General features: G+C 40.5%; 1 protein-coding gene and 1 pseudogene across 1 annotated transcript; both read left to right on the top strand.

Annotated features, from left to right (window-relative positions):
• LOC101601535 overlaps positions 1-4100 on the top strand; it is a 12554-nt pseudogene extending 8454 nt beyond the window's left edge.
• A 30046-nt stretch (positions 4101-34146) lies between these two features.
• On the top strand, positions 34147-139591 carry LOC123458672 (3-beta-hydroxysteroid-Delta(8),Delta(7)-isomerase-like). The gene is made up of 2 exons (XM_045143522.1): positions 34147-34179; positions 138887-139591. Exons 1-2 carry the CDS (start codon positions 34147-34149, stop codon positions 139316-139318), a joined length of 465 nt encoding a protein of 154 aa, XP_044999457.1. The 3' UTR covers positions 139319-139591.
• The last annotated feature ends 4588 nt before the right edge of the window (positions 139592-144179 follow it).

The raw sequence follows: 144179 nt of genomic DNA, 5'->3' as shown, positions 1-144179 counted from the left end.
CTGAGGATCACCTTTCAACTACCCCTTCACCTAGTAGCTCACTTCATGCAGGTGGTGTTGAGGATTTCCGGAGGGTGAGGCATTCCCTACCAAAATCAATTCTGCTGATATTCTAGGATAATTTTTTTTTTTCTAGGTAGGATCTTGCTGTGGCCCAGGCTGATGTGGAATTCACTCTGTAGTCTCAGGGTGGCCTCAAACTCACAGGTGTGCGCCACCACACCCAGCTCCTAGGATAAAACTTTTGATATACAAAACCTAATTGGTATTCTTTGCTCCTATCCTGCTGCCTTCTCTGCTTGCTTCTGGGTCTGGGATTCTACCTCTTTATTTCTAGCTTATGATGTTCCATTCCCCATTCTAAGTGGTCATCACATATTTTACTAGTAACTTGTAAAACTTGCTTCTATTTTTAGCACAAATTCATACCTGTGGTTAGTTTCTCCTCCTATAAGTGGATAATGAAGATGTGGCACATTTACACAATGGAGTTCTACTCAGTGGTAAAGAAAAATGAAGTTATGAAATTTGCAGAAAAATGGATGGATCTGGAAAGGATTATACTAAGTGAGGTAACCCAGGCCCAGAAAGCCAAGCGCCACATGTTCTCCCCCATATGTGGATCCTAGCTACAGATGATTGGGCTTCTGTGTGAGAAGGAAAAAACTCAGTAGCAGAGGCCAGTAAGTTAAAAAGGAGATATAAAGGGAAGAGAAAGGAAGGGAGGAGGGTACTTAATAGGTTGGTATTGTATATATGTAAGTAGAAGAATAGATTAATGGGGGTGAAAAGGCCCAAAGTGAGGTCAGGGGAAGAGATTGAGTAAAGGAAAGGTGGAGGGAGGGCTAATCAAAAGCTAACAGGATGTAAATAAATCATATGGAATCCTCTGGTTTCAGACAATGGAACACTCAGGAGCCATAGATTGTTGTTAGAAAATTTTCAGTGCCAGGGATGGGATACTTCCAGTGAGTTTTTGGCCAGGGAGGTCCCTGATGCCCCCAAAACATTATAGGCAATTGCCAAGGCCCTTGGTTTCCCACCAGGAATAGATGGTAAGACCCTATTGCTGAAGACTCCACATACTTGGGCTGCAAGGCCACTGAGAAATCCTCATGGAACTGAGCTGATAACCTCCTCCATGTAGACTAGTTGACAGAAAGCTGGAAGAAGCCATTCTACATGTAGTTCAATGGGAGAAAGAGATACCAACAGTGAAGATACTCAACAATGGATACTGCAAGCCTTATAATTGGCCAGCCAGGCCAAATGAGCCTACGGGTGCAATAGTGGCATGTCTGTCATGGTGGAAACCAACTGCCCTCCGATTGTACTGGAGGCCTGCTCCATGGGGGGAATACATCCCTGATACTGAAAACTTAAAATAGGGGTAATCATGAGCCATAGGGGTGTAGCATCTGCTGATGTCTAGGAAAATGTATTTACTATGCTTATCAAACTGCCCAGTAAGCACTTCTCTTAATATTTATACCCTTATATCAACGCTACTCTCACTTTGGGTAGAGAATCTTCTTTTTTCAGATGGAAGTGACTTTGGGATGACTCAGAAGGTATTATAGTGCTGGAAAGAAGTGACTGGAGTACTGAGTGGCATCTCAATCACACCTTCCAAGGCTCAGGGTCTAATGCGAAAGAGGTGGTGGAAAGAATGTAAGAGCCAAAGGAAGGGTAGGACTCAGTACAATGGCCTGGATATCCATGACCTCATAGTGCCTGACACTACCTACACAAGACCATCATAAGAGGAGGAAAAGACCATGACATCAAAATAAAAGACAGACTGATTGAGATGGGGAGGGGTTATGGTGGAGAATGGAATTTCAAAGGGGAAAGTGGGAGGAGGGAGGGAGGGTATTACCATGAGATACTTTTTATAATCATGGAAAATGTTAATAAAAATTGAGAAAAAAAAAAAAACAACAACTTCATGCCTGGCCTCTTCTTGAGCCAGCCCCTATCTCAGACCAATCAGCCCTCACTCTGCTCACCTGAGCCTGAAGGTAAGGCCAACACATGGGGTTATAAGTCGACACCAGGTGGGCAGGGCCCTCCCTCCTGGCTGCTTATCTCTCCTGAACTTCCAGGTTCCTGTACTGGAAAGCTTTCCCCATTCCCCATGGGATGTCGACTTCCTCCTCTCTCTTACATAACAGGACCTCTCTGCACTTTCTTCTCTTTCCTCTGTTCTTTGGTTCTTGGACCCTTTCTTTCCCTTGTATATTCCTGAATAAAAAAGTGGTGCTGAGTCCTTGATAAATTATTTTAAAAAATCAGATCTAAAATGAACCCAACATGGCTCAGGGAAATTTGTGGAAGAGGGGGTGGAAAGAATGTCAGAGCCACACTTTGGGTCATGACACACAGAGACATTACCTCCTACTCATAGCTGATGGTTAACCTCATAATGCATGATCCATATTCTACAAAGAGAGGGTCCCTGCGGAGGGGGGGCGGTCAAGGAGGAGGCAAACAATGGTACCAACTTGACTGTATTCACTGCGTACACAAATAAAAAAAAAAATCCTTTTCTTTCCAGGCATGGTGGCACTTATCTTTATCTCAGCACTCAGGAGTCAGAGGTAAGAGGATCACCATGAGTTCAAAGTCACCCCGAGACTGCATAGTGAATTCCAGGTCAGCCTGGACTACAGTGGAACCCTACCTCAAAAAACAAAAACAAGCAAACAAACAAAAAAAATCCTTTTCTTACAGTTCTCCAAGCACAGTACTTCCATCCTTCCATGTGATTCACTGATTTTTTTCCTGTACAGCAAGTTCCAAGCCGGAAGACAACAGTGCCGGAAGCAGAGGCAAAGAAGAAGGCCCCGAAGAAGAGAAAAGAGAAAGAGCCTAACGAACCCCAGTAACCAATTTCTGCATATGCTTTATTCTTCTGTGATACACAGGCTGCCACCAAGGGACAGAATCCTAATGCCACCTTTGGAGAGATTTCATAGATTGTGGCTTCCATCTGGGACAGTTTAGGAGAAGCACAAATGCAGGTGCATAAGCAGAAAACTGAAGCTGCCAAGAAAGAGATCTGGAGGGTCTGGCTGCTTATAAAGACTACCAGGAACCCAGCCTACTGTTGAAACAGTAGAATAGGGCCTGGTGCTACCATCGCAGGCTCCTTCTCCACCATCTGTAGCTACTGTTGACCCAGCATCTCCAGCACCAGGCTCAACAGACTCTCCTGCTTTGTCCCCTTGCATTAATGTTAACTCTACTCTTTCATCCTATGCAAACCAGGCATCTTCCGGTGCTGGGGGTCAACCCACCCAATATCACCGAGTTGATCATTACCAAACAGATGATGCCCTCTTCTATTACTATGTCTCCAGGAGGGATGGCCACTGATATCTCAGCCACAGTGGTGACCTCCTGTGGGCTCCAAGTAGGCAAAAACCAATATAGCCACTATCCAACCCAGCCAGCAAACCCAGATTGTCACTTGATCAGTGTTGCAGGCAGCTACAGCTGCTGCTGCTGCTTTTATGCAACTGCCTCCACCCTGACGACAGCCCCCTCCATTACGACAGATGCCCCAGCCTCCAACTCAACAGCAGGTTACCGTTCTGCAACAGCCTCCACCACTTCAGGCCATGCACCAACTTCCATCTCAGAAAGTTCGAATAAATTTGCAGCAGCAGCCACCCCCTCTGCAAAGCAAGCGTGGGCCTCCACCCACTCTGAAAATGCAGACACCCTAGGTCCCTCCAGTTGTAGAAGGCAGTCCTGAGCGGCCTGGGAGTAACAGCCCACGCAGTAGAGGCGACTTCTCCTGGGACAGTCTGTGAAATGATCACGGGTACTGTTCCTGAGGTCGAGTCTTCGTCTCAGACGGATGTTGAATCGGTGCCTGGGTCTTCTGTGACACTCTCACCCCAGCCTCGACGTGTGAGGTCTGGTTGTGAGAACCCTCTGGTTGTGAGTAAAGATGGGGACAATGAAGATTGCAGCAGTGAGTGCGTGGTGAAGCACGGCACGGATGTGCTTTTGTCTGAGTAGCCTCTAGAAATCCAGGCACCACGGTATTTGTGAAACAGGTTTTCCTGTTCTCCGAGACACTGACATTCTGAAAACGAGTCCCAGAGGCTGTTATACAAACACAAGCTGGGTTTCTGGTAGTGCCTGATCATACCCTGTGGTGGTCTGCTTCCCCTCCCTCTCCTCCACTGGAGGTCAGGATATGTGGAGCAGGGCCAGGGTTTGCTGTATTGGAGTTGCTTTTTACTCTCAACTTCAAGCAAAAGTCCCAGGATAATAGCAAAGGCAAGGGTGAACAAAGCATGGACAAGCACACCATAGGAATGGTAGGGGGTGGTGGTGGTGGTGGGGTGTTTGAAGAAATCTGTTGGTAAAATTGTTAGAGGATTTGCCTAAAATATTAAAATTATGTGAGAGTACTCAGCTTTGAATCTAGGGGGAGAAACATCTTGGGCTCACAAACAGAAGAAATGGAAGAATGTGCAGCCATTCCTTGGCACTCTCTTGAAGTCACTTTAGTGCACTCCCTCATAGGCTCTTGTTTATATTCTTTGGAGAGTGAGCAATAAATTATTAGTAATCAGTACTTATGCTCCATGCTCCTGCTAATTTTGTCTCATTTTTATTGTGAAAGGAATTTTCACAAATAAGAGATCTGTAGAAAAGCATAAAGAAAAGAATAACGTTAATGATGAGACAACGTATTTTCCCACGTTAATGCACATCTGCCTTTTATTTCTTATTTTTGATTAATTAATTAATTAATTTACTTTGGATTTTTCAAGGTAGGGTTTCACTCTAGCTCAGGCTGACCTGGAATTCACTATGTAGTCTCAGGGTGGCCTCAAACTCGTGATGATCCTCCTACCCCTGCCTTCTGAGTGCTGGGATTAAAGGCATGCGCCACCACGCCTGGTCTTATTTTTGTTTTATTTAGTTAGTTATTTACTTGTTTTTCATGGTAGGATCTCATTCTGGCTCAGGCTGACCTGGTCCCCACTCTGTACTCCCAGGCTGGTCTTGAACTACACCTATTTCTGTCTCCAGGGTGCTGGGATTAAAGGCATATGCCACCTCATGTGGTGACATCTGTGTTTGAAAATAAAACTTTTGCATTTCATTTTCCCCTTCCTTACATCTTTATCCCATCAATTTACACAGAGAGCAACAATTTCTGTTCCACAAGGCAAGGAGAGCCCAGGAATCACAGGCATGTGAAGATGATTCAAAGGCCCCTAAATCCTATGCAAACATAATTTGTCTTGCTGCTATTTTCTCTTTTGTAAAGCTTGCACATGGGTGAGACCTTCCTTTTCGTGGTTTCTCTGCCTCAGAATCTGTACCTGTCATGGCTGCTTACATTGTATTTCCACTAAGTCTCCCTTTTGTATGTGTTTACAGAAGATGGATTATCAAGAATTATGGTAGAAAGCTGAATTTCTTAACTAAAATAGAATGCTTAAATGTCAGACAAACTGCAGTTTCTTAAGTGCAGTGCCTTAAGAGATAGAGGGAACAGAGAGCCATGGGGTCGAAATCTAATTCTCACCCCATTTTAAATTAAACGAAATCGGTTTTTTTGTTTGGCACTGGGTATGGAACTCAAGGCCTTACACATGCTAAGCAAGTTCTCCCTCTGAACTACACATACAACCTTAGGTATTTTTAGACAAAGTCTGGTTTTGTAGCACAGAAAGGCTTTCAACTCTTCTGCCTTAGCACCTTGAGTTAGCACCATGCCCAGCTGACCTCCACTTTGTAAGCAGTACACACTTTATAGATGTCTGTGTTTGCCCACAACTACCTTGTGGGATAGTAGTGACCGTGCCTGGGCTTTTGAGGGGAAGACAGAAGATCCCTGTGGCTTCATGTCATCTGTTGACATTGGTGTCTATTGGACTGGCCATCACCTCATGGTCCATTGACAACATAGGTGCAACTGCCTAGAAAGTTTTCACCCTTATCTGCTCAGACCTTTCAGGTTCATCATCATCTGTGCTACTGGGTGCTTCTGCAGTATGTGTGCACAGGGGCATCTTTCCATTCTCTTACAGCTCTGGGGCACCCAGAAGCCTGTGCCATTGCATCCTGTGATATCCACATAGGCATACCACATAGCTATTTATCTTCCAGGTCTTGCTGCTTCCCTGTGCTGGTGTCTGACAGCAGAGCTAGGTCTGCTTTTCTTTTGCAGACCACAGGCCTATTTAGGGGGACATGTGAGTCCTTCCAGACCTCCACACATGGTTCCACTTTTGCTGTCATTGGACTCTTCGGTACCACTTCTCTGTTTCCACTACAGTAAAAGAGAGTATTTCCCACTGATTCATCTCCCCAGCTCCCCCCCAACATAAATATTTTTATTTTTAATTAATATAGAAAGTATTGGGTTTCACTGTGGCATTTGCAAACATAATTTGATGTTCCTGCCCTACCTCTCTTCTCTCTTCTTCCCCACTCCCTGCCCACTTGGTAATCTTTCACCCCCCAGCAGCCACTTTCCACATTCATGTTACAAGTGTTCGATCACCTTAACCCCCTTCCCTCAGCACCTGTTTCTCACCTTTCATTGGCCTCTTTCTAGTTCCATGTCCTATAACCATATATGAATATATAGATTTTTATGTAAGTATAGTCATTAAAAGCTGAGAGCTGCACAGGAGAGAAAACATGCAGTACTTGTGGTTCTGAGTATGGCTTACTTCACTTACTATGATACTTTCCAAATGCATCAAAGCTCCTGAAATCTTTGTAACTTCATTTTTTATGGCTGAATAATTGTGTGTATGGGCTATGTTTACATTATCTGTTCATTTGTTGGTGGGCACCTAGACTGGTTTCATTCCATCACTATTGTTCATAGGCTAACAATAAACATCAAATTCCCAAACCAGGAACAAACTTCCCTAAATTTAATTACCTCCTGACACATTCTCCCTCCTCTTTCAGGAGCAAAAAACAATGCAACCAGTTGTTTGACTAGTGTGGTGACTGAGAAGAGAAAGAGGATGCTGGAGAAGGAAGCATTGGGAGATGAGGTTGCAATATTTGGAAATATCTATGTTTTGTGCTCATTTTGTTAGTCTTGAAGGATGCCCCCCCACCCATTGAAATACTGTAGGGGACCTATTAAAAAGATCACAGTTTGGCACAAGCCCGAGGGTACATCTGTGGATCAGGTTCATTGCACTACAGTTGCAAAACTGTTCAAGGAAGATTACTCAAGGGCTAGCACAGTGCTCTGGACTTGTCAGGTGTATGGTCTGATGCTCTCTCCTTCCAGCCAAAGGATTTAAAGCCACAGTGCATACCCAACAATGACTTTTCAGATGCGTTTTCTTTTTGAAGTGTTTCCTCTTGGGAGCATCCTGGTTTTTTCTTGACTCTTTTCTTGAGTTGCTTCTCCTTCCAGGGAGTGTCAGGGATATGGAGACAAATCAGCCTTGAGACAGACCACTGTCTTCTTCCTTTTGGCTGACGTTGTGTATTCTCTTTAGAATATACCATGTTCAGAATTCTGAAGGACTAAAGAAAGGCTGAAGGGTTTGACTTGGAAAAAGCTTTCTATGAGTGTATGAATCATCTTTCCTTTTTGTTCTGAGGTGTAATCTGGATGCAGCGACAGGTATAGAGCCTATGTATACATATACCCGCTGACCAGATCGAAGCAGACGATACTCCCATGATTCTGCAGAGATAACCGGTGCCCCTCTTCACCACTGCCAGGTCCTCCAGGTCACCACCACCTGATGTTTATCATCTCTGTCGTGGGCTCTCTGACTTTTAGTAGGAACTTTCTGGTAGCTGGACCCACTATTGCCTTGGCCCTAGGAGGAAAGAATGCATATCTTGGCATTGTACAGAAAATTCCCACTCTCATGTTCTCTTAGACTTTTGTTTCTTGTATGGATTTTACTATGTAGACCAGGTTGACCTGGAACTCACCATCCTCTTGCCTCAGCCTCCTACATGCTAGTATTATTGGCATGTATACAACTGGTGAGAACATGACTTTTTGTTCCATGAGTTTACTACAGCTGCTGCTATTTTGTTGGGTGAGTTTTTTCCTAGTTTGGAACATTCTGAGACTCAAATGCTTAGGAAAGAAAAGGCCAAAGTAAGTAAGTTGTTTGTCCTGGTAAGGGTGTAGATCTTCAGCTGGTCTTGGCTGAGGCAAATAATTTATCCAAAGAGTCTGCCATAAGTTATCAACAAAAAGGATGATATTACTATTTTCTCTAGCTGACATTCTTTCCATCAATGCCAGTATCTCTGTTATTAGCCCAGAGCCAGTAACAATAATATGACAATAATGTGGATTTGCTTTGTAATATATGCTGTGGCTCAATAAAGACAATTGGAGAAGTGAAGATTCTGAGATTGAGAGTGTAGTGCTTGCATTTTGCTCAGGACATCTTTTTTATATTAAGAACATATTTTGTATGGATACATTATGTGTTGCTACTACCTTTTCCATCCTGCCTGGCCCCATTCATTCTGCTGGGCGCCCTCCTCAGTGGGGTTGCTGGTATTCCCTATGGGGTTGTGGTTTATGCACTGTGGGAGAGCAGCAGTCAGGTACTGGGATGGGGGAGGCACTGCCTCTGGTCACGAAGGACATTTCTTTAAAGTTTTATAAACTCAGTGGATGCTATGGCTTGAAGGTGACCCCAGAAGTTTATGTGTTGAAAAAGCTGATCCTTAATATAGCAGTGTGGAGAGGTGAGGCCTACAGCAGTAGCAGGTCGTTAGGGCTGTCTCTCTCTCTCTCTTTCTCTTGTTTTCTTTTCAAAATTTTTTTTATTAACAACTTCCATGATTATAAAATCATCCCATGGTAATACCCTCCCTCCCCTGACTTTCTCATTAGGGCTGTCTTGATTGAAGGACTATGCTAGGAATGTTTTTATTATAGACCTAGCACTCTCTGACATGCTTGCTCTGTCTCCCTTTTGATGTCCTCCACTATGTTAGAGGCTGGCAGGAGGCCCTCACCATGTTTTTTGGCAGGTGTAAACCTTATATTCTTGGGTTCTTCAGTCTCCAGAAACATGAACTAGATAAGCCTCTAATCTTTTAAAAAAATATTTTATTTTTATTTATTTATTTGACAGAGAAAGTGGGAGAGAGAGAGAGACAGGCAGAGAGAGAGAGAGAGAAAGAGAGAGAGAATGGGCGCGCCAGGGCTTCCAGCTACTGCAAACGAACTCCAGATGCGTGTGTCCTCTTGTGCATCTGGCTAACGTGGGTCTTGGGGAATCGAACCTGGGTCCTTTGGCTTTACAGGCAAGCACCTTAACTGCTAAGCCGAAGCCTCTAATCTTTTTAAAAATTATATTTTATTTATTTATTTTCAAGGAAAGAAAGAGAGAGAGAGAGAGAGAGAGAGAGAGAGAGAGAGCGAGAGAGAGAGCATGCTAAGGCCTCTAGCTGCTGTAAATGAACTGTAGATGCATACACCATTTTGTGAATTTGGCTTTATGTGGGTACCAGGAAGAAAACCAAACTAAAAACAAACAAACAGAATCCCCAAAACTTAATTTAATTTATTTCATAAAGGGAAACAAATAGGTAGATAGAGGAGAGAGAGAGAGAGAGAGAGAGAGAGAGAGAGAAGGAGGGAGAGAGAGAGAATATATGGGTATGTCAGGGTCTTCAGCCACTGAAAATGAACTCCAGATGCATGCTTCACCTTGTATATCTGGCTTTCATGGTTTGTGGGGAATTGAACCTGGGTCTTTGGGCTTTGCAGGCAAACTCCTTAACTGCTAAGCCATCTCTCTAGCCCTTTCCTCTATTCTTAACCCAGTCTTAGATGATCAGTTATAGTAACAGAAAGTGGACTAAGCTAGAGAGTGAAGGTTGGTACTCTCCTAATGTCTTCTTGTCCCTCATAAAAATGGGACTTGTGAGACATTGGGTTGAAGCAATCCAGCTTAGCACAGATGTTGAGGTAATATGAACTCAGTTTTGGTAGCAGCTGGTGTACACTGTTGAAAAAGCAAGCCTTAATCCAGTCAGTGGAGTATATAAGTCTCTGTAGGCAAAATGTTAGTGGGTATATGAGTAGAGAAAGGATGATGAGGAAACAGAAGAGCCAAGTTGTGGGACACTAACTGGGGCAGCTTTCCTATGATCAGAATTGCACTTACCTTTCTGGCCTTAGTCTTATTCTGTCTCTCTTGGCCTTAGGCCATGTTGGATATTTTCATGCAGCAGTTGAGACCTCTCAGGGATCTGTCTTACTGAAATCTCTTGATTTTTCATTGTCATACTACACTGCATTTATCTTATTTTAAGCCTCTGGAAATGTGTGTGAAATCAAGCAGCTCATATTCCCTGCCCACATTGCATCTTATTTTCTGTCACCATGGGTCCAAAGCTGGCAGTGAAATATATAGTGACAGGCTTTGAAACTGGAGTGATTTTAAATATTTAATTAATAGTTCATTCCTGATCATTTTAGATGTTTCCAGAATCAGAATGTAAACCCACTCACAAGATGTTGAGGGACAGAACTCCCTATGTCAGTTGAGAAGCTCATACCTGAGAACATTGACAATTGCCTCACAAAGGGTTTGTCAAGTATTCGATATTCATGTGATATCCTACCAGGGTAACTGATATTAGCTGTGCTTTCTAGTTTATTAGGTTACAAGGAAAAATTCCCAATTGCAGGAACTGTTGGCTTGAAAAAGATTAAAGTTTCTCTCCAAACCACCCCATCTATGACAGAAACCTTCATTTATCTAGCTGAAACTCATTCCGAGGTTAATTTGTTTATTGATACCTATATTTGGTGGTGGCAGTGTTTATAGATATATTTCCAGCCTCCTAAACAGGTGGGGTGTCACTTGACCCAATTCTCATAGGTACTTCTTAGAAGAATTGACTGGGTGGAACGGGGGAGGGGGTGTCTCAGAATGCTTGATCAAAAGCTATTGGAATACTGACAAAATTCCTGCTGCCTTCTCACTCTTTCTGCTTGAAGGAAGGTTCTAGAACTTGGAGTGTGGTCTGCAGTGGTTCTGGATGGGCAAGCCCTGGTCTCTGCTGATTCTTCAACCATGGTATATATATGTGTGTGTGTGTGTGTGTGTGTGTGTGTGTGTGTGTGTCTGTCTGTCTGTCTGTCTGTCTGTCTATCTGTCTGTAGTGGTGTTGGGGAGTAAAGCTGAAGGAGGGATGCATGGAAGGGTCCTTTCATCTGGGTAAGAATGCTAATTTAATTCCATTCCTGACATGATATTCCCATAGATATTCCATAGATAGGCATATTCTGCTCACTTCCAGTAACTAATTTGTGAAAACTGCATTTGTTGGTATAGGCATATTAGCAGGTGACATATTTTACAGTATTTTAGATGGTAAAAATATTTGCTTAAAGTCAACCTCAAACTCTGAACCAATCTAAGATGTGATTGGACATCTAAGAGACACCCCAAATTCACCATACTTCAAAAGACTAATCCGTGTGGATTGTCATTTGCTTTATTTATATAATAAGAATTGTGCAGTCAGCTACTTTCATGGGACAAAAGCAATGGTAAAGGTGGGTTCAACTTATGGAAGCACAATTATGTTAATATTTTATTAATTCAAAAGCGCGACTGGGGTCATTGTATAGTTCCCAGATTTCAGTGTGCAAGAAAAAACACCAGGCTTTAAAATTAAATAATTTATAAACAAAACTTCAATCCAAAAGAATCTCTAAAACATAACACAAACAAGAGAATGAGATCACAAATCTTCCATACTTCTCAAAGTTCAGTTCTACAACAAACTCTTGAACTGGCAGGACATTATGAAGCCTTAAATTTTCAAAATATGTTACAATCAGCTGTATATTCGTATATAGCATCACACAAGGAATGTCTGACCTAAAACAAAAGTAAACTTTCTTGAAACTTTTCAGGTGTTATGTTAACTAGGAAACTCCTGACCATGGTGAAAATTAGTTGAATTTAAAACAAAAACTTCAACATAGTTTAAAGTTGCAGGTTTTATTTATTGCAGCTGGTTATGTCTGTAGCAGTTTTTAAAGACTCCTTTTCCAACTGTAGCTGCATAGAAAACCTTAGCTATACAAAAGCAAATCTTATTTTAATTTTTTCCACCAGATTATCTGAGCAGTATTTGGTTTTATTACCAGTGTATTTAACATAAATGTTCAAAGCAAATACAATTTTGTGATTTTTCTAGTAGGAAATTGTTATGTTGCCTAGGCTGGCCTCTACTTGTCTGTCTTTCTGCCTCTGTCTCCCCAAACAATCAGTGTTAAATAGCTAAACTGTTTTAGAAATACACAGTTGCTGTTTAGATATTAAGTGTCCCACCAAGAAGCTCATGTTGGAGGGTTAGCCCCCAGCTGATGGCTCTATTGAAAGGGGCTTGGATCCTGAGGACTCTTGACCAATGTTATTGTCATCAATGTGAATAATCAATGGATTATTCTTGTAATGGATTCATAACATGACCTTATTGGAAGATGGATCTTAGCTGGGCAAAGTAGTACCCTAGAAAGTTTAATTGGACACAACCCCCTTCCTCTCTCTCCCCTTCCTGTCCATCACAAAGCTATCTGATTTTTTATAATACATATTGGTGACCATGAAGTTCAGCCTTGCCTCATACCCATTGCAGTGGAGCCAGCACACACTGAATCAATGAGCCAAAATAACCCTTTCCTTGTGTTAAGCTGTTTTCTGAAGTGATTTATTAAAGCAATGAAAAACTAACATATGCACTAAGCTTACAACATCTGAAACAAATCTTGAAGTTTTTTACATTGTTCCTGTAAGATGAAGTTATTTCCCATGTACCACTTTTCTGGAAGATTGAAACCTCCTTTTTTTCAGCTTTTAGAAGGATCAGGGGGGCTGGTAATTTCTTTCTTCACAGAGCAATGTCTTCTCATCTCTGGAAAGCGACCTGCTCCGGCTGCGAGAGAAGCTTCCTTCCACATAGCCATCTCCATGACAATGACTGTAAAAGGGATGTGGGTCCTAAGTAGCATTTGGTTTCCACCTATTCAACATTTTCTGTTGTGTCACTGCTGCCACACTCTCCTTTCTAGCTTTTAGGAAGCGTCAGCTGCATCTCTGCAACTTTAAAGTTCAACCAAAGCAAAGCTAGGAGGGTTTCTTATAACCCACACTCTTTTTCAAAGTTGCTCTCCATGGCCCAAAGCCTGTCCCAATTCAGTCTTGTTGACATTGTTTTCCAAATTCAATATGTAAACCTACAATCTACTGGATTGGACTCATGGTGCATTCTGAAGTCTTTTGTTGAAGATGTGGAGCTTCCCATCAACATGCTTTCATGGGGCTTTCCACTCCTTTCCATCTGGAAACCAGAGATTCCCTGACTTGCCCAAGTCCACGGAATGGCCTGCTATGTTCTGATGAATATCCAATATGTAAAATGAAGCCTGCTGTGTAGCTGGTACTTAGCAAATATTTTTTGAATAAGTGAGCTACTTATATATAAAAATGGTCTCTAAATGGAAAGCTAGGACTATAGCTTGCTGGGTTGAAGTATTGAGGATGATTGTATTGTATTGGAAGTGGAATCCTTTTTAAATGATGGAAGGAGGAATAGTCATTGGTGAGCAAGAAGAAAGGAAACTCAGAAGAATGAGACTCTAAGGAAGCAGGAAGGACTGTCAACCAAGTATAGGTTAATAGAATAAAAAAAGCTGCCTCAAAGACTGAGGGGTTTGGAGGGCTTGTTTTCTCTTGAAATAAGAAATGAGATGTTTGTTGATGATAAGAGGGAAGGAAGAGAAGAGGCATAGAATAGGTTTCAAATAGTTACTAAGAAAAGCGGGTGGTCGCTTGTTAGGAATGTACAAGACTCAGGAGGTATGTGGAGAGATTTTGTTTTTTGGGACTGAACAATAGGAACATATGGCTGACCTAAAGCTATGACTATTCTTCCTTCTCACTCTGGATTTATTGCTTTTATATAATTCCTTATATAAATAAATTGTTTGGAGCTCTAATAGTACAATTGGCAAGCATGTGATACTTACTAATGAATTGTTCACTGTGACCAACTAAAGGAGTGTACTTATTATGCAGTAACCTTATTCAGGGATGTTATTTGTAACGCAGGTGTCCAGGTGTGGCAAAGTAGAAGTTGAAGGTCAAAGGTCGCTTCTTAGGTCAGCAAGGTTACCGATCTGTGATGGTTTTCCGGAGTTGAAGATGCATGTGTTACTTGATGATACTTGGCATCCAAGATTAAAGAGTGAGAAACTATTAATTGAAATTAATAAAATAATTACCCCTGATCATTTCAAAATGAATCAAATATCAAAATAACCCTTGAGAATTTTTTGCATGTGAATGCATGTGGTGTGTATACATGTGGAGGCCAGAGGTTGATGCTAGGTGTCTTCCTCAGTTACTTTCCACCTTATGATTTACTGAAACACCGTCTCTTATTGAACCCAGTACTCACCTAACTAGTCTACTTAGACAGCTTGCCCCAGGAATCTGCTTATCTCTACCTCCCAAGCACTGGGATTACAGCCAGGTTGCCATGTACAGTATTTATGTAAGGTGCTGGGAACTAGATTTCAGGCCAGTTCATATTTTATTAGTATACCTGAAAAATCAGATGACATTTGACTTGATTCCATCAAGTCTGATCACAGGGTGGTGAATAAATTAATGATAATGATACCTCTGAGAGGGTTAATAAAAATTTAAGATGTTATGAATAAGCCATATGGAAACCTACTTTTCAGATAATGATGCCAGGGAATGGATACCTTCCAGTGAGTTGTTGGCCAGAAAGGTTCCTGATACCCCCAGAACATTACAGGCCATTGACAAGGCTCATAGTTTCCAACAAGAACTAGATGGTAAGACACTATTACTGAAGACTCCATGTGTTTGGGCTACAGGTAACTGAAAAATCAAGCTGGAGCTGAGCTGAAAACTTCCTCCCTGTGGATCAGCTAATAGAAAGTTGGAAAAAGCTATGCTGCATGTAGCCTTACGGGAGAGAGAAATCATCAACAGTGGTAAGCAGCAGTGGACATTGCAAGCCTTAAGATTGGTCACCTAGTCAAATGTGCCAACTGGGGCAATAGTGGCATGTCTGTTATGGGGAAACCAACTGTTTTATAATTTGGACTGGAAGCCTGTTATATGGGAAGAATGTATTGCTAGTACTAAAAACCTAGCCAAAAGCCTATGGTGGGGAGATCACGAGTCTTAGGGGAGTAACGACTGCTACTGTCTGGCTAAATGCACATATTATGCCCACCAACCTGTCCTGTAAGTACTTTTCTTGATGTCATGTACATATGTTAATGCTACTCTCCCTTTTGGTCAGAGAAGCTTCTCTTTTCAGATGGCAGTGACCACCGGGGTGACTCAAAAGTCACCATAGTGCTGAGAAGAAATGACAGTGGAATGTGCAGCACTGAGACATCTCTATCACACCTTCCAAGGCTCAGGGTCCATTGAGAAAGAGGTGGCAGAAAGATTGTAAGACCCAAAGGAATAGTAGGACTGTTTATAATGCAATCTTCCAGCCTGTCAATAAAAAGTTAAAAGATGAATGTTTTGAATTTTTTTTGGTTAAATTGATGTAATCTATCTATCATCTATCTGTATTCTATACATCTGTGTCTAGCAATCTCTTTGGAAAAGTAAAAAGGGACATGTTATAATACACCCAAGTAAAAATGATTTGAAGGATATATACTAAACATATGATGATGGGTGTAAGGTGATTTGGTTTTTGCTGTTACTAGTTTTGGCTTACCTGTTTATCTAGGTAGGAAATAAGAAATGTTATTCAAAACACATGCAGAATTACCACACATCTACTAGAATGGAAATTACCACACATCTACTAGAATGGAAAACATCCGAAGAACTGATAGCATCAAATGCTGGCAAGAATGTGAAGCAACAGGAACACTCTCAGTGTCAGTGGGAATGCAAAGTGACCTGGACCTGTTGGAAAGGCATTTAGCTGCTTCATAAAACAGACATTTATGCAGTCTTATTCATAATTACCAACACTTGGAAGCCACAGTATGCAAAGGAACAAACTGTGATACATTTTGACACTATCATTATTAGTCAGTACAAAAAAAGAAATAGCTTTCAAGGAACAAAATTATGAGAAGGAACTTTAAATGCATTATTACTAAGTGAATGAAGTCAATGTCAAAAACCTAATAAAATATGATTTCTACTTTTTTTCTATTCTGGAAAAGTCCAAACTATAGAGAAAATAAAAAGATTAATGATTGCCAGGGACCAGGGGCAAAGAATGATGAAAAAAAATGGAATACAGGTTTTCAGAACAATAAAACTATTGTGTAGGATACCATCATGGTAGATATAAATCATTCAACGTTTCTCAAAGCCCGAGGGACACACAGCACCAACAATAATTCCTACTACAAACTGTGGACTTTGAGAAATTAAAAACACGATACACTGGATGTTAAGTGCGATATGCATCTGTCTATCCATGGAGATAGACAAGTCCTGATGGTACCTTAGCATTGTCATTCCCCTCAAAGTGCCCTCTGTAGGGACAAAAATGAGTGAAAGAAATAATATCAGTCTGCTTGCTCAAGAGAATGCAACATTTTTGTTTTGTTCTGTGTCTTGGAGATGACACTTTCTGCCAGCCTGTGGCTGCCCGTGGGGATTGCTGTGTGCAGTGGGAGGCAGTGGGCCTCAGTGTCCTGTTCTCACAGAGGTACATGAGGTGCTTTACAAATAAATGGTTTTCGTGATTCTTAAAGCCTTGCTCAACACCAGTGTAGGTCCTGGAGAGATTCACAGGGGATTGGATATCACTGGGGGAAAAGAAAATCTCATTTGTTCCTACTTCACATGTAACTATGCCATGAATTGAAAAGGTAAGGTTAGCACTGAATTTAGCAAGAGTGAATAAAAAAAAAAATTCAAACACACTGGGTGTGGTGGCTCATACCTTTAATCCCAGCACTTGGGGTGCAGAGGCAGGAGGATTACTATGAGTTCATAGGCCACCCTGAGACTACAGAGTAAATTCCAGGTCAACTTGAGCTAGAGTGAGACCCTACCTCAAAAAACAAAAAACAAAACAAACAAACAAACAAAAAATTCAAACACCTTGACCAAAGATCTGTATTGAAAAAAGGTCCTAAAATTTACAAGTAGAATGAAGAAATATTTGCAGTGAATCTTAATTACATATAAGGCTTTATATTAATTTGAATATTAAGATGTAGAAAATAGACAAGGAATATTGAAAATAACTTTTATCCTCATTCTATGTTTCAAAAGAAAGCTTATATGCAAGCATAGTATACAAGAAAATCAAAAGGATGATTAAAAAATCTACTCATGGGCCAGCTTTGTGTGGGTAAAGTGCTGGCTGTACAAGCATGAGGACCTCGTGTTTGGACCCTCAGTACTTAAGTAAATACTGGATGTGGTGTCATGCTTCTGTAATGCCAGCTCTGGGAAGGTAGGAGACAGGAGGATAGCCAGGGTTTGCTGGCTAGCTACTCTAGCTATATCAGTCAGTTAATAATAAGGTGGAGAGCAATAGAGTGAGATACCTGATAATGACCGCTGGCCTCCACATGCATCCACACACATGTGGTCCCATATACATATGAACATGCACACACAACACATGTACACATACAAAAAAGTCAAATAGTCTGGCTGTCTCTGTGGTTCTCAATTAGAGTCACTAGTTCTCAATTTCAACTCCTTCTTAAGTCTTTTTGTTCTCAAGAAATTTCTTTCAGGGTGGAGAGATGGCTTAGCGATTAAGCGCTTGCCTGTGAAGCCTAAGGACCCCGGTTCGAGGCTCGGTTCCCCAGGTCCCACGTTAGCCAGATGCACAAGGGGGGCGCACATGTCTAGAGTTTGTTTGCAGAGGCTGGAAGCCCTGGCACGCCCATTCTCTCTCTCTCCCTCTATCTGTCTTTCTCTCTGTGTCTGTTGCTCTCAAATAAATAAATAAATAAATAAATTAAAAAAAAAAAAAGAAATTTCTTTCTTTCTAGGACAATGTTTATAGAACTTCAAGATGATGGGTGATTAGAAGAGCAAGTCTGAGGAAGTAGATTCAAAGAAAGTTGTGTATTTAGGATTTGGGTTGCTTTTGAAATGTTCTTGGTTTTGTACTGTCCCCTCTTGTCATGGTGATGGAGCTTGACTACCAGTCTCACAGAGGTGACTGTCACTCAAGGAAGACACAGTTAGGCTCAAACAGCTACTGTTAAAAGCACAGACCTCATGCTGGGGTACCAAGAGAGCCCAGGGAAGCTTCAAGGCTCAGATGGTCACTACAGAAGGAGGCAGTAGAACCCTTTGGTGTATTCTGCCTGACTTGTTACTACTGTAATTGTACCAAGAATTCTCATTACTTCCTCATAATTCATTTTTATTTTTTAAAGTTAGGAATTAAAATTAGATTTTTCTGTTTCAGTAATTTTCATGGTAGTCATATTATATGTGATGTTTGTGTTCTCTCTTGTCATCCCAGTTCAACCCTTGGCTTCCTAGATCCAATGTCTATGCTTTTACTGATCACTCTTTATTGCAGTCTACCTAACTGGTTAGATTGAATGCCTATGCACAGTGTATTAGTCAGGGCTCTCTCTCTCTTTCTCTCTCTCTGTCTCCATACAAAGGGATTTGTTGTAAAACAAACAAAAAAAAATGGTGCCTGTGATTATGGTGCTGACAAGTTTCAGCAGCAGTAGTCAGCAAGCTGGAGACCCAGAAGAGCCAATGGCATAGTTCCAGTCCAAATTCTGCAAGTGGCAGGCTGGAGATTCCAGAGGAACCATTGTTTTCAGTTTGAATTTGCAAGAAAGGGTTAATGTGGAAGGCCATACTGCGTTCAGGTCTTCAATTGACTGGATAGCTCCAATTATATTAAGAGAGACGTGCTGCACTTTAATCTCATCCAGAAACACTCTCACAGACTCACTGGTTCACCATATGTCTGGGCACTCAAAGCTCAAGTGAGTTAGTGCATCCAAATGACCATCACACATGACTATACGAATGATCTAGAAACTTGCATAGATAGACACACTGCCCCCATTACAAGAGCATATTCTAAGTGGTGGAACTGGCGTTTAATGCAGTCAGAATGGCTCTGCAACAGTTGCAGTGTCACATTGAAGTGCTGAGGCTGGACTTTGATGGGATAACCCTTGCCAGTACCATGTGGAGATGGAGGAGAGACCACTGGCTCATGGCATTATACCTTTTTTTTTTTTTTTTTTTTTTGAGGTAGGGTCTCACTCTACCTCAGGCTGATCTGGAATTCACTATGTAGTCTCAGGGTGGCCTCGAACTCACAGTGATCCTCCTACCTATACCTTTTAAATTAGAGGGGAGGAGCCTGCTGCTGGCTTGCACACATCTGGCTGTACCCAAGGAACATCTACCTCACAACAGGCTCATAGGCTCAGGAAAAGTTCAAAGCAGAGCTCAGAGGGAAGGGGATGAAGGTCACACATGCCTCTGCAAAATCCCATCCTAACTACCCTCTTCCAAGGGGAAAATTTTGTAATGGTACAAAGTGGGATAGAATATATAACTTGACAGTATATAAGATACCCAGCTATAAAATGTCCATCTGTTAAGGAAAACAGTCACATAGAGATGGAGAACCAGAAAATTTATTCATGTTGACATGGACTCAGGGAAATCACTTCCAAAGCCTGAGTACTGAGCTCTGATAGCTCAGAGGTTTTTTTTTTTTTTTTAATTTTTTTTTAAACATTTTTATTTATTTATTTATTTATTAGAGAGAGACAGACAGAAAGAGGCAGAGAGAAAGAGAGAGAGAATGGGCGCGTCAGGGCTTCCAGCCACTGCAAACGAACTCCAGATGCGTGCGCCCCCTTGTGCATCTGGCTAACGTGGGACCTGGGGAACCGAGCCTCAAACCGGGGTCCTTAGGCTTCACAGGCCAAGCGCTTAACCGCTAAGCCATCTCTCCAGCCCAGCTCAGAGGTTTTATAGACAGTGTGGCAAGCAGTCTGATATCACCTTGAATTTTTAACACGGTTGGTGGTTTATAAATTTACATGATTGGGGGGTATAAACAGAAAATTCCTTAGCAATCAGTTAGTAATAGAAAAGAAAGCTGTTTATTTAGCAGTGTTTTAACCTATGGTTTGGTCTTGTAAGATATCTGACTCTCCCAAGATGGGACTGTAGGACAAGGTTGCTTACATTCTTTTTAAAAATTTTTTTTGTTTATTTTATTTATTCATTTGAGAGTAACAGACAAAGAAAGAGATAGAGAGAGAGAGAGAGAGAGAATGGGCGCGCCAGGGCCTCCAGCCACTGCAAACGAACTCCAGATGTGTGCACCCCCTTGTGCATCTGGCTAACATGGGTCCTGGGGAATCAAGCTGTGAACTGGGGTTCTTATGTTTCACAGGCAAGCACTTAACTACTAAGCCATCTCTCCAGCCCTGCTTACATTCTTTTCACCTTAGAATCTGAGGTGTTTATAAAATGCTTCTGAGCACTGAAACAGGGACAGGGGCTTTATTTTAACTGAAATCTCTACTACACATATCATGATTCTGTTTGTTCCACAATAATGTAAAAATCTTGGATTTTTCTTCAAGATAGAAACTATTTTGATGTGCTGGTATTACCAGAGCAAAGCACAAACTGGATATTTTATATAGCAGAACTTTATTTTCTCAAGGCTGGAAGTTTGAGATCCAATAGGATGGGCCCCTCTAAGGACTGAAAGAGCATGTGTCCCCCCTGGCATCTGCTGGCAGGCTTTGGTGTCCCTTGGCTTTTGATGCAACCCTGTTGCTTAGCCAACTCAGTGTTCTGAAAAGTTTTGTGGAAGAGTTTCTCTGTAATGAAGTTAAGTTTGGAGCAGGGGATCTAAATGTCCAACATGGATAGTGTTGGGGCGAAGGGGGCATAAGGTAAAGAAGCAGGGTAATTTAAATTATGGGACAGGCTGACTGGAGGTGAAGCAGTCACCACATTGTATACATTTGTCAAGCTTTATGGCTCTTCATTGGATTTACGTTTAGAAAATGGTAGTGTTTGTGCAATCAGAGCGTGGAATTTTCAGACTGCTGACACTGGACAGTTGCATAGGCTCAAGTGAAGCATCAATAGTTTTGACAAAAGCAGTCTTGGGATTCCTAAAAGCAACTGAAGTAAAGTAATCATCTTAACTCACCTGCCAGAAGTATTAGCTTCAGCAAAGCTGGGGGAAACCAGCCAGGTCTTGTTCAGCTGTCCAAAAGCAGTGATGCTTAAAGTCTACCAGAGTCACTAAATGGGGGTGGGCAGTTCCCTCAGTTGGTCAAATGCCTGCCTTACAAGCATGAGGACTTGAGTTTGATTCTTACAAACCAAGTGGCATGTGATTTATCCCAGCATTGGACAAAGACCTGGGTCCCCGGGTTTCACTAGCAAGGCAGTGTAGCCTACTTGGTGAAATCCAGGCCAGTGAGAGAACCTTGTTTCAGAAAAGATGGATGGAGCGTGAGGAACGACGCCCAAAGGCGGCCTCTGACCTCCACATACATGTGCACATGAGCATGCTTCACGCACACACACAAGCACTAAAAGCAGTTATAGCTAGTGAGTTTCTGCAGGTTTCTTCGGATTTCATTACCTGTTTCTGCCTTCTCTTTATCTCATATTTTCCTTGTATGTATGTCTGTATCAAAAATTATTTTTTACTGAAAACAGGTGACATATTACTTATCCTACACACATATGAACTAACTTTACAGTAACTAGTCATATCTATAATGATCCCACTTCCAAATAAGGTCACATTCTGAGGAACCGGGAGTCAAGACTTCAACTAATGAAACCGTGAATGACACCATTCAACCCTAACAGAAACCAACAATGGGCAGAGCCTGTTTTTTTTTTTTTTTTTTTTTTTTTTTTTTTTTTTCAAGGTAGGATCTTGCTCTGGCCCAGGCTGACCTAGAATTCACTATGTAGTCTCAGGTTGCCCTTGAACTCACAGCAATCTTCCCACCTTGGCCTCCCAAGTGTTGGGATTAAAGGCATGCACTCCCATGACCAGCACAGACAGAGCCATTTTTATTTTTATTATTATTATTTGTTTTGTAGAAAATTGTCTTTGTATCACCGACTTGCCTTCTCTTTTCCCTTCCTGTTATCTTCATGCTCCACTAAGGGAGTTTGCCAGGGTTCTCTGCAGAATTGTGATGTGGCTGATGCTGTGGCGTACTTATTTCTTCTTTATTTCCTTGCCTTTGATTCACATAAAGCTCTTCCCTTTTGTCTCTGTGATTACTTCCTCTTCTTTCTCCCTCCTTCTCTTTTTCTTTTTCTTTTCTATAAGCCCTATAATATAATTTTCACCCAAAGTTGTAGACATAACAGGAAATAGACAAATAGCCTATGAATTATCTCCTTTTGTCTGGTCTTGCTACCACCACAGAAAAACTCACGCCAATGAATGGTCCTTTTACTAGCACAGCTGTCCCAGTTTGGATTGCGAATGCCCCTCAAGGTTTATGTGTAAACTTGGTCCCGGGTGATGACAGTATTGGGAAGTGGATTTAAGAGGTAGGCCTTCACAATCTCCATGGGGATAACTGGTGTCCCCAATGAGGAGGGTCCCTTTGGGGGACAGGAATGAGGGTAAGGAAGATACCAACATGTACTGTTTCCATACTGAGTAGGTACTTAACTAATAAAGAAAAAAATTGGTGGGGCTTGGTAGGAAAAAATCAGGCTATTAAGGACATGTCTTATTGTGGCTTGAATGTGAAGTGTCCTCCATAGGTTCATGTGACAAACAGCTGGTCCCCAGCTGGTGTCATTGTTTGGGAAGGTCATGAAACCTTTTGATCATGGAGTCTGGCAGAGATAGGGCTGTAGGGGTGGGGCTTTGAGAATGTAGGCTGGTTTTAGTTCCTACCAAGTTTTCTGCTTTGGTAACCTGCACATACTCCCATTGCCACGAATCCTGCCATCCTCCCTTGTTAGATATTTTTTGTCACAAAGGTGAAAAAAGGAACTAATATATTTGTGAAGAGGATATGCCAACCCTAGAACTTCCTCTTTCTCTCCTTGGTTCCCAGACAGCCTAAGATGATACCCTAAAATGAGAGCAGCTTTGCTCTCCCATGTGCCAAGAGATTCTGCCTCACCAAAGGAGAAAAGGGTAGGGACAATCCAGCATGGTTGGAAACCTCTTCAACCATGAACCAAAACAAACCTTGTGTTGTAAGTTGAGCTTCTCCAGCATTTTGTCACACACTGACTTGGAATTCAAGTAAATGCCTTTGGCCTGTCCCTTCTGAGACATGGCTTCAGCTCTGTGTAGGAGATGTCCCTTACCAAGGGCTGCATAAGCTCAGCAGGTTTTGATAGTAATGTTTCAGGGAGCTACCGTTCAGTATCAGGAATGATCTGAATACCCTCAACATGGACACTACATGTTCAGTCCTACTACCATCTGGGTCCCTTTACTGCTTCAATATTCTATAGAGCACTTATTATATTTTACTCATTAATGTGCTTACTGTGGTATTCCATTGCAACAAATTAAGTCCCAGAAAATCATGGGCATTTTTGTCTCAAATCAGAATAGTCACTGATACAGAGTAGATTATCAATCATTATTGTTGAACAAATGAATACTATTTAATTTTTGTTACCATATACAAATTAAAATTTTTAAAAATCAGTGTTTTGGGTTGACATATACAAATGGTTAATTGGCTTACTTGCTACCTGCCTTTCTTCCCAGTATAGAAAGTCAACGAACACACGTGGAAGCCACTTGTGGCTTTTTTAAATTGGGGATTTATTGTTTTCTTAGTTTTAGGACTTCATAGGCTACTGAAAAAATACTCTTTACATTCTCTAGGGTAACATAATCACATGAAGCTTGTTTTCTTCATTAGCCTACCAGGCCTTGCCTGCATAACCCTATTGCCATTTTCTGAAGGAAATACTGGCCATATCTATATCCTCTTAGCCTGTCTCTAAATCCTTTCAGGATGGTCTCTAGTTACTAGAATAATTTTAAATAGGAGAATGCTAATCAAACCCTCACACAATATGACATAATAACAGAGATGCATGAGAACTCACTATGATACTTACTATAGAGATAGTGTTAAGAATACCATCCACCACATAGCCAAACAGTAACCATTCATAAGAAATAATGGGAGAAATTGCCATGATGCCAGCAAAAAGTATTCTATGCACTCCACTCATTATTTTATAATTTTCCTCTGATTTTTATATATTTTTATTTGAGAGGGTCAAAGTAGCAGACACAGAGAGAAATTGAGTACAGGTTACCAAAGCCTCTTGCCACAGCACACAAACTCCAGACAAATGAGCCTCTTTGTGTATAAGGCTTTACGTGGGTACATGGGAATCGAGCCTGGGCCATTAGGCTCTGCAAGCAAGCACCTTTAACTGCTCAGCCATCTTTCCACTTCAAGGTTTTCATATATTAACTTGGTTTTTATCTTACTCTTCAAATTTCCTTCTACTTTGATACATTTATTTACTTTATGTCATTTAGTTGAATGCATTTTTGTAATTTCTGAGGAAATAATTTTAGATAAGATTTGCTCAAGAACAGAGCCATTTTAATTTTTTCTTTTCTTCTTGTTCACAGCCAGGATTTCCTTCCCTTTTAATATGCAAACTGAAAAATTCACCTCAGTTTGCCAATTCTCAGAAGAAAAAACAAAACAAAACAACTACCCTATAACTAGTGTCTTTTAACAACCATACAGAATAATCATGTATCAAAATGCAATGTGCACCCTGGTTCTCTTCTATAATTAATTTTACTAAGTGAAGCATCTGTTAGTAAATTATTCAGGAGGTTACATTACCAAGATTCAAGGGAAATCAAGCTTTACCTGAGAGATGAAGCTATGTTAGTCAACTTGCTTCCATTGTGGCAACTATCAAACAAAAGGAAGGTAGATCTACTTACAGTTTCAAAAGTCTCTGCATTGGTTCATGGTCTCTTGATTGGACTGTGTTTGGGCTGCATAGCATATAATGAAACATGTGGCAGAGGAGGTTTGTCTCATGACAGCCACAGAGCAAAAAGAAAGGAGGACTGGGGTCTCAGTATCACTTTGAAGGGCATGAGTCAAAAACCTTAATGTCTTTCCACTGTCCCTCAAGGTTATATCACTTCTCAAAAGTGCCACAGGATGACACCTGTCATTTAATAAATGTCCTTTGGGAGACATTTAGATCCAGAATAATAGCTGTTTTACTTCAGCTAGCAAATGAAAAAAAAAAAAAAAACTAAGTAGAATGAAAAAGTAAGCATCTGTTAATATTGGAGTTGATAAAGTTAGGCAATAATAATCATTACTTTTCATAGTAACAATAATTAACTTGTAATTTTAGAAGTGTTAGGTTTTGTCTTTCCTCTTAAGCTGGATTTTTTTGAAAGTTCAAAATTGTTGGACAAGTCTTCCTTTTCAGTACATATCTTCTGTCACTTAGGATGAAGAAGTTGGGACTAGGAAGATGGCTCAACAGTTAAGGGTGCTTGCTTGTGAAGCCTGACAGCCTAGGTTTGATTCTCTGGTACCCATGTTAAAGCCAGATGCACAAAGTAGTGCATACGTCTGGAATTCATCTGCAATGGTAAGAGGTTGTGCTGTGCCTAACTTACACAGTTTCTCATTCTCACTCTTTCTGCTTGAAAATATATACATAAAAATATTTTTTTAAAAAGAATTAAGGAGTTGGTCGATACCAGATGGACATGTAATTTTAGGTTGCAGTTGTAAATCTGTACAGAAAATTATCCTCAAACAATGTCATACCCTGGGTTACAATTTGGATTTATACCTTTTTCTGCCAATTTGAAGAATTTTATTCTGTGATCTGAGTCAACTAGTCAAGTCTTACAAGTCTGTCAGCCTTTTCTTGTCTTGTGTTTATGATGAAGATCCACAGAAAGTTGGTCCATCTGCTTTGATAAAGGGTCTCTGAGTACCAATAAACAGGTAGTGGGATTTCAACTTCTCCTCTAGAACCAAGGCTATCATGTATTTATACTCTGTGAGCAGGGTTTGCCCTTCTGTTAGCAAACACTTAAAGGGAGTAGAACAGGATGAACTAAAGCCCACAGAACTATGTCTTTTAACGTTTTGTTAATAATTACGGTTTGGAGGCTAGGGGAGATGAGGGTGACTTGACTGATTAGAATAGACATTGAACATATGCGAGTTGGTCAGGGTCCAAGCAGGGAAAGCAAAATTTTAACAAAGAAATTAAATATGGAAATGGATGGACCTGGAAAGGATCATACTTAGTGAGATGACCCAGACCCAGAAAGCCAAGTGTTGCATGTTCTCTCTCATATGTGGACCCTAGCAACAAATATTTAGACTTGTATGTGAGTTGAAATAAAACTTGGTAGCAAAAGCCAGTAAGCTAGAAAGGGGCTGTAAGGAAGGGAGGAGAAGGGAGGACTTAAGAGGATGGTATTGTGTATATATAAGTAGAAAAACAGACTACTTGGGGTGGAAAGGCCTAAGTGAGGTCAGGGGAAGAGACTGACTAAAGGAAGGGTGGGGAGAAGGTTAATCAAAATCTAAGAGGGTATGAATAAGCTGTATGGAAGCCTACTTTTTTGGACAATGGTGCATTGTCATAAATTGTCACTAGAAAAATTTCACTGCCAGGGATGGAATACCTTCCAGTGAATTGTTGGCAAGGGAGGTCTCTAATGCCTCCAAAACATTACAGGCCATTAACAAGGCTCTTGGTTTCCCACTATGAATAGATATTAAGATCCTATTGCTGAAGACTCTGCATGTTTGGGCTGAAAGGTTACTGAGAAATCTTGCTGGAAGTGAGCTGAAAACCTTCTCCATGTAGACCAGCTGACAGAAAGATGGAAAAGCTATGCTATATGCAGCTCTATGGGAGAGAGAGAGAAGTCATCAGTGGAGATAAACAACAGTGGACACTGCAAATCTTAAGTTGGCCCAGCCAGGCCAAATGAGCCAACAGGTGCAATAGTAGCATGTCTGTTATAGGGGAAACCAACCACTCTCTAACTGGACTGAAGGCCCATTCCACAGGAGGGAACATATATCTGATACCAAAAAGCTATAATGGGGAAAGTCATGAGCCCTAGGGGTGTAATGCCTGTTGGTGTCTGACTAATTATGCATTTATTATGCTCACCAAACTGCCTGGTAAGCACTTCTCTTTATGTTTATGTCCATATATTGATGCTACTCTCATTTTTGGTTAGAGAAGCTTCTCTTTTTAGATGGTGGTGACCTCTGGGATGATGCAAAAGGCATCATAGTGCTGAGAAAAAGTGACAGAGGGGCTGGAGAGATGGCTTAGCGGTTAAGCGCTTGCCTGTGAAGCCTAAGGACCCCGGTTCGAGGCTTGGTTCCCCAGGTCCCACGTTAGCCAGATGCACAAGGGGGCGCACACGTCTGGAGTTCGTTTGCAGAGGCTGGAAGCCCTGGCGGGCCCATTCTCTCTCTCTTCCTCTATCTGTCTTTCTCTCTGTGTCTGTCGCTCTCAAAGAAATAAAAAAAAAAAAAAAAGTGACAGAGGAGTGCTCAGCACTGTAACATCTCTGTCACACCTTCTAAGGCTCAGGGTCCATTGTGGAAGAGGTGGCAGAAAGAATGTAAGAGCCAAAAGAAGGGTAGGACTCCTTACAATGCACTCTTCCAGACACAAAATGGCCTTGATGTTAAAGACCTCACAGTGCCTGACACTACCTATACAAAGCCATCATAATAGGAGGAAAAGATGATGACATCAAAATAAAAGGGAAACTAATTGATAGGGGGAGGGATATGATGGAGAATGGAGTTGTGAAGGTGAAAGTGCTGGGGTGGGGAATTATCATGGTTTATTGTCTATAGTTATGGAAGTTGTCAATAAAAAAATAAAGACATTTTAAGAAAGAAATTAAATATGGAGAATTGTTTCTGCAAGCATTGGAGGCTGTATGTTTGGTGTGGATCTTAAATGTCTCCTAAAAGTTCATGTGTTGAAGGCTTGGTTTCCAGCTGATGGGACTAGTGAGATATGGTGGACACTTTAGGAGATGGGGACTTATTCAAGGAAGTAGGTCATTTGGGGCTTGCCCTTGAAAGACATATTGAAAATCTGGCCCCTTCTCTCTCATCCTCTTTCTTTTTTTTTTTTTTTTTAATTTTTTATTTATTTATTTGAGAGCGACAGACACAGAGAGAAAGACAGATAGAGGGAGAGAGAGAGAATGGGCGCGCCAGGGCTTCCAGCCTCTGCAAACAAACTCCAGATGCATGCGCCCCCTTGTGCATCTGGCTAACGTGGGACCTGGGGAACTGAGCCTCGAACCGGGGTCCTTAGGCTTCACAGGCAAGTGCTTAACAGCTAAGCCATCTCTCCAGCCCGTCATCCTCTTTCTTTTAAAACAACATTTTGTTTTGTTTTGTTTTTGATTTTTTGTGGTAGGGTCTCACTCTAGCTCAGGCTGACTTGGAATGCACTATGTAGTCTCAGGGTAGCCTTAAAGTCATGGTGATCCTCCTACCTCTGCATTTCGAGTGCTGGGATTAAAGGTATGTGCTACCATGCCTGGCTTTAAAAAAATATTTTTAAATTATTTAATTTAATCGATTTATTTCAGAGGAATGGAGAGGGGAGAGAGAGAGAGAGAAAGAGGCAGATAGAGAGAGAAGAGAATGGGTAAGTCAGGGTTTCCAGCCACTGTAAACAAACTCCAGACACATGTGTCATCTTGTGTGTCTGCTTTACATGGGATTTGGGGAATCAAACCAGGGTCCTTTGGCTTTGTAGGCAACAGCCTTAAGTGCTAAGCTCTCTCTCTAGCTCTCTCACTCTTTTCAAGTCCTAGGCATGGTGATATGGAAACTTTGCTACACCCCACTTTCCCTGCCATGTTGTTTTGCCTTACTACAGAACACAGTCAAGGAGCCTAGTGACCATGGCTTGAAACTTCTACAACTGAGTTCCAAAATAAACCTTTCATTATTTTAACTTGTTTTGTGTATTTTGTCACAGCAATGGAAATCTAATGAACACAGAGGAACTCAGGTAACTTAGTAATTACAGGAAATGGGTCCCATCTCTTATACTGGAATCAAGAGAAAAAGACCATGGTTTTCAAAAGCTAAGAAACTTGACGACAGTGTCTCCAGAGTTGTTTGACTAGTCCTGATGTCTCTGAGAAATTTTGTTATGAGGCTGCTTCTAATGGGTGAACAAACTGTACTACTGGGTAAATAGTAAATTCTCTTTCTTCTTGATTCTTGTTTTCCTATGGTTTCTCCTAATCAGCACAACTCAACAGGAAAGTACATGGCCAAAGAGAAAAGCATTTTCAAAATGCCAGTCCCAGCATCACAGAGCTGGAAAGGAAGGTTTGAAGCTGAGAGTGATAGTTTAATAACTTCAGCAGAGATGCTGTGATGGGATAAAATACAGTAGTGAAAACATCTAAAGACAGAGTTGTGCAAAAATTTGGGAACTGGAAAGGATATAGATTTAAAGAAATATTGGGAAATCTGTATTAATTAACAATGCTCTTGGAGTGTGTTTTTTTTTTGTTTTGTTTTGTTTTTGTCTTTGTTGCAATAAAGTGCTGTTTCTCAATGTCAGGATGGAGTAAACAGAACAGAAAGTCAGAAGCCAGTTCAGTTGGCCTTTCTTACCATGGATAAGCTAAGCTATGTGTGCTGGTTACCTTTGAGTCACTGTGACAAAAGACTTGGCAGAAACAATGTAAAGGAGGAAGGATTTACTCTAACTATGGCTTCCCAGGTATCAGCCCTTCGTGGTGAGGAGGTCACTGTGAACAGTGCACATTGTGATGGCCAGTAGCCAGTGAGAACGAGTGTCTGCACCCCAGCTTTCTTCCTCTTTTGCCCTCTTTATCCCATTCAGGACCCTAGCATATAGAATGGTTCTGCCCACATTCAGGGAGGGTCTCCCCTCATCTAGTTAATCTCTGGAAATACCTTCACAGACACACCCACACCCACAGGCGTGCTTTACTGTTCTTCTAGACATTTCTCAACTTAAGTCTACAAGAAAGACTTAACCTCAGCACTCAGGAGGCTGAGATAAGAGGATCTCTGAGTTTGGAACCCGCCTAAGGCTACAGAGTGAGTTCTAGGTCAACCTGGATGAGAATGCGACAGTACTTCAACAAAAGAAAGAAAGGAAAGAAGAAAGAAAGAAAGACTTAACCATCATGATAAAATTTACTTTAAAGAGGACAGTAAAATAAAAACCATAGGAGCTACATTTAATGGACTTCCTAAGGGTCAGGTACTGTCATCTCCCTTTCTCCCCAAAATTAGAAATAACAAAAGAGGGGTTAGAGAGCTTGCTCAGTGGTTAAGGCACTTGTTAACAGAGCCTAATGACCTGGGCTTAATTCCCCAGTGCCCATGTAAAGCCATATGCACAAGGTGGTGCATGCATCTGGAGTTGAACTTCAGTGGCTAGGGGCCCTGGCATACCCATTCTCTCTCTCTCTCTCTCTCTCAATCTCTCTCTCTCCTTTTTCCCTCTCTGTCTTTCTCCTGTTGCAGAAATTCCCTGGAAAGATCACTTCAACATCAGCATGAGTGACAATAGAGGCGTTTATTTATCCAGGGGCCAAAGAGCCAGGATAGCTCCCAGAGAAAGCTAAGCTGAGATATTACTTTTATTTTACAGTGTTCATAGCCAAGGGGAGGGGTAAGTGAGCAAGCAGCTTAGATTTACAGAGACAAGATGGGGCAGCTAGCTGAGTTAGCATATGTAGTGTATATAGTTCAAAACATTTTTTCAAAACAAGCATATCAATCATTCCTACAGTCAGACCAGCCTAACCATAAGCTCCATTTTTCTCTTTTTTAGCCATAATTGTCCTTCCTTCTTATTGCCCCTCTAGGCTCTTCCTGGGCAGTTCTCTCTTTGGGATTTTCCATCTTCTAACAAAGATATGTTCTGTTCCTCAGCAGTTAACTCTTATAGTAACTCAGTTCAACTTTCAACTTCTTTTCTAACACATTCCTTACAAATAAATAAATAAAAATATTTTAAAAGAGTAACCAAGTCATGGGCTGGAAATGGATCTTAGTGGTAGAGCATTTTTTTTCTTTTTTTTTTTTATATTTTTTGTTCATTTTTTTATTTTTTATTTTTATTTTTTATTTTATTTTTTTATTTTATTTGAGAGAAACAGACACAGAAAGAAAGACAGATAGAGGGAGAGAGAGAGAATGGGAACGCCAGGGCTTCCAGCCACTGCAAACGAACTCCAGACGCGTGCGCCCCCTTGTGCATTTGGCTAACGTGGGACCTGGGGAACCGAGCCTCGAACCGGGGTCCATAGACTTCATAGGCGAGTGCTTAACCGCTAAGCCATTTCTATAGCCCTGGTAGAGCATTTTCTTAGCATGCATGAAGCCCTAAGTTTCATGCTTAGTATTGAACAAAACAAAAACAAGAGCAGGAAGGGGCAATTAGTTCTCTTGTCAAGTCTAAAATAGTGAGATAGCCACTCAGGCTAGAAAATATTCATGAGAAATATTTTTTCATTGAACAAATAATTGAACAATAACTATTTTAATATCTGACATCAAGCAAGTATTTTTTATAATACATAAATTGAACCAAATGATTTTTATACTCTATTAGCTTTTAAATTCATGTGTCTATTAAAATGACTATCTTTCCCTGCAAAGAACTGTTATCTTAGATTTTTTTTAGTCCAAGCCAAGCAAACTGAATACTCTGTTTGGTTTAAAGAAAAGATTTTGATCAGTGCTCTGGGAAATGTAGTAACTATGTGGACCTGGAAAATATCAAATTTTGACATCATTCCTCCATCCTTAGATACAAGGTTCCATGAGCTACAATAGTTCCAAAAATTATGAAAGTGGTGAATCACTGGAAAAGCACATGGCCCCTGAGTCAGTTTTCTCACCAGTAACAAGGGAGCCAATTTACAGGAGGAAAGATTTCTTTTTGCTCATGACTTCAGAGGTTTTAGTCCATGGTCAGTTGGTTCCATCATATATGGACCATGTGTATTGAAGCAGAATGTTATGACAGGAAACATGTGATCAAGCATCGTGGGTCACATGGTAGTTGACAGGAATTGTAGAGGCAGACTGAGAGGATCTAGGGACAAGGTGACATGAAAAGCATGTCCCCAGTGATCTATGTTTTCCTCAGTAATCTAGACCCCAGATACTGAGTTTTCACCACCTCCCAATATGGCTTTGACTTGATCAATGAATTAATCCACTGATGAACTGAGAGCTCTCAGGATCCAATGACTTCCTAAAAGCTCTGTCAGCTTTTGTGAGAGCCCTTTAGCACGTGAAAACCCTTTCAATGAGGTTAGCTGAATTTAATTCCATCATTGATTCCATTTCAATCCCAAAGCCATTTGCAAAATTAGCTATTGATCATACCAGTAATGACTGTGTATGGTTAATACATATGTTAATTAATTAGGTTCAGTCATTCTGCAATGTATATGTACCTCATAATACATTGCACATGAGATACACATAAATAAAGGACTTAGAAGAAGAAGAAACTAAGAGAGTTGGGGGAGGGAGAAAAAGGACAGGAGAGGAAGGGACAAAAGGGCGAGAGGTAACAAGGGAGGAGGTTTTCTTTTACTAGATCCAAGAAGGCAGGCATTTCAGTGAAGATGAGTCCAAAGAAGGAGCAGTAGTGAACAATCTTCTCCATGGAAGTCATGAATGGAGAATGATTTGAACCAGAAGCCATGGACTAACAGTGAGATTTGTTCCTAATATTCTTGTATAGTTGTGCATGCTCACAATTTACCAGAAATCTAATGGGGGGAAGAATTAACTTCTATGTGTGGGTACACACAGAGGAAGAAAAGAATCATAGCTTTTAAAGTTGAACATAAAAACTGTAAAGATGGGCTGGAGAGATGGCTTAGCGGTTCAGCACTTGCCTGTGAAGCCTAAGGACCCTGGTTTGAGGTTCAGTTCACCAGGACCCATGTAAGCCAGATGCACAAGGTGGCACATGCATCTTAAGTTTGCAGTGTCTGGAGGCCCTGGTGTGCTCATTCTCTCTCTCTCTTTGCCTCTTTCTCTGTCAGTCTGCCTGTTGCTGTCAAATAAATAAATAAATAAAATATTTTAAAAAACTGTAAAGAAAAGAGTATGGGGAGGTAGAGCCTTAGTGATGTAAAACCTGCTTTGCTTTGCTCAGGGGCCCAGAGGATTCTCTGTAGGTCCTGGGTAGCTGCTTGAAGGTCTCTGTAGAGGAGAGGCACTGCAGGGCTTTAGTGGTTAGATACTTACTTGGGAGAAGTATATTGAAAAATGGACTGGAGGATGGTATAGCTAATGCAGCAGTCCAGATAAAAAATAAGGGCTCAAAATGGGCTAGAATGGTAGGTTTTTAAAAAGGAGAAGATGGCAAAGCGGAAAGCGTGGCGGGTGGGGAGGAAGGGAATTACCATGGGATTTTTTTAATAATCATGGAAAATGCTAATAAAAACATTAAAAAAAAGGAGAAGATGGTAGAAATAGCCACTATGCAAAATTGTAGACTATTATACCACAATAATTTTAATTTCATTCTTGAAGAATTACAATGACTATAGTTAAGAACAATATGGTTATGACATGATAAAAAAGAGAACTGTTAAAATGACCATACCTTCTTGGGTAGATGGAGTGCCATTTCCTGAAATGAGACAAGATGACAAGCGTAGCTTATGTTCATCAGAGTGAAGAGGTAGGATGACAATAGAGGGAGTGGGGAAGGGTGATTAATTCAGTTTGGATCTATTAAATTGTATGTGTTGTGTTTGAATAATAATATCCAACTTAAGTATTAGTCCAAAATTTAGAGGTGAGGTCAGGACTATAAATATACATTAGAAGTCAGTTGCAACATAAATAGTAGCTAAAATTATGAGTGTGGATAAGATCAACTATTATGGTTACTTATAGCAAGAAGACCTATGGACTGAGGAATAAAACCTAGGATAAGCAGGCAGAGCAAAATAGTAGCTGAGCAAGACCCTCCAGTGATTGTCTTCCCAGAGAAATGTCCATTTGGACAGCTACTCGTCATGAACCTCTCTTCACAAGAGTTACGGAAAGTAGTAAGTGTCACAGTATCTGACGTCTGTGTAATAAAATTCCTCATCCAGGGAGGGAGTTGCCCATAACATCTTTCCTCTCACTCCAAACAGTGCAATGCAGGATGCCTTTCATCTGGGAGAGGGAAAGGGAGTGAAATGGAGGCTGTGCTTAGACTCTGAACCAAACCTGCCAAGGTAAAAACCTACTATGGGGTATAGCCCATGTTCTCTTCTCCAGGTCAAGACCCAAGGCTGAGCTATTAAAACTGGGTTAGTCATGTAGCCAAGACCTGTCGCCACCACCCCATGTCCAACCTCAGGTGGCACAGCATGAAGAAAGTCTCCATTGGCTAAAGAATATGATGGATGAGTAAGTACAGGACTCTGCCTTGGAACTCAGTTCTGGGTTCCTAGCCAAAACCAGGAATACCCCAGGTCAGTGCGCACAGATGGATCCTTTATACTTGCCCTGGTGTCAGGAGGAGACTCGTCGCCATCTGTGGGATGGGCTTGTGTTCTGGTCAGTATTACCTCCAGCTGATTGCTGCAGTCTAAAGACAGCCAGTATGTCAGATAAGCTGGCAGCCCATAGGGCTATGGACCTAGCCCTGTCCATGCATTGTCCTCATCTCAGTGGGCTGTGGACTCCAGGAGTGACCCAAAAATATGATGATGATTATAGAACAGGACTGCCCATCTCATTACTCCTCCAGGCTAAGGCAGTACAGTATGGGAATGGATTGTCTGCCCGAGGGAGAAGAAAGTGTTAGGAGCAAATCAATGCCAAGTACTATAGGGCTGGACCATTGTGGGTGAGGCGTACTGGAACATAGAATCCCATGGCACCTACCATGGATTAGTGAGAGTGGATGAGAATCTGGGGCAGCCCCATCCCCAGGTGGAGGGGTGTAGAGATAGATTGCTTTATTTAGGTATCTACAAGTTCATCTAGAACCAATTGCTAAATAGGAATTTGCAACAAACTCAGACTGGGTTGCTCGAAAACCAACATTTCAACTGCAGACTTTTCAGTAATCCTGAGATTATGATGCAATATAGTGCAATGCAGTGCTATATAGTGGTAGTAATTGCAGGTGCAGGAAAACAAGAAATAGCCATGATAATTCTTGAAAAGATAGGGACATGGAAAGCCAGATTATGAAGGCTAGAATAAGGAGCCAATCTTTCAATGCACAGTGTCATTGTACACCAAAAAGCATTAAGTGCTTTCTGGGAATCATGACCTCCTCTAATAAACAAATACAGCATTTAAAAATGGCTACCAATCAATCAATATGTACAAACTCTCGGATAGAGAATTTAAAGGAACTATTTTTTAAAATTTTTATTTATCTGAGAGAGAGGGAAAATGAGTATAAGCACACCAAGACCTCCGGCTATAGAAAACCAACTCCAGATGTATATTTGGTTTTATGAGGCTACTGGGAGATTGAACTCAGGTGGGCAGGCTCTGCAAGCAAGCACCTTTAGTGGCTGTCATCTCTCCAGCACATGTACATATTCATCTTTGAAAGGACATCACTTTACAAAGAAGCACACCCACTAGATAGGAAACTATAAGCCTTCTGATGTATACTTTCAGGTTTGTTTGATCATGATACTTCTGATAAGGATCATCAGCATACCAGTTTTGCCTTTTCTGGAAAGATATCACTTTGTCTAAGAATTTACTCTGGGTCTTATTGCAGAACACAAGTTCTCTGAAGCGTTTTTTGTTTGTTTGTTTTTCCCCTTGCAGGGGACTTTTCCCATTTTTTTTTTTCTTACAGCCAGCCTGTCTCCTTAGCCAGAGGCCAGAATGGAGCTGAAGAAACTGATAGACAGCATCTTTTACAGTCTCCCTCTTGCCTTTTTGTGAGCTTTCATATGTTACAGTTCTGACATGCAGCTTCAGGACACTGGGAACCAAAGGAACCACTCTGGCAGTTTCCATCAGGAAACTATATCCACAACATCCCAAATGAGCTGTAGGAGGGCCGGGTGTGGTGGTGCACGCCTTTAATCCCAGCACTCAGGAGGCAGAGGTAGGAGGATCGCCAAGAGTTCGAGGCCACCCTGAGACTACATAGTGAATTACAGGTCAGTCAACCTGGGCCAGAGTGAGACCCTACCTCGAAAAACTAGAAAAAAAAAAAAAAAAAAAAAAGAGCTGTAGGGATGGAGGCGGAGGTCACTGGCAGAGCACTTATGCAGCAGGGCAGAATTGCCATGGCCCTGGGTTCTTCCCCAGCACTGAAGCCGCCCTCAGAGCCCCGCAAAAATGGAGGCCGCCATCTTGCCACCTAAAGCAACTATTTCATGAAAACTCAATGATCTGAAAACACAAAGAAATAATTCCTTTCTTTATCAGAGAAACTTAGCAGTGAAAGTGAAAGAAGCCAGAATTTCTGAATCCAAAAGATACAGAAAGAAAGAAAGAAATAAAAAGATGAAAAATGTGAGAGAAGACATCACTAGCAGAAGAGACCAAACAGAGGAAAGAATCAGGGAGCTGAAATCGGGCTGCTTGACAATTGGGAGAGGGGCGTGATGAGTGACGAGTGAGGAATAAAACAAGCTTGTGGGAGTTGGGGGATGCTGTTATAAGAACAAATACTCAGGCTGGTATTCAAGAGGGACGTGAGACTGCCAGCAGAGGAGAAGGATTACTCAAGGAAGTAATCAGGAAAACTCCGGTGACACCCAGGTAAGGGGGCCGAGGGGCTGCTCCAGGGTGACCCAGTGAAGTCAGGATTAGAAAAAATAGACTACTAGATAAGAGGAAGAGCTTTGGAAGTTCACAAAGGTCGTGACAGGACAACTGAAAAGCACAGGGAAAAAGAAGGGTGACCCAGAGAAAAAAGGTAAGCCAAGTCAAGCCAAGCCAAGTGCATCCCCAGGCTCATGGCTTCCTGATGGGAGAGGAGTAGAAACATCACCTTCAAGGTGAGCCCAGGGTCCTGGTGGAAGGAGACTGCGGCCCTCCCCTCAGGACAAGTGCACAGCTTCACCAGCGTCAAAGTCAGCTGTGGGTTTGGGTGAGACACGATTCCCCATCAGCAGTGGAAAGGAATCCCATTCTATCAACTTATCTGAGCTGGAAGTCAGTGGTTGGTGCCATCTTGAAAGGGAATCTGCTGTATCCTGTGGGGCTGAGAACAAGGAGCATTGACAAATCGGGGAGCCTGAATTTAACCTGCCACAACCCCAGGAGGTGAGACATCCTGGGATGCAATTGCTTACAAGTTGAAGTGCAGGCATCAGGAGGCTCCGGTCAGGCAGTGCAGTGCATAGGGAAAGGTAGCCTTGGTGGCCAGGAGCAGATCTCATCCACTGAGAATAATTCTGTAATTTAATCTCCCTGAGCCCCGGGGCCAGCAAGTGGATCCCTCGTGTTCAGTGCTGTTAACTGTAGAAAAGAAGCTCCAGCAGGCTGCCTGGCCTCCACATCTGCACCCCGTAGCAAGGGGACTACCACACAAGGAGTTTTGAAAGACCTCAGTAATGTGGTAGCATCCACCACTCCTAAGACACTTGGGAGACACCTCCAGGGGGCTCTGATCTTTGAAGTCTCAGGAGGGTGGGAGAATCTGGCCAGTCCACAGACTGCAAAGATAAATGTGGCCCACACAAGCTCCTGGTAGACAGAGGGATGACCCTGAAGAGACAGCGTCTCTTGTGGACATCAGACACTTCTCCAACCCAGGATCAACGCCAGCATAGGGCATAGGAAAAATGAATTCACGAGTTCAACTACCCCGTCCTCAGTCTGTATGTACATGTAACCACAGTCTCCTATTATTGATGCCTTAAGAGAAGATGCTCCCAAACTTCATCTTTTTAGTTTTCTTGTTTTGCTTCCATTTTTAAAAATTTTAATTTTGCTCATTTTTCGAAGTAGTGTCTCACTCTAGCCCAGGATGACCTGGAATTCACTATGCAGTCTCAGGCTGGCCTTAAACTCACAGCCTCCCAAGTTCTGGGACTAAAGATATAGCCACCACACCCAGCCCCTTTTCCTTTTTGTTCCATTATTATTAGTATTTTTACTTTATTTTGTAAAAATAACTTTTAGGGTTTTAATTTTTTTGTTCTTTTTCATATATTCATCTAATTTTATGTATGCAATTTTTCTCATTAGGCAATCTTTTTTTCTCCATTTTCCTTTTCTCCCCCCCCCTTCTCTTTCTGTTGCACATTAGTAGTGCTTTGACTCTGTCTTACTGTTTTTTTAAAGTACTATTATGTCAGTAGCAGAGTGACCCAGCAGTAGAATACTGAACCATGCATATTCATATCTCCAGATGCTTTTCATCTTCTTATATGTATCTAACTTTGTTTTTGAACCTTTCCCATTATTGGGAAACATTTTCTATTTCTTTTTCTTTTTCTTTTCTGTTCTTTCTTCTTACCAATCTCTCTCTCTCTCTCTTTTTTTTTTTTCAAGGTAGGGTCTCACTCTAGCCCAGGCTGACCTGGAATTCACTATGGTGTCTCAGGGTGGCCTCGAACTCATGGCAATCCTCCTACCTCTGCCTCCCAAGTGCTGGGATTAAAGGCGTGCACCACCACGCCCGGCCCAATCTCTCTTTTTTAAAAAAGAATTTATTTATTTATCTAACAGAGAGAATGAGGGAGAGAGAGAGAAAAAGAGAATGTGCATGCCAGGGTCTCTAGCCACTGCAAATGAACTCCAAATGCAAGCTTCACCATGTGCATCTGGCTAATGTAGGTCCTGGGGAATCAAACCAGGTCCTTTGGATTTGCAGGCAAATGCCTTAACTGCTAAACCAACCTGCCTGCCCTAATCTCTCTTTTTAAAAATATTTATTTATTTATTTGAGAAAGAGAGGAGCAAAAGAGGCAGACAGAGAATAGGGACACCAGGGTCTCTAGCCACTGCAAATGAACTCCAGATGCATGTACCACTTTGTGCATCTGGCTAACATGGGTACTGGAGAACCAAACCTGGGTCTTTAGGCTTCACAGCAAGCACCTTAACCACTAAGAAGCCATCTTTCCAGTCTATCTTTTTTCTAATTGCTTGCTCTGTTCTCTTCCCCTTCATAATATTCTCATTTTCTACTATACTTTTTCTTTTCTTTTATTTAACCTTGCTTCTCCTCCATTTCCCCCATCCTTAATTCTTTCCCTTATCTCACTTGTTTACTACTTCCACATTTTCTCTAAAATAAGTCTTTATTTCATGGCATATTCTACAGGAGTTTTCAATTTTTAGTTTTGTGGTTATTATTCATGGCTTTTAAGATTATCCACTATCTTTATGGTTTGATCATATTGCTATTATAGCAGTTTCTTAGGTTATTGGTCATTTTTACTAATAAACTCTTGAAATTTTCATTTGGTATTTTACCTATTTCAGTATCATTGACATCAGTCCTTGAGAAGTTATCAATATTATTCCTCCAAAAGATGATAACTTCTCAATCTTGGCTTCTCTCCTTCCACACTTAGCTCTATTTCTGGGGGATGATCTTTTCTGGTCATATCTATTTTGAATCCTCCTGAGGATTACATCTGTACATTTAAATTTGTTTAGTATGCTACTTTGTCACATATCAGTTTTATCTAATATTTTGAGATGGGAGTCACTTTTTAAATATGCTTTGATATTTCCAAATGTTAGGTGCTATGAAAGGGTAGCAAATATGTTCTGAAAGGATTTGCTCCTTGTAAATAAGAACTACACAATAAACATTGTGGCTATAAAAAATACATATAAAATACAAGGAAAAAATCAATAGAAGAGATAATAAAAAATTCATTAATCCCATCTGGTAATTAAAATTAAACTGTAGTTATTTCTTTCTTATTGTCATAAGGAAATGAAAAATTGATGAAGTTGATAATGATTGATAATTCTAAGAATTATCCATGATTGGCTCTAAAGGATCTGGGATTAATTAACTACAGGACTGATGTGTGCCATGTGACATGAAGGATACATGTTGAGCCTTTGTAAAGTAATAGATAATTCCTGTATCAATTACTTTTTTGTTTCTTTTTTTTGAGATAGGACTTCATGTAATACATGCTAGCCTTGAACTCCTGAGCCCCATAGATCCCAGTTGCAAGGACTATAGGTGTGAGCCACCACACCCATCTCTTCTTCAATTATTTTTGGCCCCATGTCCACATTAAATATAATTACTGAGCAATACATTAATGTTCATTTCTTTTAAAAAGAATTCTAAATTAAATGTTAAATTTTATGATGCATGTAGTCTGTGCACTATGTGTGAGTACTTATCTAATGTTTCTAATAAATGACTCATTTATTTTATAAAAAGACTTCCAATAAAAATTGAATTGGAGGGCTGTAGAGAGAGCTTAGTGGTTAAGGCATTTGCCTGTGAAACTTAAGAACTCACATTCAATTTCCCAGTACCCACATAATCCAGATGCACAAGGTGGAGTATGTTTCATGAGTTGTTTTTTTTTTTTTTTTTTTTTTGCAGTGGCTAGAGGCCCTCGTGTGCCCATTCTTTGTACTATCTACCTATCTATCTATCCATCCACCCACCCTATCTATCTATCATCTTTCTATCTAATCTGCCTATCTGCCTGCCTACCTGCGTATCTATTTATCTATCATCTATCACTCTGTCTTGAATAAAAAAATAAATATTTTAAAAAATTGAATTGGAAATATAAATTATGTACAGTTACACAATAGGAAGTGGGTTTCTTTTGTGGTCCTAGAAAGGGCCACCTCTAAGAGGGGAGAAGAATTCTTCTGGATCTTTCTAGTCATTTGGCCGGCAGTTGAGGCAGGATTTCAGTTGCTTTTAACAAGTTCATTTAACTTGGTTTATGTGGGGCACATTTGAACAATTGTGCTGACAGTTTGAAATGGACTCTTTTAACACTGAACTGAATTATCTCAATAGCTTATTTTTTCTTGTTGTGACCTTGTTTGTGCAGCTAGCCAAAATGCAGGGATAAGATGGATCCAACATTTACATTGAAATTAGTCCAATTAGAACATTGGCAGCAGGTCTGTAATCTCTCCAGCCAGGCGCTCAGTGTTTCAGAAACATCTGCATGCAAGTGAGGCATGCACAAGGAATGTCTTTGGCAATGGGTAGAGGCCACCCGAGCATGCCATGCTGCCCTGTGCCCTTCATTCGCTCTGGGTTCATAAAGTGAAATACTTTCATCACTGGAGGATTTACTGCTCCCTAGAGAACTGATGACATCTCAGTTTTTCAAAGATACTATGTTCCTTCCCTTCAAATTATGCCAGCAAAATGCTTTAGCAAAATTGATCTGGAAGACTTTGGATTATTAATTGTAAAAATAGGGGGAAATTACTAGATCCTAACTTTTTTTTTTTGGTTTTTTGAGGTAGGGTCTCATTCCAGCCCAGGTTGACCTGGAATTCACTATGTAGCTCCAGCTGAGCAGCTGCCTTACTACTCCAGGCATCCTGCAAAGTCTCCCATACCCCAACCATCAGGGCTGTGGATGTCTGGAGAGCTCATTCACCCCCAGCCACCCAGCACCAAGAGAGATAAAGGTGGGCACTCAGCACTGGTGAGGTTGGAAGCCATCCCAAAAGGTAACAGGGCCTACGTATACAAAACTGGATACACAGGCTGGCACTGGAAGTGCTAATCTCTCTTTCCATGTCAGGATAGGTTATGTATTACATTTGAATGATATATTTTTGGTTGGTTTTACCCTTCTTGAATAAACTGTATTTTGGTGTTGACTATTGTTGCCTTTGACATTTTCTGATTTTTAGGGCCTTTGTCTTTTTCTTCTGTTATTATTGGGCCAGGGACTGACTGGCCCCAGGCAGACTTGGAATCCATTTCAATTTAGAAATCTTAATCTCCTAGTTGACAGGATTAAGGGTGTAGAGCAACACATACCCTTAGGGACTTTGGCTTTACTAGATTATCTGTTTAGTTTAATCCCCATGCTTGTATAAATACTCTGTTCTGGTTTTTTTTTTTTAAATAACATTTATTTATTTATTTTATTTTTATTAACATTTTCCATGATTACAAAAAAAAAATCCCATGGTAATACCCTCCTCCCTCCCACACTTTCCCCTTTGAAATTCCATTCTCCATCATATTACCTCCCCATCTCAATCATTGTACTTACATATATACAATACCAACCTATTAAGTACCCTCTTTCCTTCCTTTCTCTTTCCTTTATATCTCCTTTTTAACTTACTGGCCTCTGCTACTAAGTATTTTCATTCTCATGCAGAAGCCCAATCATCTGTAGCAAGGATCCACATATGAGGGAGAACATGTGGCGCTTGGCTTTCTGGGCCTGGGTTACCTCACTTAGTATAATCCTTTCCAGATCCATCCATTTTTCTGCACATTTTGTGACTTCATTTTTCTTTACCGCTGAGTAGAACTCCATTGTATAAATGTGCCACATCTTCATTATCCACTCATCTGTTGAGGGACATCTAGGCTGGATCCATTTCCCAGCTATTATAAATTGAGCAGCAATAAACATGGTTGAACACGTACTTCTAAGGAAATGAGATGATTCCTTCAGATATATGCCTAGGAGTGCTATAGCTGGGTCATGTGGTAGATCAATCTTTAGCTGTTTTAGGAACCTCCACACTGATTTCCACAATGGCTGGACCAGATTGCATTCCTGCCAGCAGTGTAAAGGGTTCCTCTTTTTCCACATCCCCGCCAACATTTATGATCATTTGTTTTCATGATGGTGGCCAATCTGACAGGAGTGAGATGGAATCTCAATGTAGTTTTAATCTGCATTTCCCTGATGACTAGTGACGTAGAACACCTTTTTAGATGCTTATATGCTATTGGTATTTCTTCCTTTGAGAATGCTCTATTTAGCTCCAAAGCCCATTTTTTGATTGGCTTATTTGATCCTTATTATTTAACTTTTTGAGTTCTTTGTATATCCTAGATATTAATCCTCTATCAGATATATAGCTGGCGAAGATTTTTTTCCCATTCTGTAGGTTGCCTCTTTGCTTTTTTCATTGTGTCCTTTGCAGAGTCTGTTCTGGTTTTGATTGAATGTCTGTATTGCTTAGTTTAATTTTAGAATTTTCCAGTAATTTACTTCACCCAGTCTACTACAATATTTGAATAGCAGGCAAACTCAACACCTAGGGTCAGTTCTGCTATTTCTCTTGGAGTATAAAAGCTATACCTGGCACCTTAAACTCCTACTCTGAGGATATATAAAATTGGATGTACATGGATAAGAATGCTACAGATAATTAGAAAACACAAAAATCAAATTAAATCAAGATGAAAAAACACTACATTATGATACAAGAAACACAAAAATATCAAGATAACACAGTCCTGCCAAAAATTATAAATCCATCAGAAATGACCTCAAGTGAGACTGCTTTAGATGAAATGCCTGACAAATATTTCAAAAACATGATTATATCTATGTTCAAAGAAATCAAAGAAGTAATCAAATAAATCAAAGAAGAAAACCAACTCCTGAAGGAGAGCACAGGAAACCAACCTAGTGAAACAAGGTCAATACAAAACATGTATAAGGAAATAGAAATTAAAAAAAATCAAAAATACTAGAGATATAAAACAGAGTACATCAAATAGGAAACTGTAGAAAGTCTCACCAGTAGAATGGATCAAGAGAAGACAGAATATCTAAACTAGAAGAGCAGGTGGCAGATCTAATACAGTCCAACAAAGGGAAAGACCAACTAATAGGAAGACATGAATGTGAATTTCAAGACATTTGGAACACTATGAAGAGATCAAACATATGAATTCAAGGCATAATAAAAGGAGAAGAAATTCATTTCAAAGGTATAACAGGCATTTTCAACAAAATCATTGGAGAAAACTTCCTCCAATTAGGGAAAGTGATGCCAGTACACATACAGGAAGCCCATAGAACGTGAAACAGACAAAATTAGGAAAGAACCCCTTACCTTCATATTATAATTAAACTACCAAAACACACAAAACAAAGAAAATATTTTGAAATCATTTAGAGAGAAAAAAATCAAGTCACATACAAAGGCAAGCCCATCAGGATAACAACAGATTACTCAACACAAACTTTAAAAACTAGAAGGGTTCTGAAAGATAACAACTGTCAACCAAGATTACTTTATCCTGCAAAGCTATCCATTCAAATAGATGGAGAAATAAGGACATTCCACAACAAAGGCAGGCTGAAGGAATATATGAAGACCAAATCAGCTCTACAGAAAATACTTGAAAGTATCCTCCATGCTGAACAGAAAGAAAAGCATGAACATGGGTCTGGGGAGATGGCTTTGCAGTTAAGGCACTTGCTTACAAAGCCAAGGGCCCCAGGTTCAATTCCCAGTACTCACGTAAGCCAGATGCACAAGTAGGCACATGCATCTGGAGCTCATTTGCAATTGCTTGAGGCCCTGGTGTGCCTATTCTCTCTCTGTCTACTCTCTATCTCTTTCTGCTTGCAAATAAACAAATAAATAATTTTTAAAAATTGAAAAAAAAGAAAGCACACACATAATGAACCTGGAAAAAACAAACCATATTCAAATACTAGTTAATTCAAGAGAGGAAAGGTAAAACCAGAAGAACTACAAAACAAGAAGAATAAATACCCACCTTTCAATAATAACTCTTACTATCAACGGCCTCAATGCCCCAACCAAAAGATATAGGTTTTCAGACTGGGTTAGAAAGTAGGATCCTTTGATTCATTGCCTTCAAGAAACTCACCTTTCCACAAAAGATGTATGCTATCTTAGGGGTGAAAGGTTGGAAAATGGTGTTTTAAGCAAATGAGCCTTGAAAACAAGCTGGTCTCACTATCCAAATATCTGACAGGGTAGACTTCAGACCAACATTAGTTAGGAAAGATAAGGAAGGTCCCATTATATTGATTAAAGGAACACTCCAACAGGAGGACATTATAATCCTAAACTTATATGTACCTAACATGGGGGCTCCCAATTTCATCACACAAACACTATTAGAAGTAAGGTCACAGATAACACCAAACACAGTTGTAGTGGGTGGCTTCAAGACTCTACTGTCATCAACTGGCAAATCATCCCAACAAAAAATAAGCAGAGATGTATCTGTATTGAATGAGGTGATAGAACAAATGGACCTAACAGATAGCTACAGAACCTTTCATCCAAATGTGGCAGAATACACATTCTTTTCAGAAACACATGGAACATTCTCTAATATAGACCATATATTAGGACACAAAGCAAATCTTAACAAATACAGGAAAATTGAAATAATTCCTTGTACTCTGTCTATCACAATGGGATCAAACTGTAAATCAATAGCAAGAAAATCTATAGAGCATACACAAAATAATGGAAACTAAACAATACACTACTAAATGATGAATGGGTCAATGAAGAAGTCAAGAAGGAAATAAAAAATTCATAGTAGCAAATGATAATGAGAACACAAAAAGATTCAAATAATCAATAAAAAAAGAGTTGGTTCTTTGAAAGGATAAAGAAGATTGGTAAACCCTTAGCAGATCTGACCAAAAGAAAGAGAGAAGGGACACAAATTAATAAAATCAGAGATGAAAAAAGGCAAGATCACAAAAGATACCAAAGAAATTCCAAAATAATAGGGACATACTATATGAACATATACTCCACAAGGCTTGGAAATCTGAAAGACATAGATAATTTCCCTGATTTACATGATCTACCAAATTTAAATCTCATCAAGATGAAATTAACCACTTAAATAGACCTATAGCAAGTATGGCAATCCAAGTAGTTATAAAAAAATTTTCCAACTAAAAAATGTCTAGGCCCATATGGATTCACTAGTGAATTTTACCAGACTTTCATGGAAGAACTAACACCAATGCTTCTCAAACTTTTCCATAAAATAGAAGGTGTTCAACAGTGGATATTGCAAGCCTTAAATTTGGCCATCCAGGCCAAATGAACCAATGGGTACAATAGTGGCATGTCTGTTATGAGAAGAAACCAGTCACTCTGTAATTGGACTGGAGGCCCACTCCATGGGAAGCAATATATCCCTGATACTGAAAACCTACAGCAGGGGTAGTCATGAGCCCTAGGGGTGTAACATCTTCTGGTGGTTAGCTATGCACACCAAACTGTCCTATAAGCACTTCTTTTAATGTTCATACCCATATATTAATGCTACTCATACTTTTGGTTAGAGAAGCTTCTCTTTTCAGATGGTGGTGACCTTGGAATGACTCAGAAGGCACATGGTGCTGAGAAGAAGTGACAGAGGAGTGCTCAGCACTGAAACATCTCTATCACATCTTCCAAGGCTCAGGATCCATTGTGGAAGATGTGGCAGAAAGAATGTAAGACCTAAAGGAAGGGTAGGACTACTTACAACATGCTCCTCCAGACATAAAATGGCCTGGATATCCATGACCTAGCACTGCCTGACACTACCTACAAAAGACCATCAAAATAGGAGGGAGAGATTATGACATTAAAAGAGAGATTTATTGAGAGGGGGAAAGGGTATGATGAAGAGTGCAGCTGCAAAAGGGCAAAGTAGGGGGGAGGGGGAGAGTTACCGTGGGTTATTGTCTATAATTATGGAAGTTGTCAATAAAAAATAAATTCAAACACCCTGTCAACAATAAATCCCACTATTTGAGAATCTGCTAGAGGTAAGATGAAACATTGATTGTTTGTGTTCTTTTCTTGTTTTGTTTGCAAGTTTTATTTCTTTGTGGGGGATGAGAGTAGCAAGGATTGAGATAAGGTGTCATGTAGCTCAGGCTGGTCTCAAATTTGCTGTGTAGGTGACAGGACTTTGAACTCTGACCCAGGAGATCAGTGCCAATGTCCTGGGATTACAGTTTTGTACCACCATGCCTCCTCCATTTGTTATTAAATAAATGTACCCTTCAATTCAACTTGTAAGCATTTTACTGAGAACTTGTGAATTTATATTCATTAGGGAAATTGCTCCATAGTTTTATTTTTCTGTTGCATTCTTATCTGGATTTGGTATCAGGGCTTTGTGGCGTGAGTTTGGTTGTGTTCCTGCCCTTTATAGGCTATGGAATTGTTTGAGGAGTATTGGTGTTAGTTCTTCCTTAAACATTTGGTCGAATTCAGCAGTGAATTCATCTGGTCCTGGTCTTTTTTTGTATGGTGAAACTATTGCTTCAATTTTGTTGGTGGTTAAGGGTCTGTTTACATTGCTAATATCTTATTGATTTAAGTTTTGTTTGTTTGTTCAAGGTAGGGTCTTACTCTAGTTCACACTGACCTGGAATTCACTATGTAATCTCAAGGTGGCCTTGAACTCATGGCGATCCTCCTTCCTGAGTGCTGGGATTAAAGGTATGTGCCACCATGCTCATCTTGATTTAATTTTGTAGATTTTTTTTTTTTTGTTTATTTGTTTTTTCGAGGTAGGGTCTCACTCTAGCTGACCTGGAATTCACTATGGAGTCTCAGGGTGGCCTTGAACTCACGGCAATCCTCCTACCTCTGCCTCCCAAGTGCTGGGAATTAAAAGTGTGCGCCACCACGCCTGGCAATTTTGTTAGGTTTTAAGTGTGTAGAAATTTATGAATTTGTTTTAGCTTTTCCAGTTTTTGTAATGTAAGTTTTCAAGCAGTACTGAAAGATTCTCTGTAGTTCATTATGACCTGTAGTAACCTTTTTTCTTTCATCCCTAGTTCATTAATTAGGGTGTTCCCCTTTTTTGATTGTGTCAAAATAGCTATACTACCATACCATCTTGTTCTTAGTTTCTGTTTGCTCAATAGATTATTTTCCATCCTTTGATTCAGTCTGTGAGTAGTGTGTTTCTTGCAAATCAGAGAGGGGGATAGGGAGGAAACAAAAGGTACAAAAAAGAAAGGAAGATGCTGAGGAAAAGAAAAGGAATATTGGCCCCAAATGGAAAAAAAATTAGATGAATGTAAGAAGAGGAATAACAAATCAAAGCACAGTTTAAGAACACAACACAGCAAAAGTCCTTCTAAACAAATAGAACAACAGGAAAAAAAAAAATCAAGCAGAAAAAGGGGTGTGTGTGTTGGTAGGGGGTTTGAGGAGATATTGGAGTTGCTCCTTCCGGGTTGCTTGAAAATTGGAGACTAGTCACATGCTGGAAACCTACAGGGTCACTTAACCTTGTGGCTCCTCTCTTGCCTTTGCTTATACTGTGGCTGGGTTTGTACTGCCCAGGGGCTGATGTCCAGCACAGCTGCTTTTTCCCTTCTTTGCACATCAGGGACCTCTGCTGGCCACACTTAGCTTTGCATTCTGTAACCTGGGCAGCAGATTCCATCACCATCCTGAGATTCCCCCGGCTGAACCCCTTCCCGCCTCCTCCAGGGTTGCGTCTCCCAAGGACTAGTGGTGTGGGAAGAAACTACAACACTGAAATTAGTGCACGCAGAGGGCACGGCTTCCTGGGCATTAGTCACACTGCTGGAGGCGTGCGGCCTTGGGTACCGTGTGCACCCTGGAACTCAACAGCAATGAATGAGGGCTAGGTGGCTCCAGAAGAATTTGCTTCACCTTCAAAGTGACCAAACTCCAGGGTGGTTGTCAGTGGATGGGGCCTGGCCTGTCTCGTGCTCCTTGTTCACCTCCCTGCCTGCGCCAGATGCCAGGCTCCAGCCCTTTCCTTCCCACTGCTGCCTCCCTGGGTCTTCCTCCACCCAGAGGCTGGGGCAGACCAAATTAAGGCTCCCTGGCCTGTGACTGTTCCCTGAATTCAGGTGTCCAGGGTAATGGTAATTCGTTTTGAACAACAGATCTCTCTCAAAATGAGCCTCAGACCACTGCCCTCGGGGACAGCTAGCACAACACTTTGGGATTTCTCTCCATGGCATCCTGGTATCCTTTTACTTCCTGTGTGGGGTTCTGAAGCTTTTCTTCTATTTCTGTTTTTAGAATAGTCCATTTCCTCCCTCCTCCACTAGCTCTCACAAAAGTGTCATTTTACCCAGAAATCTCTCAAACTGTTCTTTAATATGAATTTTCCCTAAGGCTGGCAAAGGAGAGTGTGTTTCAGATTTAACACGGACCAATGTGGTAGCCACTAGCTACATGCAATGGTTAATCCTTAAATTGTGACCCACTTGAGATATTCCTTAGGTGTTTAATAACAGATTTCAAGTCAGTAAAAATGGTTTCATTAATTTCTTATTGATTATATGTTGAATTGATAATGGTTTGGATGTACTGGGTTAAAAGTTTTACAAACATAAAATATATGTAAGAGTTATATATACAGATTCAACTCATTCTTTTAATTTGAAACAAATATGACTAGATTACATTTCTTTCTTGTTTGTTTTTAATATTTTGTTTATTTATTTGAGAGAGGGAGAGAGAAAGAGAGACAGATGGAGAGAGAGGAAGATTGGGCACACCAGGGCTTTCCAGATGCATGTGCCACCTTGTGCATCTGGCTTTATGTGAGTACCGGGGAATCAAACCTGAGACCTTTGGCTTCACAGGCAAGTATCTGACCTGCTAAGCCATCTACCCAGCCCTTATATTTCTTTTTTCATGTTTATGTGTGTGTGTGGTGTGCAAGCATGTGTGCATGCATGTTCATATGTATATTGGTACATATATGTATTTTGTAAGGAGGATGCATGCAGAGGCCAGAACTTGATATTGGATGTCTTCCTGAATTATGCTCCCCTCATTAATTGAGACAGGGTCTTTCACTGAACCCAGAGTTCACCTATTTGACCAGTCTAGTCACCAGTTTACTCCTGAAAATCTGCTTGTCTTTGCCTCCTGAGCACTGGGATTACAGGCACATGTATCACATCCAGCATTTACATGTGTGCTGGGGATGCAAACTCAGGCCACCCTGCTTGCACAGCAAGCACATTACTGACTGAGCCACTGCCGCAGCCATTAACCTTATGTTTCTACATTTCTATACCCAATAGCTATAGAATGTTCTAAACAGAAAGACACAGAACAATCAGAATATTTATCTATATTACAAGAAAAAAATTTCTAAAGAAAACAAAACAATGTTAGTAGAAAGGAGAAATACTGGAGAAATAAAATGATTACAATCAATGTAGAAAACTTATGTAGGTGAAGAAAATGTGTGCACGGAAGAAAGAAGAGTCGGGTTTTCAAGTTCAGTGTCAGGGATACTGGCATGAAGCATCCAATCTTTCTTCTTGTGCAACAGTCATTGACACACTATTCTCCACCTGCCTCACTTCAGAATAGTATGAAGATATTAGAAAGGAAAAATCCTTCTTTTAAAGTCGTGTGTTATAATAAGTGACAGGAACTGTATAATAGTTAATCACCTCAATGGTATCATCTCTGAGTAACACATTACTACACTCCCAATTTCAAAGCCTTTTCAACTTAATTTCTGAGATTTCCTTTTCTGGGAGAGTAATCCTCAGACTAGTATTCTGAAAGTGTACAAGCAATTACATAGATGATTATGCAGTTGAATAGGAGGAATATGAACACACACGCTTGCATTCTGTGTGCTTTTATGTTAGGCACACCCCTCTGCAGAAGGTAACTGGTGCAGATATCTCAGAACACTGACGTGTTTAGTTTGATCAAATCATCCAACATCTGGTGTTCTTGCAATACAAGAAATGCTAGGAAGGGTTACAATTTGCAGCAGTAAAAGAAATGCTGATTTATTATCTTAAGGGATTTTTTTTTCTTTGAATGAGAAAGACAGCATATCTGTATATCATGAAAAGAAAGTTTATAAGAATCAAACTTCTTAAAAATGCAATGAATACATTGTGCCTCTTTTGCAAACATGTTTTGTGAACCAAATTAAAAATGTGTAGTTAGCCAGGTATGGTGGCACATGTCTTTAATCCCAGCACTCGGGAGGCAGAGGTAGGAGGATCACTGTGAGCATGAAGCCAAACTGCAACTACATAGTGAATTCCAGAGGTCAGCCTGGGCTAGAACGAGACCCTACCTTGGAAAACCAAAAAAAAAAAAAAAAAAAAAAGGAGTTAAAAGACCCAACCTTGCTGTGGAGGAAAATAATAGTCTTTAGATGAAATTATTTTTAGATAATTCCTTACTTAAATATTAAATTTTAAGTCAAAATGGCAAAATTATTAAACTCTTTACTTCAAATTTCCTATGTTAAATCTCCTCATTAGTTTACTTTATCAAGCATAATGTAGTACCATGACATTTTCTTCTATTAGATATTTTTTTTTGTGTGTGTGTGTGTGTGGTTTTTCAAGGTAGAGTCTTGTTCTAGCCCAGGCTGATCTGGATTTCACTAGGTAGTCTCAGGGTGGCCTCAAACTCACAGAGATCCTCCTGCCTCTGCCTCCAGAGTGCTGGGATTAAAGCTGTGCACCACTATGGCTACTTATTAGATTTTGAAAATCATTCATGCAATGCATATTTACCAAGAGCATGCCAAGAACTACTTGAAGTAGTAATTATTCAAAACAGCTACAGACACGTTTCATGATGTGAGCTGATAAATGGAATCCAGTGAGGGGAGGTGGAAGTTGGAGCTGACCCAGAAAAGAGGCGGTCACTTACACGCGGAGCTGGAGGATGGGGCTGCGTGGAGAAGATGCACTGGAATGAGGTCTGGAAAGATGGGAGGGCATAAGTAAGGTCTTAAAGAAGTCGTATTTTTTTTTTCCAGGACGGAAAAGTAAGCCAGGCAAGGAGACGTGAACAAACTTGGTAGTGGTGGTGGTAGTGTGTACAGGCACATGTGTGTGCACGTGTGTGTGTAAGAGATTAGACTAGCATAGGAAAGATCGAGTAGAATAGAGTTCATGGGATGACACGAGTGGTGGATATGTCACTTGGTTTACACAATAATGACTTTAGAAGCTATGACAATTTAATAAAAAACAGATTTTCATTTTCATTAAAAAATCACTTTCACAAATGAAAACTAAAGCTGTAGGAATGCAGATGACATTCCTCAATTATGTGAATATTCAGATCAAATGAAGTTTCTAATTAGATGCTCCAAGTGATCCTGTATTTGTGAATAAATAATTTCTTTTTGCAATGTATACTGTACACTAGGAGACAAGAAAAATCACTGTGCAGCAGCAGGAAATTAACCTTATAGTGTGGAATTTCAATTCCTATAACTGAGTAACAATGAGATGGTTAAATAGAGGAAAGCTCCATTCAGTGGCTTTAATTGGGGTCACATGCTGGCACATGCCTGCAATCCCAGAATTTGGGATAATGGTTACTAGTGTGTGTGTGTGTGTGTGTGTATGTGTGTGTGTGTGTCATTTTCTTCCTGGTAAATAAATCCCTATCCAAAGTCATGCAAGCGATCCTAGTTAAACTCAGTGGGTCACAAAAAAGGGGGGATAAGGGACTAACTGAAAAGAAGGGATTCACAGGACTAGGAGGGAGGTTAGAGAGAACAATGGGAATGAATATGATCAAAATAAATCATATATATATAATTGTCAGAAATAATAAAAAATTTAAAAATAATCCTAAGTGGAAATTTCTTCAAATCAGCATTTTTATTCCTAAACTATCTTTTTTGTCTTGCCAAATATAACTTGCTTTGAGTCCAGATTGGTAGCCCAGGTCTGTAATTCCAGATGGGGAGGCTGAGGCAGGAGGATCACAAATTCAAGGCCTGTCTGGGCCACAGTTGCTTTAAGGCCAGCAACTTAGTGAGAGCCTGTCTCAAAAGAAAATGTGAGCAGCAGCTGTGGATATAGCCCTGTGGTACAGCACTTACATGTGTGAGGCTTAGCCTCTCCCTAGTACTTAAAACAATGAATGTGTCCAGTGAAACTCAAGTCCTTCCCCTTTGTCCATTTCAACCTGACCCTCCACATTCCTTCTTATCTCAGCTTAAGGCAGTTCCGTTTCTCCAGTTTCTCAGCCCCAAATCTTTGCATCACCCTTGTATCCTGCCTTTCTCTCTCCTCTTACATCCAAGTCACATGCGACTTAGTCACTCTTCTCCCTTGCCATGACTTTGCCTCTTATGTGGATGACTGAGAAGTTAAACAAGCTGTTCCCCAGCCTTTAGCCTTCCCTCCCTTCTGTCACTTGCCAGCATAGTTGCCTGACTGATACTGTGTGTGACTCAAAGGGCTTATCTTTTTAAAAATATATATGTTTATCTATTTGCAAGCAGAGAGAGAGATAGAAAGAGAAGAGAGACAGACAGACAGAATGGGCATGCCAGGGCCTTCAACTGCTACAAATGAACTACATATGCATGTGCCTTTTGTATGTCTGGCTTTATGTGGGTACACTGGGAGCTCAAACCCATGTTGTTAGGCTTTGCAGGCAGGTGCCTTAACTGCTGAGCCATCTCCCCAGCCCAGGGCTTATCTTTTAAGATACATAATGAAGAATCTATAAGTAAATTAATGTGAAATTTGGTATGGACTTGAAAAGTCTGGAGCAAAAAAAAATTGGGGTAAATGGAAATGAAATAAGACTGACAAAATATGAAAATTGCTAAAGCCAGATGTATATACAGATACTTATTGCTCCACTTTTCATATTTTATGTCAAAATGTCCATAATGAAAAAAAATTTGTTAAAATGTAAGTTAGCCTGTTTTCCAGTTAACACATTTACTGAGTACCTGCTTACTGTAAGGACACAAAACAATCCTTATGCCCTGTCTTTGTGGAGTATCTGCAGGTCATCACTAAAATTTCACCTTCTCAGAAAGATCTTCCTTGGCCACTCTATTTTTCTTATTGAGATAAAATTTAAATACTCTATGATTAACATCTTAAAGTATATGTATAAGCCATTCAGGACTATGCAAATGCCACTTTTGCAAGTTCTGAAACATTTTTATCACCCCAAAGGAAAACCTGCCATCCCTTTCTGCTGTCACTCCCTCAGTGGCACCTGTTCTCTTTATAAAAAAAAATTATTTATTTAAGAGAAAGACACACACACACACATACACACCTCTTTCTCTTAACTATATATAGAGATATAGATATAGATATAGATATATAGATATAGATATAGATATAGATATATATGGTGAGTATGAGTATGCAAGAGCCTCCAGCCACAGCAAACAAACCCCAGACGCGTGTGTCACCTTGTGCATCTGACTTACATGGGTCCTAGGGAATCAAACCTGGGTCCTTAGGCTTTGCAGGCAAGCATATTAACCACGAGCAATCTCTCCAGCGCCCTGAGTTGGGCAGGTCGCCAAGCTTTAGCTAGGCTCAGGAAGTTCCATTAGGCCTCGTGTCCGGGCCTCTCAAGGCCCAACACCCCTGCACCTATTCTTAATTGCACTCTGCCTGCTCTCAATCCTCTTTCCCTGCTGAGCCTTTTCTCCCCCTCTAGAACTCATTTTCATGTTGTCACTTTTCAAAGATCCCAAAACCTAGGTGGATGAGACTATGGCATAAGTGGATTGTCTTGGGGTTCTGAAGGCTGCGAGCCCGAGATCAAGGTAGCAGGAGTGTTGGTTCCTTCTGAGGGCATGGAGGGCCTCCATATTTCTATGGTCTAGAATATTGTTGGTGGTGTTCCTTTTCTGGTGTTATTGTGCTGAGGATTGACTCTCCAGGGTCTTGCACTTACCAGGCAAGTGCAGCTCTGTCACAGACTCATAACCTCAGCTCAGTTGGAAAGTTTTGGTGTTTCTTAGTGTGTATGGGTGCTTAACACTGATCTTGGCTTTCATATTCACATGACCATCCTCTTGTGTAGGTATGTGCCCGTACTTGCTCTGTTTACAAGTGCTCTGTGTCACATATTGTGGTGGATTGAATGGGAAATGTCCTCCATACATAGCCTTGTATTTTTGTGGTAAAGCCTTTTACTCAAACCCTAACTGGTGGAGCCTTTGGGAGGTAGAGCCAGGCTGGAAGAGGTGTATTGCTGTACACAGGCTTTGGGGTGTGTAGCCCAGGTCCCCTAGCCAGAGCCAGCATACTCTTGCGTATTTACCTCTTAGTTGCTGTGAGAAAGCATACCATTCTCCCATGCTTTCTTGCCATGATTAAACATCCCCTCAAGACTGTAAGCCAAAATAAGCAGTTTTCTTCCATCGGTTGCTTCCGTTCGAGTGTGTTGTCCCAACAATGAGAAAATAACTGCAACCGTTACTTTACTCACTGCCTGGGACAAAATACCTCACAAAAAGTATCTATAGGAAGGAGAGGGTTGATTCTGTCTTACAGTTTTGAGGGGATTTGTTCCATTATGGTGAAGAAAGCATGATAACAGGGTTAGGAGCCCACTGGTCACATTGCATCTAAAGCCAGAAAACAGAAGGCAGACAGGGAACAGTGCTGAGCTGTAAAGCCTCAACGCCTGCCCGGTCACCTACATCCTCCAGCAGGGCTCCACCTCCTACAGGTGCCACCACCTTCCCAAACAGCACCACTACCTGTGGACCAAGTGTTCAAGCACATGAGCCTCTATGGGACATTTTACATTCAAACGACAACCTTCTATCCCTAGTCCCTGTAGGCTCATGGCCATGATGCGAATGCAGTTAGTCCCACTGCAAAAGTTCTCATAGTCTTTAACAGTCCCAAGACTGTTCAAAAGTTCAAAGCATCTTCTGAAACTCAAGGCAATCTCTCTCTCTCCATTTTTTTTTTTTTGTTTAAACCACTTTACAATTTTTTTTTTATTTATTTGGAAGCAGAGAGAAATGAGAGAGAGAGAAAGAGATAGATAAATATATGTAGAGAATCCTAAAGACAATGGATGCTCCAGGGCCTTTAGCTATTGCAAATGAATTCCAGTCACATGTGTCATCATGTGCATCTGGCTTACGTGGGTACTGGAGAAGCAAACCTGGATCCTTATGCCTCACAGGCAAGCACATTAACTAGTAAGCCATTTCTTAAGTCCTCAAGGCAATCTCTTAATAATAATAATTAGTTTTAAAAATATTTTATTGTTTTATTTAAGAGAGTGAGAATAACTGGGAGTGGTAGCACACACCTTTAATCCCAGCATTTGAGAGGCAGAAGTAGGAGGATTGCCGTGAGTTCAAGGCCAGCCTGAGACTACATAGTGAATTCCAAGTCAGTTTGGGCTAGAGCAAGACCCTACCTCGAAAAACAAAACAAAAAAAAAAACAAAAAAAAAAAAACCAAAAAAAAAAAAGGAGAGAGAGAGAGATAGAAAGGCTGATTGTTAGATAGGTAGATCGAGAATGGACATGCCAGATCCTCTTGCCATTGCAAATGCACTCCAAACACATGTATCACCTGGTGCTTCTGGCTCACCTGGGTACTGAAAAATTAAACTCGGGTCCTTAGGCTTCACAGGCAAGTACCTTAACTGCTGAGCCATCTCTATAGCCCTCAAGGCAATTTCTTAATTGGCATATTCTGTAAAAATTATAACAAAATAAAAACAAATTATATACTTGCCACATATAGTAGCACAGAGTAAGTATTTCCATTCTAAAAGGGAGGAATGGGGGTATAGTAAGGAAAACCTGAACCAAAAAAAGTTTAAACCCAGCAGAGCAAACATCAAACGCTACACTTCCTTACCTGGTATCTGGGACTCATGACGAGAACCTTGGGGCTACAAGGGGCACGGGCAGCCCTGTCCTGCCAGCTCTGCTGCCCGCAGCACACGCGCCCTCTCTCCTGTGCTAGCTGCTCTCTGAGCCTAGAGCATTCTCCAATGGGCATCTCATGGTTCTGGCAACTCTACCACCCTGGGGTCTCCATCACAATTTAGGGCTCACCTTTACAACTTCATGCAATGGCTTCTCATGGCCTCCTCACAAGGAATCCAACCCTGCCACACATTGCTTGACCTTGGTAGATCTCTGAAATCATAAAACAAGAAATATGACCACCTTACTATCATATCATGTATGCCTACAAACCAATACCCTAGATAATGCTGTTAATCTCTGCTGCTAGTTCAGGGCGGAGTTTGACTTCCTTAGTCTGAGGCTGTAATGGTGCGTGTGTGTGACTTGGTTGCTGAATCTGTTGAAACACTTTCCTAGACAGTTGTTTTTGATCTGGAAACCCTTCTGTGGCTTTCTCCTTCCAAATGAGTTTGCATTCTTACAAATGAGATCCTTTAATGGGTGGCATCTTGTCCTCAGGGCACTTATTCTATTGTTCCAGTGAAGAGAACGAGGTTTCTATTTAATCTCTTTAATCTCATTAATCTCTTTAACAGTTGATTTGCGATGGTAGCCCTCTTGTTCAGAGCTGTAAAGTACAGTTTATAGAGTAAAGGATCCTGAGCAAATCTGAAGTTCCCGTGGAACTTTAACATATCCTTTTGTAATGTTTTTTTTTTTTTTTTTTTTTTTTTTTTTTTTCCTGTAGCTCTGAATAAGTGCAGTGGGAAGTAACCATGCCACAGTTTGTATGCTATACTTTCTTGAAATTAATATGTTACTTATAAACTTAAATTCAACATCACTCAAGTTCTCAGGACATGGGCAGAATGGAGTCAGATTCTTTTTCAGAATATCACATGGATTGCTGTAAACTAAGTTCTTAAAAATTCCTTGTTCCTCTCTCAAGCCTCATGAGCTGGGCCTATCAGGTCTGTTTTTCTCAGCATTATAGTCTTCGAAACACTCTCTAGAATGACTCCTTAAGCTCTATTTATAGCATTGTAAGACTTTTCTAGCCTAGTCGCAAACTTCCACAATCCTCCCACAAACTATTTCCAAAAGCATAAGATCTCCATGATCTGGTTGACCACCACAGCAGCCTCACTTCCTGGTATCAGTAACTTGACTCATATCTGGGACACCATGCCTCACCAGAAGCAACTCAAGCAAGGATAGCGTTTATTCTGCAGGATCAGAGCCTGCTGGTCACATCCAAGAAGCAGAGGAAGGACAGGAAGTAGAGCTGCTATAAAATGTTAAGTGACCCATTTCCTACAACAAGTCTACCTCCTAAGGACTCCACAATATTCCCAAACAGTTCCACCAGCTGGGGATCAAGTGTTCAAATACCGGAGCCTATGGGGACATTTTGCATTCAAACCACAGCAGGCACTCTTGAATTCTAGCAGGCCTGTTGGATTAGAAGTTCACCACACTCCATGATGATCTCATCTTACCCTAATGAAATTATACCTGCAATGAAGTGTTTTTCAAATATGGTCACTTTCTCAGATACCGGGGCTAGGTCTTCAACCAGTAAATGTTTTTTTTTTTTTTTTTTTTTTTTTTTTTGGTAGAGGACACAGTTCAAATGAGAAACACTGTTCTACATACTTCATATTTTATTTATCACACTTGTTGTTTATTTCTTGTCAGTTGAATATCAGTTGCCAGAAGGGCAAGGATGGTCAGTTCTCATAGTCTAGTTTAACAACTGGAACATAAACTCCTTGAAGGCAGGAAATGCGTCTGTTTGGATTCTCCTAAGTCATAACCATTACCAGCAAGACACTAGGCACTCATACATATTTGTTGGGTGAGCCACTGAAAGATTCACATGGGCCGCAGTTAGGCTTCTTTAACAGTCTATGAAAAATAACATTATCATTGCCAGTCTGGACACACAGTGAGACATTTGCATTTCTGAAAATCAATACATAAGGAATGTATTTTTACTGGAAGTATTCTTGTATATTTTCTCTCGAGTGATAATCATAATCTTAAGTGGCTAACACACCAGAAAAAAATAGAATTAAAACTTTAATTCTGTGCCTAACTAACTTTCCAGAGATATAATTTTCAACATTTCCATGGATGACTCATCCTCTTATTTTTTTTCCCCATACTTATATAAGTTACACAGTAACAAATTCTCTTTTTGGTATACAAAAAACACTTAAACAGAATAAATGCAAGTGAAGTATCATAGTTCATCTAAGATACTATGCTCTAGGAAACAAAGTCTTGTCTAAACTTACAATAAAATTTCCAGAAAAAAGAAACAGTTGAAAAGGAGAGAGAGAAAAAAATTAAGGCTACTAGATAAAAGGTTTCATAGAGATTTATTGAAGTTCAAAAAGTTTTTAAAATTCAAACAAAATGCTCTCAGTGAAGAACAGGCAGCAGAGGGCGCTATTCCATCTCTCCCTTAGGTCCTGGCATGCCACCTTGGAAATGACAGCAAGACCTGACTAGTATGCTCCTTTCATAATTGGAATGACTGGCCCTAGAATTTAACTTTTTTTTTTTTTTGATGGCATGTATTTCTTTTAGTACTTTATTTTCATAACATTAATTAGATGTGGCCATGTTGTTCAATGACTGAAGTACAGGAAAATGCTGGAGATGGCAAGCATGCCATTTCAGGATCACAAGGAATCAAGCACTGAGGAGCTGCATGACACAGTTCCAGCCCAGCTGTCTCTTCCTTGAAGTCCAATGTGGCCCCTCTATAGAAACATCTTTGGTTCTCTACACTATAGATATCTGTGGTTTTCTGTATAATGTTTGTCTTTCTCTGTCTTTCACTTGGTGTACCAATCTCTCTTACTTTTCCAGGAAAAATTGGTGTTAGTGAAGTGTTGGTCAATGTATCTGAAAGAGGCTCTGGCATAGAATTGGAAAAACAAGAAAATGGGTCAGAGATAATTGTTTTTCTTAAGGATCTAAAGAAAGTCAGGCATGGGGTACAGTACACTTAGGAGGAAATAATGAACCTCCTGGAACAATGTAAAAATTGTTCTATGAATAATTTTTCTGAATGGTGGCAATTGCAACAAACTATGACTCTTTACCAAGAATCCTTACAGAAAAACAACCGAAGTCAGAAAGAGTTCAACTGGGGAGACTAAAGTCTAAGTATTGGAGAGACATGAAAAGGAAAATTCAAAATGGATTGGGGGCTAAATGGATTTATTGGATCAGTGATTAATGGTGGGAACCCCCATTTTGTGGTTGTTTTGTCTCTCACCTTTAATATAGTAATTGAATGTAGGAGTTCAGAAAATCGCAAGTGCTTAACCTTACATACATGGGGAAGTGTAAAAGTAGTTAATTATTATAGGGGCCTGACGACTTTACTTGAGGTGAATAATTATGGGATTGTTTGATGTAAAGAAATAGCAAAAAGTTTCTATGACTTCTGTGGAACTGTACCTTTCTTGAAGTTTGTTCTTGTATGACATGATCAGAAAATAAAAGACTGAGGCTAAGAGCTGTGGCAGGAGAGAGAGAAGCAGAGAGGAGGGCAGAGCAGAGAGAGAGAGATGGAAAAACTCAGCTACCTTCAGCATTAGCCTGTCAGCTTGCACCAGAACTTGACTTCAAGTCATTATTGCGCCGCTCCCTTTCACACCTCTCTTCGGGGACCCTCCTTCAAGCCAGGGCTGGACCCCAGCAGGAAAAGAACTTAAGTGGGAGGTAAATATGGAAGTAGGTTCTAGCTCATTGTCAGAATGAAACGACCGTGTCTAGCTGACTGGCACTTGTTTAAGATCACTAAGAAATATTCACAACTTGTCCAGCACCACAGTTATACATTTTAGTGAATACCAGTGAACAAAATAGACAAGGACTCCTATATTTTGTAGACGTTTATTGTAGCAGGGGAAGAAAAACAATAAAAGCAACAGATTTGAAAATTATGTAGTATAAGGTGGTTAAGTGACATTACAAAAAAAATGCAGATATAGCAGAGTAAAGGGCTCCGGAGTGCTGCATGGTAAAGAAGGCTTGACTTTATAGGTCATTGAGAAGGTGACATCTCAACAAAAACTCAGAAAGAACACAAGGGAATTGGCTGGTGAAGGTGTATTTATATAGAGGGGATTGCCTGTATAAAGACCCTGAAGCGGAGAAATGCCAGGCTAATGAGAATTCCTCACAAGGCTGGTGGGTTTGCAGTGAGCGAGGAAGGGGAGTGGGAGGGGAGACAAGGCCACAAAAGTGAGGTGAAGAGTAGACACGGGAGCCTTGTAGACCACTGCAGGAAACGATCGTTGTTACTGTGTGTCTGTGTACACTATGCACATGTGCATGTAGATGTACACACCTCATGTGAGCACATGTGGAGTCCAGAGTGAAGCGTAGCATGCAAAATGCTGGGCATGAGAGCATGCTCCTGTGAACCCAGCACTGGAGAAGTAGAGACTGATGGATCCCTGGTCCTCACTGGCCCCTCAGTGTAGCCTAATTAGTGAGCTCCAGGCCAGTGACAGACCCTGACTCCAACACGGAGGATGGCATTCCAAAGGATGGCACCCAAGGTTCTCTCTCCTCTGGCTTCTCTGTAGATGGACACTTGTACACTCATGTGCACCTTCACACACATAAACATATGCACATGGCAAAAGGATATAGGTTTATGGTAAAACACGATGTTTTGAAATACATATATAACATACATTGAAATTGCTAAATTTAACATTATGTATTACTTCATACACTTAATCAATTTTACCTGGTGAGAACACTTAGAATCTACTCAGTAATTTTTACAAATGCAGTAATTTTTTCAAAAATATTTTTTAATCTCCAGAAAGAGAGGAGGAAAGAGTGAAAGTATGGGTGTACCAAGGACTCTTGACACTATAAATGAATTACAGATTCATGTGCCACTGTGCATCTGGCTTCACATAGGTACTGGTGAATCAAACCCAAAGCAGAAATATTTTTTTGTTTGTTTCTTTTCTTTTTTTTTTAATGACAACTTCTATAATTGTAAAAAAAAAATATCCCATGGTAATTCCCTCCCTTCCCCCACTTTCCACTTTGAAACTCCACTCTCCATCATATCCCCTCCCCCTCTTAATCAGTCCCTCTTTTACTTTGATGTCATGATCTTTTCCTCCATTTATGATGGTCTCGTGTAGGTAGTGTCAGGCATTGTGAGGTCATGGATATCCAGTCTCATTTTGTGTCTGGAGGAGCATGTTGTAAGGAGTCTTACCCTTCCTTTGGCTTTTACATTCTTTCCGCCACCTCTTCTGCAGTGGACCCTGAGCCTTGGAAGGTGTGATAGAGATATCGTAGTGCTGAGTACTCCTCTGTCACCTCTCAGCACCATGGTGCCTTCTGAGTCACCCCAAGGTTACTGCCATTTGAATAAAGAAGCTTCTCTAGCCAAAAGTGAGAGTAGCATTAATATATGGGTATGAAAGTTAAGAGAAGTGTTTACTGGACAATTTGGTGAGCATAGTATATACATTTAGCCAGACAGCAGTAGACGTTACACCCCTAGGGCTCATGACTACCCCTGTTTTAGGTTTTCAGTATCAGGGATGTATTCCCTCCCATGGAGCAGGCCTCCAGTCCAATTAGAGGATGGTTGTTCCCCCACCCCCCCCATAGCAGACATGCCACTATTGCACCTGTTGGCTCATTTGGCCTGGCTTGCCAAATATAATAAGGCTTGCAGTTTCCACTGTTGAGTCTTCACTGGTGATTTCTCTCTCTCCCATTGAACTGCATGCAGTGTGGTTTTTTCTAGCTTTCTGTCAGCTGGTCTATATGGAGGAAGTTTTCAGCTTGTCTCCAGCAGGATTTCTCAGTGATCTTGCAGCCCAAGTATGTAAGTATGTGGAGTCTTCAGCAATAGGGTCTTACTATCTATTCCTGGTGGGAAATCAAAGGCCTTGGCAATGGCCTGTAATGTTTTCAGGGCATCAGGGACCTCCCTGGCCAACAATTCACTGGAAGATATCCCATTCCTGGCACTAAAAATTTTCTAGTAACAGTCTATGACTCCTGAGTGTTCCATTGTCCAAAAAAGTGGGTTTCAATATGACTTATTTATATCCTTTTGCATTTTTTTAAAATTTAATTTATTAGTTTTCTTTTCAGTAAATACAGACAGTTTGGTACCATTACTTAGGCTCATCTGTGATCTACCCCCTCCCATTAGACCCTCCTTGTTAATGAAAATGGGTCGTGCATTGTGGAGTTAGCCCCCAGTTATTGGTATGATAAATGTCTCTGCAAATCATGACCCAACATGTAACTCTGACATTCTTTCCGCCCCCACTTCCGCAAGATTTCCCTGAGCCATGTTGGGTTCATTTTTGGTCTGCTTCAGTGCTGAGGTGTTGGGGACCTCTGAGGCTTTGGCTCTCTGATTTTGTAGAAGTTGATTTTTCTCTGGGTCGATCTCCTTCTCTCCACCTTTCCTTTACTCAGTCTCTTCCCTTAACCTCACTTAGGCCTTTTCACCCCATTAATCTGTTCTTCTGCTTACATATATACATCATCATCCTATTAAGTCCTCCCTTCCCTCCCTTTCTATTCCCTTTATATCCAGAGCAGAAATATTTGCAAGCACATGTCTTCAACTCTGAGCCATCTCTCCAGCCCCAATAATTATTATTAACTATACTCATCATACTACACTTGCTCATTTTTTTCTCGAACTAGAACTTTATAGCCTTTGACTAAGATCTCATCAACTTCTACCCCCTGATCCCCATCAGTCTGTGATCTGCTTCTGAGTTTACTTTTTTAGATTCACATGAAATAAGAGACCATCCTTTCTCTGCATCTGATCATTTTGTTTAATACCATGCCCTCCTGCTTCATCCATGTTACTGAAAAATTACAGGATTTACTGCTTTTTAAAGGCCGAATTCTCCCCCACCCCACTCTGACTTTATCAGTTCATCTGCTGGTTGATTCCATTATTTGACCTTTGTGAATAATGCTGCAACAAATCAAAGGTGAAGACACCTTTTCAGCATTCTGGTTCCATTTCCTTTGATTACAAACCAAGCAGTGGGATTGCTGGATCATAAAGCCATTCTATTTTGAATTTTTTGAGGGATTTCCATTATATTTTATATAATGGCTATATTGCATTGTGATTTTCTGAAAAATCTCTTTTGGGCCATGTTTATTTTTATTGTCACATCCAAGATGTTCATGTTGCTTTATTTAATTTTTTAAAATTTATTTGCAAGCAGAGAGAGGCAGAAGAGACACAGAAAATGGCAGGCCAGGGTCTCCACAGCCTCTGTAAATGAATTCCAGATGCATGTGCTACTTTGTGCTTCTGGCTTTACATGGGTACTGGGGAATTCAACTTGGGTTGTTAGTCTCTGCAGGTGAGTGCCTTAACTGCTGAGCCATCTCTCCAGCCTCTCATGTTGTTTTTGTTAATTATTTATTTTTATTTATTTATTTGAGAGAGAGGAGGGGAAAGATGCTGATAGAGAATGGGTGCTCAGGACCTCCAGCCACTGCAAACAAACTCCAGACACATGCATTTCCTCGTGCATCTGGCTTCTGTGGATCCCGGGGAGTTGAACCTGGGTCTGTTGGCTTTACAGGCAAGCACCTTAACTGCTAAGCCATGTCTCCAGCCCTCATGTTGCTTTTTAAGTAATAAACTGCCTTTGGAAGTGACTAACCCAAGGAATGCATCTTTAATAAAAACATCAGGAGGCATCTCAGTATCAGCTCTACTGAGAAGAAATGACAATACTACCAGTTCCTACTGGCACCTAAGTATTTGCTCCTTCCACGCACATATTTGCAAAACGCCATCCATCTTTCGGTTGAGCAACTTTCCTGCAGTTACTGGTAATACTAATGTCTGAATCTGAGACAGAACTAGGGTGAAATTCTACTGACATTTATGGACATATTGAAAGGGAGGAAATTTTTTAGATACATTTCCAATTTATGAGGTATTTAAAATTTTAAATGATAACCAAAGGTTAACATCTTCATTACTATTCCACATACATTCATACCTACTTTATGATAGACATTAGCTCAGGCTGTACCCAGGCACAATCACACAACTGTAATATGCATATTTTATGGCACCTGAAGCACTTGGCTGTTAGTGTTTACATCATCTAAGTGGCAGCAGTCCTGTCAAGACTTGGTTTAGCTGACAGACATTCTAGGACCCCATGGATTATAGGGTACAGTCTGATCCTACGTGCTAAAATGTGAAGAGAAAAAGAAAGTACAACTATACACTTGTGAAAGTGGTGGTAGGAGGCTGTCAGTACCACCCTGTGGCAGGCCCTGCTTTTAATTCCCAGTGCACACTATTATCAGTCTAGAGCATCTGCACTCAAGTTAAAGTTTGTCCCAGGCATGCTTTCCCCTAACAACATGAGACATGCTTGCTTCACAGTTTTGTGGCTAATTTTCCCATGACTGCAGCTTGCCTGCCTGTAGTCTATAAATCCAGAGATTATTTTCCCTTCCTAGCTCTAACTATTGAGAAGCTCTTAAATCCTAGGGGCTGAGTTTTTAGTAGGGAAACTTTATTGTATATTCGGGTACATTCAGTTCTACTAAGATTTCCTTTCTCCCTATCTTATTATTTTAAAAATCAGGCTTTTTTCAGCAAATACTTAAAATGCAGCAGAAGCCCTGACATATTATTAGGATCTGTCACCCAGGGACAATGATCCACAGGCCGAGTATGTCACATTTTGTAGGCATACAGATGAAAAGCAATTTGCAGGGGGTGGGTCCACAAACACAAGGATTCAATATACATTTTTTACTTTACAATGGTGTAAAAGTGATAGGAATTTAGTAGAGACTGAAAATTTGTGTTTTGTTTCATTTTCTTGCAGCTGGTTAGCAATATGTGAGAGATGCCCTGGATTCTAGGCAGCAGAGGCAGTGAGCTGCATGGGCCGGAGCATCGCAGGTACAACCACAGGAAGTCTACTGTGCACAGTGTTGTCAGCAAGTTTTGGATTCAGGTATTCAACGAATTGCATAAGATACTTGACACTTTGTTGTAAAATAGACTTTGTGCCTTAGTATTTCACGAATTGCCCAACTGCAGGTTAGCGGAATGTCCTATGTGTGTTTAGGTAAGCCAGGCTAAGCTGGGGTGCGCATTTGGAGGGTTAGACGTGTTGTCCGCGTTGTTTTGCATGTGTGTAGAACGCATGAGCTGTGGTTGTGGTGGTTTGTGTGGGTGTGAGCTGTATGCACATATATGTGCCAGTGCGGCACCTTGTGCAGCCCCCTCTGGGGACCAGAGGAGAATGCCGGTGTTGACTGTTTTTCCTAGAGACAGATTCTCTTTGTGCTTCTGAAGCTTGTCATTTTCCACAAGCCCCAGTGATCATTCAGCCTCTGATCCCCTTAGGACTGGGGTTGCAGATATATACGGCCATGTTCAGGTGTTGCCATGGGTGCTGCAGAAGCAAACGCTAGCAGTGTCAAGGCCCCTTCAGGCCCTCACTCTTGACAGTGGAATCATCTTTTCAGCTCTTGAGTTGCAATGTGTTCAACTTAGGATGGGCTTATTGGGAGGACTTTCCCTACAAGTTGAGGCTTAGAGTGGGGGAGGAGGTTTGAGGGAAAAGGGATGGGGACAATGGCACTTGTCTGGTCATTATGAATATGAGGCTTCTGTAAGGGGACAGTTAGTGTAACCAAATGCTTTTAAATCCAATCAAATATTGTATGGCTAAAACCAAGGGTCATAAACATGACAGTGGGAGGATTTTCTTTTTCCTATTTTTCATTATTTCCTTTTCCCATTCACTTTTCTTTTACCTTTCTCCCCTCCTTTTATTTATTTGCCTTACCTTGATCTTTCTTCTTCTCCCTTTTCTTCCCTCCCCTTCCACCTTCTCTTTCTTTCTCGCATACATACACACACAGTCTCCCTAGGTAGTCTAGGATAGCTTTGAACTCTCAATCCTGCCTCAGTTTCTTCAGTGCTGGGACTGCAGACATGTTCCATCACATTGAGCTGAGTAACCTTTCCTGAATTCAGCAATTAACACCAAGGGACATCCTACAAATATAAAAACTCAGAAGAAGGAACATGTAGCTACACTGTGGATTGCCCTTGCCCACTGGTGTGGACTAACCTGATCTTCAATTTTCATGAATGGATACGTCACTAACTTTCTTATCTGGAAGGTTAAAAACATGAAGCAATTGCATAGGTGACCAAACAAAAGCCCGCTGACTCCAGAATTATCCTTAGCCCATGCCTGTCACATCCTAGCTTTCTTCCAGCTATAGAGGGATATTTCAGACATTTTATTTCTGATTGAACTCTGTGCTATTGCAGACTACCCTGAAAACCCTATAACATACTGTGAGACATAAATGCTTTATTAAAATCAACTCTAAATTTGCATATGTTCCTTGATAAGAAAGAAATAGAGGATAATTTCCCCCCGCTCAGGTCTAGAGGTCTTTAATAGAGTCTTTTTTTTTTTTTTTTTTTTGATTTTTCCAGGTAGGGTCTCACTCTAGTCCAGGCTGACCTGGAATTCACTTTGCATTCTCAGGTGGCCTCAAAGTACCTGTGCCTCCAGAGTGCTGGGATTAAAGGCATGTGCCATCCAGCCCAGCTAGAGTCATTTTTTTAATTAAATCTTAAAACATTTTAAAATTGTAAAATGCCAAATTAACAGAAAGTTATAAAAATAAGTAGAGGTTGCCTAAAGTACCCTTTACTAAGTTTCCCCTGATGATTACATTTTACATATCACAATACAATATCGAACACGGGAATTTGACATTGACACTCATACCATTGTTTGTGTAATCGCCCTGGTCAAGAAGCAGAAGTAATTCACCAAAAGCAAGGCTCTTACCTGTGCTTTTATAGTTTTGCTCCCTTATTCTTCCCCAGCAATGCTAGCACCTAGATATGTAAACCCATTTTCCATCTTTACAGTTTTTGTCATTTCAAAAATATGACCTAAGTAGACTTGTGCAGAATATGATCTTCCAAGTTTAGCTTTCACTCAGCATGATGCCTTGGGAATCCATTCAAATTGCCGTATGCACCCTCATTTGAGCTTGTAGCTCACTATTGTTGGATAGTAGTCCAAGGTAGGATGCTACCAAAACTTGTTTAACCATTCCTCTACTGGGGGACATTTTAAGTATGTTTGGAAACACTATTAAATGTTACAAATAAAGCTGCAATGGACAATTTCATATACAGGTAAAATATTTGTCTTTCTCTGGATAAGTGCCTATGAGTTCAATTGCCGTCATATGGTAAGTATATATTGAGTTTTTGAAGAAACCACAAAATGATTTGTCAGAGTGGTTGTCCCATTTGATGAGGAATAATCATTTTTTAAAGAGTCAACTTGACTTAAGATTCCTTTTTAAGCTGAGAAGGCCTGTAACACCACATTCTTGGAACAACTTACTGGATCTTTTTTTTCCCTAAGGCATTTGGTTGCCAAATCATCCCCTTCCTGTTTTTCCCCCAGTGCAATTGCGCTTATTCCTAATGCATGGTGGAAGAAAAAATAAGCATTTTACTGCCAAAAGCAACATTTTTAGCTTTATGTTCACCAGGCAAAGGAAGAAATTGCTCCGATAAAATCTGCCCACAAGTAATTGAGGGCTTCCAAGTCTTCCAGCTTCCTAGCCTTGACTTTCTCCAGTCTTCCTTCACAGAGAGTTTGTGTCTGATATGAAGTCCCAGGGTAGTTATTTTTATTCTTCTGTTTGCAGCAGGATTCTTTAAAGCATGATCTCAACTAATGGAGTGCTTCTAGCTGGCTTGATTAATGCTACCCCAGATCCCAACTCTTGCTGAAATCCCATCTTTTCATTGATATCCATTTTCTGCTTGTCTATTCACTTCTCAGAAGTTGATGTGACTTCATGCCAATATTGTTCTCTGTTTTCCCTAGCTTGATTTTTCTTCCTGGCACATATAGTCACCTGAGATTGTAGGTGTCTTTTTGATGTGTTAGTGGGTCTCACTGTAGCTGGGTGGAGGGAGCCTGTGGCTGACTGCTGTTCCCCAGGTCTGCAATGGGCCTTCCACCATAGACACTCAATAAATAGGTGATGGATGAACATGTCAACAGAGATTATGTGACGTCTTTCCCACTGACCTTGTGGTCACTCTTTTAGCTCCACAATCTTTCACTGAAAAAACTAAAGTTGTCTTCCAAAACCACAAATCAAATCAGTTCCTTCTCCACAAAACCCTAATAACCTAATAGTCTGTCGTTATTTTATTTGAGCCAAGCTCAGATTCATTTAGAATAGCAAATAAACTTGAGAAGTTTATCTGTCAGAAGACCTTTTGGCACTGCATAGCTTTTGCTCTCTAATTTATAGTCCAGCCTCATGAGCTCACTTACTTCTTCTGAGCATGTTATGTGCTTGCACATCTAGTAAGTTAAGCAGCACAAATGGGAAGCATTGTTTTCAGACTCAGCTCCCACACCAGGCCCCACCAGACCAGACCACATCAACACACTAAATGCCACATGCCCAGACTGAAGCTTTAGTGGGACATGTGGAATCCAAAGCTGACCAGCAGACTTCACTGTGGACAGGAAAGACATCCCTTCTGTGTTGACACAGAAGCCCTCTGATGACTGTTCGTCCTTCTTTTCTATGTTGGTTCCCCTTGCAAAGCCCATGGTCTGCTATAGCCAAGTGGGAGCTCTCATTCTGTCTTGTGGAAAGGATGCTACTTCTGGGCTGGAGAGATGGCTTAGCGGTTAAGTGCTTGCCTGTGAAGCCTAAGGACCCCGGTTCAAGGCTCGGTTCCCCAGGTCCCACGTTAGCCAGATGCACAAGGGGGCGCATGCGTCTGGAGTTCGTTTGCAGTGGCTGGAAGCCCTGTGAGCCCATTCTATCTCTCTCCCTCTATCTTTTTCTCCCTGTGTCTGTCGCTCTCAAATAAATAAATAAAAAATGAACAAAAAAAATATTAAAAAAAAAAGGATTCTGCTTCTGTTCATACATCACAAATAAAAGCCAGTTAGACTGTAACTAAATCTGATATGATTGTGTCTTTTGACAAGAAAGTTTACTTTTTAAAAATTTTTTGGTTCATTTTTACTTATTTGAGAGGGGGGTGGGCACGCCAGGGCTTCCAGCAACTGCAAACAAACTTCAGACGCGTGCGCCCCCTTGTGCATATGGCTAACATGGGTCCTGGGGAATCGAGCCTCGAACCAGGGTCCTTAGGCTTCACAGGCAAGTGCTTAACTGCTAAGCCATCTCTCCAGCCCAAAGTTTACTTTTTTTTCCTTTCTGGTTTTCATTCTTGTCCAACTTTATGGTGAAAGTCAAAGGTTACTCTCTTTTCTTTCCATGCAGGAATTTGTATTAGCAATTTTCATTTGCCAGAGGGCAATATTTTACTTTCTTTTGACAAGCTTTCTTCCTTAGAATTTCTCTGGATGTTGTGCTTCATGCGGTTTGATTCCAGACTAGGCAACAGCTAAGGATTCCTGTGCCATGAGAAAGGCTCAGGGAGTTCTCCAGGTTGCTCTTCTCTACCTCTTCCCTTCTGGTGCTGCAGAGAACTGTTCTTTTTTTTTTAAAGCAAGACTGTTGCATAGCTTCTCCTCCTCTAGCTCTCACTACTCACTTTGAGCTGCCTCCGCCACTCTTAATGAGAAGCACAGACTGCCTTTCTACATTGTCCTTTTCCTTTCAAAGGTGGACATTTGCCTTTTTCCAAGGTAGCATCTCGCTCATGCCAAGGCCAACCTGGAATTCACTATGGAGTCTCAGGTTGGCTTCAAACTCACTGTGATCCTCCTATCTGTGCCTCCCAAAGTGCTGGGATTAAAGGCTTGTGCCACCGTGCCTGGTGGCATTTGTATTTTAACTGCAGGCATCTAAGGTCTTCCTAATGCTTTTCTTGTGCTTTCTTTTTGGTTCTGCTCTCTGTAGTTGTCGCTCACTTTTCCCTCTCAGGGCTATCCCAGGCATTTCCTATCAGGGCAGGACTGTGCATAGCAGGAGTGTCTGCGATCAGCTCTGAGGCTGGCCACCGTCCCCTGCTTCCGACACTGTAACCGTTAATGTGGCTTTTTGGTGGTAAAAGTTGATCTTCAAAAAATAGCGTATGAATAATTAGGGAGTTATCTAGACTATAACAAAACTAGATTTATACTTTATATAAGGATACATTACAAACAGATCAACATATAAACTATGTAAAGTATGTATATAATGTACTCATAAAGCTATGCATACATTTGTATGTAATGTATAGGTATATAATGTACTTATAAAGCTACCTAAGTTAGAAGAAAACAGGCCAATGCTTTCTTATACTGGTGAAAAAAGTCATGTCTTTCCTAGAGCATGGTGGTACATGCCTTTAATCCTAGCACTTGGGAGGCAGAGGTAGGAGGATAATCATGAGTTCAAGGCCCCCTGAGACTATATAGTGAGTTCCAGGTCAGCCTGAGTTAGAGTGAGACCCTACCTCGAAACAACCCCCCCCCCCCAAACCATGTCTTTCTGGGAATATAGCACAGTTGGTAATGTGCCTACTTTATGAGCATGAGGACCTGAGTTTAATCCCCAGAACTGACTTAAAAGTGTCATGGATTGTAGTAAGCCTCTATATGAGCAAATGGAGGGGCTAGAGATGGAGGATCCCTGGGCTTCATTGGCCAGCTAGTCCAGCCTAACTGGTGAGCTCCAGGCCAGTTCCTGAGGATGATTCCTGATGTTACAACCACACACAAGTGTAGACCTGAACAGCTGTACAGACATCCAGACTAAAACAGTCATTCTAATTGTAACTTCAAATATACAATCCATGAAATTAGAAAATATGTAAACCCAAGGGGATGAAAACAATATATATATAAGGATCTTCTTTGGCATGACAAGAATTGGTGTCCTTGGGATAAATACTTGAAACTTTATCACACAGAAAAACAAACAAACAAACAAACAAAATAATGCCAGTCAGGCATGGTGGTACACATTTGAAATATCTTTCTGAGGCAAGAAAGAGGATTGTGAGCTCTAGGACAGCTGAATAACAAGATCCTCTCTAAAGACCATGCATGTGCGTGTATGTGTGTGTACGCACATGCACGTGCACACATGCACACTCACACACAAAGAAGAGTTAGTACCTCATATGGAAAATTACTGCGTAAATTTGGAGAAGAGCAAGGAAACAATTATGTAGCCCAGAAAAGGACATGACTAATAGCTGGTGTAGAATGTAACTAACAAATAACCTTTAAACATGAAAAAATAAACATAAGGAAGTAACCTTAAAAGTAAAATAATAATTCATGACTATATTTTGATGGTCCTTCTTACATTTTATTAGAAAACACCGATTTTCTGGGCTGGAGAGATGGATTCGTAGTTAAGGCACTTGCCTGCAAAGCCAAAGAACCAAAGTTCGATATCCCAGAACCCACATAAACCAGATGCACAAGGGAGCATATGAGTCTGGAGTTCATTTGCAGTGGCTGGAGGCCCTGGTGCTCCCATTCTCTCTCTCTCTCCCTTCCTCCTTCTTTCTCTGTCAAATAAATAAATAAATAAAAGTAAAATATTTTAAAATATGCAATTTCTTATTACTTAATACATCCATAATGTTGTGTGATAGTGGTTGTGGTGGCTTGATTCAGGTGTCGCCCATAAACATAGGTGTTCTGAATGCTAGGTCCGCAGCTGATGTTAATTTGGAAATTAAAGCCTCCTGGCGGCAGTGTGTTGTTGGAGGTGGGTTTATGTGTGTTGTAACCAGCTTCCTCTTGTCAGTATTTGACACACTTTCCCGTTGCTGTTTTCCATCTGATGTTGGCCAGGAGGTGATGTCCGTCCTCTGCTCATGCCATCATTTCCCCCTGCCATCATGGAATTTCCCCTAGCGTCTGTAAACCAAAATAAATCTTCTTTTCTTTTTTTTCCTCCACGTTCTGCTCTTGGTCTGGTGTTTTTTTCTGCCAGCAATATGAACCTGACTGCAGCAGTGAGTATCACCTCTATCTGGTTCTAAACACTGTTATTACCACAAAGGAGAACCTACTTAGCAGCTCTTCCATCTCCTTTGTTCCTAGCAACCACTAATCAGTTTTGTTTCTGCATGGATTTATCTATTCTGTGTATTTAATGTAAATGGTGTCATACAATATGTGACTTTTATGCATAAGTTCTTTCTTCAGAATAAATTGTGTTTTGTTTTTTCTTTACTTTAAAAGAAATTAAACCTTTTTATTGATAACCTCCATTCATATACATAATGTGTCCTGATCAAAATCTCCTCCCACCACTCCCCCTTGTCTCCCCTCCCTTATTCCTCTTCCATTGAACCCCTCTTTCTTTCCCTCTTCTATTTTGGTGTCTTTTTTCTTCAGGTCTTCTGTAGGTAGCAGTAGGAGTCTATCACAGTCTCCATGCCTAGGGACCACTGTGGAAGAGGTGGTGAAAAGAATGTAAGAGCCAAAGGAAGGGGAAGAGTGCTGTGGGATAATGTTTTTGAGCAGCTTCTTACAGTATCGCTGTAAATTCTTTCTTATGGCTGACTGTATGAATATCATGTGGTATTAATACATTCTACTACATTTTGTTTATGCATAAATTGATGTAAATTTGAGTTATTTTCATCTATTAAGCATAGCAAAACTGTATTCATATTCAAATTCTTTTCAATTCAGTTGAAAATTCTTTTCAATTCTTTTTTTTTTCTTTTCACAATTTTTATTAACATTTTCCATGATAATAAAAAATATCCCACAGTAATACCCCCCCCCACACTTTCCCCTTTGAAATTCCATTCTCCATCATATTACCTCCCCATCTCAATCATTGTCTTTTCAATACTTGTACATATAGGATGAAGAATAACTGCTTAGGTCATACGGCAAATCTGTATTTAAGTTTTTGAAGAATTGCTGAACCTTTTTTCCCCACAGTATTTCACATTCTTACTAGCTACGCACAAAGGTTCTAATTTCTACACATCTTTGCTAAAACTTGTCATTTTCCTTTTCAAAAGCAATTATAGTTAGGTTGTAGCTCAGGGAGAGAGTGCTTGCCTAAGTATCCATGAGACTCTTAGTACAGCCCTAGCACAAAGCAAGGCAACCACAAAACAACAATGACAGCCACCTAGGACAGTGTCAGATGTGGCTTTGAGCTACATTTCCTTAATAGGTAATGATATTGACCATCTTCTAGTGTGCTTTCAGCTATTTCTTGACTAAATGTCAACTCAATTTTACTGTTTTTTCAAAATTGAGCTGTCTTTTTATTGTTAAGTTGTCCATTATACATTCAATACACATCAGATATGTAATTTATAATGTTTATCCTATTCCACAGGTTATCTTTTCATGGTTTTATAGTGTCCTTGGATATACTAAAATTTTTAAATTTAGATGAAATCAATTTACCTATTTTTCATTTGTTGTTTGTACTTTTGGAGACATATATAAGTACCAAATTAAAGTTCATTGAGAGTCATGTTTCCTTGTAAATAATTTATAATTTTTGCTCTTCTATTTAGTTTTTTGGTTCATTTTTGCTTAATTTTTTATGCAGTTAAACACCCAACTGAAAAACCATCTTGCCCCAGTGAGTGGCTTTGTTATCCTTGCCAAAAATCCATCAGTTGAAAACAATAATAAATGCTAGTGAGGATGCAGTATGGGGATGGGGAGCCTTCATATACTGCTACTGGGAAAGTAAAATAGCATAATCAGTATTGAGGTTTACACATGTGCACACACACACACACACACACACACACACGCACACACACACACATTTCAAACAAACAAACAACAAACCAAGAAACCCCAAACCAAACTAAAAATAGAATGACCATGTATACCATTCCTGGGAATACAACCAACAGACTCCAAGTCAGCATACCGTAGAGACTCCCACTCATCCATGTTCTTACAGCACCATTTACTGTAGCCAAGTTAGGGAATGAACCTAGATGCCAGCAGATGAATGGATAAAGAAAATGTGGTGTATACAGACAACGGCATTTAACACATGAGACTACTGGGGGCATTTTGCATTCAAACCATCATAACCCCATTACAGGCAATGGCATAGATTCAGAGAGGCTAAGGCTTAAATTCAAGACCTAGTGCCCCGGTTGTGACACTGAAACTCTGTTGCCCCCTGTCGCTGTGCCTACCATATTCCCCTTGCCCTCAAATACTTCCCCACTATGTGAGGGTGTGTGGGTGTGCATGTGTATGGTAATTTCAAAGATAACCGCAAAGGACTTGAAAAGACTGCCTGCATAATTGTGGGGCCCATATAAGACAAAAACAAAGGAAACTTTATTTAAAACGTATTAAGAATTTCAGGTAGGGGATGTGCTTCCATGATATAGTGTTTGATGAACATGTGCAAGGCTGTGGGTTTGCTTTTGATTTCCATCACTGGAGGAAAAGTTAAGAATTTCAAGATGGTGACCACTGGGGCTTCAGCCTTAGTAAGAACAGGGTCCTCTTGGGCTACACAGGTTACAGGGGATTATTTCTAATACTGGCTCAAGTAACGTATCAGTCAAGGTTCTCCTGAAAAGCATAGTCAAGGTAACTTCTCTATATATTACATACATTCTTATTTAAATGTACCTATTTAAATAGGAGGGATTCAGTATGGGGCATTAGTTAAGTAGACATTGGAGGTCTGGAAAGCGCATAAAGAGATGAATGAAGTAACACAAAGATTACATAAATACATAAATGTATGTGTTTTATGAAACTGAGTAAAAGACTGTGCTCTTCATGCAACTACCAGTAAGGCAGGAGTATGAGACAATGTGGAAGTGGAAATGAGTGGATAGGTGTGGGCACTAATGGAGACAAATCTGGTCACTAAGGTCTCATCCCCTGGGATAATATTTTCAATTTGTCCCAAAGACAAAGAGAATAATTATAATTGGAAGAATTTTAATTAGCTGGTGAGATTTATAGTTGATAGGTTTTTCAAGGCTTAAGTTGAAATAATGATTATCTAGGAAGAAATATCAGAGGTCCAGATTTGAAAGCATGGGTTAGTGGTGCCATTGTTTAAAAATAGTCATTACATGTGTTGTTCCCAATTTAAATTTTGTGTGTGTGTGTCTGCATGTGTGGGAAGGTGCATATATTTGTATTTAGGCCAGAGGAGAACCTTGAGTAGCATCCTCAGGAATGTAAGCTACATTTTTTTCTTTTTTTTTTTTTTGATGCAGAGTCTCATTGGACTAGAACTTGCCAGGAAGGCTAGACTAGCCAGCCAGAGGCTCAGGGGTTCACTTATCAACATGCCCTTATTCCTGGGGTTACAGGACTATATCATCGTGCTATTTATTTTTAATGTGGGTTCTGAAAATTGAACTCAGATCCTCCTGTTTGCATAGTAATTACTTTACCAACTGAGCTCTCTCCCCAGCCTCCATTCTATTTTTCTTGAAGTATAAGAAACAAGTCCAATAAATGTATGTCTATTATGGTTAAATGAAATTAGTAGTGCATTTTCTAATTCAGGTATACAGTAACTTCCTCTAAAATGGTTCTGTAACATTCTGGGAGCCACTTTGGGAGGGAGGTATAGTAAGAAGGCATTTAAAATATACTCAAATTAGGAGAATCGTGCTAGCTTCCATGCAGGAAACCACAGAGCCTTGAAAGTTTAGCATTGTTTATTTGACTTAGGCATAGAAATGGAGATCATGTTTCCTGTCAAATTTCTAAACTGAAATAGCTCAGTTGGGAGAATGTTGGATTGAAGAGGCTTCCAGTTTTTTTCCGTGAGAGAACTTTCCTTCCCTTTGCTAATGCTTTTGAAAATTTCCCCCTTTTCTCCTCCTGGAGGCCTTACCGTTGGCCTCCAGTACCACTAACACTCTTTCCAATAGCTGTTTTCCTTTTGGTTATTTTTTGAGACAGGGTCTCTCTGTGTAGCCCTGTTGGTCTTGAACTGCCATTCTCTTGCTTCAGCACACTGAGTGCTGTTTTCACAGACAATACAAATACCACCATTTCTGAGAATCCTACAATTAATACCTGCCTGCTCTGCTCCATCCCTGCTATGGAGATAATGACCTGGGCCATTCACATCAGAGAAGACACAAGCTGTGAATTAGCCGCCTGCCCGGGATCAGGATACTGCACCCTTGTGCTGGTGTTCGTTAGTTTCCAGGACTGAATCTATTATGGCTGCATGTTAACTATAATTAGATGTTTAATGAAAAAAAAGCTCTGGATAAATTTCTTTACAATTCACTGCCATGCACTGCAGGAACATTGATCCCCCCGCCCACTGAGAACATTATTTTCTGGAAAGAAAAAACTGTGGTGATTCTCTGGCTCTCCAATTCCCATAATTCTACCACTTCTGTCCACATAGCATTTTGCTCTTGACTTGAACTACAGATCGTTAATGTGGAGCTCTCAAGAAGTCATCTTTACCTTAGCAGTTAGAATATGATGTATATCATACTAGAAACCTGCAATGATGTAGCTTAAAAAGATTGACAAATATTTATAGCCTGACTATTGTGTAGACCCATTCCAGAGGTTACCTGAAATTTTTACAGATCAGAAATAAAGAGTTGCTTTACAAAGTAGTTCTTTTGCTTTGCAGAGGTTAGAGGAACATTTACATGGAACTGACTTTAGTGGAAGACATTCTGGGGCAGGCTGGATCCTAGCAACTCCAATGACATTATTACTGGCTCAAGCCCTGTATTAGTCAGTGCTCTCCTGAGAAGCAGAACCAAGGCAACATCTCTCTCTCTCTATTAAGTATATTCTTTAAATTTTTTTTTTTTACTTATTTGCAAGCAGAAAGAGAAAGAGAGAGTGAGTGAGAGCGAGAGAGGGAGAGAGAGAGATGGAGAATGAGAAATGAATGGGTGTGCCAGGGCCTTAAGCCACTGCAAATGAACTCTGGACACATGTGCCACTTTGTGCATTTGGCTTTAGGTGGGTACTGGGGAATAGAACACAGGTTGTTAGGCTTTGCAGGCAAGCACCTTAACCACTAAGCAATCTCCCCAGCCCTTAAAGATACTCCTAATTAAATGTAGCTATTTAAATAGAGGGGATTTAATATAAGGAATTAGTTAAGCAGACATTAAAGCTAAGCAAACAAATAAGGTAACACAGAGTTTGCACACACACACAGGTATATAGGAATAAGGAAAGTACACAGACACACACACACTCACACACACACACGTGCATAGGAATAAGGAAAGGCTTCCACGATTACGAAGATGGCACATCAAAATCCCATGAGTCTGGCACGACAGGAACAAAAGAAGAACCCATGTTGTAGTTTCAGTGCAAAAGTCATCCACTGGCTGACTTCCTTCTTGCCTGAGGAAGATCACTGTTTTATGCATCCTTCTGCTCACTGGAGGAAGCCATCCACATTACAGAAGAAAAACTGCTTTACTGAAAGTATACCAGCTTCAATGTTGCTTTCATCCAAAAATAAAAAAATAAAAACTTCTCACAGAAACTTCCAGAATAATGTTTGACTAAGTACCTGGGTGCTATTGCACAGCCAAGTTAACAAATAAGCAAGTGCCAGCTGTCCTTTAAAAATAATTATAGCAAATACTAGATAGCACTTATTAATATGAGAGATATTGTTTGAAACACTTTAAGTATATTGCCTAATTTATTTTCTCTTTAACCCTTTAAGGAACTCTTATGAATCTTATCTCACAGATCAGAAGACTGAAGCAGAGAGAGTAATAACTTACTCAAGGTCACAGAGCAAGAGATGGCAGACCTCATCACTGGTAATCATAATCATTGTATTGTAATGATCAGCTAAAAATAAATGTGTATAGAGTAACTGCATTTTTTTTTTTTTTTTTTTTTTGGTTTTTTGGTTTTTCGAGGTAGAGTCTCACTCTAGCTCAGGCTGACCTGGAATTCACTATGTAGTCTCAGGGTTGCCTTGAACTCATGGCGATCCTCCTACCTCTGCCTCCTGAGGGCTGGGATTAAAGATGTGCGCCGCCAATCCCGGCCGAGTAACTGTATTTTTATTTATAGAAGATTTCTCCATCTAAGCAGAGATAGCATATTCCTTACCCTTTTCTGCTCAGAGGAGATGCTGACAAGACTATTAAGAACTGTTTCCTACCAGTGACCCTAATGCACAGCCTCAACCTCAAACTTCCTCTTACATATGTAGCACATTTTCCAAAACTATTCTCAGAAAAGGAATTCTCTTACCCTCTCAACCAAAATTTTATCATTTCTTATTTTTGTCCTTTCATCATAGTTTACATTAAGATAAATAAAAATAAATGTTACTTAATCATTCAAGTTTTCAGCAAAAAATCATCAGCTATCTACTATGTACCAGACACACAAATTTACAGTTTAATGGTGTGTCTAAATTATCTCACTGAGTTTTTCTTTTCTTTTATTTTTAGAAGAACCAATAAATGTTATATTTATGTAAAAGAACCCAAACTGTTCACAATAGCAAAAAGAACATGATCTGGAATATTTTACAGCACAAATTATTTAACTAAAATATGTCACAGTGAAATAAATTACTGTGAATTCGGATTTTAAAAAATCTGAATGAGAAAAATTGGGGGTTCTGTTTTATCTTTTTTGTATTTTTGCATTTCAATAAAATTTAATATTGTACAAGCTAAAGATATTATTTGTATACTTTGATGAGTTTTTTCTGAATTTTTATTAACATTTTTCATGATTATAAAAATATCCCATGGTAATATCCCCCCACACACACTTTTCCCTTTGAAATTCCATTCTCCATCATATCCCCTCCCCATCTTAATCAGTCTCTCTTTTTTGTGATGTCATGATCTTTTCCTCCTCTTATGATGGTCTTGTGTAGGTAGTGTCAGGCACTGTGAGGTCATGGGTATCCAGGCAATTTTGTGTCTGGAGGAGCACGTTGTAAGGAGTCCTTTCCTTCCTTTGGCTCTTACATTCTTTCCGCCACCTCTTCTGCATTAGACCCTGAGCCTTGGAAGGTGTGATTGAGATGTTACTCTCCACTGAGTTTTTCAAACAATTCTATGACACAGGTAGTTCCTTTGTGTCTTGTACCAGTCCTGTTAGAAGCCATATGAGGTATTCAAATAGGAGTTCAATATTTGGGATCAGCTAGGAAGAATAAAATAAAGGCTGAGCTAATAGACAGAAAAAGCGAAAGATAGCCATGACCAATAAGGTCAGAGGGAAGCCTGAGACCTCTAAGACTGAAGGGGCTGGGGGCTTGAACCAGTGGCTGCTGGCTGAAGGGGGCATTTTCAGAGTGAGTTGGTGGGAAGAACATACAAAAAGAAGGGTCCAAGTCACATCTTTCTCCAACCTTCTGGTCTTCTGGTCAGTGGATCCCAACAAGAAATCAAGCGAACGAAAAAGAAACTGAGCAAGACAAAGAGGGTTGGTTTAGAGCTGAAAGACAACGACTAACTGGCCTGTTCTTGTTTGAGGAGTGCTCATAGGAACAGCCTTTGATCATACACTGAGCCATGGTAAATGTATTCTAAACAGGTTTTCAACAAGCCTGTTTTGAGAAGAATTACATGAAACTATTTTCTCTAATACATACATTTCTCAGCATTACTTTTGTACCTTAGTGGTATAATGTTGAAGCAGGTATTTACTTTTGTGGAACATGATTTTCCTATATCGGTGTTTGGTTTGGATTTCGTCTTAGTCAAATGGTTCAATGTCCATGACATTTTATTGTATCTAAGAGGCACTTTATCTGCTTGTGTTGCCAAAGTGGAGAGGGGCAGTCCTCTTATGGCTCAATGAAGCAGTTTAATCAGTGAGGGTCCAAACTGAGAGGAAGCTTCTCTTGTTTCTCCAGGGCCTTCTATTCAGAACAGCTACTTCCATAGTGCTTTCTAGAAAGTAGACAGTACACTCCTGCAAACCACTGCCTCTCTGCTTCCTCTTTGAGTTCCATGATGCTATAGACTTACCAGCTTGATTTTCCTTCTTTCTGGTAAACAAACCACCAGAGGTGCACGCCACCCTGATGCCCACATCTGAGTGACATCCTCTAGCTCAGGAGCTCTTGGCCTCCTCCTATGAGTTACCTGTCTATTTAGTTCTGTTTCCTCACCAGTGAGATGTGTTAAATAAAAGTGACAGGAAGCTATTGTTTTAAACTAAGCTCCTACACAGACAGGCCAAAAGTAAGAGTCACACATGCCAATGCTTCATTTCACTAAGCTAAGGAAAAGATGCTGACCTGATCATTTCAGAATTAGAGAGAGAATGCCCAAATTCCCTAAACAGGCCAGTTTTCATTTGCTTAATAATGAAATTTCCTTCACTTCACCTTAAGCCTGACACAAAATGAATAACCTGATGTTAATGATCACTTTAAAAATTATTTATTTATTTATTTATGAGAGATAGAAAGAGAGAGAGAGAGAGAGAGAGAGAGAGAGAGAGAGAGAGAGTGAGTATGGGGGTACCAGGGCCTCCTGCCACTGCAAATGTACTCAAGATGCATGTGTCACTTTGTGCATCTGGCTTTACATGGGTACTTGGGGCTCAAACCCAGACCATCAGGCTTTGCAAGCATCTTTAACTGCAGAGTCATCTCTCCAGCCCCAAGTCACTTTTTTTTGTTTTTTTTTTTCTAGGTGGGGTCTCACTCTAGCCCAGGCTGACCTGGGATTCACTATGAAGTCTCAGGGTGGCCTCGAACTCATGGCGATTGTTGCAGTCTGGGTCGCATTGCTGTTAGAAATCACCTAACCAAGAGCAGCTTCTGGGAAAAAGAGGTTTATTTGGCTTACAGGCTCGAGGGGAAGCTTCACGATGGCAGGGGAAAACGATGGCATGAGCAGAGGGTGGACATCACCCCCTGGCCAACATAAGGTGGAACACAGCAACAGGAGGGTGTGCCAAACACTGGCATGGGGAAACTGGCTATAAAGCCCATAAGCCTGCCCCCAACAATACACTCCCTCCAGGAGGCATTAATTCCCAAATCTCCATCAGCTGGGAACCTAGCATTCAGAATACCTAAGTTTATGGGGGACACCTGAATCAAACCACTGCAGCGATCCTCCTACTTCTGCCTCCCGAGTACTGGGATTAAAGGCGTGCGCCACCGTGTCCGACTACTTTTTTTTTCTTTTTTTTTTTTTAAATTTATTTATTTGAGAGTGACAGACACAGAGAGAAAGACAGATAGAGGGAGAGAGAGAGAATGGGCGCGCCAGGGCTTCCAGCGTCTGCAAACGAACTCCAGACGCGTGCGCCCCCTTGTGCATCTGGCTAACGTGGGACCTGGGGAACCGAGCCTCGAACCGGGGTCCTTAGGCTTCACAGGCAAGCGCTTAACCGCTAAGCCATCTCTCCAGCCCTACTTTTTTTTTCTTATTATTCTGTTTCCCTGTGCTGTTCTAACAGGAAATAACTTTTAAATAACAAATCCATTCTGGTTTTCTTTCTGCTATTTTTAAACCCTTCTCTGTCTACAATAATCTCTCTTGCTTAGACAACTGAACACCATCTCGTTTTATGGGATGAAGTGTTACTGGCTTTAGAATGGTGCATAAAGCCAAGTAAGATAAGCAAACGAAATGGTTTCATCTTGTCCTGTAAAAACTGGAAAAAGGATATTCTTGGCTTCATAAAAGACAAAACATGTGAAGGTCTCTGACACAAAGTAAACAATTTTATTCCTGTGGTTTTTCCTACAATTATAACTCCCTACTCCGTTCTGGAAGGTTGTTTGCAAGGTGGACAGAGAAAGAGGCTGCTGAAGCTACCTGGGGAGACTTTTGTTGACAGATTAGTTCACCATAAGGGCAGGCAGTGACAGCTCTTCAAAGTCTGGCTTAGAAGTATGCATGCGTGGTTAAAAAGCAGGACATTCAAAGAAGAGAAGAATGGGGTGTCATACCCGAATTTGAGGAAGGATTTCAACTTCAAGGCCCTGTCTCAAAACACCAAAACCAAAACAGAACAACAAAAATAGATATCAAGGAAAGAACAGAGGGAGTTGTGTGTACGCGGGGGAAAGCAGGACAGAAAGGGGCATAGGCAGCTGGGAGGCCTGGGAGGTCCATGTGAATGATGGTGAGGACCGAAAATGCTGCTCAAAGTGTAAGAGGAAGCCGCGGGTGATCTGAGGAAGATGCTGGTGTGAACTAATTTACATGATTAAAGAGACCAAGTCCGTGCTTCTGGAAGAATGGAATATAGGAAGAAGGAAGCATAAAGGCTGGTGAGAAAGTTATAACAGGAACGTGGAGGGAAAGGATAACAGCTTGATTTGTGGCAGAGTACATTTGGGTTAGAGAGGGAAATGAATCTGTGGTATTCACAGAAGTGAGAGTTGACAATGTTTCATGAAGGATTAAATTAGTCATTGAGAGAGAGTGGGGAAACAAAGCAATGCCTTATTATTGGCCAGAGCAACTGGGTTTTTAGGAGTGTCATTAACTGAAATGGGGCAGATTTATGTGAGGAACAGGTTTGTGGGGAGAAAGGATGAGAGTTATGCTTTGCATATGACAAGTATCAACCTATTAAACATCTGCTTCAACTAAGATTAGCTATGATTGCAACACTGGCTTAAATACAGTGGGAGTTTTAAAAATGTTTATTTATTTATTTGCAGGGAGTGGGAGAGAGAGAGCGAGAGAGCGAGAGCTGGGCCTCCAGCCCCTGCAAATGAACTCCACATGCATGCATCACTGCATCTGGCTTCACATGGGTACTGGGGAATCAAACCTGGGTCAATAGGTTTTGCAGGCAAGCATCTTAACTGCTGAGCCATTTCTTCAGCCCAAATACTTTATTTATTTATTATTATTTTTGATGTAGGGCCTTACTCAGGCCCAGGCTGACCTGGAATTCACTATGCAGTCTCAGGCTGGCCTTGAACTCAAGGTAATCCTCCTACCTCTGTCTCCCATATGCTGAGATTAAAGGTATGTGCCACCACTCCTAGCTTGAGATTTTTGTTTTTGTCTATTAAAAAATTTGGAGGTTGAAAAATCTCATACTGCAGAAGTCCCTTGGGGTTTAGGCAATTTCCACCCTTCATATCTGCCATTTCATGGGTGTGACCCTCATGAGAGAAACATGAATTCCCACAACTACACCCATGTTTTAGACCTGACTCCTTAAATTGATCCCCCAACTGCATAATTGAATGTAGAGTTTACAAAAAAAAATTGTAACAGTAAAAGGTTTCTGAATGTGCAGCAACCAAAACTTAATTCAAAATTAAACACGTAATGAATCCTCAGCGTTTCTTCCATGTTGGGCTGCAGTGCAATGTCACCACAGCCTTGGTTCTGAAACATAACTTGCGTACTGTGTGCTACGTACACCATCATGCCCTGGAAGACCACACTGCCGCATACCAAGTTCTCTGCTCTTACGGGAACATGACGGTTCAATCATAGAAAACAAGATATAATATTATCCTACCATCACTCAATTCCATAGCATATAAATATCACATTATATCTTTGCATTTTATTTCATTATAACCTTTGATTTTAAAATTACTACTTGGGTTGCTTATTTAAATTTCACTAAAATACTATTCAATGAATTCTGGCTTGAGATTAGGACAGAATTTCCAGCAGTTTCTAAAATAGCCCTAACCATATTTCTATATTTTTGTACTAAGTATTGATGCAAAATGGCATTTTAAATATTGGCAATTATAAAATGAAAATATTGATAAACTCTGAAATCAAACACTGAAGATACTCTGTGTCCTGCAGTATCAAATGTTTAGCCAAGATTTAAATCTTTATGTAAAAATAAAAAAGTACAAAAAAAAATTAGGCTAGAGAGATTAGTATGCAAATTTGCTTTGGTCTTTAATACATGGCAAAACTACATGTATAAAAGAGTTACTTTAAGATACATTTCTTTTTGGTTCATTTTTAGTATTTTGTTTGTTTAGTTACTTCTTATATGTATATACCTATAGTCATATTAAAACTTCTTGGATAAAACTCCATACTCTGCTACAACAACACTTTCGCATCCATGTTTATTGCTGCTCAATTTAAAATAGCTAAGAATTGGAATCAGCCTATGTTGCAGTTACCTTAACATTGCTGGCACAAAGCACCTAACCAAAAAAAGCAGCTTGTGGAAGGAAAGGGTTTATTTGGACTTACAAAATAAGGGAAAGTTTAATGATGGCAGGGGCAAATATGGCATGAGTAGAGGGTGGACATCACCTTCTGATCAACACCAGGTGGACAATGGCACCAGGACAGTGTACCAGACACAGACAAGAGGGAGCTGGCTATACCACCCATAAACTTGCTCCTTCAACACACCTCCTTCAGCAAGGCTCCAATTTCCCAATTGCCACCAACTAGGGAACTAGCATTCAGGACACATGAGTTTACTGGGGACACCTGAATCAAACCACCACAGCCTCGATGATCAACAGCAGAAAAATGGATAATGAAAATGTGGTGCACAGTGGAATTTTATTTAGCAGTAGGGAAAATTGAAATTATGACATTTATGAGAACATGGGTGGACCTGGAAATAATTCTATTGGGTGAAGTGATCCAAGCTCAGAAAGACCCAATCTGCATATTTGCTCTGATATGGCAACCCTAGCTTGCAATATCTACATGCATGTATATAAAGGTAGAATAACAACCAATAGCAGGAAGAGGGCTGGGGGAAGGGCAAAAGGACACATGTGGTATGAATACAGAGGGAGAAAGATACTGGGGTGCGGGGGAGGTGTGAGGAGAGGAGGACTGGGGAGAGAAAGGAATGAGAATCAACTGAAACAAATTGTATTTGGAAATGCCAGAATGAGTGACATCTACATTTCTACATGCTAACTAAATAAATTAAATTCTTTGGTGACAAGGGTGTCACAAGTGGAAAAGTTTAAGATGCCCAGTTCTAGGGGGAAGAGATGGCAAAGTCACACACAGTGGCTGGCTCTTTAGAACGTTTTTGGCAGCTGGCACATGACTCCTAAGCATGCATCTTAGTGGTCTTAAATCAATTAGTTGATCACTCTCAGCTCCAAGGAGGTTGGGAAATAGAGATTTTACTCTGAGTGTCAAGTGCCCAGCTAAAAATTATACTACCAAAGAGGAGAAATGGATATTGGAAGGCAAAGAACACCTTCTGCCATGCCTGTTTTCCTTCTCCTTGGTTCTGTAAATTTACAGGATGATTTCAGCCTTCATTGGGTGTGAATTCTCCACACATGCTACACAGCTGAGAGTACACCAAAGAACATACACTGGTTTCTGAGTCACATGCTTCCTGTTTCTTGTTTGTGGATTTTTCATGTTATTTTTATCCCTCAGTTTGTTCTGCAGGCTCAGAACATTAGTCTCATGAAGGGGGCACTGCTTCAGATATCAACATCTTTGATGCCCGATTCTCCAGGCGCACTGCTAGATCATCTTCTTCTGGTCATTCTCTTCTGTCCACTTGGATTTACTATAGGGAAGATCTGAAGGAAATACAAATTTATCTTCCCTATAATAGGCTGATCCCATTCACTTAAATAAAGGGGAGGGAATTAGGCTAGAGAGATTGCTCAGTGGTTACAGCTCGTGTCTGCAAAGCCTAAGAACTCATGTTCCACTCTCCAGGTCCCATGTAAGCTAGACACACAAGGTGACACAAACATGCAAGATTGCACATGCGCACAAAGTGATGCATGTGTCTAGAATCTGACTGTAGTGGCTAGAGGTACTGGCATGCCAAATTCTCTACCCCCTCCTCTCTCTCATTAAAAAAAATTACAGAAAAAGGCAGGGAATTAAATTCTCTGACCACCTCAACAATATCTGTTGTGCCGATGGTATATAGATATTTATAGAAGGGATACATGGCTTAGAACCATGCTTGACTTTTATCCTACCATGAAGCAAAATGATAGGACTACCCCTATACACAGGTCAGTCAAATGCCGTGAGGGACACTAACATATTTCCTCTTCAGATAGTCCTTCCACAAACTGTCACTGAATTGTAGTCCTTCCCTGACTCTCCAAATTCCTTTTTTATATTTGTTTTTCGGACTAAATAGTAAAGAACTAGTCATTGCTTCTAAGCAGTCCTTGCTAAAATTTACTCTGCCTCATAACAGATATGAGGTTTCAGGTTCAGGAGTGTTTACAAATCAAAAAGCACATTGTAGGTCAATATGGTTGCTTTTGAGTCTCTCATCCTATATGAAGTAGTGACACGGGGGAGGATAAGCGCAAGATAATTTTGCCCCAGTAAAGGAATGCCATTGGAACTTGCTTGTTTCCCATGGATTCTTCATAGGAAATATTATAATGCCAAGATAAAAATCCTCTTTGTTTTATTCATCTTTTTATTTTGATGTTTTTTAAGGTAGGGTCTCATTCTAGCCCAGGCTGACCTTGAACTCACTCCATAGGCTCAGGCTGGCCTTGAACTCCCAGAAATACTCATACCTCTGCTTCCAGAGTTTTGGAATTAAGGACATGCCACCACACTTTGCTTTCTGTTTTCTTTTTCTTTTCTTATCAAAGATGGCAAAGATCAACCAGGCGTGGTGGCACACACCTTTAATCCCAGCACTCGGGAGGCAGAGATAGGAGGATCACCGTGAGTTCAAGGGCACCTTGAGACTGCATAGTGAATTCCAGGTCAGCCTGGGCTAGAGTGAGACCCTACCTCGAAAAACCAAAAAAAAAAAAAAAAAAAAAAAAAAAAAAAAGATGGCAAAGATCTCTATGCTGTGTGGTGCATGTCTGTCATCTCAGCTAGGGAGAATGATGGAGTAATATCTCTATTGAAAATATAGGTGAACATTTAGCTATTGATTGGAGAGACCTACAAGGTCCCCAAATCAAGACAGCTTTCTGTCAAAGGACTTGATTATCTGCCTGAGGCAACAGCTAAGACCTTATTGCTGAAGACACCATATGCTGCTGACATAGAGCACCCAGAGTCCTGGGCTGGAATTCAGAAGAAAGCCAGCCCCCAGAGAGTTAGCCTATCTTGTGCTGGAAAGTGCTACATGAGCTACTGGATCTAAATGGCCAATAATGGTCTAAACAACCAGAGATCTAAGCTACTCAGAAGCAAACACCCTGACATGGTATACATGCCAGTGCAATAGTGGCACATAGTCTCAATGGGTAACCAATAGCTTTTTGATTGTCTAAGAGATCCATTAAGTGCAAAAGAACCTATATCTGGAATTGGGAACCAGATCAGAATCCTATGGAGACAAAGATTATGCTTTCAGTGTCAGGATCTCACTAGCCTTTGGCTAAAAGCAGGATTACATACATCAAATTCTTCCTAAATTAATAATGCTTATTATCCCATTTAAACTATGCTGACTTCACTCTCTGTTGGAGAATCTGCTCTTCTCTTTCAGAAGGTAGGAAGACCTGAGGAGATAAACTACCTCTTGCACTTCAGCCAAGCCACAGCTGAATCCACACAGGAACTAGGGAGATGAACAAGAGTGCTGCTTCCATGCTGAACCTGATAATCAGAATCAGAGTGAAGGAGACAGAGCGTGAGGATACTCAACACCTACCAAAGCAGAGATCTAGATTCTCCTAAGAGCTCATTACCGAAGTAGACTACAGCTACATCAACTACACTCAGGGAATTTTGTGGAAGAGGTGACAGAAAGATTGTAAGAGCCACAGGTTGAGGCATCATGCCCAGAGGCATTCCCTCCCCCAAGAAAAACTGACTATTACTTCCACAACGTATAAACTACAACCCTGTGGGGAATACCTGCAACTCCACTAAGAAGTGTCCCCAGTGGAATGGGAGCAGGGACAAGGGAAAGGAGGATACCGACACATGATGTATCCATATGAAACATCTTGTTAATAACAATAATAATAATAATAAACATTAAAAATAAATAATAAGGGCTGGAGAGATGGCTTAGCAGTTAAATGCTTGCCTGTGAAGCCTAAGGACCCTGGTTCAAGGTTTGATTACCCAGGACCCACATTAGCCAGATGCACAAGGGGGTACACGTGTCTGGAATTTCTGGAGTTCGTTTGCAGTGGCTGGAGGCCCTGATGAGCCCATTCTCTCTCTCTCTGCCTCTTTCTCTCTCTCTCTCTGTCTGTAGCTCTTAAATAAATTAATTAATTAATTTAAAAAATTAATAATAAAAAATTAAAAAAAAGAAAACTACTTGGCAAAAAAAAAAAAGGAAAGGAAAAGAAAAGAAAATATAGGTGAAAGCAGCCGATGACAATCTGGCTGGAAATATATCTTGGGGGCCATCAGTTTGATCCCAGTCAGCCAGCAATGGGCTGTCATCAGCTGATGACATTTAGTACCCTGGGATGGGAAGCAACCACCAAGGGAGTGACCAAAAAAGGGACAGCATCCTTTTCACTTCAACACAAACTCAGTATTTGACTTTAAATAAATATTTTTAATTGAATGAAAATGTTTTTATTTGTCATTCAACATAATTTCTAAGCAAGTCATTGAAGAATTTTTATGCCTCCTCATTCTGTACACATAACTTTCTGAAATTTTCTTTGAGACACTTATTTCATTTTGCAGTTCTATGTCTGTTTTGGTACATATTTAAGGTCTAACTCTCTACCTAAGCTACATGAGAGTAGAACATATCTATTTTAATTTTAGTCCCTTTATTATCTAGTTCAGTGTCTAGAACATAATGGTTGCTATCTATAAACTGAACAAAAATGAATGGAAAATAATTTTTTCACCAAGGTAATCCTGTTTGGATTCATCTGCTGAATAAACACATGGATTGTGAAATCTACTTTTTAAGAAATAGGAAAATCTTGAAAACTTGGCTCAAATTTTTGATACCAACTAGCACTATTAAGCGAATGAATCCCTCCTTTTGTAGGGACCTGTCACACCAGCTATCAATAAGCTAAGATGGTATCCACATGGTATCGTAACTAGCAAGTGTCATGACTTGGATTTAAACCCAGGTCTCAGAATTTATGCTCTTAACTATTTTCCTACATTGCCCTTTGAGGTTAAGTGCCAAAAGTACTGACAGCTGAGGCCATGCCTTAGAGCATGAGAATGGAGAGAATTTCAAGGAGATACAAATGGACTTTCCTATTTCTGTTTGAGGCTGGCCCTATCCAGCCAGATAAAAGAGAGGGAGCTTAATACTCTGAACCACCTCGACAATGCCTAGTGTGCAGAGGCCAGATCGATATTTATGGAAGGGATGCATGACTTAGAAACAAATGCTCAAGCCTATTATCACATACTCTATTTCTGGCACTGTATTTCTATAAGATTTTAAATGAAGACTTTCCTGGGGATTGTTTTAAGACAAATAAGCCCTACCTCAGGAACTATCTCCCTGTGGATGTCTTAGGTGACAATGTCCCAGGCCTTTTCAGAATACTCTATTAGAAAATCCCTGTTTATCGCTCTCTGCATGACCCTATGGTCTTAACTGGAAACACTTTCTTACCTTAGATTCCACATAAGACAGCAATGATGTTAAGTAGCTTCCAGCTTCTACCCTTGAGGAGCCTAACTTTTAACCATAAGGAGGATAATTTCTTAAGCAGAGCTGAGGTGAGTTTAAGGCGAATCCCTGGAATGGGATGACTGAGGGCATTTTTGGCTGTGTACCAGGGGAATTGTGGAGCCATATGGTAGTTGCTGCTCACTCAAGCTCCCAAGGGTTTTGAAAATGACTCCATAGTTATAAAACTTATCTGTACTTAATTACTTCCTGGTTGTGACTCAGATGATGCAAACACTAGAATCTTCTGCCATGAGCTGAAACTATCTTCCAACATTGCAGTTCAGTTTTGTGATTTAGGCATATTTCATTAAGTTTTCTAACAGGAGTCATCTAAACTTTTAAGCTCTGTGCTTACCTGAATATCCATCTTATGTGTCTTTTATATTAGTTTACTGCTGGGCAATGGATAAGTAGCTCTAAGGGCTAGGGAGATGACTCAGCAGTTAAGGTGCTTTCTTGTAATACCTGATGGCCTGTGTTCCATTCCTCAGTACCTACACAAAGCCAGATGCACAAAGGGACACATGCATCTGGAGTTTGTTTGTAGGGATTAGAAGCCCTGGTGTACCCATTCTCTCTCTGTCTCTCTCCCTATGTTTCTCTCCATGTTTTCAAATAAATAAGTACATGAATATTAAAAAATAGTTCTATAGTGTTGAAAACCATATGTGAAGCAAGGCCATGATTCTCTTATTCCTGCTATCATATCTTTAACGGATCTCTTTCTTGTCTTCCCTTTAGTTCCCAGAAAAGCTTCCCTGTAGTTGTGGTTCTCTCTAGGGTCAATCTTGTCACCAAGGGACATCGGGCACTATCAGGATACCATTTTTTGTTATTAGAAGTAGGGGGCTGGGTAGGTGCTAGAAGCTCAGGACCCTGCTAAACATCCAATGCACAAGAGAATCCCCACAACAGAAATGGTCCTTCCCTAAATGCCAACAGATGCTGTTGAGAACAGCTGCTCTAGAGCATGAGGGATATTAACGTGACTGTGACCACCATGGAGATATCTCTTGTTCATAATTATCAAATTCAATTTCATTGACATTAAGGCAAACCTGGTATTTGTAAATCGGTCAAGGAAAACCCAATCACTTGGTAGAAGCAAAGAGGAGTACTTACTGAGCGCTGACTGCATGGGGCATCACACTAGATTGTTTCTGTGAACCTTCATCTAGATCAACTCCATGAACAGTGTACTGCTTTCCCCTTATACCGAGATGGAGCTGAGGTTCATGGAGAGGTTACAAATGTGTTGCAGATCACACACAGATAGAGAAGAGCAGAGTCAGGAGCTGGATCTTGGCTGGACTCCACAATTCATGCTCTTTCCCACCACTGTTCCTCAATGTTCCCTTTCTATTAGGATGGAAAACAGCTGTAGCATTCTCAGAGCTTTTTGCTGCATCTGAAGTGATATTTCTCTCCCATTCTGATGAATTAACTTGCAAACATGTATGTATGTACGGGCATGCCAGGGTCTTTTGCCACTGAAAATCAGCACACTTGTTTGACTTTACATGGGTAGCTGTGGAACTGAATCTGGGTTGGCACATTTTTCAGGCAAATGCCTTTAACTGCTGAGCCATCTCCCCAGCCCCAGACCTTTCTCATTTACCTTTGGCCCACTCACTTAACCAGAAATTTCCATCCCAAAGCAATGTAGTGGATGCATCCATTCCCTGACCTGCCTCCAAAATTGGCAACTGTTCTCTCTGGCTCCCCTCACCACCACAAACCTGTTGTATCTGCCCTAGATACACCCACTCTGGGGCTGGGATCCTTCTGTTGATGCAGAACTTTCAAATCTTTAACAAAATAAAGGCGACAGATAAGTTCATGTGTCTTTTAGAAAGAAGAAAACTGAAGTCTGAAAAGGAAAATTTCTAAAGGGCATGTGGCTGGAAGGAGCAGAAAAAGCGTTGGAATCCATATGTGGATTCGCCTTTGTGTGTTCAGCCTATTGCCCTTTGTGGCCAATCTGTCCCTCTAAGCCTTCCTTTTGTGCTACTGCCTGGCTTGCCTATAGATAATTCTGTGGTCCCTTTCCCAGGAGATGTCACACTGCCATTTTGATGTACCATGGTTAAAGTAGTGACCTTTCCCCAATGACCTCAGTATTTAACATTGTTGAGATGTTTATCCAAGCCCCTCCCTGCCCATCTTCGGATCTTCACTATAGCTGTGTATAAAATATTTAGTTTACATAAAACTGTTCTATAAGGATGTATACAATTGTATCTATCATAAATAAAATGTTCCAAAAGGATGTATACACTTTTACCCTATTATAAATAAAACTTTTCCACTTTTACCCTACCATAAATATTTATCTTGATTTCTCTGTGTAGGCAGCCCTAACTAGCCCTTCTCTTCTCAAACTAAATCATGGTTCTCAGCAGTGAGCACTGAGGATGATAAAGTTGATAAAGATAACCTACCTCATCTGTGGCCCTCTAGGAACAAAACTGGTTACATGACAAAAAAACAGTTTAACTAAAGTCCTCATCGACATCTGTCACCAAAATAAATTCCTGCTAGAGTAAAGTATAGAAATAAAACATTCCCAACAAAAATATGATGAATAATCATTTACTTTCTACATGAAGCAAGACTTCATATATATATATATATATATATATGGCCATAAAGGATTCTCAAAGGGCTAGTGCAGTAAGTTTGAGAACCAAAGCCTGGGAAAGTTTTCATTACCAAACACTGTAGATAAGTTACAAGTTAATAATGGAAAGAGAGCTAGAAATGAGACAAAGATAACTTCTGGGGGCTCTAGGGGTGCTGTTTCTTGACCCATGTCTGGTTACATAGTTTGTAACATGTATTATGCAGTCATATACATGTTAAATATTCATATATGTAGATATGTGTGCATGTCCACAGTTAATAAAAAAATCAAATGTAGGGGGATAAGGGCTCAGTTCAATGGTAGATCCCATGGTTAGAATGCATGGAACCCTGGAGCCCCAAAAGACAAATGTAAATCAAAGGCAGAGAGATAGGTAAAAATATATTTCAAGAGTAGGACAGATAAATGTGAACTAATGATAAAATTCTACAGCTACTTGATATTTGACAAAGGCCCTAACAATATAGGCTGGAAATGACAGCATCTTCAACAAATGGTGCTGGACAAACAGGAAAACCATATTCATGAAATTGAAACTTGATTCACACATCTAACCATGCACAACACTCAAGTCCAAATGGATCTAAGACCTCAATATAAGACCAGAAACTTGGCCACTACTGGAAGAAAATATAGGAGGAACTTTCCATGATATAGGAATAGAAAAAGACTTCCTGAACAAAACCCCAGTAGCATAGGATCTTAAACAATCACTCAACCAATGGGATCACATGAAGCTGAAGAGTTTCTTCACAGACAAACATACAATAAGCAAAGCCAATAGGTTACCCACAGAATGGGAGAAAATATTTGCTGAAAAGCCAAGTGACAGAGGCCTAATTTCTAGAATCTACAAAGAACTCAAAAACCTAAACAATAAAAGTCAAACAACCCACTCACAAAATGGGGCAAAGAGCGGGATAGGCAGTTCACAGAGGAAGAAATACAAATGGCAAACACACTTAAGAAAATATTCATCATCCCTAATCATGAGGGAAATGCAAATTAAAACAACTATGAGATTCTATCTTACCCCAGTAAAAATAGCAAACATCAAAAAATCAAATGAAAATAAATGCTGGTGAGGGTGTGGAGAATTAGGAACCCTAATTCACTGTTGGTGGGGATGTAAGATGGTACCACCACTTTGGAAAGCAATATGGAGACTCCTGAAAAAGCTGACTATAGAGTTACCAACAGACCCAGTTATTCCCTTACTGGCATGTACCCTAAAACCTTCAAGCCTCAGTCCAGAGAGATTTACTCAACCATGTTCATAGTGGCTCAATATGTATTAGCTAAGAGTTGGAATCAACCCAGATGTCCATCACTAGATGAACTGATAACTAAGATGTGGTATATCTACACAATGGAATTCTACACAGTAGTAAGAAAAAATGACACAATGAAATTTGAAAAAAAAAATGGATGAACCTGGAAAAGATCATTCTCAGTGAACTTACCCAATCACAGAAGGAAAATTGCCACATAGTTTCACTCATCTATAGCACCTAACTTGAATCTACCCAAGACGCTGACATACCTAGCAAGCATCTTGAGGACTGGACAATAGGGTGGGTGGGGAGGGAGAGGAGTGCAAGGGAGGGGTGGAGGACACAAATCTTGACCCAAAAGGAAATGGTACCATAAAATTCTACATCCTAAAAGGTAGGCCAAATGGTTGAACCTTCACCAGGCCCTTAGAGGGAACACCTGAATCACAAGGCACTGGAGAGGGTATGATGAATACTGACCCTAATCTTCTACTGCTTCTTTCTCTCTCCCTCTTCTCTCTAACTCTTTTATATTACTTATCTTTTTCTTCCTTCTCTCTGTGGGCACTGACCTGTAACTCCCAGTACCAGCAGGTGGCTATCATCCACAGTGAGCTTTTGATCAGAGAGACCTACGAGGTTTCCTAAAAGAATGACAGATTTCTATCAGAGTACTTGATGACCCACCAAAGATTAGGGGTAAGACCCTACTGCTAAAGACACCATATGTGGTTGACACATAACATGGAATGGCATGGCTGGAAGCTGGAAGTGAGACAGTCCCCAGACAGGGGCCAGAAGGTGCTACATAGGTGACTGGGGGAAAATGACCAATATCTGTCCAAGCAACTCATGGTCTAACCTACTTAGCAGCAAATAACCTGTCATGATGCTCACACAAATACAATAGTGGCACACAGCCATGGTGGAAAATCAATTTTACTCTCCATTGGAGAATCTGCTTTTCTTTTTCAGATAGATGCAGATTCTAAGGAGTGAACCACCCCATCACACCTCAAAAGGGCCCCAGCTGAAACTAAGAATAATTGGCGAAACAAGCAAGGGTGCTGTTTTCTTAGTGAACCTGGTACCAGCACAAGGGTGAAGGAGATAGACACAGAGAACACTCAACTCCTACCAAATCAGGTATCTAGAGACACAGAGGCTCCCAAGACCTCATCACAGAAGCTGACCTAAAATGACCCCAACATGGCTCAGGGAAATTTGTGGAAGAGGGGGCAAAAAGAATGTCAGAGCCACAAGTTGGGCCATGATACACACAGACATTTCCTCCTATCCATAACTGAGGGCTAACACCACAATGTGTGACCCATATAACTCAACAACGATGGGCCAGGGGGATGGGGAGGACAGGGAGGAGGCTAACAATGGTACCAACTTGACTGTATTCACTGAGTACAAAACTAATTAATAATAATTTTAAAAGTTGAAAAAAATTCTATTAGTTCAAATGACAATTGACCAGGTAAAAGTTAACAACTCATAAACATAACAACATTTTTAGTCAAATCTTCCTTTTGTCTTTTTCTCTTTCTCCCTTTCACCACTTCCTCCCATCCCTCTCCCTCCATCCTTTTCCTTCCTTTCATCCTCCCTCAGTCCCTTCCTACTTTTTTTTCCCTTGCAGGGTCTCCTTATGTAACTCAAGATAGCCTTGAATTCAAGGCCTTCTTGCCCCAATTTTCTGAATACCACCACACCCAGCATAAGTGTAAACCAACCACAAAAACAACAACAAACAACAACAAAATAAGCCGGGGCTTCACTCCAGCCCAGGTTGAATTGGAACTCATTCTGCAACTCAGGCTGGCCTCAAACTGATAGTGATCCTCCTTCCTCAGCCTCCTGAATACTGCATATAATAAAAAATCTTTCAAGGACACAAAAATGACAAAGTAGAAATTAAGCTTATTTCATTCTTAGTCTTTTGATTTTTTAATTAATGACAATTTTATACATGTATATAATGTATTTTTTATCACATTTACTTCTCCTTACCTTCACTTGACCCCCTCACACCCTTGATAAACCCGTTTTTTTTTTCTTCCAAAGTACTTCCCTTTCTACTTTGATATCTTATTGTGACCTACTGAGTTTACTGGGGATTGTTAGTACGAGCATGGGCAGGGGATCTTGACTTATTCTTGCTCCTCTGGAAGAGACCACTATGAATAGTTTCTCCATCGTTCTTGGAAATTCTATTTATATTATGAATGAAGTTATACTATGACAATCCCCATGTTATTGTTTACACACACCCACACTCACCGCAGATGGAATTATACTGCACTGCATACAATATTGAGCAATGTTTCTTCCAGATCTTTCCTTGTTACCACATAAAATTCTACCTCATTCTTTTTAAATAATTTTACACTATTCAGTCATATTATGCTTTAGTTAACTATTTTTCATCTAATGAGTATTTAGGAGTATTTTTCTGAGAGGGGGAAATCATGTTATCATTTGAAATGTACATTTATTCTTAGACATTTCATTTAGACAATTATCTGAAATTATGGAAGAAATGGCATTATAAGTTAAAGGAATATATATGTAATATATATAAATATACATAATGTATATTCATATGTATACACATATACAAAATATTTCCAAATTTCTATACAACTGATTTATTCAGAATTTAGTTCAATGAAAGGTAATGATGCAAGGCATGGTGGGGCGTGCTCAGCCTGAGATTAGATAATGAATTCCAGGTCAGCCTGGGCTAGAGCACAAGCAAGATTCTACCTCGAAAAAACAAAACAAACAAACAAAAAAAAGGAAGGTAAGGAATGACAATGTTGTCTTCACTTGTCTTAGGCTTATCAACTTTATTAATCTTGGACCATCTAATAGGTTAAAGTAACTTCTTATTTTAATTTGCATTTTCATAATTGTGTGTGATATTGAGCATTCATAAAAAAGAAATTTAATCTAGTAAGATCTAGCTTTAGTAGAGGAATGTACTAGGTTACATGCATGGGGAAAATAATATCATGCATGACATGCAGCCTTTTTTTTTTTTTTAAATTTTTTTTTTAAATTTATTTATTTGAGAGCGACAGACACAGAGAGAAAGACAGATAGAGGGGGAGAGAGAATGGGCGCGCCAGGGCTTCCAGCCTCTGCAAACGAACTCCAGACGCGTGCGCCCCCTTGTGCATCTGGCTAACGTGGGACCTGGGGAACCGAGCCTCGAACCGGGGTCCTTAGGCTTCACAGGCAAGCACTTAACCGCTAAGCCATCTCTCCAGCCCGACATGCAGCCTTTTTGAAGCCAAGTTATCAATTTCTTTCTTACCTTCACAGATCTTCCAAGTCATTGAATTTCCTGGAAAAACAACTTGCCAGTGCCGCTTGGGATGAGTGCATACAGGTGACCAGGGACATTTCAGAGCCTGACCTTGGCTCCTAAAAGTAAGGAATTACTTACCTTCTCCTCTCTGTCCCTAAGCAGGTGTGATTCCATCCATAAAGACATGTCTAGAATTTCGATTTCTTCTCACCACTTTCCCAGCTGGTGTTCTGAGCACAGCTCTAGTTAGTTAGGGTGCTGGCTCCCACTCACTGTTCGTTGTCCTGCTTGGTTCCATTTGGGACTCCAGTTTTTGTGACTTTACATCAGATATTGCTCCTGCCTGGGCTTCAGTGGAGAGTCTTTTGTCTGCCTCTCATCCAACTTCTGCTACCCAAGGAGAAGCTTCTAGAAAGACACTGCAGATGAGCTGTTCCCAAAGCTCCTGGGTCTGACCTAGGCCCCAGACTATCTGGTCTTGCTTCTCCATAAACCCACCTTGACACTCACACCCCTTCTCTTTCTTCTCCCTGAAGCTTCAGGTCTTTCTGTGTCATCTTTAAACACTGCTCTCTGGTTCCAGTTGCCACGAATTCTACAGTAAGTTTAAGTCTGATAAGGAGTGTCCTTTGTCCTCTCAAGTGACTGAACACCCTCTGCCTACTTAGTCCCATAGTTGGACGGATTAGTATAGAGAAGAAAGCAGAAGAGAATGGACCTGAATTTCTTGCAGTCCCATGCCAAACTCCAAGAGAAGGTGTCATACATCTATCTCAATGACCCTGAAACTTGGGAAGGAGTTACTGTCACTGCATTTTACAGACAGGAGAATGAAAGATCAGTGTTTGCTAAACAAGTTGACTCTAGACATTGTAGAAGGATTGAAATTCAGCCCCACACAAATCCAAAGATGGTACTTTCTCCCTTTACTGTGCAAGGAAACTCCATTCTTTCAACCAGATCATGTCTCTACCATGGACCTCCTAAAGCCCAGGACAAACTCTCCTTTGCTTCTGCAACTGTATCAGATTGTAAAACTGGACTTTGTGACAGTAATTGTAAACATCTTTATGGGAAAGGGATCATACTGAGAGAATTGTTTTTCAGCTCTAACCTTATTGCACTTACTGTCAGCTAACAAAGTGTGTAGTTTTTATAAAAATATTTTATTTTTGTTTATGTATTTGGGAGGGAGAGAGAGAAAAAGAGAGAATGGGCATGACCATTGCAAACGAACTCCATACCCATGTGCCACCTTGGGCATCTGGCTTATGTGAGTCTTGGGGAATCGAACCTGGGTCTTTGGCAGGAAAGTGCCTTAACTGCTAAGCCATCTCTCCAGTACCATGTAAATATTTCCACACAAATTGCATAGCAATTGGGTCATTGCCTACACACACCCTTACCTGCTGTACTAAGAATGTACACTTATCTACTTTACAAGCATTTTACTGGTTCACATCCTTTTCACTTTTTGCTTTTGTTTGATCTCTTAAAATTTTCAGATGTTTTAAAATAGTGATATAATTCAATAGGGAAAATAGTACATCATTATGGTTTCATTTTTGTATTGGTTCTAAGTATCAATCAGTTTAAAGTATATAAATACCATTTATAGGACTTTTGTGAATTATTCATCTATATTCTTATTTTGATTTTTCTAGTGGCTTATTGATATTTCCTTATTTCATAGAGATTCTTCATATATTAAGAAAATTGACTCTGTGATAATTACTACCTTTTCCCCATTTTGAGATATGGTCTTACCATGCAGTCCTGGTTGGTGTGGTACTGGCTCTGTAGTCCAGGCTGGCTTTGAACTTATGGCAATTCTCCTGCCCCAGATTCTTAAATATTGGGATTAAAGATATGTGCTACCATGTGTGGCTTTAAAAAATTTTTATGACACACAGGATGTTTGTTTTTTATGCTCTGCAATATAGCATTTGCTTTTAAATTGAGCTGATAATAAAGTTTGAAAGCATGTTATCTACCTTAAATTATATGGAGAACTTTCTAGCTTTCATTTTATACTTTTTACACATTTTTTGTGATTTTGTTTTGTTTCTTTGTTTGGGCTAGGCATTAGGCCTAATGTTTTATACATGCTAAGCATGTGCTCTCCCACTGAGATTCCTCCCCAGTCCTACATACTGTTTTTCAGGTATCATCATTCTTTCGTCATTTTATGGTACCTTCTAGATGAATCTTCCTGCCTCTAGCCTCAGGGCCCTTGGACTGCATCTTTCACTCAGTGTTCACAATGATATTGAAAGTACAAGTGGTACCTTGTTCAAAACAGCTCATAGCTTATATCACCCACAGATAAAGGCAGCCCCTTAAAATGGCACGCTCAGTGATGTGACTTATTTTTTTCCAGTGGACTCTTCTGGTGATACTCTGTTCTCACTCATTTCCATGCCATTCACATGGCATTCATTTGATCTGGAAGCTTCATCTATATACCACCTGAAGCTCCATTTTATTAGGAAAATGCTTGTTGTCCTATCACATCTCTTCTTTCTTTCCATCCTTTTCACAAAGTCTTTCCTGATCTCTGCCCAAGGTGAACTTTCCTTTCCTTCACCAAGTGCCAGTGGCTGATGCGCACCTTCGTTGTGTGCTCCTTGTTTTCTTTGCTCAGGCTACCCATCCTCTTGGTGGGTAGGGTCCTGCCTATATTTTCTTAAATTTTATATTCTATATACTTGTAAGGTTTTAAAACATACCAGTGACATAGCAATAGTTTGCTGAATACTGAATAGAATTCATAAAATAAAAATGAATAAAATTTCTCATTTTGTTTCATTTGTTCTCAAAGGTGAGTTAAGAACCAATACCAACAGAAAAAGTTGGAGGTTTTATTTAAGAGTAAAAAGTATTGAATCCATTACAGACATACCAAATCAGAGTTCTTATGGAGCAATGTTCATGGATCATCATTTGTGTGTGTGTGTGTGTGTGTGTGTGTGTGTATGCTCGTGCACGTGCATGCGCACATGTATAATTGTGTGCATGTGTATGTGTGCATGTGTGGTATATGTGTAATGTGTGTGTGTATTTGTATGTGTCATGTATGCATGTGTGTATGCAGACTCGGAGAAGATCGGGTGTCAGCTTCATCCACATGTTTCCTTGAGATGGCATCTCACTGAATCCAGAATTTCCTTTTTTACGGTCAGATTGGCTGACCAGCAGCTTACCCCAGTGACTCTCTGATCTCTGCCCCCCACAACAGTACTGATGTGACAGGCATGTATAGCCATACCTAGCCATTTACATGGGTTCTTGGGATTCAAACTCAAGGTGAATCAGGCACTTTCAGGCCCTCATGCTTGCATGGCACGCCCTCTTACACAGGGAGCCATTTCCCAGCCATCTGGTCCTCATTTTTACTAAGGCAATTCTTATATCAAAGTTTAATAGTGGCTGTTAAGTGGATCAATAAGTTTGAAGCATAACATGTGAAAAGAGAGAAGCAGTTGAAAAGGAGAAAGTATTAAAGTGAGGAGAAAGGTGATATGACATGACTTATAATCTGTCTCTAAAATGGAATATTATGCTGCTGTTAGGATTAATGAGATATATTTTCTCTTATGATAGTTCTCCAAGAGCCATTATTAATTGAAAAACAATCAAAGAAAACACAGGACTATATTGCTCTCTATATGCTACAAAAACCTTCTAGAAGTTTACATTCAAAAGTGTCAAAATGTTTCCATTTGGTAGTAAGACTGAGATGGCTAAAGAGTTGTAGGTTTATACTGTATAAAATTTTTATTGTAGCTGCTTTATTTTTAATAACAGTATTATTTAATAATACTTGAAAAATTATATATTAAGGTAATAAATAGATAAATTGTTTTTCTGATCAATTTTAAAATGTGATAGGTTAGGATATTTGTTATACAGTTGAAGTTGAAAAATAAGTAATTTTAGTGAAAGAAGCTTGGGCTCTAGAAATCAAAACACCTTTAAAGCAAATGAAATAAAGGTCAAAGGGCATAAATTAACCATTTCAAAGTGAGCAATTCAGTGATATTTAGTGTACCCTTCAGGTTGTACCACCATCACTTCTATATAGTTCCATTGTCACCATTTTATCATCATTCATGTCCTTGGCTACCAATAATCTGAATTCAGTATCTAAGGACTTATCTAGACTGAGTATGTAATGTAAATGGATGTATTAGTTACACTTCTTTTTTTCTTATTTTAATTCTTTTTAAATATTTTTTATTGACAACTTCTATACTTACAGACAACAAACCATGGCATTTCTCTCTGCTCCCCCACTTTCCCCTGCATAACTTGCTCCCCATCATATCCTCATATCCCCTCCCTCTCTCCATTACTCTCTCTTTTAATTTGATGTCATCATCTTTTTCTTCTATTATGAGGGTCTTGTGTAGGTAATGCTAGGCACTGTGAGATCATAGATATCGAGGCCAATTTCTGTCCGGATAGTTGTATATAAGGAGTGGTACCCTTTCTTTGGCTCTTACATTCTTTCCACCACCTCTTCTGCAATGGACCCTGAGCTTTGGAGGGTGTGAGATGTTTCAGTGCTGGACACTTCTCTGTCCCTTCTTCTCAGCATTATGTTACCTTTTGGGTCATCCCAGTGGTCATCGCCATCTGAAAAGAGAAGCTACTCTAACCATAAGTGAGAGTAGAATTAACATATGAATATGAGCATTAAGTGTAGTACTCTCAGGGCAATTTGATGAGAATAATATGTGCATTTCTCCAAAAAGAGCAGGCTTTATACTTGTAAGGCTCATGACCTCCCCTGCCTTAGGCTTTTGATTAGGTTTTCAGTACCAGGCATGTATTCCCTCCCAGATGTTAATCCAGGCAGCTATAGCCATCTGATTTTTTTTTTATAAAAATGCCAAAAATTTTTTTATAAAAATGCCAAAAATATTCATTGGAAAACTGGATATCTATATGTAGAAGGATGGAAATATATTCTTGTCTTCCTCCATGCACAAGAATCAAATCCAAGTGGATCGGGGACCTTAATGTTAGACCTGAAACTCTGAAATTGTTAGAGAAAAAGGTAGGGGAAACATTTCAACATATTGGCATAGGTAATGGCTTTCTGAATATAACCCCAATTGCTCAGAAAATAAAATCACTAATCAACCACTGGGATCTCAAAAAATTACAAAGCTTTTGTACAGCAAAGAACACAGTGAATAGAGCAAAGAGACAACCTAAAGAATGGGAGAAAATCTTTGCCAGCTACATATCTGATAGAGGATTGATAGCCAGAATATACAAAGATCTAAAAATCAGAACAACATGAAAGCACACAACCCAATTAAAAAACGGGCTATGGAACTAAATAGAGTGTTCTTTTTAAAAATATTTTTATTATTTTATTTTGTTTATTTGTAAGCAGACAGAGATAGAGAGAACAGAGACAAATAGAGAGAGAAAATGGGCATGCCAGGGCCTCCAGCCCCTGCAAATGAACTCCAGACTCATGTGCCACTTGTACATCTGGCTTATGTGGGTCCTGGGAATTGAACCTGGGCCCTTTGGCTTCACAGGCAAATACCTTAACTGCTAAACCATCTCTCCAGCCCGAAATAGAGTTTTCATATCAGAAGAAATATAGATGGCATACAAACATCTAAAAAAGTGTCTACACCCTTATCCATCAGGGAAATGCAAATGAAAACTACCTTGAGATTCCATCTCTCTGCCTCAGAAAGGCTACCATCAAGAAAACAAATAACGAATGTTCATGAGGATGTGGTAAAAGGGGAACTGTTCTATACTATTGCTGGGAATTTAATCTGGTTCAGCCATTGTGGAAATCAGTGTGGAGGTTCTTGAGACAGCTTAAAATAGATTTACCATATGACCCAGCGATAGCACTCCTAGGCATGTATCCTAATGACTCTTCTCCCTACCTTACAGATACTTGCACAACCATATTTATTACTGCTCTATTCACAATAGCTAGGAAATGGAACCAGCCTAGATGTCCCTCCACAAATGAGTGATAATAAAGACATGGTACATTTACACAATGGAGTTCTACTTAGTGCTAAAAAAAATGAAATTAGGAAATTTTCAGGGAAATGGATGGATCTGGAAAAGATTATCCTAAGTGCAGTAACCCAGGCCCAGAAAGTGAAACTTTTCATGTTCTCTTTCATATGTGGATCCTAGCTACAAATGTAGAGATTTGTGTGTGAGCTGGAACTAAAAATCAGTAGTAGAGGCCTGTAAGCTAGAAAAAGGCTGTAAGAGAGGGAGGAGAGGGAAGGACTTAAGGGGATGATATATATGTAAGTAGAAGAACAGATTGCAGGGAGGGGAAAGGCCTAAGCGAGGTCAGGGGAAGGGACTGTATAGTTACATTTCTTATTGCTGTAGGCAAATACCTGTCAAGAAGCACCTTAAGGAAGGAAGGTATACTTTGGCTTATGGTTCAAGGAAATACAGTTCATCATGACAAGAAAGGCACAGGGTCCGAGGTGTGAGGCGGCTGGTCACATTGTATCCACAGTCAGGACAGAGATGATGTTGATGCTTAGTTCACTCTCCTTTTGATTCAATTCTGAGCCCCACTCATGTCTGGTACCATCCAGATTCAGAGTGGGTTTTCCTCTGTAGTTACTTTTCTGGTTAAGCCTCATAGACACCCAGAGGTGCGCTTCCATGGGGATTCTAACTCTCATCAAGTTGACAATGAAGAATAACTATCACAATGGAATCATGCAACATGTGACCTTTTAAGTCTGGCTTTTTTCACTTAGAATATTTTTGAGGTTCATCTGTGAAGTACATATGAGCATTCCACTTCTTTATGGTCATATGTGATGGTTTGGTTACAAGACCTGGTTTTGAGACCTGAATTCACTTAGCTTTGGCTTAATCTTTCTGAGTTTCAGTTTCCTAAGCTCTAGAATATGGCTAGTTATAGGAGTTCAGATACCTGCCTTTAAAAATTGTCTGCATACATGAAAATGACTGCTTCCTGGCCAGACTGAGTGGACGGTGCTAGATTCAGATTGAGGTTTTTTTTCCTTTTTGGTTTTTTGAGGTGGGATCTTACTCTAGTCCAGGCTGACCTGGAACTCACTATATAGTCCTAGGGTGGCCTTGAACTCACAGTGATCCACCTATCTCTGCCTCTCAAGTGCTGGGATTAAAGGCATGTGCCACCACGCCCAGCTAGACTGAGTTCTTAATGGAGCTGGAGACAAGCATTACAGGCAATAGCCCTGCTGAGTCTATAGCAAGAACTCCAGCTAGATGGGCAAACAGTGGGCTAAGCATGTGACCACGTATGTTTAAGCTTATACATTTCATTTCTAGCAGTTCTAGTCATTCACTCAGTGTATGTGTATTGAGTTCTATGGTGTTAAGATGATTTTTGGTGTTAAGGTAAAACTGATCAGTGATCTGGGGAGATAGCTTAGACCATGGTTTACGTGGTCGTCTGCAAAGCTAAAGGATCCAGGTTTGATTCCTCATGTAAAGCCAGATGTATAAGGTGGTACAAGTGTTTGGAGTTCACTTGCAGTGGCTAGAAGCCCTTGTGCACCCATTTTCTCTCTTTATATCTCTCTCAAATAAAATAATTAAAAAATGGATCACAGGCTGGAGGGATTGCTTAGCGGTTAAGGCAATTGCCTGCAAAACCAAAGGATCCAGGTTCAATTCCCCAAGACCCACGTTAGCCAGATGCACAAGGGGGCACACACATCTGGAATTCATTTGTAGTGGCTGGTGGCCCTGGTGAGCCCATTCTTTCTCTCCCCCTCATTCTCTGTCAAATAAATAAATAAAAATAAAATACTTTTTTAAAAAAACTGATGAGAAAAAGTATTCTTATAGAATTTCTATTCTAGTTGTAGAAACAGATAGTCCATAACATAGATAAGCCACCTATTCTCAATATATGAGAAGCTTAGCAGAGAGAAAGTCAGGGTCTCACTAATGAGGAACACAGACTCAGGCCATCCAGGAAGCTCTGAAATTGGAGATACCATAAACAAACAGTCCTCTTTGGGAGCATATGACTGGTTATTCACCCCAGCAAAGGACCAGAAGGAGTCTCAGCCAGGTACAAACTGCTTTTAGGGAACTTGCCTAGTTATGGGTTCCCAAGCATAAGAAACAAAATAGGACATGACAAACAGAACAGGGGCTACAGGGAACTCCAAGGCAGCTCATTGATGATGAGCATTATACTAAGGGTTACTTTCTGTCCAGGAGCAAGACTGATTCTAATGAATATCCTAGGGAAATGTATGGTATTCCCACTGGCAAGAAACCTAAATTAATAGCATTTCAAGTGGTATGACCATCACTTTATTTTTGACTTCCACTTATAGTATGTGTTATGGCTTCATCTTATAATATGTGTTATGACTCAATAACACCACAATAGCCAATATAGTCACTCAAAGGTAGTCAATAGAGCTGGGAGTACATCTTAGTGATAGAGGGCTTGCCTAGACTGTGCAAAGCCCAGACTTCATTCCCCACTATGAGGTGGTAGGAGGCATTGAAGAGTACTCAAAAAAGCTGGTTATACAAAATAAATAAATAAACTTGCTTTATTATAATTAAAGATTTTTCCATTTTCAGTTCATATTTCAAAATGTTTGGAGAATAATAATAAGGCCTATAATCCCTTTAGCTTCCCAAATGGCTTATGTGATTTGAGAACAGCAGCTCACCAAATTTACAACCTCACCTTCATAGGAGGAAGCAGTGAAGTGACAGGGAGGACCTGCCTTCTGCTTGTTGTTTGGAATCATTTGTTTAATAGCTCCTTTGCTGTCACTGGATGATATGTCTGCAATGGAATTTGCTGATGAAGGGCAACTTTGCTTGTATGTGCTGTTGCTTAAGGGACACTTAATAATATCTGGACCCTGCCTCCTCATTTAGCTATGACATAACTGCTCAGGGGACTCAAAGAAGCTTTTGTGCTTCCTTCTGATTATTTGTACTCTGTGATCCCCAAGAGAAAAAGCAAGCCTTCTCAGAACAACCTTGGGACCATAGCCTTGACCTTTGTTCTATCTGATGCCTTTCTCCTTCAGTCATAATGTGCCTAATCAGCTGTGTTGAGGACAGATGTTATTAGCCAAAGCTCATTCACATCATTGAATCAGAGGTGGTCAGCTTGGTTCCTCATTCCCCTATAGCTCACAGGCTTGCAGTTTCAGCTCAGTGATCTACTCACTTCCTGACCAGCCCAGACTCCTACAGATTGAATTGAATGTTTATTCCACCTACCATAAAGCAAACACCTCCTCTGTGTTAGACACCTCGGTCATAATTGCTGAACCTTGTTGATAGCTCACTATATGCCAGCTGTTTTTCTAAACACTTCCCTCATGTTATCTTATTTAATCTTCTCCACATAAGCATTTATTCATTCCATTTTAAAGTGATAACACTGGGGATCTGGCTGTGCTCATGGGAGGCAGGGAGGACTGAGAATTTGTTGCCTTAAAAAAAAATTCCAATCGATTAAAAATGCCAATGGTAGTTTTAAAAAGAAAGAAAGAAATATCAATTAACTTGCTCAAAAAAGGTCATAATGAGCTGGGCGTAATGGCGCATGCCTTTAATCCCAGCACTTGGGAGGCAGAGGTAGGAGGATTGCTAAGAGTTCAAGGCCACCCTGAGATTACAAAGTGAATTCCAGGTCAGCTGAGCCAGAGTGAGACCCTACCTCAAAAAATCAAAAATAAATAAATAAATAAATAAGGTCATAATGAAAGTTTGCTCTGCTAAGGAAGTGTTGGTTGACAGAGAAGTCAGGGACAAAGGTGCTTAAATGACACACACTGGGTGATGAGAGGATGGTGATGAAGGCCTCATTTATTACCAACTAAAGGCTTTGGCTTGACAAGAAATGCCTTTGCAAACTCTCAGGCATGGTTTATGAGGCACCTGAAAAATTCTGCCTGTATCTCAGGAATGAAGGACCTAGGTTCCAAAAAAGTTAAACCACATAGCCTTGCAACATTTACACTTCATTCTGCCTAGATTGACGTATTAGGAGCTTACACAATAGACTGCTAGCTGTCAGTGTCCTCTGTGCTGCCCATGAAATGCTGTTGTCCAGGCCATGGTGGATAAAAAGAGAAAAGGAATAGTCAATACTAGAGGAATCAGTATTTCACTCTAACACCTTTCAGGTGGCAACACTTCAGTGGTCTCCACTTCTTGTTGCATCCATTATATGTTGCTGGTTTTTCCAATGGCATCCTAAATTGATTTTCTTACTTTATTTGTTTATGTGTTTCTTCTTACTGAGCTAACTAACTGCTCTTTTTGTTTGATGGACTGGGTGGTGGAAGGGCATCAGTGAATGTCTTTGTCTTTGTTTCCAGTGTGGTCACTATTACTTGCTTGTTTAATTGGCTTATTGAGATGAGTAGTCAAACGTGGTTTGTTTAGGGGTCTGCTAGGACACAGGCTCTAATGCTAATAATTCTAGCACAGTATTGGAATGAGTTCTTTCTGGGTCCTCTAAAGTGGTATGTAAGGTGGAAGGTGGGTTAGTTCAGATTGGCTTCTATTGTCTGTCCTATCACGGGCTGCTCTCATTCTGACCAATCAAGTAGCATATGTACAACATAACTGCTTCTCTGTAAGGAGGTGCTAGGTGTTCATGAAAGTCCTTGAACCCCAAATCTTAGGTTGGTGTGTAATTCTAATAAAATAAGACTGAAAAGGTTAATTATTAAATTATTATATTTTTTGTTCATTTTTATTTATTTAGTTGAGAGTGACACAGAGAGAAAGAGGAAAATAGAGAGAGAGAAAGAGAATGGGCATGCCAGGGCCTCCAGCCACTGCTAACAAATTCCAGACACATGCGCCCCCTTGTGCATCTGGCAACCTTGGGTCCTAGGGAATTGAGCCTTGAACCGGGGTCCTTAGGATTCACAGGCAAGCGTTTAACCGCTAAGCCATCTCTCCAGCCATAAATTATTATATTTATTTAGGGAAGTACAGAACCAAAGGAAGGAGAAATGAAAGTGACTCATCTGGCTGGAGAGCCCACCGAGTGGGTCTGGACAAACCATGGAGAAGCCAGAAAAGAAAGTACAAAGAGCTCCTGCCATGTGGAGAACAGAGGTGGGCAAAGAGCCCTTGTGGAAAGTAGGGGTTATGGAGATAGGGGTCTCTTCCCTCCACTTGGCCCAATTGGCCTGAGCCAAAGAGGCTCAGGAGAGGTCAGGTAGCACAGAGAGCATGCCTCTCCCTTGCAAACATACTTATAACCTTATGGTGGTGGGCCCTACCTTCTGGCTCAGGTGAACTGAGGGACAGCTGATTGGTTAGGGCTAGGGGCTGTCTCAGGTAGAAACTAGCCAAGAAACCCAGTCCTGGGGGCTGAACTTGACCAACCACAATGTTAGGATTAGATTTAAATCCTTGGAAAGATCTCCCTCCCAGGTGAGGCCCAGGTTGCTTGTGAAAAAACACATCGCCTCTAGGCAAGAGATAAGAATCCAGATCAGGGCTGGAGAGATGCAGTTAAGCGCTTGCCTGTGAAGCCCAAGGACCCCGGTTCGAGGCTCGGTTCCCCAGGTCCCACGTTAGCCAGAGGCACAAGGGGGCGCACACGTCTGGAGTTCGTTTGCAGAGGCTGGAAGCCCTGGCGCACCCATTCTCTCTCTCTCCCTCTATCTGTCTTTCTCTCTGTGTCTGTCGCTCTCAAATAAATAAATAAAAAATTAAAAAAAAAAAAGAATCCAGATCATCCTTTGATCTGTGGCAAGTGCAGTCTTCAAGGAAACTTTCAGGAACCCTGTCACCCTAACTGCCTAAAACAGCTTCCTGATTCCCTCTCACACCTTTAGGCACTTCCCTTCTTTGTATATAAAGAACTACCTCTGACCACATTTAGCTTTGTAGCCCTTGGGCCAGGCAGATCTTCTTATGTCCCCAAGACATTCTTGTTATTACCCATTGGGGTGAGTAATGAAATAGAACTAGTGGATATCTCTTGTGTGCATTGCTGAACAGGGGAAGCACAAACAGTATAGATCTGTACAGGAGGTCCAGTCTTCCTGCTTTCTACTCAATGTTAAGCAGCTCATAGAAGATGAGGCTCAGAAGCCAAGTACTTTGCTAGAGCTTCAGAGCTCTCAGTCCTATCAGCAGTGAAATGGCAACAACTAATTGGCTTTGGAAATTGGACCACTCATGGCCCTCAGGTTTGGAGCTATCAGAATCCACAATTATCTTCAAGTAATGGGGTCAGCTCCTAGCTATAGAAGGTGGGGATATTGATGTGGGAATTTGGGATGTCTCTGAGAGCAACAGAGCCTTTCTCATCTCTGGGTTGGACTTTAGTCCAGGAAGTAGAATGCCAGCCTGTTATGGTCACATAAAACTTCCACGGAGTCAGTGGCCTCCAGGTTCTCACCTTATAGGTTCAAAGAATTGAAATAGACAGATAACAGTGGATGAAGTTGTAGAGAGGTTTTGTTAGAGTATTATGGAGTTTAAGAGAAGGAAAGAATACAAAGTTTCTGTGAAATAGGAGGAGGAACCCAGAAATGGGAAATACAACCTAGATACCCAAACTGAGGTCTATTTTAGGTTTGGAATGGGGTAAACCTGATCAGCCCAGATTGCTGGGAAGGGAATCAGGTTGAATTTAAGGAAAAGCACATCTAGGAAGAGAACTTCTTTAGGCAGAAAGAAATAATGAGAAACCATATCCTCCTCTGACCTCCAACAAGTGAGCTGTAAGGACAGGCTTGAGGACAGTTCTCATGTTGACTTTCAGGGCATTCTGTTATTCCTAAACTGCCTCGCTGTCACTCACAGTAATCCTCATTGCTCTAGCTGAGTCTCCTGCTGCCTGATACCTTGGTCTTCTTTCAACAACTACTTCCCATAGCTACCCCTATCCAGTCTCCCTGACTTGTAATTCTTCCTCATTATCAGGTCTCCAAGGAAATCCGATCCCTAGAAGAAGCAGAAGGATTCTGGTAACAGCAAGGACATGCCATGCCACACTTAGTTTTCTAGTCACACTCACTGTTCCAGTGTATAAAGATTCACTTGCCAACCCACTGCCTGTCCCCCTCTAATAACTACATTTGTCTGTGTCACAAATCTCTGTTCATTTATGTCAGTCACTGGCAGTGAATGCTGACTGGTTGGAAATGGCTGTCTCATGGACTAACCTGAGAGTAGTCTGAGGGCTCAGGGAAGAGGTGCTCTGCTTAGTTGGCTGGCATTTGCCATCATGTGAGAAGGGCTGGTACAAGACCTGCACCATGTCATTTCTGTTCTGTTTAAGAGTTTCTTTGTTTTAAATGTAACCAAGAGATCTTAAAAAATGTACCCCCCAGGAGAATTGTTGAGAACAGGAACGTGTTCCTCACCAGGTAGGTGCTAGTCTGTGAACAGTAAGAAATGACAAGTGTGGGTAATGCTGGAGACCTTCCATTCATTGTGTTCTTGTAGGTACTTGCAAAGACTGACATCCAGAAAAATAAACTTGGAAACATTCAGACTCAGTAATTTCCTTCTTCATGCTGCTTATCCAACTTTAATTCAGTACCAATTATATTACAGACAGTATGCTATAAGAAGGAAAACAAAAACTCCTCTTTCCCTTAGGAGCTCTTTAATAGTGATGAGACCCAAACAAATCAAAGAGTTTCATGGAGTCAAGTAGAGTGACATGTTTATAAAGGCTGAAATGTTGACTCTTGATACAAAGGCTGAGAGCTAAGTCAGTACTTCTTTGCAGGAAATCCTGAGTTGATTAGAAGGACAAGGGGGAGAGGCAACAGAGATAGACTAAGGAGAAGAATGAAAGGGCATTCATTCAGGCTACTTCTAGAGGGAACACATCTAATATCATGGAGATCATTAATAGTATGACCTGTTTTTGACTTCCTGCCGAGATGGCAACCGCCTAGCTGCGCTGCAAATCCCGGGGAAAGAAAGGCAAGACATTAAGGGTTGTCTGGGTCTTCTTGTCAGTGGGAGAGCACGGGGGGGGGGGGGGGAGGGGGAACAGGGAATTTCAGATCCCCTCGCAGGTGGGTAGCCCACCCCTCCCACCAAATAGACACTGTGCCTGCTGCTGTGCCCACTGCCACTGCCACTGTGCTCTGATTGCATGCCAATAGTGCACAGACTGCACACTGATTGACCTCTGTGTGCAGAAGCATAAACTGCTCTGCACACTCGCCCACATTACTATTCCTGCCACTGAGTTCAGCAAGCCCAGTCCCACATCATCTGCCACACAAGCCCAGACTGTGTCTCTCACTTGTGCTTTCTCATGTGCCATCTTCTATCTGTCTGCTATGTTGGCCAAACTCCATTGTTCTGTGGCAGGGGAGTGCAGACTGTTTCTGGGTCTTAGTGTTCCCAGCCAGAGTTTGGGCTGCTTCAGTCCTTGGTACCTAAGTTCCCCTCCAAGCATGAACACAGGCAGCTTTGGCGCATTACCACTTGAGAATTCAGGCAACTTTGGCGCCCCATCAGGCAGTAGATAGGCAGCTTTGGCAAGTGGGAGCCAAAGCCCAGGCTGCTTGGCAACTGCCACAGGCTGCCTCAGATTCCCACTGTGCTAGAGCCCAGGCTGATCTACCCACCTACCTGCTCATACACTGTCATGGGCAGACTACAGCGCAAAAGAAATAACATGAAAAATCAAATGCAAGAAAATCCAGTTAGATCACCCCTTCCTACAATGAATACATCTAACCAAAACATAGAAGAGTCATTAGGATCAGAACATCAAATTGAAGCTATGAGCAACACAACCCTGACCAACCTACTGCTAGAACTTGTAGGAAAGCAACAAGGGACCAATAATCGTGTGGATGCTACCATCACTAAGCTAGAATAAATTGATAAGAAATTGGAAGGAGTTCAAAGAGAGTTAAGAGTTTGAGGGAGAATGAAAAAAATAAAAGACCTTAAAAATCAGCTGGCCATACTAAATGAAGACATAAAGAAATGCAAGGATGAATTACAAGAATCATCATGAAAATCAGAAAATGATGTGAAAAGGGAGCTTGACAGAGCAATGGATATGATACATAGAAAAGTAGTAGAAAATGCAAACTTAATTGAACAAGCCCAAAATTCTCTTGAGGCTCTTAAGAATAGAGTCAGCAAAGTGGAGGACAGAAGCTCTGATCTGGAAGACAAGATGGAAGAAACAGTTCAAGAATTCAAAAATTTCAGTAAGTTCAAAAGTTTCTGTGAACAGAATATGAGGGAATTGTGGGATACACTTAAACATCCTAATATCAGAATCATTGGAATACCAGAAGGAGAAGAATTTCAGACCAAAGGCATGGAGAACTTATTTAACAAAATAATTGAAGAAAATTTCCCCAGTCTCTTAAAAGAAAGGCCCATCAAGATACAAGAAGTGAACAGAACTACAAACAGACTGGACAAAAGGAGAAACTCTCCAAGACATATTATCATTAAGACTCTAAACATTGACACCAAAGAGAAAATCCTAAAAGCAGCTAGGGAAAAACAGCACACCACTTTCAATGGTAACCCAATCAGAATTACTTCAGACTTCTCAATGGAAACCCTGAAAGCTAGAAGGGCCTGGAAAGAAACACTCCAAAGTCTAAGAACCTATGGCTTCCAACCCAAACTACTCTACCTGGCAAAAGTATCCCTCATAATAGATGGTGAAAGAAAAACTTTCCATGATAAAACTCAGCTTTACAATTATATGAACACAAATCCAAACCTACAGAGAGTATTTCAGGAAACTCTCCCCAGAGAAGAAACAAATAATCAAACTCAACTGCCTACAAGAAGCAGATCACAAAAACCAAACTCAGAGTAGGCACAAAAAACTTCAAAGCCCATGAAAACACCAACACACATCTACCATCACAATATGGCAGGGATCAAATCAAATCTCACAGTCATTACCCTAAATATTAATGGCCTTAATTCACCCATCAAGAGACACAGGTAACAGGATGGATCAAAAAATAAGACCCCTCAATCTGTTGCCTTCAAGAAATCCCCCTCACCACTAAAGACAGACACCTCCTCAGGGTGAAAGGGTGGAAAACAATATTCCAAGCAAATGGGAATAAGAAACAAGCAGGTATAGCTATATTAATATCAGATAAAATAGACTTCAAACCAAAAATAATCAAACAAGACAAAGAAGGCCTCATCCTACTAATCAAGGGAACAATCCACAAAGAGGATATTACAATCATAAATCTGTATGCACCAAACACAGGGGCACCACAGTTCATAAATCAAAACCTACTAGACAATAAAACAGAAATAACCACCAATACCATCATAGCTGGGGACTTCAATATACCATTATCGGTAATAGACAGATCATCCAAACAGAAACTCAACAGGGAAGTAAGAGAGCTCAACAAAACCATAGATCACTTAGACCTAACGGACATCTACAGAACTTTCCACCCCAAATCCACACACTACACTTTCTTCTCAGCAGCCCATGGAACATTCTCTAAAATAGACCATATACTGGGTCACAAAGACTGCCTCCACATATTTAGGAAAATTGACATAATTCCCTGCATGATATCAGATCACAGTGCTATATTGCTAGAAATCAACAACAAAAGACCCACTAAGAATCCCAACAGCATCTGGAAACTGAACAGCACACTTTTAAACAATAAATGGATAGTCGATGAAATAAAAAAGGAAATTGCAAAATTCCTGGACTTGAATGACAATGAGAACACATCATACCAAAACTTATGGGACACAATGAGGGTGGTTCTCAGGGGAAAATTCATAGCACTCAAAGCCTTCATAAAAAAGACAGAAAGATCCCAAATCAATAACCTAACCATCTACCTAAAGGCACTGGAAAAACAAGAAAAATCCAACCCAACGAGCTCCAGAAGGAAAGAAATAATTAAAATCAGAGCAGAAATTAATGAATTGGAAACCAAGGAAACAATTAAGACAATTGACAGAACAAAGAGCTGAAAAAATAAACAAGATTGACAAACCCCTGGCCAATTTGATCAAGCAAAAAAAGGAGAAGCTTCAAATTAACAAAATTCAAAATGAAAAAGGAGACACCACAACAGACATAAGTGAAATTGGGAGAATCATCAGGACTTATTTCAAAAACCTCTACTCCACAAAACGATAATGTGGAGGAGATGGATAAATTCCTGGACACATACAATCTATCAAAGCTAAACTCAAAGCAGATTAATCACCTCAATGAACCCATCACACTCATGGAGATTGAAAAAGTAATAGAAAACCTCCCCCAAAAGAAGAGCCCAGGACCACATGGCTTCTCAGCCGAATTCTATCAAACCTTCATGGAAGAACTCAAACCAATCTTCCTAAAACTGTGCCACACAATTGAAGAACAGGGAAAGCTACCCAACTCCTTTTATGAAGCTAGTATCACCCTAATTCCAAACCAGGCAGAGATGCCACAAGAAAAGAAAAAAACAAAAAACAAAAAACTACCGGCCTATTTCCCTGATGAACTTAGATGCAAAGATTCTGAACAAAATCTTTGCAAACCGAATCCAACAACACATCAAAAGCATTATCCACCTTGACCAAGTGGGATTCATCCCAGGAACACAGGGCTGGTTAAACATATGGAAATCTGTCAATGTAATACACCACATAAACAAGGTTAAACAAAAAAAAAACCACATGATCATTTCGATAGATGCAGAAAAGGCCTTTGGCAAGATACAACATCACTTCATGATCAAAACACTGGAGAGAATTAGTGCTCAGGAGGATCACTGTGAGTTCAAGGCCACCCTGAGACTACATAGAGAATTCCAGGTCAGCCTGGACTAGAGTGAGACCATACCTTGAAAAAAGAAAAATATAAATAAAATAATAAAAAAGATGAAGAACCTAGTAAGACATGCTTAAGTGGTGGTAAGTATAATTAAGGTCTAACTTTCGGAAGGACTTTTAGGCATTCTAATAGGATTAAGGTCTACAAAGTTGGCAATAATCTTGTATTATCAATGCAATTGCACTATTTCCAGCATCTAAAAGTATAATCTCATTTGTGTGTTTAAAATTTCCAAATTCTGAACTGGAGAGATGGCTTAGTGGCTAAGGTGCTTGCCTGCAAAGTCTAAGGGCCCAAGTTTGATTCTCTAGGTCCCACATAAGCCAGATGTACAAGGTGGTACATGCATCTGGAGTTTGTTTGCACTGGCTAGAGGCCCTGGCATGCCCATCTCTCTCCCTCTCTTCTTTCCTCCCTCCCTTCTTCCCTATCTCTCTCTCTGTCTCTAATAAATAAATAAAAGTAAATTAAAAAACCATAAAATTTCCAAATTCTTAACATATATTAAATCAGTTTTAGAAATTGTCAATATTAGAAAGATCTTATTACAGTTATTGTTTTGTCTGGTTTCTGTGCAGTTTTAAATGAAATAATATTGGAAGATTGTAAATTAATAATCAGCTAATTATTAATAATTAGCATTATTATTTGTAATTAAATATTCAGTTAATGGTAGTCACTATTATCTTATAGTCCATGAAAACAAACATTTTAGCTATAATTAGATTCAAGTAATTGATAGACTCAAATAGCAGTAGTTTATGCAAGATAAAAATCTAGTCCTCTAGTGTCAAAGTCCAGATTGTCCTTAGTGCCAGGAACACCTGCTCATGAGGTCTCTTCTACAATTTAAATATTATCTCTATAACTTATCTTTATCTAGAGAAACTTTGATTTCTTCATAGTAAATGTTTAGCAACTTCAAAAATTATGAATTCAAAGAACAATGTCCAAGTACATATGCTATTAAGATAATGTTATTAGAGGCGGGCAGAGATTAGAAATCTCTAATCTCTAATAGCATCAACAAAGCAGAGCTGACCGGTAGAATTTATGAACATTGAAAGGCAAGAGACAATCAAATCAATTAGGAAGGAAGTCTCTAGAAAGAAAAGCAGAAAATAGATATTCCTGGCAGATAACATTATTGGAAACTAAGAGGAAGAAAAGATAAGAACAAAAAAGTTCAAAACTAAGAAGTGAAGATTCTTTGATCTTACAGAGGATTGAACGCAGAGTTGTGTGCATTCTAGATAAAGGATCTACCGCTGAACCATATCCCTAAACCCTTTAATTGTTTTTAGAAATTTCTAATTGTTTAAATAAAGTTTTTAACTTTATTTAAAAATTTACATAACCCGGGCTGGAGAGATGGCTTAGTGGTTAAGGTGCTTGCCTGCAAAGCCAAAGGACCTAGGTTCAATTCCCCAGGACCCACATAAGCCAGATGCACAAAGTGGCACATGTGTCTGGATGCCCTGACACATCCATTCTCTATCTCTCCTCCCCTCTCTGTCTCGCTCTCTCTCAAATAAATAAATAAAAATGATAAAAAAAATATTATTTAAAAATTTGCATAACCCAGCCATTGTGGGTACAGTCACAAGGGGCAGATGGTGGAGAATACTGGGGAGAACTAGGATACATCAATACATCAAGAATAGCGAGCTGACTGTCTATCATGAGACAGGTCACTCCACTCCATTTGTCAGGGGCCCAGAAGTCATTGCAGAGGAAGGGGTGACACAAATACTGCTTGCACAGCTAGCCAGAAAACCAGTTCCAGGCATAGGAAGGGAGACCCGGTGGCCACTCAGACCTCACCAATACAGAGATGCAGAGGCTACAGAGAAAGCAACACTAAATCAAATGTCAGTCTTGCCTGCCAAGGCTCAGGGAACATTATAGAAGGGAAGATGAAAAGATTGTAAGACCCTCAAGGTGGGTACAAATAATCTGAGGTGCTATGCCCCACCCCAGCAGAGATGGGCTGAGCCCTGTAGGTCCCACAATGAATACCCTTAACTGCTCTAAAGAAGACCCTCAGCAGAATTGGGGTGGGAGTGTATGTAACAAGTAATATCAAGTATAATAAAAAGTCAACAAATAATTTCAAAAATTTGAAAAAGATTTACATAATTCCCTCCCACCACCCTTCTTTGTCTCTGCTCTTCCATCCTCCTCTGCTGAATCCTCACTTCTTTCCTACTATTCCCCTTTTATGGTGATACCTTATTTTCCCCTCCTTTATCATCCATGACAACCTACTGGTAGGCCCAGTGTTCTGCAGGGTTTATGCAGATAATGTCAGCCACTGTGAGGTCATGAGTACAACTGCTTCATGTTGGGAGACAGCATTCAAAAGCACTCTTCCTTTGCCTAATACATTCTTTCTGCTACCTCTTCTGCTATAGTCCCTGAGACATTAGAGAGCATAATAGAGATGTCTCAAAGGCTAACCACTCCATTGTCACTTCTCTAACAAAAAGTGAGTGAAACACTAATATAGGCATAAATATAAGTATTCAGACAACAATTTGACTGGCATAACATGTCCATGTAGTTAACTACTAGTAGTGTTTTCTCCCCTAGGGTTTGTGATCTTCCTGGCCATAGGCATTTGACTAGGTTTCACTATCAGGTATGACTTCCCTCCCATGGAGTGTGTTTCAAGTCAAATTAGGGATCAGTGTGTGTGTGAGGGGGTAACATTTTACTTTTTAATGAGCATTCTTGTGCTTAGACTCTGTATCTTGGTCCCCTAACCTGACTGTCCTGATTTTTAGCGGGAGTGTGTTTCAAGTCAAATTAGAGATCAGTGTGTGTATGTGTGTGTGAGGGGGTAACATTTTACTTTTTAATGGGCATTCTTGTGCTTAGACTTTGTATCTTGGTCCCCTAACCTGACTGTCTTGATTTGCAGCAGGCCCTTGGCTTTTGACTTTGATACTATTTCTGCTCACCATCCTTTAGTCCTCTCAGTACACTGTGGAAGTAGCCAGGTCACTAAGGGTACCCTGCCCTTCACTTGGAGGAAAAGTGTGTGAGGAGGATCTAGGCCAGCTGCCGGGATGCTAGTTTTCCCCTGAGTCCCTCAGGATCCAGCTATATGCAGCAGAGAGTATAGACCTCACTTAGGTCAGCTCTTTAGTCTGGTTGCTTATTTTATCTGATGTCTGGCTTGCTTCATCAACACCATGACACCTCTGCTGATGAATGGTAATCATTAAGCCCACACAGGAATAGAGCTATATGTCAGCCATTGGAACAAGACTAAGATAAAGTTTGTAGCTTTCTGCACAAACCTAATATGCATGTTTCGCTTCAATACAGTTGTGCAAGTAGGGGAAGGAAAATAAATTAGGTATAACATCTATTACTTCCTGTTTCAAGAATTTTTGCTATGAGTCTAGGATGGTGTGGAGGTTTGATTCAGGTGTCCCCCATAAACTTAGGTGTTGTGAATGCTAGCTCCCCAGCTGATGGATATTTGGGAACTAATGCCTCCTGGAGGGAGTGTATTGTTGGGGGCGGGCTTATGGGCTTTATAGCCAGTTTCCCCATGCCAGTGTTTGGCACACCCTCCTGTTGCTGTGGCCCACTTTATGTTGGCCAGGGGGTGATGTCCACCCTCTGCTCATGCCATCGTTTTCCCCTGCCATCGTGGAGCTTCCCCTCGAGCCTGTAAGCCAAAATAAAACTCTTTTTCCCAAAAGCTGCTCTTGGTTGGGTGATTTCTACCAGCAATGCAAACCGGACTGCAACAGATGGTGTTGAACTCATTATGTAGTTCAATCTGTTCTTAAACTCACAGTTCTTTTGCCCTGGCCTCCTAGGTCCTGTGATCACAGGAAGGTACCACCACAAGTAGTTCTAAGAATTCTAATTCTTAAAATTTTTATCATGGGCTGGAAGGGTGGCTCAGTGGTTAAGACTTTTGCTTGCAAAACCAAAGGACCCAGTTTCAATTCCCCAGGACCCACATTAGCTAGATGCACAAGGGGACACATGTGTCTCTTTCTCTCTCTCCCTGCCTCTTTCTCTATCAAATAGATAAATAAAAATAAAAAAAAAATTTAAAAATTATCTTGCCAATCATGGTGACTCATGCCTATTATTTCAGCATTTGGGAGGCTGAGGTAAGAGAATTACAGTAAGTTCAAGGCTAGCTTGTGCTGGAGTGCGACCCTGTTTTTACTTCAAGATTATTTTATAAAAATTCAGATTATATTCCTGTAAAGTCTTTTGCTTGTTTGTTTTCTTTCACAATCTTTCAGAAGCATCTGTCAGGCATTTCCATGCTCCTGGAAACTCATGGGGGTGGCAGAGCACTGCCCCAGGCAGTAAGACCACATGCATGATTGGTCTTACCATTGCTATGTTTGGTTTTCAACACTGAGTTTTTTTCACTATTGCTAAGCAGTTCTGCACAATTGTTTCTGCATCTTGTTCTCAGCATTCCTTATCTTTGCAAAGATACTTTTATTTTAAGCTCCCATTCTGTCTTTAGTGGTTCTTTCTTCTTCTGCATAGGGTGTTCTGTTTAGAGTCTGCTATATGGCTCTTGTTGGGTAGAGGTCATACCATTTCCCACAGTGAATTTAACTTATTGCCTTGGGACAGCAAGAAATTCTGCTCTGTTTTATGCAAAGCACTTAGAACAGTGTGTGGTGAAGAAGGCACTCTGCTTGCTGGCTATGTGGATATTAAATTTGTGTTTCTATGACTACTTAACAAAGTATCCCAAATAGTGGCTGAAAACTACACTCATCTCTCCAAATACATAGTAGATCAGTTTCAGTACCCATATGAATATCAAAATCTGTGAATGTTCAAGTCCCTTATATAGAAATACTTCCATTTTAGGAAATGGAGGTATTTGTGCATATCCTACACACAGTCTGCTGTACACTCTAGATAGTCTTTGGATTATTTACAATGTCTAATACAATGTTAACACTATGGAATTGCTTGTTATACTGGATTGCTTGTGGAGGAAAAACAAGAAAAGTGTCTGTACATGTTCAGTACACATGCAATTGTTTTCAATATGTTGTTTCCACATTTGATTTAATATGTGGACACAGATGGCATCAGCTGAGAGTTCATCTAAGTATTTGTTATTTTATAATTCTGTAGATTTGAAATATGGATGGCCTCACCAGTTCTCCCATTCAGGGAACCAAAGTTCAAGAGCAGGCTATCATTTTGGATAGGCCCTTTTATCTGGAGGTTCTTGGAAGAGTCCACTTTGAGGTTCATTTAAGTTGTTGGCATGATCTAGTTCCTTTGCACTTAAGAGACTGAATTCCCATGGACATTACTGTCTAATCAGATGGATAACACTCACCTCCTCACCTTCTAGAAGCTTCCCTCAGTTCTTGCTTTATGGTAATGTATCATACCCTTCTCATGCTTGAATATGTTTTTCACTTTCTCTCTGGCTACAGGTTGAAGAAAATTCTTTTAAATACTTTGAAAGAACACCTGCAAACCTGGGAGAGACTGCCTTTTATTTAATTCAGGTTTGTGATCAGTGAAGTAAGGTGTAAGCCACAAAATGCACCATCTTACAGTGCTGGGAGTGGGAGGTCTAAAATCAAGTTGTTGGGAGGGTGGGATATAGGAAGAATTTGTTCCCTGCCTCTCTCCTAAGCCCCTCTACCAAGCCTTAGCTGATAGATGGCATGTTCCTTTGTCTTCACTTTGTCTTTGCTGTGTGGAAATCTGCTCTTTTATAAATTCTCCTTTCTTTATAAGGGGGCAATTCATATTGCATAGGGCCCATGTTGCAGTCAGGTTCTACATTGCTGGCAGAAAACACCTGACCAAGAGCAGCTTGTGTGTGCCAAACACTGGCAAAAGGAAGATGGCTATAACACTCATAAACTCATCCCTAACAATACACTGTCTCTATGAGGGTTTAATTCCCACATTGTCAACAGCTGGGAACATGGCATTCAGAACACCAAAGTTTATGGGGGCATCTGAATCAAACCACCACATTCCACCCCTGGCCCCCAGAAACTGAACTATCCATGATTTAAATACAATGCATTCAGTCCAACTTTAAAAGTCTCCATAGGTTTTATCAATCCCAATGATGTTCAAACAGCCCCATAGTCCAGTGTATTTTAACTGAGCTGTAATATCAAAAATACCAAAACAACCCATAATGGCACAGAATAAACATTCACACTGTAAAAGTTGGCATTGGGCATAGCAAAGAAATATTCAACCAATACAAGATTTAAACAGAGCAAACCTAAAACTATGTAGCTTCAAGTCCAACAACTCCAGTCAGTGACTAGTCTCTAAGTCCTATAATTCTAACCAGTTACAAGTCTCTGGAATTCCAATTCCACCCCTCCAGCTAGGCAACACACAGTCCCAGAAGAGTTCATCTGGTGCTGGAAGCTCTCCTTGGCAGCCATACCATAGTCCTGGCATCTCTACTGGGTCTCTGTTGTAACCTAAGGTTTATCCTCATGGTTCCACAGGGTCTCCATGTAGGTAATCCAAAAAGGCTGCTTCACACTGCCCATGGCCATTTTCAAAATAGAAAACTATGTTGCAAATTCAATGACTGTCTCTTTCCTGCATTTGTTATACTCCATAATACCAGATGAGATGTTAACTTGTTGATCTGGGGGGAATAAAGCAGACTTTGAAGAACAGGTCACTCCTTCAGCATTCAGGCTCATTCTAAAGAGTTTGCATTTTTTTGTTGTCCCAGTGCAGGTCAATTGGCCCAAACTTAAAGGTTGTAATCTCTCAAACAATTGCAGCTGAATGGGCAGAAACTTTGGACCAAAGATTTCATTTTTTCTGTGCCATATTCCTCTGCTCACACCAGTCCATTTCTATGCAAAGCAACCCTGCACAAGTTCTCAGGACATGGGCATAACAGAAAGCCTCTCATACAAATTGCTTCTAGCCCAGTCCAAGCAAATCTCTTTCTCACTCTCATAAGCCAAACCTCACAGTCCATATTTCTTATTGTATTGAAGTCTTTCAACTCTGACTAGAGTGATCCAGCAAGCTGTACTTACAACACGGCAATGTATCTCTTAGGCCAAGATTTCAAATTTGTCTACATTCTTCCCAAAGGCAAAATCCACATGGGTATCTAGCAGCACTAGTACTAAATTTACTATTGCAGTAAGGTTCACATTGCTGCAGAAAACACCCAACTAAGAGCAGCTTGTGGGGGAAAGGGGGTTTTATTTTGGCTTACACACTCAAGAGGAAGCTCCATGGTGGCAGGGGGAAATGATGGCATGGGCAGAGGGTGGGCATCACCTCCTGGCCGACATCAGGTGGAAACAGCAATAGGAGAGTGTTCTAAATACTGCTAAAAGGAAAATGGCTATAACACCAGCCCCCAACAATATACTGCCTCCAGGAAGGTTTAATTCCCAAATTTCCAACAGCTGGGGACATGGCACTCAGAATACCTAAGTTTATGGGGGAACCTGAATCAAACCACCACAGTCCACTGTAATGACTTCATCCTAACTGATCATCTATAAACACTTTTTCTTCCTTCCAGCCTTCCTTCCTCCCTCCTTCTCTCCTTTTCTTCCTTCCTTCCATTTTATGCTCTTTACATTTTTTAAAATTTTTTTTTAAAATTTATTTATTTGAGAGTGACAGACACAGAGAGAAAGACAGATAGAGGGAGAGAGAGAATGGGTGCGCCAGGGCTTCCAGCCTCTGCAAATGAACTCCAGACGCATGTGTCCCCTTGTGCATCTGGCTAACGTGGGACCTGGGGAACTGAGCCTCGAACCGGGGTCCTTAGGCTTCACAGGCAAGCGCTTAACCGCTAAGCCATCTCTCCAGCCCCTCTTTACATTTTTTTGAAACAAGGATTTTGTTTTGTTTTTATTTTCATTTAAAATTTTTTGTTTATTTTTATTTATTTATTTATTTATTTATTTGAGAGTGACAGAGAAATAGGTAGAAAGAGAGATAGAGAAAGCAAGAGAGAGAGATAAAGAGAGAGAGAGAGAGAGAGAGAGAGAGAGAGAGAGAGAGAGAGAGAGAGGACATGCCAGGGCCTCTAGCCACTGCAAATGAACTCCAGATGCATTTGCACCTTTGTGCATCTGACTTACAGGGGTCCTGGGTAATTGAACCAGGATCTGTTGGCTTTGCAGGCAAATGCCTTAACTGTTAAGCCACTTCTTCAGCTCTTTATTTTCATTTTTTTTTTGTTGTTCATTTTTATTTATTTATTTGAGAGCGACAGACAGAGAGAGAAAGAGGCAGATAGAGAGAGAATGGGCATGCCAGGACCTCCAGCTACTGCAAACAAACTCCAGATGCATGTGCCCCCTTGTGCATCTGGCTAACGTGGGTCCTGGGGAATCAAGCCTTGAATTTGTATCCTTAGGCTTCATAGGCAAGCACTTAACTGCTAAGCCGTCTCTCCAGCCCTTTATTTTCATTTATAAAAACTATTTTTATTTGTTTATTAGAAAGAAAGAGGGAAGGAAGAGGGAGAGAATGGGCCTGCCAGGGCCTTTTGTCAGTGCAAACAAACTCCATACACATGTGCCACCTTGAGCATCTGGCTTATATGGGTTATAGGGAGTTGAATCTAGGTCCTTAGGCTTAGTAGGCAAGTGCCTGAACTGCTAAGTCATCTCTCCAGCTCATATTTTCATTTTTATCAGATTTTTAAGGTAGCATATAAAGTAGTGGGTTTTATCATGGCATCTTTGTACATATGTATCTGTGTCTTGTTCCCTCCCCCAACCTTTCCCAGTCACTCCAGCCAGTTCCCTTTTCCCCATTACTTAGTTCCCCTATTTACTTTCCTATTGCATGCAGTCCATTATCCTCTCTACTGCCTATCTACCTTAAGATCTCTTCTTCCCTTTTCATGATCTTTTTTCTAGTTTTGTGATGTACACATGCATGCATACATAAATTTACACACATAGATGTACATACGTGTATGATTTTAAATCTAGGTTCCACAGATGTGAGAAAGCATGTACTATATGTCTTTTTAAGTCTGTTTTATTTTGCTTAAGGAACATAATGATTTCAAGTTTCTTCCATTTTCCTGTAGATGACATGATTTCATTTTTATAAGATTCCATTGTTTATTTTTATCTATATAATGTAAATTATAATTCTGTTTTACAACTATATGTGTTCTGCAGTCAGGTGTCTCTTATGTGCAAATCTTTTTATGCATTTCAGGCAAACTCAGGTCTTGGACCAAACTTGTAAAGTAAAATTGGCTCTGATGGCAGCCATGACTGCACTATGTGAGTCTTGCTGGAGGGACAAGTCCTCTTAGGCCAAGAAGACCAAACCTGGACTTCCGGGTAAGATGGAAGCATAGGAGCCACACCAATCAAGGCTAGGGAGGGATTTAAGCAAAACCACAGCAAAATACACTCTTCTTCTGAAAAGTGAAGGACTGTAGGTTATTCTTAGATACAGTGGAGAAGCAGGTGAGACCAAGATCCACCGGAAAGAAGGGAAACAGCCACAATCCCACTGAGGTGCTTGCACCCCTCCAATCCATATCATCTAAACACCCTCCCAGCACTACCCAATAGGTGTGCCAAATGGCAGCAGCAGAGGCCAAACAAGGGGATTTTCCAACCTCATCAGCCTACTTGCAAAGCCAAGAAATCTGAAGGAAAGACAGCTGAGATCAACTAAGGAGCTACTGAAAAAGATCCCAGTGGGACTGCATGAGCAACTCTAGGATTTCTGCACCTTCCCATCCCCCAGCCATCAGAACTGCAAACCTCCAGCATTCAGACTCTGTTGGCAGCGTCTCCAGCTCTACAACACCACATGGAGGGATTGAGGTGAGCACTCAGTATTGGTGAGATTGGAAGCCACCCCAAAAGGTAACAAGGCCAACTGACAAAACAAACAAACAAACAAACAAACAAACAAGAAAAACATACATAGGCCTGTATTGGAAGTGCTAATGTCAGGGCAGGTTATGCGTTACATATTCTTGGTTGGCTTTACAATTTTCAAATAAGTTGTATTTGGGGGTTGAATATTGTTGCCTTTGATGGTTTCAGATTTATAGGGCCTATGTCTTTTGCTTCTGTCATTATTGGGGTCAAGGTCTGGTTCAGATCCAAGCTGACCTGGAACCCAATTCGGAACAGAATTCTCTACCTCCCAGCTGAAAGGATTAAGGGTGTAGAGCAACACATACCCTTAGAGAGTTTTTAATCCCCACAATTGCATACTCTGTGGTGGTTTTTATTGAATGTGTATATTGCTCAGTTGAAGTTCAGAATTTGCAAGTAAATTATTCTACCCAGTCCACTATAATACTTGCTTATCAAGCAAACTCAACACCTAGGATTATTTCTGTGGTTGGACTGGGTACAAGATCTACATCTGGCACCATAAACTCATATCCTAAAAGTATATAAAGGTGGATTGTCTCATCTAAGAATGCTGCAGATAAGTAGAAAACACAAGCATCAAATCAATTCAGGATGCAAAAGCTGCTACATTATAATATAAGAACAAAGAATCAAGATAATACAACCCACCAAAAATTATAAATCCACCAGAAATGATCATCAATGAGACTGTTTTAGATGGAATGTCTGACAAAGATTAAAAAAAAAAAAAGATTGTTCCTGTACTCAAAGAAATCAAAGGAGAAAACAAGGGAATTAAAGAAGAAAACAAATGCCTAAAAGAGAACACAGGAAACCAGCTTAATGAAATAAGGAAGTCATTACAAGACATGAGTAAGGAAATAGAAATACTGAAGAAAAACCAGGCTGAAATCCTAGCTCTGAAGAACACAGTCAGTCAAATAAAAATATCTGTGGAACATATCACCAGTAGAATGGATGAAGAAGAGTACAGAATATCTAAACTAGAAGACCCAGGTAGCAGACCTAATACAGTCCCACAAAGAGAAAGGCAAGCTAATAGGAAATTCATAAAATCATAAGGACATATTTTAAGAATATATATGCCTCTATGTTTGAAAATCTGAAAGAAATGTATGATTCCCTTGATTTATATGACCTACCAAACTTAAATCAAGATGAGATAAACCATTTAAATAGACCTATAACATGTATGGAGATCCAAGCAGTTATAAAAAGTTGGCCAACTAAAAAAGTTCAGGACCAGATGTTTTCACTGTTGAATTTTACAAGACCTTCATGGAAGAACTAACACCAGTGCTTCTCAAAATTTTCCATAAAATAGGAATGGAATGAATTCTACTGAACTCCTTCTATGAAGCCAGTATCACCCTGATACCAAAACCAGAGAAAGACAGAACAAAAAAAGAAAATCACAGACCAATCTCACTCATGAATATAGATGCAAAAGTTCTGAACAAAATATTGGCAAACAGAATACAAGAATATATCAGAAAGATTATTCACCCTAACCAAGTTGGCCTTATCCCAGGGACTCAGGGATGGTTCAACATATGCCAATTGATAAATGTAATATATCATATAAATATGGTCTGAAGGACAAAAATCACATGATCATCTCAATAGATGCAGAAAAGGCACTCAACAAAATCCAATATACCTTCATAGTAAAATTACTACAGAAACTGGGAATAGAAGTAACATATATCAACATAATATAAGCTATTTATGACAAACCTACAGCCAACATAATACTAAATGGAGAAAGACTTGAAGCTTTTCCATTAAATTCAGGAGCAAGATAAGGGTGTCCACTGTCCCCTCTTCTATATAGTACTGGAAGTCTTAGCTATAGCAATAAGGCAAGAGATACTCATAAAAGGGATACAAATTGGAAAGGAAGAGATCAAATTATCATTATTTGCAGATGATATGTCTATATATAAAGGACCCTAAATACTCTACCAGCAAACTGTTAGAGCCTATAAACAGTTTTAACAATGTAACAGGATTGCTACAAACTAAGCACACAGAAATCAGTAGCTTTCCTATGTACTAACAACAAGTATGCAGAGGATTAAATCAGGGAATCTCTCCCATTCACAATTGCCTCAAAAAAAAAAAAAGTACCTTGAAATAAACTTAACCAAGGAAGTGAAGGATCTCTACAATGAGAACTTTAAAACACTCAAGCGAGAAATTGCAGAAGACACAAAGAAATGGAAAGACATCTTAGATTGGAAGAATCAATATTGTAAAAATGGCAATCTTACCAAAAGCAATCTGTACATTTAATACAATCCCCATTAAAATTCCAATGGTATTCTTCACAGGAATAGAAAAAAAAATCTTAAAATTCATTTGGAAGTGCAAAAAACCCTCCAGTTGCCACAACAATTTTGAGCAACAAAAATAAGGCTAGCGGTATCACCATCCCGGTTTTAAGCTATATTACAAAGCCATAGCAACAACAAAAAAAGCATGGTATTGGCAGAAAGACAGACATGTAGACCAATGGAACAGAATAGAGCACCCAGATATTAATCCAGGCAGCTACAGCCATATGATTTTTGACAAAAATCTCAAAAATGTTCATTGGAGAAAATATAGCCCCTTCAACAAGTGGTTCTGGGAAAACTGAATATCTATATGTAGAAGGGTGAAAATAGATCGTTATTTTTCTCCATGTACAAGAATCAAGTCCAAGTGAATCAGGGACCTTAATATCAGACCTGAAACTCTGAAATTTCTGGAGGAAAAGGTAGGGGAGACTGTTCAACATGTTGGCATAGGCAATGACTCTCTGAATACAACCCCAATTGCTCAGGGAATAAAACCACTAATCAACCACTGGGATATCATGAAATTACAAAGCTTTTGTATAGCAAAGGATGCTATGAATAGAACTAAGAGACAACCTACAGAATGGGAGAAAATGTTTACTAGCTACACATCTGACAGAGGATTAATATCCAGAATATACAAAGAATTCAAAAAACAGAACAATAAGAAATCAAACAATGCAATTAAAAAATGGACTATGGAACTAAATAGAGAGTTCTCATTGGAAGAAATACAGATAGCATATAAACATCTAAAAAAGTGTTCTACATCCTTAGCCATCAGGGAAATGCAAATTCACTCTTGGTGGGAATCTAGTCTGGTACAACCATTGTGGAAATCAGTGTGGAGGTTCTTGAGACAGTTAAAAATAGATTTACCATACGATCCACCTATAGCACTTCTAGGCAAGGATCCTAATGACTTTTCTCACTACCTTAGAGATACTTGCACAACCATGTTTATGGCTACTCTGTTCACAAAAGCTAGGAAATGGAACCAGCCTAGATTTCCCTCCACAGATGAATGGATAATAAAGTTGTGGTACATTTACACAATGGAGTTCTATTCAGCGGTGTGGTGGTTTCATTCAAGTGTCCCCCATAAACTAAGGTGTTCTGAATGCTAGGTTCCAAGCTAATGGAGATTTGGGAATTAACACCTCCAAGAGGCAGTGTATTGTTGGGGTGGGCTTATGGGTATTATAGCCAGTTTCTCCATGCCAGTGTTTGGCACACTCTCCTATTGCTATTGTCCACTTTATGTTGGCTAGGGGGTGATGTCCACCTTCTGCTCATGCCATCATTTTCCTCTGCCATTGTGGAGCTTTTCTCTTGAGCCTGTAAGCCAAAATAAACCTCTCTTTTCCCCCACAAGCTACTCTTGGTTGGGTGATGTTTACCAGCAATACGAACCTGACTGTAACAGTAAAGTGGCACCAAGGAGTGGGGTTGCTGCTAGACACCTGACTGTGTGGCTTTGGCCTTTTGGAACTGATTTTCAAGAGGAATGTGGAAGGATTTGAAACCTTGGCCTAGGAGATGTCTTGCAGTGCTGTAAACATAGCTTGATGGGCTCTTCTGGTCAGAGTTGATAGACCTGTATGCAGTAAAAACTATGGACTGTGATGTTTGGCTTATTAGGGGGAGAAAGAGCTTGGTTTGGACTGGTCTAGCAGCTTATGTGAGAAGCTTGTTATTATACCCATGTCCTGAGAAGTTGTTCAGGGTTGCTTTGTGTTGAAATGAACTGGTGTGAGCAGAGGGATATGGCACAGGGAAAAAAAAAAATCTTTGGGTGAACTGCTGCCCATTCAGCTGCAATTGAGAGATTACAACCTTTGAGATTGGGCCATCTGACCTGCACTGGAGCAACAGAAAGAATGTAGACTCCTTTAAAGGGGTCTGAGTGCTCAAGGAGCGTTCTGTTCTTTAAAGTCAGCTTTATTCTTCCTTGGATTAACAAATTAGCACCCTACTTGGTATTGAGGAGTATAAGAAGTGCAGGAAAGAGAGGATTATTGAGTTGCAACATGGTCTTGTGTTTTGGAAATGGTCATGGGCTGTGTGAAGCAGGTTTGCTGGATGCCTGCATAGAGACCCCATGGGGCCATGAAGATGAACCATGGATTGCAGTGGAGACCCAGTGGAGATGCCAGGACCATAAGATGGCTGCTAACGAAAGCTGCTGGCCCCATGAAGTTTTCCAGGACTGTGAGTTGCCTAGTTGGAGGGGCGGAATTGAAGCTCCAGAGACTTGTTGCTGGTTAGAATTATGGGATTTGGGGATTTGTCATTGACTGGAGTTGTTGGACCTGGAGTTACAGAGTTTGGTATTTGCCTTGTTTAAATCTTATATTGTTTGAATATTTCTTTGCTATGTCCAATGCCATCTTTTGCAGTGTGAGTGTTTATTCTGTGCCATTATGGGTTTGGGGGGGGATTTTTGGTATTATGGCTCAGTTAAAAGACCTTGGACTATGGGGGATGTTTGAATATCATCAGGATTGATAAAAGCTATGGGGACTTTTAAAGTTGGACAGAACGCATTGTATTTTATATCATGTATGGATATCAGTTTATGGGGGCTAAGGGAAGAATGTGGTAGTTTGATTCAGGTGTTCCCCACAAACTTAGGTGTTCTGATTGCTAGGATCCCAGTTGATGGAGATTTGGGAATTAATACCTCCAGGAGGCAGTGTATTGTTGGGGGTGAGCTTATGGGTATTATAGCCAGTTTCACCTTGCCAGTGTTTGGCACACTCTCCTGTTGCTATGGTCCACCTAATGTTGGGCAGGGGTGATGTCCACCCTCTGCTCATGTCATCATTTCCCCCTGCCATCATGGAGCTTCCCTTCAAGCCTATAAGCCAAAATAAAGCTCTTTTTCTCACAAACTGCTCTTGGTTGGATGATTTCTACCAGCCATGTGAACCTGACTGCAACAAGTATTAAAAAGAAATGAAGTTATGAAATTTGCAGAGAAATGGATGGATCTGGAAAGGATTATACTAAGTGATGTAACCTAGGCCCAGAAAGCCAAACCTCACATGCTCTTTCTCATATGTGGATCCTAGCTACAAATGCATAAACTTGTGTGTGAGTTGGTACCAAATATCGGTAGCAGAGGCCAGTAGGTAAGCTAGAAAAAGGCTATAAGAGAGGGAGGAGAGGGAAAGTCTTATGGGGATGGTTTGTATATATGTAGGTAGAAGAACAGATTACATGGAGGGGAAGGCCTATGTGAGGCTAGGGGAAGAGATTGTGTAAAAGAAGTGGTAGGGGGGAGGTCAATCAAAATTCAAAATATTCTGAATAAGACATATGAAAACCTACTTTTTTGAATGATGGCACATCCAGAAGCCGTGTTACTAGAAACTTTTCAGTGCCAGGGATGGGATACCTTCCAGCAAGTTGTTGGCCATGGAGGTCCCTGTTGCCTCCAAAACATTACAGGCTATTGCTAAGGCCCTTAGTTTTCCTTGAGAAATAGATGGTAAGATCCCATTTCTGCAGAATTCACATACCTGAGTGGAAAAGTCACTGAGAAATCAAGCTGGTGCTGAGCATCAAACATTCTCTCTGTAGACCAGCCAACTGAAAGCTAGAAAAAGATGCACTGTATGCAGCCCTGTGGGAGACAGAAGTCATTGGTAAAAACAGTGGACACTGGAAGCCTGAAGTTTGGTTAGACAGGTCAAATGATTGAAAGGGTACAATAGTGGCATGTCTGATCTGGGGGAAACCAACTGCTCTCTAATTGGACTGAAGGCCTGCTCTATGGGAGGGAATACATGCCTGGTACTGAAAACCTAATCAAAAGCCTATGGCAGGGGAGGTCATGAGCCTTGGGATATAAAGCTTGCTTTTGTCTGGCTAAATGCATATATTATTCTTACAAAACTTCCCTGAAAGCCCTACACCTAATGTTCATATATTAATGCTGCTCTCACTTCTACTTAGAGAAGCTTCTCTTTTCAGACAGCAGTGACTACTGGGATGACCTAAAAGGCAACTTAGTGCTGAGAAGAAGGGATGGAGGAATGTCCAGCACTGAAACATCAGTATCACACACTCCAAGTCTCAGGGTCCATTGTGGAAGAGGTGGTGGAAAGAATGTAAGAGCCAAAGGAAGGGTATCATTCCTTAAAATGCATCTGTCTGGACAGAAATTGGCCTCCATATCCATGACCTCACAGCACCTAGCAATACCTACACAAGACTCTCATAATAGGAGAAGGAGATGATGACATCAAATTAAAGGAGTGACTATTGGAGAGAGGGAAGGAATATGATAGAGAGCAGAGTTATGAAGGGGAAAGTGGGGGAGGGGAGGTAAATATCATGGTTTATTGTCTGTAAGTATAGAATTTGTCAATAAAAAATAAAAATAGAAACAAAAAAGAATGCAGGCTGTATTCCCTAGGACAAATGTAAGCAAGATGCACAAGGTAGTGCATGCTTCTGGAGTTTGTTTGCAGTAGCTAGCTGCCCTGGTGTACCCATTCTCTCTCTCTCTCTCCCACTCTCTGCTCTATCTCTGTTATAAAAAATAAAATAAAAATCATTAAAAAACAAAGAAGACGACAAAATCTGGAAGCGAATGTCCCACTGCTCCAGGGCTCCCTTGTCTCCCCCTGCCCAGCACTAAAGCCTTCCTTCCTTCCTTTAGAAACCTCCCAGTCTGCAACCAGCCTCAGTCCCCTCTCCAAGGGACAGCAGGGGGACATGGACCAATCAAGCTCACATCCCATTCCCATTATAGAATATCAAACAGATTAAAACAGAAACAGGAATATTCTCCAAAGATCCTGACTTCCACATTGAGACATTACCGAATCTGCCTCAGTTCTGCAGACTAACATGGGCAGACACACTGCTGCTTCTCAATCAGACCTTAAAGAAACATGAAAAATGCAATGCCCTAGTGGCAGCCATATGGTATAGAAATTCTTGGGCTCTGAGAATGTTTTCACTCTGACTTTTTCTTGGTACTATGAATATAGTATATAGTTGTGGTAAGAAGGGTTAACACATGAAAAGTTTTGGTTCTCTGTATATTTTCTCTCTCTCTTTTAATTGATTACAGATATTCTTACTGTCTAAGATCACTAATGCTCTGTTATCTGTTGTTGGAATGTAGATGTCAGACTTTTGTGAGCCAGAGGGAAAATGTTTAAAATATATGAGTAACAACCATGTCCACCTAAGCAGAGAGGAATGTGATAATTTAATATTGAGCAGATAACCTTAATTTGTCACACAATGTCATGAATATAATTCAGATTTAACTTTTTTTGTTTTTTGTTTTTTGTTTTTCGAGGTAGAGTCTCACTCTAGCCCAGGCTTACCTGGAATTCACTATGTATTCTCAGGGTGGCCTCAAACTTACGGTGATTCTCTTAACTCTGCCTCCCAAATTCTGGGGTTAAAGGCGTGAGCCACCACACCTGGCTTCAACTCTTTCTTTTTTAGATTTATTTTTATTTATTTATTAGAGGCAGAGAAAAGGGGAGAAAGAATATGGGCACTTCAGGTCCTCTAGCCACTGCAAATGCACCCTGGACGCATGTGCCACCTTGTTCATCTGGCCTACATGGGACCTGGAGAATCAAATCCAGATCCTTAGACTTCCCAGGCATGTACCCTAACCATTAAGCAATCTTTCCAATCCTGATTCAACTCTTTTTAATAAGTTGGTAAATTTTCTATGTTTCCATCTCTCTTAATAATTAAGGTTAAAATTCAATTCACTGATATTGATCTGCTTATGACAACATTCATAAGAGCTGGCTTTAAAATGTTCAAATGAGGTAACAATGTTTTTTCTACTATGTCTGTCTGGCTTTTAACTAGTTGGGTGACTGAGTCTCAACAAAATCAAGATTGAGGGCTGGAGAGATGGCTTAGTGGTTAAGCACTTGCCTGTGAGGTCTAAGGACCCTGGTTCAAGGCTGGATTCCCCAGGACCCATGTTAGCCAGATGCAAAAGGGGGCACACGTGTCTGGAGTTTGTTTGCAGTGGCTAGAAGCCCTGGCACACCCATTCTCTCTCTCTTGCTCTATCTGCCTCTTTCTGTCACTTTCAAATAAATAAATAAAAAGGAAGCTCAGGGGACTCAGAAAGACAACAAGTTTGTGAAAAGGGTTGGAAGAGCTAAAGACATATGAAAGGAAAACAAGTGCTTGGGGATGTGATTCGATGGTTATCAGATGTGCCTTGCAGATTGTTCCGGGAGCTCTACAGATGTAGTTTTCATGAGTCATCACCTATGATGGGATGGGCTTTTTGGTGATGCACTTGCCTTTGAGTCATCCATTGTTCCTGTAAGAAACTCCTCATCCTGCTCTGTAAGTAGCCCCAATAAATCCATTGGTTCATCAAAACCCATTGGTTAATCAAAATTAGTTTTGGTGCAACCATACTTTGGTCTAATGTCTAACTGGGTTGAGTGTGTACATGTCTACCCAAGGAAAAATTTCCCAAGACACCTGCGTCTTCAACCATTGAAACTTGGAGGACAAGGCTAATGAAGATGTAGAGGGCTAGACAGACAACCAATATTGTGGCCTTTGCCCTCCAAGATCAGCCAGGGTCCAAGTGATGATGGTGCCCCTATCAAGGTGCCCTAGAACTCTGGTAAGTTCTTTTATTCAAAGAATCCATATAAACTCCAGAGACTGGACCATCACCACTGCACCTACTGCAGGGAGGGAAGTGAATGGAGAAGGTATTGTTTTCTATGCTCCTGAGGGAAGCCACCTGGTCAGCAAGACCTAGACATACTTCTGCAGGTCACACAGCTAGCAGAAGGAAACCAAGGAGCCACGGCCAGAAGCTTCCTAAGTCATTAAGAGTAATCAATAAAGAATCTCAGACTTCCAGTTAAGATGGCGGCGTAGGTACCACGCTAAAGCAGCCTAGGGGGGAAAAAGACCAAAAAAACTCAGCAAAATACACACTTTTACTAAAAAGTGAGGTGTATAGGAAATTGAAGTGGCAGCGGAGAAGTAGAAGAGTTCCAGAGCATCCAGAGCCCACACAGGCGGGAAAAGTGGCTCCGGCAGCTCGGCCAAATGCCGCGGCCGCGGCGCACCGGAAAGCTGCCAGGCTCGGCTCCAGCTGCAGGAAAAGCCAGGTGCAGGAGCTTCCCCTCACACCGCACTCTCCGCAACTCGGGAAACATGAGGGGAGAGCGGCAGCGGGCAACGGAGGAGCAGATCGCGAGGTAGAAGAATGCTTGGAGCAGTGAGAGAACCAGAGCAGCTGCGGCTCCCTCCCCTCCCCCACCGCCTGAGCCCAGCTCTGGGGAATAGAGCAGCAGCCCAGACCGGCCACGCCAACTTGGGCTGACAACGGGACCCAAGCAGGAGCAGAGTTCGGCAGCAACATCAGTGGCTCCAGCACCGGTAACAGTGGCCCCAGCAGCAGCAGACCCAGGAGTGGCAGCAGCGGCAGACTCGGCAGCAGCAGCTTCAGGGGGAGCAGTGGCAGTGGACACAGCAGCAGCAGCTTCAGCAGCAGTGGTGGCTCTAGCAGTGGCAGCTACAGCAGCAGCAGAGGCAGCAGCAGCGGTGGGTCCAGCAGCAACACCTTCAGTAGCAGTGGCTACAGACCCAGCAGGGGCAGCTTGAGCAGCAGCAGTTCCAGCAGCAGGGGTGCTGATCTGCAGGGCCACGCTTGCCAGGCTCAGTTTGCCCTGCAGGAAAAGCAAGTGGCCAGCTCCAGAAATCAGAACAGCAGCCCGACAACCCAGGCAGCAACTTGACTGAGACCAAAATCATCCAAGGTAACTGGGATTGCACCAGGGAAGGGTCTCACTTGGTCAAAAGCTGACTTGGATCCCTCAACAGACCAGAAATCTGAACCTCTTTGTTGATAGAGGATCTGGTCGTTATAGTAACTACTCTTGCATACATACTCAGGGCTGTTTTTGATTGAATGTGTACAGTGTTTAGTTAAACTTTAGAATCTACCTGTATTTTATTCCACTCAGCCTACTTGAATACTCCTATAGCAGGGAAACTCATCTTTGTAGATACTCTGAAAGTCTTAAGAGCCACACCTAACACCTTAAGGTCCTACCCTGAAAATATATTACATCAAATCAATTGATACAGCTAAGAATACAAAGCTAGCTAGAAAATCCAAGCATTAACTTAATCCAAGATGCAAAAATATATACATTATAACACAAGAAACACTAAAAAGCAAGACAATATAAATCCACCTAAAAGTATTAATGCATCAGAAATGTCCTCCAGTAAGAAAGAGTTAGAGGAAATGCCTGAGAAAGAGTTCAAAAGAATGATTATAAATATGTTCAAAGAGGTCAAAGAACACATCAAAACAATCAAAGAAGAAATCAAAGAGGAAATCAAAGGAATCAAAGAAGATGCAGGACACCAATTTAATGAAATAAAGAAGGCAATACAAGACATAAATAGGGAAATAGAAATAATAAAGAAAAACCAGTCAGAATTACTAGCAATGAAGAACACAGTTAATGAAATAAAAAACTCTGTAGAAAATCTCACCAGTAGGATGGATGAGGGAGAGGACAGAATATCTAAGCTAGAAGACCAGGTGGCAGACCTAATGCAGTCCAACAAAGAGAAAGACAAACTTATAGAAAAGTATGAGTGGGAATTTCAAGGTATTCGGGACACTATGAAAAGATCTAATATAAGAATTCAGGGCATAGTAGAAGGAGAAGAACTCCACTCCAGAGGCATAGTAGGCGTCTTCAACAAAATCATAGAAGAAAATTTCCCCCAAATTGGGAAAGAGGTGCCAATGCAGATACAGGAAGCCTTTAGAACCCCAGCCAGACAAAACCCAGAAAGAACCTCTCCTCGCCGTATTATAATCAAACTTCCAAACACACACACCAAGGAAAAAATATTGAAAGCAGTTAAAGAGAAAAATCAAGTTATCTACAAAAGCAAGCCCATTAGGATTACAGCAGATTATTCAACACAAACTTTTAAAGCCAGAAGGGCTTGGAGAGATATATTCCAAGTTCTGAAAGATAACAACCGTCAACCAAGGTTACTTTATCCTCCAAAGTTATCCATTCAAATAGATGGAGAAATAAAGACATTCCATGACAAAAGCAGGTTAAAGGAGTATTTGAAGACAAAACCAGTTCTACAGAAAATACTTGATAGAATCCTCCATGCTGAAGAAAAGGAAAAGCACACATATAAGGAACCTAGAAAAAACAAGCAATACTCAAATACTAGTTAACAGAAGAGAACACAGGTAGAACCAGAAACACACACACACACACAAAATGACAAACATAAATACACACCTTTCAATAATATCTCTTAATATCAACGGCCTCAATGCCCCAACGAAAAGACATAGAGTTGCAGACTGGGTTAAAAAGCAGGATCCTACAATTTGTTGTCTCCAAGAAACTCACCTTTCTACAAAGGATAGACATTATCTTAGGGTGAAAGGTTGGAAGACGCTGTTTCAAGCAAATGGGCCTAGAAAACAAGCAGGGGTTGCTATCCTAATATCAGACAGGGTAGACTTTAGTCCAATGTTAGTCAAGAAAGATAAGGAAGGTCACTTTTTATTGATTAAGGGCACACTCCAACAGGAGGACATTACAATCCTAAACATATATGCACCTAACATGGGGGCTCCCAAATTCGTCAAACAAACACTATTAGAACTAAGGTCACAGATAACACCAAACACAGTGGTGGTGGGTGACTTTAACACCCCACTCTCATCAATTGACAGGTCATCCCGGGAAAGAATAAACAGAGAGGCATCTGGACTAAATGAGGTCATAGAAGGAATGCACTTAGCAGATATATACAGGACATTTCATCCAAAGGCTGCAAAATATACATTCTTTTCAGCAGCACATGGAACATTCTCTAAAATAGACCATATATGAGGACACAAAGCAAATCTTAACAAATTCAGGAAAATTGAAATAATTCCTTGCATTCTATCTGACCACAATGGAATTAAACTACAAATCAGTAGCAAGAAAGGCTATAGAGCATACACAAAATCATGGAAACTAAACAATACACTACTAAATGATGAATGGGTCAATGAAGAAATCAAAAAGGAAATCAAAAAAAATTTATAGAGTCAAATGATAATGAGAACACAACATACCAAAATCTCTGGGACACAATAAAGGCAGTTCTAAGAGGTAAATTTATAGCCTTGAGTGCCTATATTAAGAAATTAGAAAGGTCGCAAGTAAACGACCTAATGCTTCGCCTTAAAGCCTTGGAAAAAGAAGAACAAGGCAAACCAAAAAGCAGTAGACGGGAAGAAATAATAAAGATTAGGGCAGAAATTAATGAAATAGAAACAAAAAGAACAATCCAAAGAATCAATGAAACAAAGAGTTGGTTCTTTGAAAGGAATAACAAGATTGATAAACCCTTAGCAAATCGGACCAAAAGAAAGAGAGAAGAGACACAAATTAATAAAATCAGAGATGAACAAGGTAACATCACAACAGATTCCAGAGAAATTCAAAAAATCATAGGGACATACTATAAAAGCATATACTCCACAAAGTATGAAAATCTGAAAGAAATGGATGATTTCCTTGATCTATATGACCTACCTAAATTAAATCAAAATGAGATTAATCACTTAAATAGACCTATAACAAACATGGAGATCCGAACAGTTATCAATAATCTCCCAACTAAAAAAAGCCCAGGTCTGGACGGACTCACTGCTGAATTTTACCAGACTTTTAAGGAAGAGCTAACACCATTGCTTCTTAAGTTTTCCAGAAATAGAAAAAGAAGGAATTCTACCAAACTCCTTCTATGAGGCCAGCATCACCCAGATACCAAAACCAGGCAAAGATAGAACAAAAAAAAAAAATTACAGACCAATCTCCCTCATGAACATATATGCAAAAATTCTCAACAAAATATTGGCAAACAGAATACAAGAGTATATCAAAAAGATCATTCACCCTGACCAAGTAGACTTTATCCCAGAGATGCAGGGATGGTGCAACATATGCAAATCTATAAATGTAATACATTACATAAACGGGTTGAAGGACAAAAATCACATGATCATCTCATCAGCTGCCTTCAACAGTAAAAGGTTAATTTCTAGCCACTTGTATAGTCTCAAACACCCAACAGGAAAGTATAGTCAAGGCTTACTATTCCTTAAAATATTCAAACAGCTCATCAGAATACAGGAAGACATTACAGAAAGGCACTTTCCAAGCATTCATGTTGACTTATATAAAATGTTATTCCTGAGAGTAGGGAGCTCCTGGGAAACGGCGCCGCAATCGCGCAGCTTTAGGGAAAGAGTATGCCAAGGGAGACAGCCGATACATCATTAATGACACCTTCATCATCTTTATGGAGACTATCACAGCTTGCCTGTGGGGACCACTCAGCCTGTGGGTGGTGATTGCCTTTCTCCGCCAGCAACCTCTCCGCTTTGTCCTACAGCTCGTGGTCTCTGCAGGCCAGATATACGGGGATGTGCTGTACTTCCTGACGGAGCACCACAACGGGTTCCAGCATGGGGAGCTGGGTCACCCCATATATTTCTGGTTTTACTTTGTCTTCATGAATGGCTTATGGCTGGTGCTGCCCGGAGTCCTCGTGTTTGATTCCATAAAGCAGCTCACTCATGCCCAGAGCATGTTGGACACCAAGGTCATGAAGACCAAGAGCAAGAATAACTAAGGAGCAGTGGAGTGGGTTGGAATGCTGCTGATTAGGCACTCTCCGCCGGCCAGAAGAGTCTAATCCTGTTTCCACAGGTTGGAGGGTCAAAGCTAACTGATCTGTCACACTCAGGTTAATGAGTGGGCACATAAAACATCCAGGGACAGGAAAGGTATGGGATATATGGAGCTATTGCCAGGAACCATTGGGGGAAAGATAGAAGAGAAGGCAGGAGGTCTGTGATGGTGGCAGTTTTCAAAAAATAGGAAATAAAATATGTTAACTCTTAAAAAAAAAATGTTATTCCTTTCACTACCACTATTCTTTATCTATGGGAGGGAGAGAGAGGGAGAGAGAGAGAAAGAGAGACACAAAGAAAGAAATAGAGAGAGAATTGGCACACTAGGGCCTCCAGCCACTACAATAAACTCCTGAAATGTGTGCCACCTTGGGAACAACTACAAACCTTGTGTGCGTGCACAACCTTGTGTATCTGACTTATGTGGGATCTAGGGAGTTGAGCATGGGTCCTTAGGCTTCACAGGCAAGTTCCTTAACCACTAAGCCATCTGTCTAACCCAATACTTTTATTTTTGACAAAGAAACCACCACCCAAATATGGAGCATAACAACTCTATTTTGATTTCACAGACATTCCACACCTACAGGCTAGAATCAGGACCATTGCTATTCTATCATAGAGATCAGGTGCTGGTAAAATCTCTCTTGTCTCTTCCCTTCCTTTGAACAACCTGGGAGGGATCTCACATTATGTTTCTTTGAAAGCCATTAAGGTGCATACTCATGCAAACCTTAAACATCTAAAGAAAAACCTGACAGGTTAGACACAAACAGGTATTCAGGTATGCCTGTAGGGGACTAAATGTTTCTCTTCACAAAACAATTAATTCTCCTAACAGACATTTATTATGATGTTTAAAAACTCATTGAGGTAGCTTCTCTTGATCCCATGCTTAAAGTACATAATATTAAAGTTTTGCATGAACATATGCCTGCTTCCAAAGGAATCAAATGATTTCCTACTGTCTTGATAACAAATACAATGTTACTACTTTTCTTTAGTGAATGTTACTTCACATTCAAAAGAAAAGAGACAAAGAGACAGCAAACAAAAACCCAAAAGCAAAATCAAACAAGGCCAGGGTGGTGGCACATGCCTGTTATTCTAGAATTTGGTTTAGGACGCAGAGGTAGAAAGGACAAGAGTTCAAGGTTGGGCTGGGGAGATGGTTCGTCAGTTAAAGGCAGTTGCTTGCAAGGCCCAACTTCCCAGATTCCATTCTCCAGTAGTCACATAAAGCTAGACAAGCAAAGTGACAAGATGCCCATAAATATTCATTCTTTCTCCTTCCCTGTCTTTCAGATTCATTCATTAATTAATTTAAAGCAGTTCAAGGTCATCCTTATCTATATATCAAATTTGAGGCCTGTTTGGGATACATGAGACCATGTCTAAAAACAAAACAAAACAATGTTGGAATATAGAAAAAAATATTTTAGATACTCTTTTTAAAATTAGTGATATTGGGCTGGAGAGATGGCTTAGTGGTTAAGCATTTGCCTATGAATCCTGAGGACCTCGGTTCGAGGCTTGATTCTCCAAGACCCACGTTAGCCAGATGCACAAGGGGGGGGGCACGTGTCTGGAGTTCGTTTGCAGTGGCTGGAAGCCCTGGCGCGCCCATTCTCTCTCTCTCTCTCTGCCTCTTTCTCTGCCTGTTGCTCTCAAATAAATAAATAAAGATTAAAAAAATGAAAAAAAAATAAAATTAGTGATATTAACCCTTTAAAATCATATTTGTTGCTAGGTGTGGCATGGAGGCACATGTCTTTAATCCCAGTACTTTGGAGGCAGAGATAGGAGAATTGCTGTGAGTTCAAGACCAGCTTGGTATTAAAGAGTGAGTTCTAGGTCAGCCTGGGCTAGAGAGAGACCCTACCTTGAAAAGCACAAAAACCAAAACAAATAAATCATATTTGTGGTATATTTCCCAGACAATTTGCCTCTTTTTAAATATTTATAAGAGCTTTGTAATTGTTATGAACTAAAATTTATCAAGTTTTTCTCTTAAAAAAAAAAAAAGAAAGAAAAATGCCAACAGGCTCACAGAGCAAAATGGAAAGGCCTTTCTATCCTTGGCCTGTAGATAGACTTCCTCCAAAGGAAATCTTGACTTCCACGTACCATGATACTATTCAGCATGAAGAAGTTGGAGCAGACTTTTCCCATTACCCTAATAGAAGTTAGGGTTACCTTTTGGGAATGAAGAATGATAGACATTAGGAGTAAGATAGCCTTAGTTTTATTCTGTAGGTAACTCATTAAGGTCACAGATTCAGAAGAACATAAAAGTTGGTCTGCTTGGCAAGCTAGAAAGACAATGTTCAGTCTGATCAAGATGGCAATCCAGATCAGAAGTAGAGATGGCAGACTTCTGGGTATGAGGGCGGCATACTAGCCACACCAAAGCTAAGGAGGGAAATAAACAGAAACACAGCAAAATGCACTCATCTACTGAAAAGTGAAGTTGTATAAGTTATTATCAACCACAACCGAAAAGCAAGAGAGACTTCCAGAAAGTAGCATACCAGCCAGAATTCCTCTGAGGCACCAGCGGCTCCAATTTGTGAGCCCACCTGCTTGCCCAGCAGTGCCGAGTGACAGGAGCAGAAACCAGATGAAGGGATTTTCCATTCACTCTAGCCTCCTTCCAAAGTCAAGAAACCTGAAGGAGAAGAAAGCAGGGGCCAGCTGAGCAGCTGCTGAAGGAGAATACAAATGGGACCAGTTGAGCAGCTTCGGTACAACTCCAGGTATCCTGCATATCCTCCTTTCCCCCAACCATCAGGGTCATGAACATCCAAACTCATTCACCCCCAGCATCCCAGCACCGAAAGAGAGCAAGGTGGGCACTCAGCATTGGTGAGATTGGAAGCCATCCCAAAAGGTAATGGCCTACTTATACAAAGTCAGATACATAGGCCTAAACTAGAAGTGCTAATTTCTCTTTCCAAGGTTATGTATTCCATTTGAATGATATATTCTTGGTGGGATTTACCCTTCTCAAATAAGCTGTATTTTGGTGTTGACTATTGTTGCCTTTGACATTTCCTGAGTTATACAGGCTTTGTGTTTTTCTTAAGTAACTATTGGGGCCAGAGGCTCATTGGCCCCAGGCTGACTTGGTATCCATTTCAGACTAGAAATATTAATCTCTTCTTTACAGGATTAAGGGTATGGAGCAACAAATACCCTTAGGGACTTTGGATTTATTAGATTATCTGTTTAATTTAATCTCCATGCTTCTTTAACTACTCTGTACTGGTTTTGATAGAATGTCTATATTGCTCAGTTGAATTTTAGAATTTACCAGTAACTTGCTTCAACCAATCTACTACAATACTTGAATAGCAGGCAAACTTAGCACCTAGGGTCACTTCTTCTGTTTCCTTGGAGTATAAGAGCTAAACTTGGCACCTTAAACTCCTACACTAAAGATATATAAAGTTGCAGCCCAGTGTGGTGGCATACACCTTTAATCCCAGCACTTGGGAGGCAGAGATAGGAGGATTGCTGTGAGTTCATGGCCACCCTGAGACTACATAGTGAATTCCAGGTCAGTCTGGGCTAGAGTGAGACCCTATCTCAAAAAACCAAAAAGAAAAAGAAAAAGATATTGCAGCTAATTTAAAAAACCCAAACACCAGCTTAACTCAAGAAGCCAAAATCTGGGCTGGAGAGATGGCTTAGCGGTTAAGCGCTTGCCTGTGAAGCCTAAGGACCCCGGTTCGAGGCTCGGTTCCCCCGGTCCCATGTTAGCCAGATGCACCACGGGGCGCACGCGTCTGGAGTTTGTTTGCAGAGGCTGGAAGCCCTGGCGTGCCCATTCTCTCTCTCCCTCTATCTGTCTTTCTCTCTATGTCTGTCGCTCTCAAATAAATAAATAAAAAATGAACAAAAAAAATTTTTTTTTAAAAAAAAGAAGCCAAAATCTTACATTACAATATATGAAACACAAAGAACCAAGATAACACAATCCCATCAAAAATTACAAATTCATCAGAAATGACCTTTAGTGAGACTGCTTTAGATGAAATGCCTGACAAAGATTTCAAAACAACTGATTTTATTTATATTCAAAGAAATCAAAGAATAAAAAAAGGAATAAAAGAAGAAAACAAACTCCTGAAGCATAACACAGGAAACCAACTTAATGAAATAAGGAGATCATTACAAGACATGAGTAAGGAAACAGAAATAATGAAAAACACCAATCAGAAATACTAGGCATGAAAAACAGAGTAAATCAAATAAAAACTCTGTAGAAAGTCTCATCAGGAGGATAGATCAAGGAGAGGACAGAATATCTAAGGTAAAAGACCAGGTGGCAGATCTAATGCAGTCCAAGAAAGAGAAAGACATGAATGGGGATTTCAAGACAATTGTGACACTATGAAGCAATCAAACATAAGAATTCAGGGCATAGTAGAAGAAGAATTTAAATATAAGGCACAACAGTTATTTTCAACAAAATTATAGAAGAAAACTTCCCCCAAGTAGGGAAAGTGATGCCAATGCAGATACAGAGAGTCTATAGGATGCTAAACAGACAAAATCAAGAAAGAACCTTTCACTGTCATATTATAATTAAACTACAAAACAAAGAAAATATACTGAAAGCAGTTAGAGATAAAAATCAAATCACATACATCAAACAACTAAAACTAAGGTCACAGATAGCTCCAAACACAGTTGCAGTGGGTGACTTCAACACCCCACTGTCATAAATTGACAGGTTATCCCAGCAAAAAATAAACAGATACATCTGGATTAAATGAGGTCATAGAACAAATGGAC

The sequence above is a fragment of the Jaculus jaculus genome, chromosome 2, assembly GCF_020740685.1.
Source record: "Jaculus jaculus isolate mJacJac1 chromosome 2, mJacJac1.mat.Y.cur, whole genome shotgun sequence".
Taxonomy (NCBI): Eukaryota; Metazoa; Chordata; class Mammalia; order Rodentia; family Dipodidae; genus Jaculus; species Jaculus jaculus.
The sequence above is the reverse complement of the archived record's forward strand: the minus strand, read 5'-3'. Positions and strand labels throughout refer to the sequence as shown.

Excerpts from the sequence above, each read along its gene's own strand:
- LOC123458672 (XM_045143522.1), top strand. The coding sequence starts at position 34,147 with ATGAACCTCTCTTCACAAGAGTTACGGAAAGTA. Across the intron at positions 34,180-138,886 it reads CACAAGAGTTACGGAAAGTA|GGAGCTCCTGGGAAACGGCG; the intron begins GTAAGTGTCACA and ends TCCTGAGAGTAG.